Genomic DNA, 144,179 nt, shown 5'->3' on the forward strand with positions numbered 1-144,179 from the left:
AGTTTGCAGAAACCATCTTTGTTTAAAAAATATGTCAGTTTACATGTGATGTGTTATGAGGGAGAAAGGGGCCTGTGACCACTGGAGGCAGTGCCACAGGTTACCACAAAATCGTTACACAGCACACACATGTGTCATACTAATGCATGTAAAGCCTCCAGTCGATGGAGATTTAAACCTTAAAACCTTGTCATGAATATAAATAAATAGTGTCTGGTAACAGTAAACTTGTTGTTTCATTCGGTATCCAGAATTTCCAAGCCGGAGCCAAGCACAGTGGCCAGGTCACAAACTTTTTGAAGCCAAGTGCAAGCCTTAGCCAGGTGGTAGAGGATATAGGTTCCTTGTGCAAGGGATTCACAAAGCAGGACCATGTGATGATAGTGGGTGGAGTGGGAAACAGTATTGATAGGGATCAGGGTTACAGGATTGAGTGTGACCTGGTGAAAATAGCCTCAGTAACGATCCATACCAATGTTGGGCTGGTGCCTGCTTTCATGTGGCATGATCAGCCCCAGTCGAACTGCTCTGTCAGGAGGGTAAATGCGGAGTTGGATCAGTTGCATTGGGCGGCCACTCTTTCAGACATTGGATTGGTTCCTGTCGAGGCTATTGGTAGGGGGATTTCACAAGGCATGGCGTACATTTCAATAGGAAAGGGAAGGGTAAACTGACAGGGTTGTTAGCGAAATCCATAAGGGGGGACACTAGTACTCATGGATGTACCTCTTTTTTAGACTAATATCAGTGTCCAATGAGAAGTTGAGGCAGGCAGGTGCTAAAGAGGTCCAAAACTCACAAAATTCTCACAACAGGAAAGTAAATAATAATGTTACCCTATTTAACCAAAATATTGTTGGATTAAAGAAAAAAGTAGATTCTCACAAAAGTAAAGTAAAAAATAATGTTACCATTTTTCACCAAAATATTCCGGGATTGAAGAATAAAGTAGATGAGCTCCTGGTTTGCTTAGATGACATTGAATCTGATAATGTAATAGATATACTATGCCTGTCTGAGCATCACATTGTGTCTGATATGGAAAAGGTAAATATCAGTGGTTATAAACTAGCTGCACATATGAGTAGAGAGAATAGGGTGGGAGGAGGAGTTGCCATATATGTCAAAAGTTATCATTGTGTATAAAGCTTAGATACAAAAAAGTTTTGTCTAGAGCAACATATAGTAGCATGTGGCTGTCAACTTAAACTGAAGGAGGGCTCTTTTATAATTGTAACAGTATATAGGTCCCCTTCAGGAAACTTTCATTTATTCCTGGAAAACTTGGATGCATTGTTGTGCTATCTGTCAGATAGGGGAAAGCAAATTATTATTTGTGGGGACTTCAATGTTGATTCACTGAAAGAGTGTAATAGGAAGAATGACCTGGAAGTCTTGCTGGGTTCTTTCATTTTGACATCTGTCATTAATTTTCCTACTCGTGTAGTAAAGGAGAGCAGCACATTGATAGATAACACTTTTATAGACCAAGATAGGTTTAAAAACAGAAATTCTTGTTCTGATGAGAATGGGCTTTCTGATCGTGATGCTCAGCTAGTTGCAGTATATGACATAGCTCCATTCAATAATTCAAAACTACCCTCCAACGTTGTGTGTACAGTTAATGGCTCAAAAATTAGAAATTTCAGAGAAAATCTTCAGTAGTTAGACTGGAATGAGGTGTACAAGGAACCCGATGCTAATTTAAAATATAACTTATATCATGATACACTTGTAAGAGAATTTGAAAACTGTTTCCCCAAGAGATTAGTTTAATCTAATTATAAGAAACCATGCAAAAAACCTTGGCTTACTAAAGGAATAAAAATATCTTGTAACCACAAAAGGGAACTGTATCTAACAACAAGAAAGAGTAATGACCCAGAAACAGCCAAATATTATAAAAACTACTGTGCTACATTAAGAAAGGTTATTAAAAAGTCCAGAAGCATGTGCATCAAGTCTGAGATTAATACCTCTGATAACAAAATCAAAACAATTTGGATTATTATTACAAGGGAGACAGGACAACCAAGAGTACAGGATGATGGTATCACCATCAAAGCGAATGGAAACTTGATAAACAACAAGCTGGAAGTCGAAAACATTTTGAATAATCATTTTTTAAATGTTGTAGAGAAAATACGATCTAAATGTTCATTAGAAGAAGCAAGGCAGTTAATGGAAGAGGCCTTACCCCACACCATTTGATACAATTGATATTCCACCCACCTCTCCTTCTGAAATTGGGAAGATAATAAACTCTCTCAAGAATAAAAGCTCACATGGAATTGATGGCTTTTCCAGCAGGATAATGAAAGTTTGTTCCCAAGAAATAAGTGGGATTCTTAGCCACATATATAATGGCTCCCTGAAGCAGGGCATTTTTCCAGATAGACTAAAGTATGGCATTGTTAAACCACTGCATAAAAAGGGGATACAACTGATTTCAACAACTACCGCCCAATCTCTCTCCTGACTGCCTTATCCAAAATTCTTGAAAAAGTAATGTATTGGAGAGGAGCTTCACACCTTTGCAAAAATAAAGTTTTAACAAAATGTCAGTGTGGTTTCCAGAAGAGTTTCACAATGGAAAATGCTATATATACTTTTACTAATGAAATATTAAATGCTCTAACTGGAAGTCACCCATTGGGATTTTTTGTGATCTATCAAAGGCTTTTGATTGTGTAAATCATGGAATACTTCTAGATAAGCTCAAGTACTGTGGTATGAATGGGACAGTGCTCAAATGGTTTAAATCATACCTAACTGGAAGAGTGCAGAAAGTTGAAATAAACAGTTCACATAATATGCAAAAAACAGGTGATTTCTCAAACTGGGGAACAATCAAGAATGGGGTGCTGCAAGATTCGGTCTTGGGCCCTCTGCTGTTCTTAATATGTATTAATGACTTGCCATTCTATATTCACGAAGGAAATGCAAAAGCTGGTACTTTTTGACGATGATACAAGTATAGCTATCACACCCGACAGACAAGAATTAACTGGTGAAGTTGTAAATGGTGTTTTTTAGAAAATCATTAAGTGGTTCTCTGTAAATGGGCTCTCATTAAACTTTGACAAAACACAGTATATACAGTTTCACACAGTAAATGGAATGACACCATTAATAAATATAGACTTCGATCAGAAATCGGTAGCTAAGGTAGAAAATTCAAAATTTCTAGGTGTATGCATTGATGAGGGGTTGAACTGCAAAAAACACACTGAGGATCTGCCGAAACGTTTGAGTTCAGCTACTTATGCTCTTAAGGTCATTGCAAATTTTGCCGATATATATCTGAGTAAATTAGCTTACCACACCTATTTTCATTCTCTGCTTTCGTATGGCATCGTATTCTGGGGTAACTCATCATTGAGTAAAAGAGTGTTCATTGCCCAAAAGGGGGTAATCAGAATAATTGCTGGAGCTCATCCAAGATCATCCTGCAGACACTTATTTAAAGAGCTAGAAATCTTCACTGTAGCCTCACAATATATATATTCCCTTATGAAATTTGTTATTAACAATCCAAACGAATTCAAAAGTAATAGCAGTGTACATGGCTACAACACTAGGAGAATGGATGATCTTCACTATTCAAGGTTAAATCTAACTTTGGCTCAGAAGAGGGTAAATTATGCTGCCACAAAAGTCTTTGGTCACTTACCTAATAACATCAAAAGCCTGACAGATAGCCGTATAGCATTTAAAAGGAAATTAAAAGAATTTCTTAATGGCAACTCCTTCTACTCATTAGATGAATTTTTGGATATAGTAAGTGGATAATTTCCCAACCCCACAAAAAAAGTAAAAAATTAAAAATTAAGAATATTGAGTGTTATGTAATATTTTGTCTAATTTAATATCTTGTATAGACACCTTTTATTAACCTGACACATTCCACATCATTACGAAGTGTCGTATTCATGATCTATGGAACAAGTACTGATCTAATCTAATCTAATCTAATGTAACATCAAAACAACATGAATAAACAACTGACTTCGAACCATGAAAGTGACATGTCAACCAGGCTTAAGACAACTTTGTAAATGCAAAAGTACAAAATCAAGTCAGGACAAAATGAGTGTCGCTATGGTGAGAAAAAATCACATCATATGGCCGCAAATGACAACTATAAAAGAACAATGATAAATAATAAAATAATATTTAATCATAGTGAAAGAAAAAATATCAAGGAAAGTTGAAAAGGTATTTCTAAAAGTCCAAAGTTACAGGAATGGAAGGTTACTTCAAAAAAATTATTCTGAAATCTTTATCAGAATTTTAAAAGTATTAGGTATCAAATATTCCTGTTGTGAAAGCGGTAGACTTGGCTTAAATAATGGTAATGAATATGAAATGGTTACCAAATACTTCGATCAGCTTCTGAACGTACGACAACCATACCATTAATTAAGATTTCACATAATTCATAAAAATGTAAAACATTTCCTCCACCCAATAAAAATAAAATTAAGGATGTGACTAAAACTCTAAACAATAATAGACCTAATGGAGAAGGTTATAAACGGTGTTCATAGAAGAATATCCCAGTTATAAATTTTAATAGTATCAACTGTAATCGTTGTAGAACTTTTTTTTCTTTATTGTATTTTAGTGCCCCATAAGGAGCGGACTGGCAGCAGCATAGGCGCCGCTCTTCAGCCGACAGACAGTGCATAACAGGGAGACATTTAAAACAACATAATCGTGGTCGTGCGGTAGCGTTCTCGCTTCCCACGCCCGGGTTCCCGGGTTCGATTCCTGGCGGGGTCAGGGATTTTCTCTGCCTCGTGATGGCTGGGTGTTGTGTGCTGTCCTTAGGTTAGTTAGGTTTAAGTGGTTCTAAGTTATAGGGGACTGATGACCATAGATGTTAAGTGTCATAGTGCTCAGAGCCATTTGGATCTTTTTTTTTTTTTTTTTGAAAACAACATAAAGGAGGAAATATGGCGAAACAGATATAAAAAAGGGGGAAACACAATGAAAGATAGCGTAAAAAGGGGGAGACTGTAAAAAAGGTGATAAAAATCTAAAAACTGTATACAAAAAAACCACAGACTGTGACGATTAAAAGAAATACAAGGCGAACGATGGCCGGAGCTTAAAAGTTGCGATGGGTGGCGTACCACGTAACAATCACTGACAGCAACACTATGTACAAGTCAGACGTCACATGAGAACAGCTCCTAACACAACACTGACGTAGAACACCGACGACGACGAACAAACTTATGTAGAATATTGGTTGAAGCTCATAATTAAAGAGTAATTCAAATGTTTTTAGATGAGAACGCGTGCGAGTATTACTTTGCTGTTTTTCCCTTTGCAGCGCCACACATGCAAAGTTGGAGACCCCTGTGCGTAAAGAGTATTACGTTCGACAGTTCGCTAAGAGTGAATCTGTAATTTCAGTACAACGTGCGTTTCGTTTAAAGTTTAACTGTGATCCCCATGATGCAAAAACATCCGCAAGATGGTCTAGTCAGTTCGAAGTGACCGTATGTATGTGTAAAGGGAAAGCAACGAGAAGACCAAAAGTGTCTGAAGAGGATTTTGACTATGTCAGAGCTTCGTACGTTCGCAGTACTCAGAAGACTGTTCGGAAACAAGTCTTGAACTTCAGTTGCCAAAGGCGAAAGTGTGAAAAGTTTTAAGATGAGGTTTTCACATGGGCCCATATCAGTTACAATCGATACGTACTTTAAAGCGGGAAAATGACTTCCGTGACCGTGTGGTGTTTCATCTAAGTGGGGAGGTATATAGCTGCAATGATCGTTTCTGAAGTCAGAACATCCTCACGAAATTGTACAACGTCAAAGAAATTCCCCAAAGTTAAACGTTTTCTGCGCTCAGTGCCAGCATCAAGTGTATGGTGAATTTTCATTTCATGGAGCTATTGAAACAGACGTGGCTTATCTGGATATGTTGCAAGAATGGCTCTGCAAAACTTTATGTAGCAGAAAGATGGAACACCTCCCCATTCGATCACTTTGTACGAGATCAAAATCCCTAAGCGTTGGATTCGTTGTAATGGTCAACATGAAATATCTCTTTTCCGCTGGCTTTCACATTCACCTGGACTCATGCCATGCAATTTTTTGTTTTGGGGCTTTATAAAAGATCATGTCTATGTTCCGCAACTACCTAATAATTTTCCAGAGCTGAGACACAGAACTGAAGAGGCTATTGCTTCCATTACTCTGGACTGGTTAACAGAACAGTGAGAAGTAATGAATTATGGGTAGCATGCGTGCCACATAATAAAAGTCGCACGTGCTGAATATTTATAAGAAAATGTATATTAGGTTATCTTCCATTTGAAGTATAATTTGTTGTAAATAGTCTAAATTAAACTGTTGTAATATACTACTGAAAAATTATTTTATGGATATTTTCAGAGAATGAAAGTCACATTAATTCACCCATTGCCTAAACAAGAAGAGAAACAAAATATCAATAGCTGTACAGAGGTATATTCCTTTTCCACTTGCTTATATAATGTTCTCAAAAATGTGACTGTAAAAGTCTGAGTCAGTACTCGAAAATTATTTGGATGAATACAAATTTAGAATTAGAAAGGGTTTGTATTCAACTTAAAACCACTAATTCACCGATTACTAAACTCCAATATCATATAACTTCGAAAATTTTTAATATCTTATGACTATTTAAATGAAAATCTTAGATAAAATAATTCAGGAAGTACGCGTTAAAGATAAAGTTAGAAACCTACTATATCAGTCACTCTCAGACAAAGCATTAAAAATAAAATATGTTCGCCAAGTACCAAAACTAATCAATATAATTACAGGAGAAAGACAAAATGATAGGTTATCTTCAGTCCTCCCGAGCTGACTTTCGAAGAAGTGACAAGAAAATAGAATGATCAATATTATCAGAAGACAAATTACGTCCAATAATGGTGGAAGATAGGACAAATATGTTAAACTGCCTCGAATTGCACAAAGATTTAGCTGTATGTCCTGAAAGTCTAAAAATATAATGTTATTCTACACTCCTGGAAATGGAAAAAAGAACACATTGACACCGGTGTGTCAGACCCACCATACTTGCTCCGGACACTGCGGGAGGGCTGTACAAGCAATGATCACACGCACAGCACAGCGGACACACCAGGAACCGCGGTGTTGGCCGTCGAATGGCGCTAGCTGCGCAGCATTTGTGCACCGCCGCCGTCAGTGTCAGCCAGTTTGCCGTGGCATACGGAGCTCCATCGCAGTCTTTAACACTGGTAGCATGCCGCGACAGCGTGGACGTGAACCGTATGTGCAGTTGACGGACTTTGAGCGAGGGCGTATAGTGGGCATGCGGGAGGCCGGGTGGACGTACCGCCGAATTGCTCAACACGTGGGGCGTGAGGTCTCCACAGTACATCGATGTTGTCGCCAGTGGTCGGCGGAAGGTGCACGTGCCCATCGACCTGGAACCGGACCGCAGCGACGCACGGATGCACGCCAAGACCGTAGGATCCTACGCAGTGCCGTAGGGGACCGCACCGCCACTTCCCAGCAAATTAGGGACACTGTTGCTCCTGGGGTATCGGCGAGGACCATTCGCAACCGTCTCCATGAAGCTGGCCTACGGTCCCGCACACCGTTAGGCCGTCTTCCGCTCATGCCCCAACATCGTGCAGCCCGCCTCCAGTGGTGTCGCGACAGGCGTGAATGGAGGGACGAATGGAGACGTGTCGTCTTCAGCGATGAGAGTCGCTTCTGCCTTGGTGCCAATGATGGTCGTATGCGTGTTTGGCGCCGTGCAGGTGAGCGCCACAATCAGGACTGCATACGACCGAGGCACACAGGGCCAACACCCGGCATCATGGTGTGGGGAGCGATCTCCTACACTTGCCGTACACCACTGGTGATCGTCGAGGGGACACTGAATAGTGCACGGTACATCCAAACCGTCATCGAACCCATCGTTCTACCATTCCTAGACCGGCAAGGGAACTTGCTGTTCCAACAGGACAATGCACGTCCGCATGTATCCCGTGCCACCCAACGTGCTCTAGAAGGTGTAAGTCAACTACCCTGGCCAGCAAGATCTCCGGATCTGTCCCCCATTGAGCATGTTTGGGACTGTATGAAGCGTCGTCTCACGCGGTCTGCACGTCCAGCACGAACGCTGGTCCAACTGAGGCGCCAGTTGGAAATGGCATGGCAAGCCGTTCCACAGGACTACATCCAGCATCTCTACGATCGTCTCCATGGGAGAATAGCAGCCTGCATTGCTGCGAAAGGTGGATATACACTGTACTAGTGCCGACATTGTGCATGCTCTGTTGCCTGTGTCTATGTGCCTGTGGTTCTGTCAGTGTGATCATGTGATGTATTTGACCCCAGGAATGTGTCAATAAAGTTTCCCCTTCCTGGGACAATGAATTCATGGTGTTCTTATTTCAATTTCCAGGAGTGTATATTTGGAGGAGATAGATAATAACTACAGGCTACTCAGAAAAAGCCTGCAAAAAGGGTGTTGCAGGCTAGGTTTGAGAAATAAGTGTTCATCTCTGAGTGAATTAGCATTAAAGGTAGCCAATTAGGCGTTTGCTTGCATAAATTCGAGCAGCACGCCAGGTACAATTAGGGTCAGTTCTCATGACATAGAGGATAGCGCACGAGACTGCTCAGCCTTTGGTTGTGTTCGATCCTTACTAATTCCCCATGTCCAATTTTTGTATTGCTCTTTTGTTTGGTTTTAGGAAACCAAGTGAGGAACACATTTAGCGACATCGTCTCTGGCCAAGTTTGTGCATGGATTGGACTGATTGGCTAACTTCCATGCTAATTAACTCATAAATGGTCCCCATAAGCTCCCGAGCAGCACTCTTACAAGCATTTCAGACTGTATTCCAAGAATATCTCTAGCCAAATTAAGAAAGTTATTACAAACATAAATGATCTCTAATTATTTGTAAAAATAATTTTTAACAAAATTGTTGAAATAACTGGTGTAAACGAAAGAACGTAGAAAGCCTGTCATGGTACAAGGAAGTTTTGTAACAAAACTTGTAGTAGTTGTTGTTATTGTTATTTTTGTCATGGTAGTGTTCTAGAGTCAAAAGTCTGGTTTGATGCAGCTGTCCTCGTCCACCCTGTGCCAGCCTCTTCATCTCTGAATAATTACTGGAATATAACAGTGACTTTATACCAGTTATTAAAAAAACCAATTGATCACAGTGTAGTATTTTACTGGTCATCAAGATGAACGCCACTGTGACGTAATGGACCCCGCCATCTTCTATGTGATGTCATACGGTCAAGGTCAATGACTTACTCATGCCATCATGATGACATCATAGTAAAGGGGTGTGGCATGTGATGTCGTGGATAGGGTGCTGACGTGTACATGTGACTTCATGAATTTGACTAGTGTGTTGCTTGTTGGAACAAGTCTCAACCTGTTGATGATTCTTTTTTTTTCCTTTTTAACATGTCACAGCTTGCCAGAATAAGTCTCAATTTTTCTTGGCCGATGACATATCAGGCAGTTCGTTACAATCTTGTGTAATAATAGTGATACATTGGGCAAACAGGTAAGTGACAGTAGTCATAACATGTGAATTTTATTGCCCAAATAAATTGATCATCATCGCAGCACTCTACAAACAGTCCTTCATTGCTCCCTCTCAGCTGACCGTCATTGAACCATTTGTGTTTGGGGTAAAGGTAGCCACGATATGTCAACTAATCATCGTTTCCCCACCCTGTGCCATCTTGGCAACACACCATTATTGCCCCTTCCTCCCCCCCCCCCCCCCCCACACACACACTCCCAGTTGTGGTTGGGATACTGGTAGCCACCATGTGTCAACTAGTCTGACCATCATTGTTCCAGTTCTTTACAATGTTGTGTAACAAAACAAAGGTGGTGTATGGAGGTAATTTGTTACTGTTTTGGTGTAACCGGTTTTAGTAGGTTTTTTTCTGTTTTTGGACGATTTTTGCTAAATAATCTGATCACCTCTGCCCCTGTTTGTTATAACATAACGACATAGGAGGTATTTTGTTAGAATTCGTGATGTATGGGGCGAAGATATGTCAATAGCAGATGGCAAACGTTTTGTACTGTGAGATAAAGTTACAATGGGGTCACTATGTTTGGGTGGCTCTGCGAAGTTGTTGTAAAGCATAGTAACCATCATTTCTTACCTCTTAGAATGTGTATTAGTACTGCCCATTGAAGCGTCTTGAATTCTCCACTGTGTAATAGTATAAGTTAGCATTTTCCGCAGAAGATGACAAATGTTTTATTATATTTCATTTTTTTAATTTTCATTTTTTAATTTTGTATAATTTCATGCTAGCTGCAACTGGGCTAGTTCCTCCATCTTGCTTACTTTTTCCAGTCCGCAGTCTCGTATTTTTAAAATCCCATCTCAGAACCGGCCGGAGTGGCCGTGCGGTTCTAGGCGCTACAGTCTGGAGCGGAGCGACCGCTACGGTAACAGGTTCGAATCCTGCCTCGGGCATGGATGTGTGTGATGTCCTAAGGTTAGTTAGGTTTAATTAGTTCTACGTTCTAGGCGACTGATGACCTCAGAAGTTAAGTTGCATAGTGCTCAGAGCCATTTGAACCATTTGAACCCATCTCAGATTTTTGAATTTCCCATTAGTGCCATCTTGGATTTATCGATTACAGTGCTACAAGTGCAGTGTCAACTAGCGTCAGGCACTTAAAGTGTGTTCCAGGTAGTTGATAGCCATACCGCTCATACTCATGAACAAGGTTTCGGTCAACCATGTATGACCACCACTACGGATCAATCAGGTATGAAATCAGGTTATGGCCTGTAGTGATTGCGGCAACTGTGACAGCAGAACAGTACCTCACTGACATCCTGCGGCCTCATGTGCTACGTCTCGCACCCTGTCATAGCAGTGCTCCTAACTACTGAAGCCCAAGAAGTGTAAGGAATGCTGCCAGTTTCCGACGGACAAATCATTTAAGAATTTGATCGTTATTTTGATCGTTCACTAGTTGTTAATAGATGTCACTACGGTAACTCGAAAGTACAGCACCCCTGAACCACCAAATCATCCATGCTTTTCCTCAGGTAAAGCTAAGTGTTTTGCTGCCGTCCGATCATTATTTGACATAATCTCTTGTGCGCCCCTTCATTTTCTTTTTCCGTACTTCGTGGTTATCAAACAGCTACAATCAGTCTAACAACCTGTACAAGTTGGACACGCTCATTTCAGCGCTATCTCGTTAATTCATGAAGAGTTTTTAGTATCTGCAATTGAGGCTTCATTCGGTGCATAGGTTTATTTGTGCCTATCTACAACTAATGTACAGAGCCTTGTTATCTATAATCTGCCCATAATTTATTTTAGTAGCTTGTTCATAACGACACTGACTAAATTAGATCTTCCCTGAGATATTTAAGTCTCTAATTCATCTACGATAACGTTGGAAGCTAAAGAAGTGAATTAAAATTTGTGCTCCAGCCAGGACTCGAACAGCAGTCTTCTGCCTAACGAGGTAGATATGCTGCCCATTATACCACCACAGCTTTATGTTTGACATTTCTGCAGGAACTACCCAAGTAGAACACCCTCCCCAACACAAACTCCAATTCACATCTCCCCTTATATTGTCACTATTACCAGGGCAGCCCAGCAGTGGACATAATGGGGAAGTGCCGTACTACATGTGATCGGATAGATCTTAAATTAAATTTTCCCTCAGACAGTCTCTAATTTATCTACGTTATTGCTGTGGGGCGGTGGTGGTGTGGGTGGAGCGCCGTGGCCTATTGTGGGGTTGTGGACCACTGAAGGCTACGGTGAGACGAAGCCTGTCCATCGTTTCTAGGTCCCCAGTTTAATACACTCCTGGAAATTGAAATAAGAACACCGTGAATTCATTGTCCCAGGAAGGAGAAACTTTATTGACACATTCCTGGGGTCAGATACATCACATGATCACACTGACAGAACCACAGGCACATAGACACAGGCAACAGAGCATGCACAATGTCGGCACTAGTACAGTGTATATCCACCTTTCGCAGCAATGCAGGCTGCTATTCTCCCATGGAGACGATCGTAGAGATGCTGGATGTAGTCCTGTAGAACGGCTTGCCATGCCATTTCCACCTGGCGCCTCAGTTGGACCAGCGTTCGTGCTGGACGTGCAGACCGCGTGAGACGACGCTTCATCCAGTCCCAAACATGCTCAATGGGGGACAGATCCGGAGATCTTGCTGGCCAGGGTAGTTGACTTACACCTTCTAGAGCACGTTGGGTGGCACGGGATACATGCGGACGTGCATTGTCCTGTTGGAACAGCAAGTTCCCTTGCCGGTCTAGGAATGGTAGAACGATGGGTTCGATGTCGGTTTGGATGTACCGTGCACTATTCAGTGTCCCCTCGACGATCACCAGTGGTGTACGGCCAGTGTAGGAGATCGCTCCCCACACCATGATGCCGGGTGTTGGCCCTGTGTACCTCGGTCGTATGCAGTCCTGATTGTGGCGCTCACCTGCACGGCGCCAAACACGCATACGACCATCATTGGCACCAAGGCAGAAGCGACTCTCATCGCTGAAGACGGCACGTCTCCATTCGTCCCTCCATTCACGCCTGTCGCGACACCACTGGAGGCGGGCTGCACGATGTTGGGGCGTGAGCGGAAGACGGCCTAACGGTGTGCGGGACCGTAGGCCAGCTTCATGGAGACGGTTGCGAATGGTCCTCGCCGATACCCCAGGAGCAACAGTGTCCCTAATTTGCTGGGAAGTGGCGGTGCGGTCCCCTACGGCACTGCGTAGGATCCTACGGTCTTGGCGTGCATCCGTGCGTCGCTGCGGTCCGGTCCCAGGTCGACGGGCACGTGCACCTTCCGCCGACCACTGGCGACAACATCGATGTACTGTGGAGACCTCACGCCCCACGTGTTGAGCAATTCGGCGGTACGTCCACCAGGCCTCCCGCATGCCCACTATACGCCCTCGCTCAAAGTCCGTCAACTGCACATACGGTTCACGTCCACGCTGTCGCGGCATGCTACCAGTGTTAAAGACTGCGATGGAGCTCCGTATGCCATGGCAAACTGGCTGACACTGACGGCGGCGGTGCACAAATGCTGCGCAGCTAGCGCCATTCGACGGCCAACACCGCGGTTCCTGGTGTGTCCGCTGTGCCGTGCGTGTGATCATTGCTTGTACAGCCCTCTCGCAGTGTCCGGAGCAAGTATGGTGGGTCTGACACACCGGTGTCAATGTGTTCTTTTTTCCATTTCCAGGAGTGTACATACATAGATACATCTAACCTTCACCTCTCAATTATGTGCAGATTCGCCGTGAACGACGAGTGGTTTGGATTCCACGTAAACCATAGGTCCCCTTTCCCAGGCAGGGAAAAGGAAAATCGCCGGAAAGGCGCTCAATTAAGAAACTTGGACTAGGCCCTTGATTTGCAAAGTTTTATTATTAAGCATTGGATGGATGTAAGAGGTCCGAGCAGATGTAATTTCGATGTATTGCTCATGCGCTGCCTGCGATATGCAAGGTATAAGAGAATCGCTGACCAGAGAGCAGTGTTGACTGAGTAGGAACTGTGTAGCTGTAGCAGTAAGTTGTTGCTAGTCTGGTCTAGAGTCTGCTCTGGTCTGGTATGGTGTATCGTGTTGGCTGGCCGGTCGCGGTGCAGCGATGCCGGAGCCTGAGTATTATTGTATAAGGTAAAAAGCAGCCTCGCGCATGTCTAATAATGTTATCTGAACTCCCATGTAAATCTTTTAAAAATGTCCTAATAATAATCTTTGTCATATAAAGTAATTTTTTAACAAGCATTCATTTCAATTTAAAGAATTTACTAATTTCTCCAATCCATGAAGATTCCGATTGTTGCAAAAGAAAAATCAGTTGCTTCCTTTCATAAATGACCAATCTATCGGCCAGCATTGCGCAGAGCTGTGCCGGAAAAATTTATTGTAAGAGGAGATATATTCGACAATTTTACTGAGGTAAGAATTTTTCCTTTTTTATTCAGAATGATCTTACAGGTCCATGACGCAGCACTGCTGTCGTCCAAAATTTACCAGGTTACTGAATTTATTTTTTATTACGAGGTTTAGGAATTTTTCTGTTTCGAGCTTACATTAAATGAGAAAAGAATTTTGTGGGTACATTAAATGGGAAACAAATTTTGTGTGGAGGTTAAATGTGAATGAATTCCTGTAGGGAGGTTATAAATGGGAACCAATTTTGTTCTGAGGTTACACAAAAATTAGAATCATTATCAATATTATTTATTTATTTTTTTATAATTTTGTGGGGAGGTTACAAGGAGAACCATTACACTTGAACGCCCTCGAGAAGAGCCTGACGCAGCCTCTTTTTCCCAACTGACGAAGTGTACGAGGCTCTGCTCTACTCCTTTTCCTGAGGGGTCCCTGCTGTGACTTACTCAGCCCGCTGGCCAGCAGCTCCCGGTCGCGGCCGTTCTGCACGATCGGCCCCGTGATGAAGGAGACGAGCGTGACGCCGCCCACGCTCTGGAAGGAGCAGACGATGAGGCGCGACAGGTTGCGCGCGCGTACCAGCAGCGAGCGGCGCTCCTCCGGCAGGTGCGAGCAGAACTCGGCCGCGTTGCGCTCGATGTGACGCTTCAGCGCGTCCATGCTCTCCCTCTGCAGCACGAAGATGGTACCCTGCGAAAGTGAGCCAGATATCCCTCACACACCGGCCAAGAAACGTGTAATTCTTCCACACTTCGATTTCAATTTATAAGAGTAGCGAGAAATTCAGAATTGATGGCTGCAGTCCTGGTACATTCTGAAATCTCCCAAGTTGAAGAACCGCATCACGCCGCAGGAGGAACCAAGATATGAGGTGCGCCCAAAAAATTTTCGTTCTAAGGCTATACAGACCAGAATCGGTGTGCCACTCTGGAAAAATAACCGTGAGCATTGACGCAATCATCCCACTCACGCGTCATTTTCAAGATAACCGTTTGGTAAAACCCCCGTGTCCTACTGCGTTAAGAAGCTATAACTGTCTGCTGCATTCCTCATTCGACAGGAATCGTCGAACATCCGAAGCCTTTTTTAAAGCAGCAGAGGCATGGCAATCGCATGGGGAGAGGTGAAGACTATGTGGCGGGCGCTCGAGCGTTTCTTACTTGAGTTGGCGTAACTTCTGTGTTACAACATTTGCGATATAGGGACATGCGTAACTTGGCACACGATTCCACAGCCGTAGTTTTTGACAATAGTGCTGCCCCAACACATTCTTCACTCTCAGATGGATGTCTACCGGCGTTTCTCCTTCGACAGTCAAGAAATAGCACGTTGATCCTGTTTGGACGCCTTTACTGAAAACATGACCATACTTCATTTTTTCGCGTTTACCGCACGCTCTTCGTAAAGACACGGGTGCCGCACTAACCCTCTGTCTATATGTCGGTGCTTGTACGGGGTGTTCAAAAAGTCTCTCCGCAGTGCCGTATGATTGTTAACCGCGCGTGCCGTATGCCGCAGTGAATATACCGAAATGAAACTCAGTGAAATACAAGTTATTAATTTACTCAATATTCATTTTTACTTACAAATGGAAATGAAATGAACGTTTGGCGTCATTGGCCGGGAGGCCCCTTACGGGCCAGGTCCGGCCGCCTTGGTGCAGGTCTCATTACATTCGACCCCACAATGGGCGACCTCCGCGCCGGATAGGGATGAAATGATGATGAAGATAACACCCAATCCCTGAGCGGAGAAAATCCCCGTCCCAGCCGGGAATCTAACCCGGGCCCCTTAGGACGGCAGTTCGTCTCGCTGATCATTCAGCTATCGGGCTGGACTTTACTTACAAATTTTCATATTAAATGTTGAAAGCGTCCCCCCGGTTGTTGAATACACAATTCAATTCGTCTAATCATGTTTCTAAACACAAGCTGTAACATTTCTTCTGTAACAGAAGCAGTGAAAGTGGATATTGCAGTTTTCAATTCATCGATGGATTTTGGACGGTTTTTATAGACAGTTGCTTTCGCTTCTAATTGTTCTTTATTTACGTGACCATTACGGCACTCCAACCCCAGTTCTCGATACCAGTAATATCGTACTACTTTTCTGCGAAGTAACAGACATATTTTTGTGACAATATTCACATTTGGTTTTATTAATGTATAGGTACTCCGATGTATCGATATATTACAGTGATATGGTTCTTGTGTGTATTCATTTCAGGGAGACTGTCGTAATCTTTGACTTACATGTAACCGTTTTGGCGCGAATGCGGACAGAGCAGTCTTTGTTTCACTTTGCAGAAGTTAAGTTGTTATATCGCTTTGTAAAACAACAGTCAAGTCTTGTGTTTGGTTAAAGTGGAAATTAAATATATGAAAATTGATACAAAACTGTTTTCTTGATGATGTGACAATTAAGAAGAAGTATATGTGAATTTACAAGAAGTTTAATAAAAATGTGGATCGTGAACACCTAGCCAAAAATTATTTCTACCATACCATTGTTCTGATCTGGGATTGTTTGATCATTAAGAATTTCCTGAAAAACGCATTTGTTAGGTCTTGAAATATTGCTAAAATACAGATCTGAACCTTCTAGCAGTCAAAGTGGAATCACCCTAGTATCAACAAGATGAGCCATAACAACTTCGACGGAATCTACGTGGGAATCCATTCAAGATAAGTGCCAAAATTAATGCCTTTTTTACAGTGACTTTATTACTTCCATTCTGACGATACCATCCACAGTCAATAACTTTGCTGTTGCCCGATAAAGCGAACATATGTTGCGTGAGCAACATTATTAATCTGATTTCTAACCTACTTTGCAAGTGGTGGTATTGTGAGACGCTGCATCCCAGAAGAAAAAGTCAGGTTGTATTAGGTCAGACGATCGTGGAGGCCCTGTGAAATTATGCGATAACCAAAACATCAGCAAGCAGTGACATTGAAGCGCGAGCTGTATGCGCGGTTGCGCCATCTTGTTGAAAATAACAGTTCAGTATTTCACGTAACACAAGTTCTCCTATGAATGGGTCCAGAATATCACTGCAGTTTCGTTGTGCGTTTATTGTTTCGTTGAAAACCCCAGGCAGACGAACAATTATACGGCAGGCGCAGCTAAAAAACATACGGCATTCCGGAGAGACTTTTCGAACACCGCGTATTTACGCATCGGAGTCGTGCTACGTTGCATGGGCTGCAGCGACGCCCTCAGACGGAAACTTTTTGAATGCTCCTTATACTCGTAAAATGGCGATGCAAATTAAAAGTAGACTGGCGACGAGTAATTCATTGTCTATATCTGAAGGGGAACAATCGTACAACAATCCATACTGAAATGGTGGAAGTGTACGGCAGCAAAGCATCAACAAATGACACAATTGTTACGTGGCACAGACGTTTTCATTGTGGTCAAGCAAGTTTGAATGACGAACTAAATGACAGACCATCTCTCTGTGGAAAATCACGAATCTAAAGTGAAGGCATTGGTGCTTGAAGACCAGTCGATGCGAGAGAGGCAACAGTGAGCCATTTATCAGTTTCAACATCTTTTACGATATTTTGAGCATGTCAAATGTCACCATTGCTGTGTTTCGTGACGCTCAAACCCCTTCAAGAAGTTCGCAGAACCAAAGCAGTTGTGTAAGTTGTACAGCTGTGCCAGGCCAAACCAGATAACTACTTTATCCGTCTAATCTCCATCTACGAATTCTGGATTTATCAGGACGACACGTGGATTCATCAATGCTAAGGAAAGTCAGAGTCGCAATTGTCATTAGGTAAGGTGATTCTAAATGTTTTTGGGGCTGCCTTGGTGAGGTGCTAATACTGACCAGAAAACTGACTCATTTTTACAACCGATTGACCAGTGGACTGTTTTTCATTTTGTTCAGTCGTTTTTTGTCGGTCGAATGAATCAACCCAATGAAACTACACCGTCAGTCACATACATGTGACCACTTGTCACAGGCCTGAATAACTACCTTTGCAATGCAGACCACTGAAAGATGTGCAGAAAGAGAGTCAGAGAGATTCTGGGAGGTACCAACAGCAATACGGAATCACGCCAATTCCAGCGCCGTTGCCAGCTGCGCGAGGTTTCTCGGTTGATGATCCATGGCGCGAACAGCTCGATCGATTGGGTTCAAATCCGGGCAGTTTGGTGCCCAGAGGTGTACCTTAAACTCATCCTGACGCTCTGCGAGCAGTGTTGCATGTTGCATTGTCCTGCTCGTAGATGCTATCGTGCCGAAGAAAACCAAACTGCATGTGAGGGTACCCAAAGATAGATGCATACTTGTGTTGATCCATTGTGCCTTCGAGAATGACGTTATCTCTCATGGAATGCCACGAAATCATTCGCCATATCATATAGCTCCCTCCTTCGGCCTAAACCCTTGCGACGTTTGTTGAAGGGTGTTTGCTTTCAGACGTTTCATGCCAATGGAAAGACCACCTGTCGCCAATCAGCGGACGTCCATTTGCAGTACTGGAGTGCAAATTCCACCCTTCTTCGCCAATTAACGGCAGTCAGCATGGTTGCATGAACCTTGGTTTAACCGGACGATCAGTTGCTTAACAGTTGCACGTTTATTCGCCTGTAAATATCTGCGCAGCCGTTGTCCACCAAAGATGTCTCTGCGCCGGTTTTGGATAGCGCTCTTTTGCCATGAGCGGTGTACCTTAACCACGGCACCACACGACCAGTTTACTGTCTCAACCGTTTAGGAAGTCCTTTCACCCTTGGACCACAAACCAACGATCATGTTTTATTGGTCGTCAAACAAATCACTCGGTTTCCGCGTTTCGACAACTATTGCACTGTTTTCCTCTACGCTGCTAGTGCTGCCACCTGCCATCTGTGAGAGCTTATTGCACATTGACATCGCATACAGGTGATGGTCACATTAGTGTGACTGGACCGCCTAGTTTCTGCGGCCTTGTCAGCTACACGAATTTCTTCATTCACTGCACGGGTCTGAGTAGTTACACTTAATTAGTGTGAGAAAAACGACTGACAAGTCTCCGACAGTTACGACAGATATATGAATGTGTAAGTAGGCTGTTTATGTTTTCTTATTGGCAACGTTACGTAGCGCTCTGTATGAAAATCACTGGCTGTGCTGTGTGCAGTCTGTGGTTAGTTTGCATTGTTGTCTACCATTGTGGTGTTGGGCAGTTGGATGTTAACAGCGCATAGCGCTGTGCAGTTGGAGGTGAGCCGCCAGCAGTGGTGGATGTGGGGAGAGAAATGGCGGAGTTTTGAAATTTGTAAGACTGGATCTCATGAACTGCTATATACATTATGACTTTTGAACACTATTGAGGTAAATACATTGTTTGTTCTCTATCAAAATCTTTCATTTGCTAACTATGTCTATTAGTAGCTAGTGCCTTCAGTAGTTTGAATCTTTTATTTAGCTGGCAGTAGTGGCGCTCGCTGCATTGCAGTAGTTCGAGTAACGAAGATTTTTGGTGAGGTAAGTGATTTGTGAAAGGTATAGGTTAATGTTAGTCAGGGCCATTCTTTTGTAGGGATTTTTGAAAGTCAGATTGTGTGTCAGTTTAAACACAGTCATGTATAATTTTTCTAAGGGGACGTTTCAAATGTTTTCACTCAGTCTTCGCGGTGAGTAATTTCATCTAAATATTCTTCAGCATATTAGCGTATCTAAACGATGGCCATCGTTGACAACCTTTTCTTTCTTTTTTTTTTAAAAAAAAGACGCAAACAATGCATATTATTTTAATGAGAGCTGAAAACTGTATTGCTAAAAATGAAGTATTTTCAAAATTTATGTATTTACATAAATACGGATTTTCGTATTTCTGGCAGTAAATCTGGACTTTTTTTGATGACTTTAAAAGGCTAACAGCTGGTGCTACATTACAGATTTACGTTTAAATAAATGAAGAATTACGTTTTCATGTAAGTTTATTGAAGCTCTGTCTTCTTTCCACTGGTTTGCAGTTATCACTGATAATTTTATTTTAGTAAATGCTGAAGCGACGTAAACAGGAACCATATAAGATACAATTATTTTAATTGTTTGGTGACTTAATCACTTACTTTTAAGCACATACTGTCACTTGTTGGAAGTGCTTTTCTCTCCTTTTTGCGAAAAATAATTTTAATAATTCGTAAATTTTCTCTGAATATCTTTAGTTAATACAGTTTCATAATATTATTCGCCCCTGCAGATACTGTATATAGCGTGTAATTTATCTCTGGGATCATTTTTTTATCTAGTCATATGATTTCTCCGATTTCCAAGTCCTGAGCGTTCCAGTATTCTGGTACTGGCACAAAGTTCACCGTTTCAGAAATAATCATGGACGGCAGACTATACTAAAAGCAATTTATTGTCACTCAGTAAAAAGCAAGCATCGGAACGACAGTAAAAGTGACGACAGACAATAAAAGAGCGCAGTCAACAATAATAATTGAACAATGCCAGAACAATGAAATGTTTGTATTAGGTTCCTCCCACGCACTGGTTTCACTCGGAAGAAATGAATGAATGAATAATTCAACCGATACGCAAAACTACAACCGAGTGAGTCTATTGTTTTCCAGCAACCGAGTGAATCGATTGTTTCGTTCGGTTGTTCCCATCACTAGATGCTAACAGATAATGCTCATAAGGACCAAACCGTCATGGGAACATACTGTCGCAATCTTACGCCGAGGTTACGCAAGCCAGTGAATGTATATCGTAGCGAAAGCTCTCCAAAGGGGCGTTTTTGTTGCACAATCTCGTTCTTCACAGGATACAGGCAGATAAGATTCTTCTTTAGACGTATATTCTCTTTGACACGGCACCCAGTGACGTCTTTCTCTTTTCTCAGATGAAGAAACCACTGCGTAACAGGCATTTCCAGAATGACAGATGATTTTCGAAGTGGTTCGATTCCTGATCAACCAAAATGCAGATTTCTAGAGCAAAGGTCTCCAACTGCTACCCATCGCTGGGAAAATGTGTCACATTTAGAGGTGAATATGTAGAGAAGGACCAACACGAACACCAACTATCATCGGTGCAGCATAACTTTTTTTCAAAGTTACAACTAATACTTTATGGTAACCTCTTTTTGATTAGGGGGACAAACTTCAGGAAGTGATTCCTTGCAGGAAAAGGAACAACGAAACTCATATCAAGATGGGTTTGGAAATGGAGTGACGAATCTCCAATAAAGCAATTAGTATTGGCGCGTCACGTTAAACATTACATGGCACTAATTTATTATTTAACTAATGCATATCTACTACCTTAGATGGCACTGAACAACTACATTAATCCGTGTTTTGCAGATTCTATGATTCGTGCTTAGTCAAAGCACAATGACCCGTTATTCATGTCAGAATGTCTCAAACAGTCGTGAAACCGTGTACTCCCTTTTCTGGCACATATTCTAGTGCACTAATCAGTCGTGCAAAAATTTTTCCTTGAAATAAACAGGTGAATTGTGAGGAACAAAAGTTCTGACAGCTTTTCCCTTTGTTTCGAGATTTAATGCTCTTTTTTTTTCGATGTGGAGCGGTTTGCTGGGGCGCAAGTGGCTTGTGCCACGTGACTTCCAAGAGAAAACTTTTGTGATGGTGTATGCTTGTGGATAGCGCATTTCGGCATTAGCAATTTTTTTATAAATTAGTGTTTAATAGCAGGCAACACCAAGGGACGCAGCTGGCAGCGAATATAAATGGTAGTGCTTCTGTACTTTGTCTACACGTATTCGCATCATTTTAATTTGAGAAACATATCCACCTGCGATATATCAGAATTTTCTCATAATACAAGCATACACCTATGTTTTTTCATTTGTGTGGCCATAACACTCGTAATTGGTTTACAATTATTAAGGTATTAAAAATCGTCCGTGCAAGTATAAGACAGTGTGTATGTTTAATCACCATACATATTTCGTTTTATTGATATAAAACATAATCAGTGTCCTACAATGACACATATTTACAATCTGATTTGCTTTCTAGATCTAAAATGTTCTGTGTAATGTCCTGTTTGTTCCCTAATATTTTAGGGAGAAGTTTTTAATATGTTCTCAGATTCATCCACGGTTTTTTAAGTGATGGCCCAGCCTTATTTTCCTGTCTAATTATATTAGCTTCCCTCTTGTATTACTTCTGTTTTAATTAGGAATTTTAGAACATCTGACAATATTAACGCTGTCTTAAAGCAAGTGAGGTAGTGTGATTGTGCGGGTGACCATGAGTGAGATTGGGAGAGAGCAAGTGTAATTACACCCCTGGAAATGGAAAAAAGAACACATTGACACCGGTGTGTCAGACCCACCATACTTGCTCCGGACACTGTGAGAGGGCTGTACAAGCAATGATCACACGCACGGCACAGCGGACACACCAGGAACCGCGGTGTTGGCCGTCGAATGGCGCTAGCTGCGCAGCATTTGTGCACCGCCGCCGTCAGTGTCAGCCAGTTTGCCGTGGCATACGGAGCTCCATCGCAGTCTTTAACACTGGTAGCATGCCGCGACAGCGTGGACGTGAACCGTATGCTCTGATTTCTCTTATTTTATTTTGATGATCATTCCTACCTATGTAAGTTGGGCTCAACAAAATATTTTCGCATTCGGAAGAGAAAGTTGGTGACTGAAATCTCGTAAATACACTACTGGAAATGGAAAAAAGAACACATTGACACCGGTGTGTCAGACCCACCATACTTGCCCCGGACACTGCGAGAGGGCTGTACAAGCAATGATCACACGCACGGCACAGCGGACACACCAGGAACCGCGGTGTTGGCCGTCGAATGGCGCTAGCTGCGCAGCATTTGTGCACCGCCGCCGTCAGTGTCAGCCAGTTTGCCGTGGCATACGGATCTCCGTCGCAGTCTTTAACACTGGTAGCATGCCGCGACAGCGTGGACGTGAACCGTATGTGCAGTTGACGGACTTTGAGCGAGGGCGTATAGTGGGCATGCGGGAGGCCGGGTGGACGTACCGCCGAATTGCTCAACACGTGGGGCGTGAGGTCTCCACAGCACATCGATGTTGTCGCCATTGGTCGGCGGAAGGTGCACGTGCCCGTCGACCTGGGACCGGACCGCAGCGACGCACGGATGCACGCCAAGACCGTAGGATCCTACGCAGTGCCGTAGGGGACCGCACCGCCACTTCCCAGCAAATTAGGCACACTGTTGCTCCTGGGGTATCGGCGAGGACCATTCGCAACCATCTCCATGAAGCTGGGCTACGGTCCCGCACACCGTTAGGCCGTCTTCAGCTCACGCCCCAACATCGTGCAGCCCGCCTCCAGTGGTGTCGCGACAGGCGTGAATGGAGGGACGAATGGAGACGTGTCGTCTTCAGCGATGAGAGTCGCTTCTGCATTGGTGCCAATGATGGTCGTATGCGTGTTTGGCGCCGTGCAGGTGAGCGCCACAATCAGGACTGCATACGACCGAGGCACACAGGGCCAATACCCGCCATCATGGTGTGGGGAGCGATCTCCTACACTGGCCGTACACCACTGGTGATCGTCGAGGGGACACTGAATAGTGCACGGTACATCCAAACCGTCATCGAACCCATCGTTCTACCGGCAAGGGAACTTGCTGTTCCAACAGGACAATGCACGTCCGCATGTATCCCGTGCCACCCAACGTGCTCCAGAAGGTGTAAGTCAACTACCCTGGCCAGCAAGATCTCCGGATCTGTCCCCCATTGAGCATGTTTGGGACTGGATGAAGCGTCGTCTCACGCGGTCTGCACGTCCAGCACGAACGCTGGTCCAACTGAGGCGCCAGGTGGAAATGGCATGGCAAGCCGTTCCACAGGACTACATCCAGCATCTCTACGATCGTCTCCATGGGAGAATAGCAGCCTGCATTGCTGCGAAAGGTGGATATACACTGTACTAGTGCCGACATTGTGCATGCTCTGTTGCCTGTGTCTATGTGCCTGTGGTTCTGTCAGTGTGATCATGTGATGTATCTGACCCCAGGAATGTGTCAATAAATTTTCCCCTTCCTGGGACAATGAATTCACGGTGTTCTTATTTCAATTTCCAGGAGTGTATTTAAGACTTTAAGACTTACTCTTCTTTGTTTTGCAACGTGTTAGACACTTTAACCACATTCATTTCTACTAATTTTGGTACTGGAGTAGTAACATCGCCGATGACCGACCACAACGCCCCTCCCTCACAAGCACACACACACACACACACACACACACAATATACCTAACTACAGTTCGTTACAAAATCTACTGAAGTTTTATTTTACTTAGTTATTTTACGACTGACTGTCGCTTACATCATGGAGCGTTTTCTGCTTACACATTTTTGAGGTATTTCATCTTTTGGAACTGCTTGTTTAATCGCACATTGGTTTGCAGTCGTAGTTCACATCAAGAACTGTGATCTACCATGATGGGCGTTGCGATTCGACTGCTGTGGCAGAGGTTTATCTTGCTTCTTGGTAACAGTTGCCAATGAAGACAGGGAAAGCGGAATTGCGAAAAACAAAAAAAAATATGAATACGTTTTAATTGTCTTCTAAGCCTTGAGGATGTAAAGAACAGGCTTCAGGTGCGCATATAACACCAAACCCGAACTACTGACCAATAACAAAGAATATAATGGGCTCCTAGAAGTATAGTTTCACATTCATCCCTAGCACACGACGTAAATGACTATGTCGCTGGGAAAACTTATCCTACCTTATTCCAGTTGTAAATCGTTATCGAATCTCTGCAGTCCGTTGAATTAGGCGCAGCTCGTAATTAGAAGCTCCAAAAAATATATTAAAATATATTTCTCAATAATGGATTACAGAATCGAAATTATGAGGACGCATTTCGAATATTTGTCACACGGATTTACAATGGCAGGCAGCGTTCTTGGTACTACTGACATTGAGTGATGTTTCTCGAGCAGGTAGTAGCAGTCTTAAGGTTGCACCTTAAATGCTAGTTAGCTCAAATAATCAGCATATGCAGCCGAAGACTTCCGGCATAAGAAGTCACCCTCATTCTGCCAACGGCCTTGTCATAGAGGGCGGAGGAGTGGACAGAGGTTCAGGGCACTCTCTTGTCCTAGGGGTGGGGAAACTGCCCCTAACGGCGGAAGAATCAGCAATGATCAACGGCATTAGGATTCAGAAGGCAATAGAAACCATTGCATTAGAGACACGTAACATGTATCCACAGGACATGTGGCCTACAATTGAAGAAGCGTCATGATGATCTCTCCATTGGCAAAAGATTCCGGAATAGTCCCCATTAGGATCTCCGGGAGAGGAATGTCAATGGGGAGGTTACTATAGGAAAAAGACTGAATAATCAACTGAAGGATAACGTTCAACAAGTCGGGACGGGGAAGATCAGAAGCTTCAACGTGTTAGGGAAACTAGAAAATCTGAAAAGGGACATGCAAAGGCTCGATCTAAATATAGTAGGGATCAGTGCAATGGGCTCTGAGCACTATGGGACTTAACATCTGAGGTCATCAGTTCCATAGAACTTAGAACTACTTAAACCTAACTATTCTAAGGACATCACACACCTCCATACCCGAGGCAGGCTTCGAACCTGCGTCCGCAGCGGTCGCGGATCAATGAAGTAAAGTGGAAAGAAGACCAGTATTTCTGGTCAGATGAGTTAAAGGTAATTTCAACAGCAGCAAGAAATGGTATAACAGGAGCAGGATTCGTTAGGAACAGGAAGGTAGGGCAGAGGGTGTGTTACTGTGAACAGTTCAGTGACAGGGTACTTCGTATCAGAATCAACAGCAAACTAACACCGACAACGATAGTTCAGGTATACACGCCGATGTCGAAAGATGAAGATGAAGAGACAGAAAAAGTGTATGAGGATATTGAAAGGATAATACAGTATGTAAAAGGGGATGAAAATCTAACAGTCACGGGGGACTGGAATGCAGTTGTAGGGCAAGGAGTAGAAGAAAAGGTTACAGAAGAATATGGGCTTGGGACAAGGAACGAGAGAGGAGAAAGAGTTCTGTAACAAGTTTTAGCTAGTAATAGCGAATACCCTGCTCAAGAATCACAAGAGGAGGAGATATACTTGGAAAAGGCCGGCTGATATGGGCAGATTTCAGTTAGATTACATCATGCTCAGACAGAGATTCCGAAATCAGATACTGGATTGCAAGGCATACCCAGGGGCAGATATAGACTCAGATCACAATATAGTAGTGATGGAGAGTAGGCTGAAGTTTAAGACATTAGAAGAATCAATACACAAATACAGGGTTATTACAAATGATTGAAGCGATTTCACAGCTCTACAATAACTTTATTATTTGAGATATTTTCACAATGCTTTGCACACACATACAAAAACTCAAAAAGTTTTTTTAGGCATTCACAAATGTTCGATATGTGCCCCTTTAGTGATTCGGCAGACATCAAGCCGATAATAAAGTTCCTCCCACACTCGGCGCAGCATGTCCCCATCAATGAGTTCGAAAGCATCGTTGATGCGAGCTCGCAGTTCTGGCACGTTTCTTGGTAGAGGAGGTTTAAACACTGAATCTTTCACATAACCCCACAGAAAGAAATCGCATGGGGTTAAGTCGGGAGAGCGTGGAGGTCATGACATAAATTGCTGATCATGATCTCCACCATGACCGATCCATCGGTTTTCCAATCTCCTGTTTAACAAATCGGAACATCATGATGGAAGTGCGGTGGAACACCATCCTGTTGAAAGATGAAGTCGGCGCTGTCGGTCTCCAGTTGTGGCATGAGCCAATTTTCCAGCATGTCCAGATACACGTGTTCAACCGTTTCTTCGCTCACTGCAGGCCGACCCGTTGATTTCCCCTTACAGAGGCATCCAGAAGCTTTAAACTGCGCATACAATCGCCGAATGGAGTTAGCAGTTGGTGGATCTTTGTTGAATTTCGTCCTGGAGTATCGTTGCACTGTTATGACTGACTGATGTGAGTGCATTTCAAGCACGACATACGCTTTCTCGGCTCCTGTCGCCATTTTGTCTCACTGCGCTCTCGAGCGCTCTGGCGGCAGAAACCTGAAGTGCGGCTTGAGCCGAACAAAACTTTATGAGTTTTTCTACGTATCTGTAGTGTGTCATGACTATACGTCAATGAATGGAGCTACAGTGAATTTATGAAATCGCTTCAATCATTTGTAATAGCCTTGTAAATGGGATTCGGAAGTACTAAGGAATGACGAGGTACGCTTGAAGTTCTTAAGGCTGTAGACACAGCAATAAGGAATAGTTCAGTAGGCAGTACAGTTGCAGCGGAATGGACATCTCTAAAAAGGGCCATTGCAGAAGTTGGGGAGGAAAACGTAGGTACAACGAAGGTAACTGCGAAGAAGCCATGGGTATCAGAAGAAATACTTCAGTTGATTGATGAAAGGAGGAAATACAAAAATGTTCCGGGAAACTCATGAATACAGAAATACAAGTCGCTGAGGAATGAAATAAATAGGAAGTGCAGGGAAGCTAAGACGAAATTGCTGCAGGAAAAATCTGAAAACATCGAAAAAGAAACGAGTGTCGGAAGGACAGACTCAGCGTACAGGAAAGTCAAAACAGTCTTCGGTGAAATTAAAAGCAAGGGTGGTAACATTAAGAGTGCAACGGGAATTCCACTGTTAAATGCAGAGGAGAGAGCGGATAGGTGGACAGAATACGTTGAAAGCCTCTATGAGGGGGAAGATTTGTCTGATGTGACAGAAGAAGAAACAGGAGCCGATTTAGAAGGGATAGGGAATCTAGTATCAGAATCAGAATTTTAAATAGCTTTGGAGGACTTAAAGTCAAATAAGGCAGAAGGGATGGATAACATTCCATCAGAATTTCTAAAATCATTGGGGGCAGTGGCAACAAAAGGACTATTCACGTTGGTGTGTAGAGTATATGAGACTGGCAACATAACATCTGACTTTCGGAAAAGCATCATCCACACGATTCCGAAGACAGCAAGAGCTGACAAGTACGAGAATTATCGCACAATCAGCTTAACAGCTCATACATCTAACTTGCTTACATGAATAATATTCAGAAGAATAGAAAAGAAAATTGAAGATGCGCTGGATGAAGATCAGTTTGACTTTAGAAAAAGTAAAGGCAGAAGAGAGGCAATTCTGACGTTGCGGTTAATAATGCAAGCAAGACTAAAGAAAAAATCAAGACACGTTCATAGGATTTGTCGTCCCGGAAAAAGTGTTCGACAATGTAAAATGGTGCAAGATGTTGGAAATTATGAAAAAAGTAGGGGTAAGCTATAGGGAGAGACGGGTCATATATAATATGTACAACAGCGAAGAGGGAATAATAGGAGTGGACGACCAAGAACGAAGTGCTCGTATTAAAAAAGGTGTAAGACAAGGATGTAGCCTTTCGCCCCTATTGTTCAATCTGTATATCGAGGAAGCACTGATGGAAATAAAAGAAAGGTTCAGGAGTGGAATTAAAATTCAAGGTGAAAGGATATCAATGATACGATCCGCTGAAGACATTGCTGTCCCGAGTGAAAGTGATGAAGAATTGCATGATCTGCTGAACGAAATGAAGTCTAATGAGTACACAGTATGGATTGAGAGTAAATCTAAGAAAGACGAAGGTAATGAGAGGTAGTAGAAATGAGAACAGCGAGAAACTTAACATCAGGATTGATGGTCACGAAGTCGATGAAGTTAAGGAATTCTGCAACCAGGCAGTAGAATAATCAATGACGGACGGAGCAAGGAGGACATCGAAAGTAGACTAGCTGTGGCAAAAAGGGCATTCCTGGCCAAGAGAAGTCTACCAGTATCAAATATCGCCCTTAACTTGGGGAAGAAATTTCTCAGAATGTATGTCTGGAATACAGCATTCTACAGTAGTGAAACATGGACTGTGAGAAAACCGGGAAAGAAGAGAATCGAAGCATTTGAGATGTGGTGCTACAGACGAATGTTGAAAATTAGGTGGACTGATAAGGTAAGGAATGAGGAGGTTCTACGCAGAATCGGACAGGAAAGAAATATGTGGAAAACACTGATAAGGAGTAGGGACAGGATGATAGGACATCTGTTAAGATATGAGGGAATGACTTCCATGGTACTAGAGGGAGCTGTAGAGGGCAAAAACTGTAGAGGAAGACAGAGATTGCAATACATCCAGCAAATTATAGAGTTGTAGGTTGCAAGTGTTACTCTGAAATGAAGTGGTTATCACAGGAGAGGAATTTGTGGCTGGCCGCATCAAACCAGTCTGAAGACTGATGAAAAAGAAAAAAAAAATCTAGCAGAGATGAGTTCCATTTCCATGGTGCATAGCTCTTTATGGACCTCCCGAGCGTTCTTTCGCATGCTGCTGCTTACAACGAAAGGGACTCAACAGAGTGGCTGATCCTTCGCAATCTAATCCCTACTGCGAGTTTCACAGTTGACTAGAGGAAATAGGCGCGCGAAACCTATCCGAGTACCTTTACTTGCTAAGAATTTCCTTTCTTGCTGATGGTATTTGCTGGATGAAGTGTATTATTAGCAATTTTTTTTTGTAAGTTTATTTTGCATGAGATCTTTTGAGTTTTATCTTGCAAATAATACCATTAATCTGAAAACAACATTATATGAATTATGTGTACACTTCACGAAGCACAAATCTGGAAGATGAGCTTAGAGTGAAATTGAAAGAGAGGAAATGTTTTCTCAGCAGCGAATATCAACCACCTTCGGCTGTATATTGTGATAACGACAGTGAAAATTTGTCCCGGACGTGACTCGAACCCGGGTTTCCCGTTTTACGCAAGCGATCACCTTAACCATTTTTTAAAAATATTTTTTTTTATTTTCTAGTTTGTTCTGTTAACTGGAATACTCTCTTTCAAATTCTGAAGGTGGCAGGGGTAAAATACAGGGAGCGAAAGGCTATTTACAGTTTGTACAGAAACCAGATGGCAGTTATAAGAGTCGATGAGCATGAAAGGGAAGCAGTGGTTGGGAAGGGAGTGAGACAGGGTTGTAGCCTCTCCCCGATGTTATTCAATCTGTATATTGAGCAAGCAGTAAAGGAAACAAAAGAAAAATTCGGAGTAGGTATTAAAATTCATGGAGAAGAAGCAAAAACTTTGAGGTTCGCCGATGACATTGTAATTCTGTCAGAGACAGCAAAGGACTTGGAAGAGCAGTTGAACGGAATGGACAGTGTCTTGAAAGGAGGATATAAGATGAACATCAACAAAAGCAAAACGAGGATAATGGAATGTAGTCAAATTAAGTCGGGTGATGCTGAGGGAATTAGATTAGGAAATGAGACACTTAAAGTAGTAAAGGAGTTTTGCTATTTAGGGAGTAAAATAACCGATGATGGTCGAAGTAGAGAGGATATAAAATGTAGACTGGCAATGGCAAGGAAAGCGTTTCTCAAGAAGAGGAATTTGTTAACATCGAGTATAGATTTAAGTGTCAGCAAGTCGTTTCTGAAAGTATTTGTATGGAGTGTAGCCATGTATGGAAGTGAAACATGGACGATAACTAGTTTGGACAAGAAGAGAATAGAAGCTTTCGAAATGTGGTGCTACAGAAGAATGCTGAAGATAAGGTGGGTAGATCACGTAACTAATGAGGAGGTATTGAATAGGATTGGGGTGAAGAGAAGTTTGTGGCACAACTTGACTAGAAGAAGGGATCGGTTGGTAGGACATGTTTTGAGGCATCAAGGGATCACAAATTTAGCATTGGAGGGCAGTGTGGAGGGTAAAAATCGTAGAGGGAGACCAAGAGATGAATACATTAAACAGATTCAGAAGGATGTAGGTTGCAGTAGATACTGGGAGATGAAGAAGCTTGCACAGGATAGAGTAGCATGGAGAGCTGCATCAAACCAGTCTCAGGACTGAAGACCACAACAACAACAACAGTTTGTTCTTCATTGTAATATGGTCTGGGCCGATGTCACTTGACACCCTTTTAATTTCATAGTTGAATATTCGGCTCACTTTTCATTTATTTCAGAGAGCAACCAGCCCTCTCACCGATCACGCTGCGCTACCGTGCAGGCCCACATACAGTACCCAAACTTGCAACGGCGCCGGGTAGCCGCGCGGTCTAAGGTCGTCTTGCCACGGTTAGCGCGGCTCACCCCGTCGGACGTTCGAGTCCTCCTTCGGGCATGGGTGTGTGTGTTGTCCTTAGCGTAAGTTAGTTTAAGGTAGATTAAGTAGTGCGTAAGGTTAGGGACCGATGACCTCAGCAGTTTGGCCCCATAAGATCTTACCACAAATTTGCAATTTCTTTTCCAAACTTGCATACGTTGTCCTCCTTGTGTCACAAATTGCACATGTACGTTACATATACTGCAGTGCAGGAAGGGCATATTTATTGAGAGTCAAGGTCCTCATATTGGCAAGCAAATACAAAAGACCAGGCCTCTGTTATTAAGAAGTACGATGTAAAGACACTGCATCGTACTTCTTAATAACGCAGTCACTACTATTTCCTATTCGTGAAAATAACGAAACTTGGTGCGCCCAGAGCCGATCTAAATTTCAATCAAGAACAAAAACAGTGCAAATCCGCGCAAGGGTGTGAACATAATTTCAGTGGAGCAATGTCTCGAAGCATATTTAGCCACTGCCGTTATATTTCCCGACACTTTAACACAGCAAACTTTACCAAAAGCAATGTGTTTTGGAGAGATGTGACGTATCACTTTTAACTGCCCATTTTCGTAATACACTGGTACAGATACGAAAACGAACAAATACGGAATTTTAGCTTCTTAGATATTAAAATCAACATGGAAGCTACTCGTTCTGCTTCCGTCAACCAATCACAGCACAGGTCCGATGACATCACAGAAAATCACTACTCTGTCGTACGAACTCATTAACGCCACGGACTGAATATACACGAAAAACAATAAACGCCCCAAGTTCGAAAATGAAAACACGACGAACATAAAGCATACAGTGATGCTGACATACACTGCATTAAAGATCTCTTTAAAACGTATTATTTGTAGTAAGACTTGCCGTGGTAAAGCGTCGAGAAAATGTTACGTCGGAGTTTAAGCATATATGTTATCTTGAAGTTATGTTTTGATGTTATTTACTATTTCATTGCGAAAATAAAAGGGGATGCAGCCTCTAAATTTCTTAGATACCCTGTAATCATAGTTCCGATCGGTAAATATCGCCGCCTATCCCTATATATTAAACATGAGCCATTCCTGAGCTGGAGGGTTATTGTTTTGAATGTGAAAAATAGTCTTCACCAGATAAGGGAAATGTTCACATATGTATAGGGGGTGAATTACCTAAAATTTGCAATCGCAAATATTGCGGAGATGGAAAGCGCTATTGATACGCGATTATCACAGACTTGACTGGTAATCAGGGGCTCTTATTTTTAGCCAATACATCGATTAATAACACTTACAAAGTGTATTTTTGTGCAAATATACACTTTTTTAAATGGAACAATGCTTATTGACATTAACAGATTATAAGTGTGGTAGTTTAGAATGTCAGTGGTGTTTGTTCCAGCACTATAATGCGAATCGTTTACGACACACCGACAATTGTACAATGCCTGTGGCAGCACACACTAAAGAACAGCGCAAGTGCCTACACTAGTTATGTGGATTTTGATCAGTAACGAGACAATTGATCATTACAAGTTCTGTTCCAAATGACCACCGGCAGCAACAGTACACACTCCTAGTCTAGTATGAAACTACCGCTGCATACGTGCTAGCATTGCAGCGGAGATTTCCGAGCAGGCTGCAGTAATACGTCATTGCATATCATAGGGTGTGGTTGGTATGTCCTTGCAGACAGCGTCTTTCAGCTTTCCCCACAGAAGAAAGTCTACAAGCGTCAAATCCTTGGAACGGACCGGCCAAGATACAGGTCCTGTACGTCCAATCCAACGTTTAGGAAATAATTCTTGAAGACATTGTGTAATAATCCGCACACTATGGGCTGGACAGCCATCATGATGGTACCACAGGTTCCTCCTAGCCTGCAGACGAACATTTCCTAGCATATCTGATAGATGACGTGTTAGGAGACTGCGATACTTGTGCACGTTCAGTGTTCCATCTTCGAAAAACAGACCTACGAGCTGAGTCACTCTCCCACGCCACACGCTTACACTTCGTGGAGGAAGCCAACAGGGATTGTCAACAGGCCAATAGTGCACGTTTACGCGATTTACCTGCCATGATGGATAAATGTGACTTCATCACTAAACGAGATACAGGATACATCTCGTGCATCCAGTCTTAATGCCCATGTACAGAAGTTAACACGATTCTCATAATGGTTTCCATGCAGCTCTTGATGAGACAGATGTGATAGGGATGGAACCATTATCGATGGTGAATGCGTAGGACGCTTGCCTGATTCATACCACTTTCTCGTGTGATTGCGCGGGAGCTAAAGTGAAGATCAACTGCATCAGCAGCAAGAACATTAATTTCCCCTTCTTCTGACATCACTTGTTTCCTTCTGTTACGTTGTCTACGTGCTACACTACCTACTTGTACGTGACTGCTTGAAGATGTTGATAAGAATTGTCGAGACAGTTGACGTATGTTGGGATATCTTGCCGCATACACCGTACAATAACGGACTGCTTTCTTCCTATACTCTCGATACACCATAAGCAAGTCGGCTTTTTCTGCATTCGTAAATCCCATAGTTCACTCACAACCTACTGCTTCGACTGTCACATACTAACAGACTAGTAAATTGCATTGCACTCAAAGAACATAACAGCACACTACAAGCAAGCATAACATCGTTCCTAGCAGATATGCAGGTTGAATGGCACAAACAATTGTCTTTGTGGAAACTTTGCACAACACGAATCTCGTAAATGGCTCGCAATAGACACCTGTAACAAACACCACTGACATTCTAATTTACCCTATTTTAGTTTTCTAATGTCAATAGCATTGTTACATTTCAAAAGTATATGTTTTCACAGAAAACACCATCTGCTTATTGGCTAACAATAAGAGCCCCTGACCACCCATTCGCTCTGTGAAAACCGCACATCTATAGCACTTTCCATTTCCGCAATACATGTGGTGCAAATTTTAGGCGATTCACCCTGCATATACATATAGGGTGCAATGGATGTAAGTGCAGATATTTTTGTGTTTGGCAGCTTAATATCATCAAGAGACGTAAAAAACTTTGCGACTTGATGTTTCCTGGGCAGTCATGGAACACGCGTCCACACTTCAATACCTACCCCGCTGCCCAGGGGAAAATCTTCAGTAACGGCTTGCTCTTGTCATGTGTGATTGGAGATACTAACCAATCTAAAAACATATGATTTGTAATGGCTATAATTGTCAGTCTACTGATGACATAAATACTGATGTAATGTAGTTCAGTACAACTATGCGATATGATGTTTGGTTTGTGGAAGCTCAAGTGCACAGTCATCAGCGGCCCTACAAAGTCCCAATTTTTACACAATCCAATCTAGACACTCTCACGAATGATGATGATGATGACAACACAAACACCCAGGGAAAAATCTTCAACTCGGCCGGGAATCGCTCCCAGGACCCCGTCATCCAGATGCATCAACACTAGCCACTAGGCCACGAGCTGCAGACAGCTTCGCCTATCCTCGTTACATCCAGTTTACAGGGCGTTCTGAAATTCCCGTTACAAATTTGTAGGACGTGTAGAGAGGAGTGAGCACATAATATTTTGAATACGAAACCACTTCCGGAAACGTACCGTTTCCCTGTTTCAGCCGTTTCAAAACATGTTTGCTAAGTAGGTACACAACAGGTTGGTCATGGTGCGGGCTGCTTACGTCGGATCGGCTGATGTCGTTTGACTTCTATCCCATCTCTGACCTAGTTAGAGCCTCATTCATGTGTCTGTGAGAGAGCAACATGGCTGAGAACACGTTTGCAGACTACACCGACAAGATCCTTCTGATTGGCGAAGCTCACGGTAATGGAAGAGCAGCTCGTAGCCTATATGAAGATCATTATCCACGACGGCCGACTCTTTCGCGTAACCTCTTCGGCATAATTACGGAACGGCTTCAAGAAAGGGTACCTTCACCGTCAGCAGGTGTGACTGTGGTGTTTCAGGAAGAAGTCGCACACCAGAACTGGAACAGATTGTTTTGTATCACGTTGAAGAGAACCCGTCAACGAGTACAGGAGTAATTTCTTTGGTTATTATCAGTAGAATTACAGAGTAAGTGACTTAATGGCTCACGCCTAATCAGTTACCTGTAGAGCGGGTCGCACTACTAACATGTTTTCGAATAGTTCTACCACAGAAACGGTGCGTTCCTGGACATGGATTCCAATACGAAATATTTTCTACTCACTCCCTTTTACAAGTTATAGCAGTCTGTAATCGGAATTTCTGAACTCCATGTATAAGTTTTTTGCGACACCTGTCGCTCTTGTGTGTTCTGATATACGAGTGGAGATGACTATCACGAACCTTGATGATGGTGCAGGTGACAGTGAAGGCAAAGCAGAGCGTGGTGAAGACGGTCTGCAGGTCGTCCCAGTGGCCCTGCAGCCCCGCCACCTGGCCGGCGGCCGTCAGCACCAGCTGCACGATGGTCCACAGCGAGTAGGCATAGTACAGCCGGCTGCCACCCGAGGGACCCCACATGCCCACGGGTGCCAGCGCCCGGCTCATCCACCTCAAGTCCACCACCTGTCGGACAAGGCAACACTGCATGAGTTGGCAGGCCAATAAGTTGATACGAGAGAGCTGCAAGTATCTACAACTGTCAGAAAGTACCTACAACTGCAAAGCTCATCACGTAGAAATAACGGTTGGCAGATGCTGGAAGTCCTGGGATCAGCGGCAGCTGCCGGATGGGGTGGCCAAGCGGTTCTAGGCACTAAAGTATGGAACCGCGCAACCGCTACGGTCGCAGGTTCGAATCCTACCTCAGGCATGGATGTGTGTGATGTTTTTAGGTTAGTTAGGTTTAAGTAGTACTAAGTTCTAGGGGACTGATGACCTCAGAAGTTAAGTCTCATAGCGCTCAGAGCCATTTTGAACCAGGGGCAGCTGACACGCCTTGGTGGTAGTCATCTAAATTTGGAGTGGATAATGACGTGGAAGGGACGAATATTGTTACTCCACTATATAGGAACTAATGGAATCAGACGACTCAAAGACCACCAGTAGTTTAAATAAAAGTTAATGTTGAAATTTGTAGTGAATCGATATCTATGAAAGATACTTTAGAATAGGAGCTGGCCAGGAGGAGCTGGCCACTGTTCGCGAACAGCTGAGCGTGTTGATGGCCGCGGTCAGCCGTCTTCAGGCTGCTGCGTCGAAGTCTAGTGGCAGTGGGGAGTCTGGTGCAAGGTACACCCCAGGTGTTACATGCTTTCACCCACTGTCCCTGCTGTGGAGACTTCTTCGTGGGTACTGGGCGCAGTTGGGCCATCCTCTCCCCAAGGGGAGTGGCGGGTTCAGCGGCGTTCGCGGCGCACGAGGCGGAGGGTAAATGTGGAGACTGGCCATGTGGCATCGCCCGCTCTGCCTGTGAGTGGACATATCGCTGCTCCTTCAGCAAGGTCCGAGCAGGCACACAGGGGGAGGAGTTTATTAGTTATTGGGAGCTCCAACGCTAGGCGGGTGATGGAGCCCCTTAGGGAAATAGCGAAAAGGTCGGGGAAGAAGGCCAGTGTTCACTCTGTCTGCTTGCCGGGGGGTCTCATCCGAGATGTGGAGGAGGCCCTACCGTCGGCGATAGAGAGCACTGGGTGCACCCGACTGCAAATTGTTGCTCATGTCGGCACCAATGACTCCTGCCGTCTGGGTTCAGAGGTCATCCTCAGTTCGTACAGGCGGTTGGCGGAATTGGTGAAGGCGGAAAGCCTCGCTTGCGGGGTGGAATCAGAGCTAACTATTTGTAGTATAGTTCCCAGAACCGATCGCGGTCCTCTGGTTTGGAGCCGAGTGGAAGGCTTAAACCAAAGGCTCAGACAATTCTGCGGAGATCTGGGGTGCAAATTTCTCGACCTCCGCTATCGGGTGGAGAACTGTAGGGTCCCCCTGAATAGGTCAGGCGTGCACTACACGCCGGAAGCGGCTACAAGGGTAGCGGAGTACGTGTGGAGTGCACATGGGGGTTTTTTAGGTTAGAGAATTCCCTCCCTAGGCCCGACAAGACGCCTCATGAGACGCGGCAAGGTAGGAGTAGGCAAAATGCAACAGGGAATAACAATATTAATGTGCTAATAGTAAACTGCAGGAGCCTCTACAGAAAGGTCCCAGAACTGCTCTCATTAATAAACGGTCACAACGCCCATACAGTACTAGGGACAGAAAGTTGGCTGAAACCAGACGTAAACAGTAATGAAAACCGAAACTCATGTTGGAATGTATATCGCAGAGACAGACTGGACAGTGAAGGGGGAGGCGTGTTTATAGCGATAAGAAGTGCAATAGTATCGAAGGAAATTGACGGAGATCCAAAATGTGAAATGATTTGGGTGAAGGTCACGGTTAAAGCAGGCTCAGACATGGTAATTGGATGACTTTATAGGCCCCCTGGCTCAGCAGCTGTTGTGGCTGAGCTCCTGAAGGATAATTTGGAAAATATTTCGAGTAGATTTCACCACCATGTTATAGTTCTGGGTGGAGATTTTAATTTGCCGGATATAGACTGGGAGACTCAAACGTTCATAACGGGTGGCAGGGACAAAGAATCCAGTGAAATTTTTTTAATTGCTTTATCTGAAAACTACCTTGAGCAGTTAAACAGAGAACCGACTCGTGGCGATAATATATTAGACCTTCTGGTGACAAACAGACCCGAACTATTTGAAACAGTTAACGCAGAACAGGGAATCAGCGATCATAAAGCGGTTACGGCATCGATGATTTCAGCCGTAAATAGAAATATTAAAAAAGGTAGGAAGATTTTTCTGTTTAGCAAAAGTGACAAAAAGCAGATTACAGAGTACCTGACGGCTCAACACAAAAGTTTTGTCTCAAGTACAGATTGTGTTGAGGATCAGTGGACAAAGTTCAAAACCATCGTACAATATGCGTTAGATGAGTATGTGCCAAGCAAGATCGTAAGAGATGGAAAAGAGCCACCGTGGTACAACAACCGAGTTATAAAACTGCTGCGGAAGCAAGGGGAACTTCACAGCAAACATAAACATAGCCAAAGCCTTGCAGACAAACAGAAATTACGCGAAGCGAAATGTATTGTGAGGAAGGCTATGCGAGAGGCGTTCAATGAATTCGAAAGTAAAGTTCTATATACTGACTTGGCAGAAAATCCTAAGAAATTCTGGTCTTATGTCAAAGCGGCAGGTGGATCAAAACAAAATGTCCAGACCCTCTGTGACCAAAATGGTACTGAAACAGAGGATGACAGACTAAAGGCCGAAATACTAAATGTCTTTTTCCAAAGCTGTTTCACAGAGGAAGACTGCACTGTAGTTCCTTCTCTAGATTGCCGCACAGATAACAAAATGGTAGATATCGAAATAGACGACAGAGAAATAATTAAAATCGCTCAAAAGAGGAAAGGTCGCTGGACCTGATGGGATACCAGTTCTATTTTACACAGAGTACGCGAAGGAACTTGCCCCCCTTCTTGCAGCGGTGTACCGTAGGTCTCTAGAAGAGCGTAACGTTCCAAAGGATTGGAAAAGGGCACAAGTCATCCCCCTTTTCAAGAAGGGACGTCGAACAGATGTGCAGAACTATAGACCTATTTCTCTAACGTCGATCAGTTGTAGAATTTTGGAACACGTATTATGTTCGAGTATAATGAATTTCCTGGAGACTAGATATCTACTCTGTAGGAATCAGCTTGGGTTTCGAAAGAGACGGTCGTGTGAAACCCAGCTCGCGCTATTCGTCCACGAGACTCAAGAGGGCCATAGACACGGGCATTCCGTCCTGGAGCGGCTTCAACTAAGATTGCAATTTCATTGCCTCGTTTTAACCCATAACTATTGCTTTTTGCAAAATTTTCCAAATTTTAAGAAAAGGGTAGGGCTCAGACTGTAAAAGTGTGTAGGCGACTAGCCTACAACAAATAATTGCATAGCCGTCCGGTATAATGAGTTAACGGAGTACAATTTATTCGTGAAAAACTCACACTGAGAAGAAAACTAAAAACAACAGAGAAGTAACAAAAACTAGGAGATTCTATAGTCTTACGGCAAAGATAAAAAAAACAACACATGACTAAAAAAAACTCTCGCGCACTTTTGATCTCACTTTGCACTAGACATGAAAAATATCACTGCCACACAGCCCCCCCCCCCCCTTAAAGTGCGGAGCCCCAGGGATATCTTGATACTTGAATTTTATTCGACGTCCAGCTCTGGTGTGCGTCGGATGTCTCGGGGGTGGTGACGTTGTTGTTTGTGGTGGTGATTCACCTGTCTCAGACGATGTACTGAGCGGTGTTTGGGTATGCTCTGCGTCCATCAGGTGTTGATGCACAGGCGTGGTGTCAGAGGTCGGAGAGGGTAAAACCCATGCTGGCTTGACACGTTCAATCGATACCTTTGTCGGAACACCATTGTACATTATGTCCACGGTATGCTTATTTCTACTCAGCACCTGAAATGGGCCCGTATATGGTGGTTGTAAAGGCGATTTGACTGAGTCTGTTCGCAACATTACGTGAGAGCAATTGTACAAGTCTTTGTGTACAAACACGTTACGGTTACCATGGCGAGAAGGTGGCGGGCAACGTATATTTGTGCAGTGACGTTTTAGCTGCTGCACCCAGTGTGTGAGGCTCTCTGATCCAGGTAGTAGGGTTGGTACTAAATAATCTGCAGGAATCCGTAGCGGCTCGCCGTAAACCATCTCGGCAACTGATGCACCAATATCGGGTTTGTGAGCTGTCCGCAGGCCTAACAACACTAATGGTAATGCTTCCGTCCATCTCTCTTGATGACACATCAATGCTGCTTTGAGTGTTCTGTGCCATCGTTCGACCATACCATTACTGGCAGGGTGATAGGCAGTCGTGTGGTGGCGTTGGAAACCGCACATTTTGGATAGCTCGAGGAACAACGTAGATTCGAACTGACGTCCTTGGTCAGTTGTGACGTGAAGGGGGCATCCAAAACGGGCAACCCACGTACACAGAAACGTCTTAGCAGTAGTTTCGGCTGAAATATCGACTATTGGAGTTGCTTCTGCCCATCTTGTGCACCTATCTATGGCCGTAAACAAATATCTGTAACCCTCTGACTGTGGGAGAGGCCCAACCAGGTCTACGTGAATGTGTGCGAATCTAGCAGAGGTACCTTTAAAATCTCCAATATCAGCACGCACATGTCGTCCTACTTTACTCTGTTGACAAGGAATGCAGGAACGTACCCAAAGGCGCGCGTCTCTTTTCATAGAAGGCCACACATAGCGGTCTGTCAGCAGCTTTATTGTAGCGTTGGCTCCTGGGTGCGATAGTGTGTGGACACTGTTGAATGCCGTCTTGCGCAATATTTCTGAAATGAATGGTCTTGGTCTGCCCTGAGAAAAGTCGCACCACAGCTTCCGCTTGGAGTTAGGCACCAGAATTTGCTCGAACTTCAGACCTGTAGACGGGTCGTTTAACAGCTGTCGTAGCTCTGCATCCTTGGTCTGTTCCACTGCAAGTTTATCATAGTCTATAATTTCTGAAATCCCGCAAATACGTGAAAAATAGTCAGCCACTAAATTTTCTGCGCCTCTTAAATGGCGTATATCTGTCGTGAACTGACTTATGAACTCAATATAACGGAACTGTCTTGGTGAGCATTTATCACTGGTGTTTTTAAAAGCCGATGTTATGGGTTTGTGGTCTGTAAACACAGTCACCGGTCTAGCCTCTATTTGTGGGCGGAAGTATCGAATTGCTTCGTAGATCGCGAACAATTCTCTGTCATACGCGCTCCACTTCTGTTGTGCAGTCTGTAACTTTTTAGAGAAAAACCGTAGTGGTTGCCATTGCCGTTCTACCCGCTGGTGCAGCGCCGCCCCTATTGCTGACTGGCTCGCGTCTACAACAATAGCTAATTGTGCGTAGTGAACTGGGTGAGCGAGCAACACTGCTTTGCTGAGGCTTGCTTGAAGATCATTAAATGCTTTGTCCATTTCTTGTGTCCACTTAACTATTCGTCGACCTTTGGCGTCGTGTCCCTTGAGTGCATCAGTGAGTGGTGCTTGCACCGCAGCCGTTGCTGGTAGGTGACGTCTATAAAAATTTATTAATCCCATGTATCGTCGTAGCTCTTGGTAGGTTGTCGGTTTCGGAAGGGCCTGTATCGCCGCGATCTTCTCTGGCAGAGGCAATATACCTTCTGATGACACAGTATGGCCGAGGAAAGTGACTTGGTTCTTGTGCATGACGCATTTATTTTCATTTAAAACGACTCCGTAGTGAGATAGACGCTTGCGAAGTTGACACAGATGCTGTTCATGTGTTTGACTATCCGGAGAGAAAACCAAAATGTCATCAAGATAAGCAAAGCAAAATGTTAATCCCTTTATCACCTCGTCGATAAATCGCTGCCAAGTCTGTGCTGCGTTCTTAAGGCCAAAAGGCATAAATAAAAACTCGAATAATCCAAATGGTGTAATCACTGCTGTCTTCTGAACATCTCTTGGAGCCACTGGTATCTGGTTGTATGCTTTCTTGCAATCGAGGACGCTAAAAATTTTCGCGCCGGCCAAAGCACATGTGAAGTCCTGTATATTAGGTACTGGGTATCTATCTGGAATGGTTCTTGAGTTTAATGCTCGGTAATCCCCACACGGTCTCCATGATCCATCTTTCTTACGTACTAAGTGTAGGGGTGAAGACCACGGACTGTCTGACCGGCGAATTATTCCCGCCTGTAACATTTCCTCGAATATCGCCTTTGTTTCTGTCACGCTCTCTGGTGCGATTCTACGTGCTCGTTGTGAAACTGGCTGTCCTGGCGTGGTACGAATATAGTGAACCGTGCTATGTTTAACTTCTTTTGTCTGTCCGTCAGAACATCTCCGAATTTTTTCTTCGTCATGTAGCTCTTCGACTACAGAGTTGCCAATCGCCTGTAGCTTCTCACAAGTTGTATGCCCTTTAGTGCTTGATATTGCACTGTTGTCCGTCAGATTTAACAAACGTTTTCCTTGTAAGTCGACCGCCAACTCGAAATGTGCCAGAAAATCAGCGCCCAAAATAGGTTCTGATATACCAGCTATCACAAAAGACCAGATAAACTGTTTGGAAAAACCCACATCAATCTTGCACACTTTACATCCGTACGTGTTAATCACCGTGTTATTCACTGCCTTCAAACGTGGCTGTATGTCTTTTTCGTTGTGTGGCGCATGGCTGACAGGAAGCGAACTAATGTCTGACCCGGTATCCACCAAAAACCTTGTACCCGTAAGTACGTCTGATACATACAATCTTTTCGAAGCAGGAGGCATATGTATTGACGACTGTTGTCGCTGACATGAAAACACTGCACTGTTTCTGTACATACCTTGGTTGTCTGAGTAGGCGCATGGTGATGTACATCTTGTAGCATTTCTCCCAAAACGTATATGGTACCAACACACCTTACGCTCGTCCTCTTGTTGACTTCGTGTTTCACGCCCAGCCCGGTCTCTCTTGCGCTTAAAGATAATTTGTGGTCGTTGTAGCGTGCTTAGTTGCGCTCGCAAATCATCTATTGCAGTTTTTAAATCTCTAATTTCGTTTGAACTTTTTGCTGTTTGTCGCGTTGCGACCGCGGCACAGTTTACTGTTATATCGTCAGTTTGGTCTTGCTGGTAATGGTAGTTACCGTACGTGGCATCTGTCGACGTCATTGCGACTGTTGCAGTAGGCTCGTGCGTCTCGTAGATTCTGTCTGCAGCGAGTAGCAGCTTGTCAACTGATCTTTCGTCGTATATAGCTAGTGTAGTTCTTACTTGCACTGGTAGCTGTTGTTGCCATACGTGGAGTAACAGTCTATCAGAGACTGTCGATCTATCTACCAGGCTGCGTAAATGACGCCAGTATTCTGACGGGGTCCTATCTCCCCGTTTCTCTTGGTACAGTACTTGTTTGACTCTGATGTCGACTGACTTCACACACCGAGAAATTAATTCTTCTTTCAGTCTACAGTATGCTCCTTCAGTAGGCGGGTTCACTATAATGTCAGATACCAAAACCGAGGTCTGATGGTCCAAATTACTTATCACCAAGGTGAACTTCTCGTGATCACTGAATATTCTTTGTTGTAGAAATATATTTTCCATTACCGCGAACCATGTGTGTGGCTGAGAAGGCATGAATGGGGGCGTTCGTAATTGCAACCGTTGAGTTGGTGAAGCGTTGAAACCAACGGGTACTTCCGTTGCTGTTACTTGCTGTGGTTGTGCTGCCATGGTTGTTGAACCAACGTCATTCCTTTGGTCCGGTATATGCTTTAAGTTCATCTCTTTCGAAATATGCAACTGTAAAGTTTCTATCTCATTCTGAAGCCTATGAATTTCTTCCGTTATCGAACCGTATCGTTTGCCGTCGTCGGTCATTGCTTCTGCAGTTAATGTTCGACGTAGCTAACGAAAGATTTAAAGTTCCTTAATCGGAGGTCACCAATTATGTAGGCGACTAGCCTACAACAAATAATTGCATAGCCGTCCGGTATAATGAGTTAACGGAGTACAATTTATTCGTGAAAAACTCACACTGAGAAGAAAACTAAAAACAACAGAGAAGTAACAAAAACTAGGAGATTCTATAGTCTTACGGCAAAGATAAAAAAAACAACACATGACTAAAAAAAACTCTCGCGCACTTTTGATCTCACTTTGCACTAGACATGAAAAATATCACTGCCACAAGTGGTTTTACCACTATAATATTTGCACCTGATAATGTAATTTAAATTAGGAAACTGACCATGCATTTAACATAGGGTTTAAAACAGTTACAGTTGTTCAACATGCAAAAGTTTGGCTATGGATGCCCGTCGAATAAGCTGTTATGATTTGAAGAGTGGCCACCATCAATTGGAAGTGGTTCTGTACGACTGGCCGAAGACTGCATTTACAACAGATGCTATTTGGCTTTAAGAATATACCAGCCATCTTGCAGAGGCTATTGGAGAAAGTGCTTAGAAGGCAAACAGAGACAGTGGACGATTCAGCTTGACAATATCACTGTATTTTGTAAAGACCTGGAGGAGCAAGTACAGCGACTAAAGGAAGTATTTTAAAGGCTTCATTCAGAACATCTGATGCTGAGTACTGAGAAGCGTCACTTCGCATTATTACCAGCATCATCTTATTAGCCAAGATGGCGTGAAGATGCATGTTTGATTAGTGCGGTACATGATTTACTGCCACCACAGACACTGAAGCAACTTCAATCATTTTTAGCGCTCTGTAATTATTATTGACTATTCGCCAAGGACTTTTGGCGAAATTGTTGCGCCGTTATACCTTTTATTGCGGAAATGCATAAAATTCCATTGGTAACCAACTGTCATATCACATTCGAGAAATTAAAGGGAGCATTTACAACGAGTCTGGTATTAGTATTCCCAGTGAGTGTTTTCTCAAGCAAGATGGTTAAGAACATCTGGTGGAATATGCATAGAGACATTTAAATAAAAGCGGAGAACAGTTATTCATCCACAGAGAAGGAAATGTTGGCTGTCATTTATGGGATTACATATTAATGTTGTCACTTGTACAGGGAGAAATGTAAGCTTGTAACAGACTATGTTGAGTACACATTTTTGTTGTTACTTGTATAGGAAGAAATTTAGGGTTTTAACAGACTACTTTGTGTTGTAATGGCACCTGAGTTAAGGGGCCTTTCAAGGAGGTTAATGCACTGGGCTCTGAAACTGAGTGAACTTGATTGCAAAGTGATACACGAACCAGACAACAGAGCTGGAAGATTAAGGTTACATAAGCACTTCACAAAAGTGAAAGGAAGCACAAACTGTTGACACAAACTGCGAAGTATTTAGGGCATAGCCACAGTTCTCGATGTTCAAGGGGTGTTGTGCGAAATGATGAAGTATGGACCACACTTGGCAGTACCTTCAGCATTGCAAGATGAGTAGTAAGGCAAGCACACGACCATGTATCAGGACAGTTACTGATAGCTGGGTAGCAGAAAAGTTTTCGTGGATTACGAGGAGACAAGACATCAAGCAGTATGTCAAGAATCAAATACGATGTGCACAACATGCTGACATCAGACATCAAAGAGTATCATTACAAAAATTACCCGAAGCATCCAAACCATTTGAACTGGTAAGGATGGATATTCTAGGTCTGTTACCTAAACACTTGTAGTTAAGCATTACATGTTGACCACCATAGGCCATTTTTCATGTTACATAGTAAGGGTTACAATTCCATATCAGCATGCAAGTATGGTGGTACAGGCCATGGAAGTTTGGCATGCATAATACGATATGATGAAACAGCTACGCTACTTCCTACCCATTTGGAAGCGCAGTCCTTTCCTCCTTCAATCAAATGGAAGAACGGAGTGTGTTTATCACATAGTTGTCAAAATGTTAAGTCATTATGTCAACAGCTGTCACAATGACTGGGATATTGGGATATTTACCTTCCTTCTGTTGTGGCAATGTGTAATTCTAAGATACACAGCAGTGTTGGACTCGCACTATATGAGGTAATATACAAAAGGAAAATGTCATCACCCTTTTATGTAATTAAACCCCTGTTCGGGAAGAACGAAAAGTCAGTGCACAAGTTTTCAAAAATGTCAGGGGATGTGTTGAAGGGGGTAAATAAAGTGAATATGAGAGTGTTCAAATGGCAAAAGCAAGTGGGATAACATGTTGGCAAGTTACACAGTACAAAATTGGATACTGGATTTTGCCATTGAAACCCTTTGCACCTGAGGGCAAGGCAAAGAATTTCCTAACTCGATACCAAGAATTAAATCAAACCATAGAAAAGAGATCACCGCGAATATAAAGCTGTTAGTACCATCAAAGACTTGCATTGTGGATGTGTGGCACATTAAGCCATTTAGGGCAACTGTGGACACTTTGCCACAAGGGCCAACGTCGGCACGAATGGACTGAAATCTAAAAAAGGGGGGGAGGAAATGAAAATTGGCAAAAAGCAATATCGATGTCATAAAAATATAATTCCACATTACATGGTGAACGACTGTTACGTAGGAGTCATTGGACGTGACGTATGATTGAAAAAAAAATGTCGTGTGTGATACACTTCACATAAGACTCTGTTTGAAATTTTGGCATCAGAACTGACCACAGCAAATGCTGATTGTAGCTACAAATATTATCGAAATAATTCTTTCATTTCTCTTGAATTCTTGGGTTAGCTGTAGTGCGTACTTGATTAATGCGTTGGAAAATAAATTTTATGTTAACACCGGCAAATTAGCTTTTCTATTACGACACCACAATCTGAATCCCGTTATGTCATTTATAGTAACGTCTGATGTGAAATGTTTTGAATCACAAAATCTGCAATATAAATCCACAAAACAGCACTTGTAACTGTCAAAATTATGTGGAATTACCTTCAGTGCACATTTAAGTGTAATTTAAGAAGTTGCGTTATCATTACGAACGTCCACACTTATATTACTTTCTCCTCGCAAAACTTTTATCTGTCGAGCTCTGCATCTTTCACTCGGACCCATTAGCGTTCTCCTCCCAGGCAGTCTAAAAAATGTATATAGTTTCCGTATAATAAGAGAAGTCAGAAGTTGTAGTTATTCAAAATGAAGAAATTAGAAATTAGGAACTTCAAATTTTCTGGTAACGGCTGCAAAAATCGCAAAATAAGTCTTACAGAAAAATAAGCGAAATGACGACGCCAATATGCAACGTTATTTACAGACTTCGTTTCTATGATATTTTGGCTTCTACGGCTGACATTATCGACCTAAAAGAGTTGTCACATTGTAGCTGCCTATAAGCGTGTGTTACTGCAAGTGAACCATGTACACGTGAATGCACCTCGAATGTGATTTCATGAAATGTTGTTACTTTCGTGCGTCATTTCTTTCACAGCACCTGATCGGTAAGCAGAGCAAAAGTTGGTAGTACTTCAGTTTTAATGCGTGATGGAGAAGGTATTATCAGAGGTGTGAGTATGAAAGCACTTATTTATTTTTACTACTCTTAACGCCTATGTACAGACATGATCTTTTCTTTGTGGACATCTACGGCAAAGAATTTTTCTAATTATATAAGATTCATTTGCCATCTTGTGTAATTAATATTTAAAATCGCTACTTCAATATACGTGTCCACGTATTATTATTATGACTGTACTCTGGGTAGCACGTCAGGTGTTGAAATGTGCACGCTAGACGCAGAACCGTTAGTCCATACTGCGGGTGTCGTCCACTTAGTCGTGAAGTTATCACCGTGCAGAAAACATTAGGTAATATTCGTAGATTATGTGATGTGTTTGAGGGAACTGTTTGATGCAGAAAAATACAGCCTACACGATGATGTCCGCACGTATTACGATACCACATACAAAAATATCTGCATTTTTACCTGTTACGTCCTGTACAAATCCTCTGTGCGTGAACTAATATCGCTTGCAAAATGATTTATTATTCGTAACACCGCCGTTTGGTATTTTTGGGTCTCATTCACGGAAAGATTCCTTCTTATTAATTTTGAAGAACTTGTACAGATCAAACACTACCACTCGTGCGTTAGTCTGGCTCTGAGCACTATGGGACTTAACTACTAAGGTCAGCAGTCCCCTAGAACTTAGAACTACTTAAACCTAACTAACCTAAGGACATCACACACATCCATGCCCGAGGCAGGATTCGAACCTGCGACCGTAGCGGCCGCGCGGTTCCAGACTGTAGCGCCTTTAACCGCTTGGCCACCACGGCCGGCCTCGTGCGTCACTGGCTTCGTAGAAATTTTTGTTCTGCTTGTCCTCTAGCCAAATTAATTCTGTGTGTTTTAACATTAGTAGCTTCATGTGGCGTGAGCACGAGTCAGTTTAACATTGCAGTGACGGCCGAGCGGTTCTAGGTGCTTCAGACTGGAGCCGTGCGACCGCTACGGTCGCAGGTTCGAATCCTGCCTCGGGCATGGATGTGTGTGATGTCCTTGGATTAGTTAGGTTTAAGTAGTTCTAAGTTCTATGGGACTGATGACCTCAGATGTTAAGTCCCATAGTGCTCAGAGCCATTTGAACCTTTTGACATTGCAGTAGTATATTTTACACAGACGTCCACGTGGAATATTGTTCTACATTTTGCTAGGAACCTGTATTAAATAAAACAGTTAAACAGCACACAGATAACGTGCCTCCGGTCTCAAACAGAGGATGGGTACAAACATGAACAACATCCATGAGCACGCCCAATGAAAAACTTGTAAGTATTTGGATTGATCAGAGGACATAGTGAAGCTCTGTAGGGTCGCATTGCAGTCCATAAAGCTTCTTTCAATCAGATACTCCATGTTATAGTGTTTGCATAGTTTTGTCGACTGAATTCTTCACGTAAACCTAGATATCAGCACACCTCTGAGGAAGGCCACTTGCAGTGGTCGCCGAAACGTCGGACAGTCTTTTGTATTGACAATGCGGTCAACAGCACTGAAGAACTTTATTGGCAGTGAATTCTTGACATTTGAATCTAGTTGTACGGTTAGCGACGGAGGATAATTCGAGTACACCTCTGTCAGTTCTTTCTCTCTTCTTCTTGTTCCATTTTCGTGTGGTATCTGCGAACAATAGCTGTCAATAAACCTCCATACAAAATCGAATTTCTCTTATTTTGACGTTATAGTCATTTCACGAGATTTAAGTTGGCGTAGGTTAAAATATTGTTTGGATCTTCTTGTAATGTGAATCCTCGAAATTTAAAGAGTAAACCACTCCGTGGTTCATAGTGCTTCGCTTGTAGCTAACATCTTTCGGCCTAACTCTCGTGATTGCTAAATAAACCCAGGCTGAAAAGTGCTGCTAGGTCTCTATTAATCCTACTGACTAAGGTTCTCAAACTCATGGACAGAACGGCTACACAAGATTCGGTCCACCGTGGATGGACTTCATGTCCTCAGAATCCTTCCGGCGAATCTTATTCTGGCAGTAGTATTCCTTCTATCTTGTTTTCTGTGATCGTTTCGCTTTAAATAGTCCTGCGTTTGTTACTATTTGCACTGATCTGTATTACAAAATGTCTAACCGGGTTTATGGTATCAGTCGCAGTTGCACGTTCTCTATCTAAACACTTCCAGGCTAAATAAAACTTTTATTTTCAGTATCTCATACAATTATTAGTCAAATTTAAAAATTTAAAACGTTGTCATAATCCACTCACTAAAACCTACAATCTTACGTTAAAGTCTTAACACAATAAATTAAGTATTAAAGTAAGACACTGCGTAATTATCTTGGGAGAGAGCAAATCAAGGCGCGCAAATGAATAGATCACATTCATCCACCATTTGAGTATGAGAGTGCTTAGCAGCTTCCAACAAACTCTACGCATAATTTCAGAACTCTTCGAAACTTTTTCTCGCTGACATTCCCCCCAAAAATAATGAAAGCATAAATGTTTATCGCTTGCTTCACTTTCGCTATTCGTGGAGTTAGACTTCAGCATTAGGCATTACGTTTTAATTTATTACTTCTTTATGCGTAAGTCTATCCGCAATACATTTTGCAGGTGATATATACGCATACCGCTGAATGTACCTACAAAATTATATCAATGTGAGACATATAATTCAGAAGATATGACGGTTTATATATGGGAGTTCGACATCGGAGGTGGATGCGTCACCGGTTAATCTATAATCATTTAATTGAACAATAATGGGTCTTTCCAACTACTTATACGTAATTACGGCATATTCATGTTAATTGCGAGATACTGCACCACTTGTCTATCCTCTGCAATTCCTCCATTTCGGTTCTGTGTTCTGTCCTTCGAGTTCCCTAATTGCAACAGCATCATTCACGAACAACCTCATGGAGTTTTCTACGTGATTCCCAAGGTCATTTGGATCAACATCTGCATCTACACACAAACTTCGCAAACCGTCGTACGGTGGACGGTGGAGAGTACCTCGTACTAGAGTCAGTCATTCTCATTCCTGTTTCACACGCAAGTGCAGTGAGGGAGTAACTATTTTCTATACGATTCTGTGCGAGCACCGAGTTTCTTTATCGTATCTTCGCATTCCTTACGCGGTGATGTATCTGTACCACAATTAACAGCGAAAACTGACACAGGTGGAAATATACTACTACAGAAGCAAAAACGTTCCAGTAAACATGATCCCCCCCATCACACGAGCCGTTACTGACTTCTGTATGCGCTGCAGTCATGGACTGTGCGGCTGGTCCCGGCGGAGGATCGAGTCCTCCCTCGGGCATGGGTGCGTGTGTTTCTCCTTAGGATAATTTAGGTTAAGTAGTGTGTAAGCTTAGGGACTGATGACCTTAGCCGTTCATTCCCATAATATTTCACACCCATCTGAACATTTTGACTTCTGTATGAATACGAAATGTACGCTTTTCGATTGTCTCCGTCTAATGATCTCAGATTTCACCCGTGGCGTAAGTTTACAAGAAATACAATACCATTTAAGCTCGTTATATGTTAGAGTTCCATTGTAATGCTCACATTTCAATGAAATACCGCTACTAATTATTTCAAATACCAGTGGGATCATATCTTAAATCTTTACAAGACTATACAATTCGCTGCACCAGTTCTTCAAAAGTATGTACGACATCCTCCAACCATGAGCCATGGCTGAAACTGGAGCCTGTTTGGACGGGGACTTAATCAAATGGCTCTGAGCACTATGGGACTTAACTTCAGAGGTCATCAGTCCCCCATAGCTTAGAACTACTTAAACGTAACTAGCCTAAGGACATCACACACATCCATGCTCGAGGCAGGATTCGAACCTGCGACCGTAGCGGTCTCACGGTTCCAGACTGTAGCGCCTAGAACCGCTCGGGCACTCCGGCCGGCGGACTTAATCGAAATGATTGTATTTTAATCATGTTTTCACTAACTACGACAACATTTCATTCTTTAGTCAGTGGCGGCTCGTAACCACACATATGCAGATATTTCACAAATGGTTTCTCTGTGGACCTATGTTTAGTGAAATGCTCTTGCTTCCGTTATCGTATTCTTTCACTTGAATCAGTTTTCACCATTAATTATATCTCAGGCAATAAGCTCATTTCATCTGAAAAAGGAGCCATGAATGAAGCACTCATGAGAATACGGACGTCTTACTTCATTACAATATCTGGTCTCTGCATACGAAAAAAGTAGGTGGTAGAAAACTAAGATAAGTTAAGTCTATGCGGATGTCGTGCTTTTAAAAATAATGTTCGTTCATTAGCAAAATAACCGCTTAAATAAATAGTTCACCTTTACAATTTCGTACGGGTTCTTCTGAGAGTGATATCAACTAGTGAATTTAAACAGGTTTTCCTTCAAGTGGATAATGAACCCTCTTTAATGTAGCTGCTTTCACCAGTGTACAGAGGCCATTAAACTCAATATCTTTTTGTCGTTTTGACAATTTATCAAGCTTAGCTCCTGTCTTTTAATATAATCAGAATGCCCTGCAAGAGTTAGAAGCTGGTTGCAACACATTAACAAGCAGACCACACGTGAGTCGGATTTTTGTATTTGTTTATGTTCGGAACTTCAAAATCAATCTACAAAGAAGTTCAATACAATTTCCGAATATTCTAGAGAAAATCGACTTTAAATTTTTCGAGCGTCTTTAATACCTTGAAGTAGGGTCGATTTTTCGACCCTTAGCTCTGTGGTCGCGTGCCCACCTACAAAGCGGGAGACCTGGTATAATTTCCAGCCGGTGCAAATTTTTAAACAAAGTTGCATCTTCTACAAGCGTTTCCGTCTATCTTGAAATGCAGAAAGATGGGGAATTTTTCGACAATGGTAAGCACTGGATAGCTGGTTCGAGTCTTTCTTCTTTTTTTTTTTCATTCACTTCGAATACCTACGTCATTTAAATATAAATGTCATCAAATATATGATAATTAACACATATAAAGGGTGCTCAGAAACAATGCGAAAAGCTTGTAAGGCTGTTGCAGGACAGGTTGCGCTAAGAAATAATTGTTACGGAAAAACTTCGATACGCGTTTGCAAGTTAATTAACATGGAAGTTAGCATATCAGGCCCACCAGATACGATGTCTCCAAACGTATTCTTCGTTTACTTTCCTGAAATACTCTTCCTCTGTTTTTCCGGAACCGATCAAGGGAGCAATACAAACACCGAAAACGGGACACTAGTAAGGATCGAATCCAAGACAAAGACTTGAGCATCCCCGTGTGCTGTTACCTACACTATGAGAGGAACTGACACAAACAGTATCCGGCGAGCCACTTAAATCTGCACGTTCAACGGACTGATTGGCGAACATGAATGATAATTAACTCGGAAACGGCACAACGTGTCGCATTATTTTCTTAACAGTTATTTCTTATCACCCCTACAAACTCTTTGTTTCTCACCACACTGCATAAATATCATGTTTATGAAAAACGTACGTCTCATTTTTTTCAAATTACTTATTGCGCATGAAAAAATCCAGTTTTCATTGCAAATAAAAATTCTTAAACACTGGTCTTTTACAGAAGTTTTTTTGTAATGATTGGTTAATTTATAAAAGCATTACAAATTATGTTCTTTCATCTTTATGTACTATACTCTTTGCATGAATGCTCATACGTAGAGGGGCTTAACTAATGATATACGCCAGTCGGCAGATATAGCGGAATAAGAAATTGGAAACAGTTTGTGATGAATTGTGCATTAAATGAACTCTGTAAAGAAAAAGAAGGAAACAACAACGGAAGATATTCTACTGAGGAACCCTTGTATTAACTTTTGAAAAATCAAAAAACATAACGGATGTTGTAAAGGACTTGTTAAGAAAAAGTACTTGAGAAACAGAAAAGTAACAGTTACTGTACGCACCGGATCAGGAAGGTCCTTGGCTTTTGCCATCCTCTCTGCTTGAGCGTCGGTGGCAGAATCGCTGACATGTTTGTTTCCATGCCCATTAAGTATAAAGTGCCCGCCATGAATTCTTAAATGCACACCACAGACAAGGTGAAAGCGGAGAACACATTCGCTGCTAGTAGCGTGGTAAACGAGGCATCAAAATTTCAAGCATGCGCAATGCTGCCCTCAGGAAGACCGGACGCCAACCGTAAACACTTGCGATACGTACGAGCTCTTAGTTATCTATCTCTCTGTACACCGCTCAAAGAAGTTGGTAGCACTGTTCTCTTCAGCTTGCATTAAACATACTCCTGATGACCTCGCTACCTTAATTTTGCTGCGCTAACGACTAATTAAATGTACCAGATGTCAAAGTAGGCTCGTAAATGTGATATAAATGATTAAGAAATGCACAGAGTCCTTAACATAGTTTTTGCGTTCATTATGGAGTCGCAGGCTACTAGGAAAGCAGCAGGTAAGCACCACTAACTCCTTTTCGCAGTGACAACGCACAGTTCCTGTCAAACAGCCCAATACAGTGTTCACAGTATTCCCGCTTATAAGATCGTAACGTCTCAGATGAACCAGAACGGTACAACACTTGTAGATTCACAGACCTCTCCATAAGCGATTGCAACATGACTGATCGTTTCGAACTAAAAGATAAAATATCTAACTGTGATGAAAATTGAATTGTGAACTATATCTCATTATATCTCGTGTGTTCCAGTACAAAAACTTTCTTAGATTTTAGGAGTTACGCAAGGAACTTCACATACGCACATTCAGAGATTCAAATTCCATGTGGAATTTCTCAGGTTTTTGATTGCTCCTAAGCAGTGACGAAGACTGAAAATATCTATCGCCAAGTGGTCAGTTGCTCGAATATAACATCTACATGAATGTGATACTCTCCTTGCCCGAGAGTACAAAGATGTGAGATTACCCGTCTTCTTAGAATCCTTCTGAACGTACATGAACAAAATCACATTTTAAATAGTTGAAGAAACATCCATATCAATTGTGGAAACGATAGCGACATTAACATTGAACATCCAGCTGTTACGATCGAGAGCACCACCACAGACTGCTTAAACGAAGGCACCAGGTAAGTGGAGCGCAGTAAAGATTGGAGATGAAAATTTGGGAAACAGTTTCTCCACATTCAAGAGCAATTTTATCTTTGTTCTGTTGCTGTTGTTGTCTTCATTTCGAAGTCTATTTTGATGTAAGTCTACGCACTAGTCTGTCCTGTATAAACTTATTCCGCTTTGCGTGGTTATTCAAACCCATTTAGACTTACTTACTTGTAGTGAACCCTTTTCCTCTCTCTACAATTTTTACCCCTACCGTTTATTACGGAACTGGCAATTTATTGATGACTCAAGATGTGTCCTATCAACCGATCACCATTTTTAGTCAGCTTCTGCCATAAATTTCTTTTCTCCTCGATTCGATTCAGTGCCACATCATTAGTAATGTGATCTGTTCACCTAATCTTTAGCACTCTTCTGTAGCTTCACATCTAAAAAACTTCAGTTCTCTTATTGTGTGAGCTGTTTACCGTCCATGCGTCACTTCCATATCAGGCAACACTCTGGACATAGGAAGAGTCCTCCTAACATTATAATTCATATTAGATGTTAAAAATTTAACATTTTCTGAAACTCTTTTCTTGCCATTGCCAGTCAGTCATTCAGTTCCCCAAATACCAAGACACATATAACACTTTAAATGTCTAATTTCCTGACCTAACTTTCAGAGTATGACCTGACTTAATTCCAGTACCCTTGTTTTACTTTTTTATGTTTATCTCACAACCTATGCTGATGGCACCAACCATTCCTTTCAACAGATATTCTATGTCCTTTGCTGTCTCTGACAGCAAAATAAAAAGTAGTGCTGGGCTATGAAGGACTCCTCTCCTGGCTGCACAAGAATAAATTGCTGGTGAACACAAACAATACTGTACATATGTTCACCTGTCCATTCAGAAATCATCCTCTTACACGCAACCCTTAACACTGATGGCAAAGTAATACCAGAGACAAAATGGATGGACAGCACACTCTGTTAGGAGAGAGCTGCTAAAAAGTTGGACAGTCTCTGCTATGCAACAGAATCCTCAGGAAAACTTGATGCAAACACACTGAAAATAGAGTATCCTTGGCTTCCACAATCGATAATAGCATCTGGCATCCCTTTCTAGAGGATTTCTCACAGAAAAATGTTTCTTATGCAAGAAAAAGTAATAAAATAGTGACAAAATGCAGTCAGCCACCAAACATATATTAAAATAACTTAATATATTGCCAGGCTTCCGTATTTATACTATAAAACAGTCTGTTTTGGGGAAAAACCCCTTGATCAGTTCATAACAAATAAAGAAATGGATAGCCATGACCAATGGACCAGGGGAAACATTCATCTAGTGAGTCCAGGACTGAGCACAAGGCATGAAGGAGTAAATAAAATAGGCAACATACTCTCCAACAAAAACCCCTTTCCATTAGAAACAAAATCAACATTTTTAAGAGTAGCGTAAAGGAAATATGTGTGGAAGTCATTTATCATTCTGTTGATGAGTAAAAGACAAATTTGCAATAACTTCATGACATCATCCTGTTTACTCATATACCAGTAATTTAAATCATAAAACCATGTTCTGAATATACTACATACACAGTGATCAACTGTGCATATTATTTCATTGTATCTTGTTCCAATCATAAATATTATTTTCATTCATTATGTTTTGTACATCCCATCAAGAAGAAGAGCGTTCAAGGACATGGAACATTAGCAAAAGAAGCATCATTAGACTACTTAATGCTATTCGTGCGTAAGTCATCTAAACTTAATCAAAAAAAATTTGTAAGAAATCTATTATTTTGCTGGATGAAAGATTTTAAACTAGTGCATCTACAGAGTATCTCCATTTCCAGAGATGAAAAACATCATTGTTAGAATTAGGTATAAGATAAGAGAAATTATTTTGGTGTAAATGAGATGTAAGATTATTTAACTAAGACAAAAATGTCATACATTAACTACAGAACATAAGCAAATTCATAGAAAAAATAATTGAACAATAAACTTTGGTGACATATCTCAAATATGTGGCTGAACAGAATAATCTTGTCCTTAATAGGTCCTAAATTACAGACAGATAACATATAATAGTGATATTAAGCAGGTGAGTGAAGCAGCTGTAATTATACAAACTAAAATTTACAACACAATAAGAGAAATTACAGTAACTGAAATAAATGAAAATGGAGCATATGAGTAAGAGTGGTAATGTACAACATGGACTGGATGGGATTATCAACAGTACCTACAGTTGGAAGTGGTGCGTAAGGAAACTGTACCCGGTCATTCAATAGTAAGCTTTGAACGATGGACATAGTATTTTTCAAAGAAAATATTTTCTAACACTGTAACTACTGAGTTGTATTCATGGCACCTTACTACTTGTCATGCAGCTTCATGACAAACATTGCCGTTGCCAAGTAGCTCACAGAACTTTTCAGTCAATGAATCGTGATATTTAAATAATTTATAGAAAAATGGGCTAACAATACATGTTTTCCATTTATTTTGTAATCAGTGGAGATTCTGAATTTCTTGCATTACGTTAGATGGGGGCCTGTGGAAATTTTCGCACTAGCGTACATAGCTCCATCTGAACTCGAGACAAGTAGGTGAAGTCTACATGAAAATTATTTTTGTATCTTGTACTGTAAACATGTGAATCATATCTCAGCTGGAACTGATTCTTATTATCAGCAACAAAAACCATTGAGGAGTAAATGTTTTGGGTTGTGAGATTAAGAATTCCAAGGCCATTAAAATCCTTTTGCAAGATGTATAGTTATCTGTTTTATGCAGTATTCTTACTTCTCACTTTTGTTGAAGAAGCACTTTACTTACTTTAGGAGCCCTGCCCTGGAAGACAACAGGGAGTGAAAATATGCACAAGAAGACAACACTCTTGTTCTTAGGTCAATACAATGAGAGATGCTTCTCAGGGTGTAATACACTTAACTCAGCTTCTTAAATAGTTTATATGTATATAATTTTCTCTTGTTATCCAGTTGGTGTTCCTCAGGGTTCCATCTTCGGTCTATTGCTTTTTCTTGTGTTCATTAATGGCCTCTCGCCCAGTACATTGCCAGATCTCAGTTTGTTTTGTTTGCAGATGATACAAACATTCCAACAAATAGAAACTCAAGTACAGATTTACAAATGGCACTGACATTAAGAAATGGTTTAAAGCTAATTCATTGTCATTAAGTTTTGAAAAGATCTACTACATGCAGTTCATAACCTGTAAGAGATTTCCTTCCAGCATGTGTATAACGTATGATGACGTGCAGGTAGAAGAGGTTGACAGTGTTAAATTTCTAGGATTACAAGTTGATAATAAATTCGGTTGGGATGGGCATACTACAGAACTGCTGAAGCGCCTGATCAAAGCTGTATTTGAAATGTGAATGATGTCAAATGTAGGAGATATAAATATATAAAACAACTTGCATACTTTGCTTACTTTTAGACTGTAATTTCATATAGGATCGTTTTCTGGGGTAACTCATCAAATAGAGCAAAACTTTTTAGTGTGCAAAAGCACATAATAAGACTGATTACTCTTGTAAATTCAAGAACATCATGTAGAAAAAATTCAAGGAATTTGTATTCTAACCACTGCTTCTCATTACATTTATTCCCTCATGAAATTTGTTGCAAGTAGTATGTCTCTATTTCCAACCAATAGCTCAATGCATAGTATCAATTCTCGGAATAAGAACAACCTACATAAAGATCTAAAATCACTTACCTTGGTCATAAAAGGGACCAATATTCAGCAACACACATTTTCAATAAATTGCCAGCAAACATTAAAAAGTTGGTTTCAGATAAAGCACGGTTTAAGTATAGTGTGGAAGACTTTTTGGTTGGTAGCTCCTCCTACTCTGTAGATGACTATCTTAAAAGGAACTGTTAGATCAGCTTTAGTAAAAATGTCTGTTCATATCAGTTTCGACAGCACTTGACCACAGAAGTCAAGATTAGGTATTTTGTGTATGATAAATTTATTGAAAGTGGTAACTATGTTTCGTTCTAAATATTAGCAGTTTCAATTTACTGGAATGTTTTCACATATTTTGACAATCTCCTAACAAATGCAAAGGAATGTGAGTAAAATATTCCAACGTTCTACGTTTTTTATGTTATACTTTCTGACATGTTCCACACCCATGAGAATCATCTAATTTTTTTTTTTTCGTCTGTTGAAGGAAAACGGAATCTAATCTGACAATGTGAATGGCAAACCTCGAAGAATTTGGTCCATCAGATTTCGAGCATATAGCAGCATAAAAACAAAGTTTTTATTTCTTTTGCCTGAAATCTCTCTTTCCAGATTTATCCTTTGTTTCCTTTACTGCTTGCTCAACGTACAGGGATAGACTACAAAGCTATATTATTTTTTTCTCAGCTGCTGCCTCCCTTTCGTGCTCTTTGGCTCATTACTGAAGTCTGGTTTCTGCACATTCTGTTGATAAACTTTCGTTTCTTGCACTTTATCCCCGCTGCAATAGCCGCCTTTCTCAAAAGGTCTCTCGAAAACTACAAATGCTGTAAACAAGGGTTTGCCTTTCTTTAGTATGTCTTCTGAGATAAGTCGTAAGCGCAGTATTGATTCATGTGCTCCTGCAGTTCTCACCGAGTATGGCCTTCATTGCTATGTCGATTCTTTCAAAAATAATTCTTGTTAACATTTTGCAGGCATGACTTTTTAAAGTAATGTCAGGCCTGTCAACACCTTCCTTCTCTTTAATGATGTCAATTACATTCTTCTTAGAGTCTGAAGACATCTGCATACCAGGTGGAATCGTTTTAACATGTTCGATACCTCGAAGGATCTCAATAGTGCTGAAGATAGGTTGTCTACTATAGCTGACTTGTTCTCGCTTACGTTCTTCAGTGCTCTGTCAAATTCTTCTCTCAGTATCATATCTTCCATGTCGCCTACATCTACTTCTTTTCATTGTTTAATACTGTTTTCAAGTTTCTTTCTTTTGTACAACCCTTTTATATATGCCTTCAAATTTTAGTTTTTGCTCTTTACATGTCAGGTTGCAAAACGTATTTCAAACAGTGGACAAGACACGTGAGATTAGCGCAGGAGCAACCAAGCTCTTGCTCCAAGACAATGGTGAAAATTTCGTCATCTAGTACTGAACAGCAACCTTTCTTTCTAGAATGAAATTTTCACTCTACAGCGGAGTGTGCGCTGATATGAAACTTCCTGGCAGATTAAAACTGTGTGCCGGACCGAGACTAGAATTCGGGACCTTTGCCTTTCGCGGGCAAGTGCTCTACCAACTGAGCTATCCAAGCACGACTCACGACCCGTCCTCACAGCTTTACTTCTGCCAGTACCTCGTCTCCTACCTTCCAAACTTTACAGAAGCTCTCCTGCGAACCATGCAGAACTAGCACTCCTGAAAGAAAGGATATTGCGGAGACATGGCTTAGCCACAGCCTGGGGCTGCCCGCGAAAGGCAAAGGTCCCGTGTTCGAGTCTCGGTCCGGCATACAGTTTTAATCTGCCAGGAAGTTTCAAACTTTCTTTCGATTGAAAACGATCATCTTAGTATTCCTCTTGTAAGTGAATCTATGGTTTACAACCTTATTTCCCTCAGCTGCGACTTATTTCAGAAGAACGACTGAAAAACGCAAATCTATTCTTATAGCAATTACAGATTTAGGGAAAGCTTAGGACAGTGTTGAATGGAATATACTCTTCCAAGTTACGAAGGTATCAGGGATAAAATACAGCGACTGAAGTGTTATCTACAAATTCTACAGAAATCATATTGTAGTTATAAGAGTCGAAGGACACGAAAGGGGGGTTATAGTTGAGAACAGAGAGAAACAGACGTTTTTATTCAGCATGTACACTGGGCAAGCAGTAAAGGCAACCAAAGAGAAATTTGGAAAGGAAATTAAAGTCCGGGGTGAGAAACTAAGAACTTGAGATTTTCCGGTGACAAATTTAATTCTGACAGAGATGGCAAGGGACTTGGAGGACCAATTGACTTGAATAGGTAGGTTCTTAAAAACTGGTAATAAGATTAACTTCAACAAAAAAAACAAGGGAAATTTAATATAGTCGAATTAAACCAGGTGACGTTGAGGGACTCGGATTAGAACACACCATACTGTAAGCAGAAGTTTTGCTATCTGAAGAGCAAAATAAGTACTACTAGTGGAAGTAAAGAGCATATAGTGTATAACGTAGCCTGTGAAAGTAATGGGTGATACTTCCAAACTCGCATTTGTAAGTCTGAAGTTGGAATCTGAAAAATTTGCAAGTTATTTTGATATCGAAATAGGTAGATCTCAGTCCAGGGAAACGGAACTAGGTGAAAATTTAATTTTGAACGAAAACATATAGATCCCACGCTACACGAAGCGAAATTCAGACTAGAAGGTACATCATTAGCCAGCGAGAAAGCAATCCATTTTCAATGAAGTTTAATTATGCTATCTAGCTGCAAAACAAATAACTCAGATTAAAATGTTGTCCATGACTATTGCTTATCTTTATCTTTAGTCTTGTAAACAATCACTGTACCATAACTGTTACTGTAATTACAGAGCAAATGAACTTAAGCTTCAACACATCTGACTTTCTGAAAAAACCGCTTGAAATTTCACAAGATAACACTTCACTGAAATCTTTTATAGGTATTAAGCCTCAGAACTGATACTGACTTACATTGGACATGAGCTTTGATGGTAATTATATTTATTGAGATAAGATACCCGTGCGCACGAACCCCTCGTTTGTTCTGCAAACTGTTACTATTAACATAATGATGAGACTGTCAGAAACCAAATTTCATAAACCGTACCGATACCTGCGATGTGAAAATCAAGAAGTATCTTACCAATTTTCACAAAATGATTCTCAGTACACAACTCGCGATGTGCAGTGCGAGTATGCTAAAACAGACATGAAAGTAAATGAAAATCGGGAACTAATATTAATCACTGATAAATGAGAACAAGACACTAAATTAAGCTATACTTCGTTAAGCCTATCGACAATACACCTTTTCATAAGTTTCTCACACCCAAAGTAGCAAAATACTTTTAATAGCTCTGTTGTGTACAATTGCCTTCCTTGACACTTATTTCAACCGTGTGCTTCACTATAAAATTTTCACAGTAAACTTTAACCATACCCAGTGTTCTAACAATAAGAAACTATGCAGTTACAAATATAAATTTGACTGGATTAAAACTTCGCTTTGTCATTCTTGCATTCATATCATCTCATTTTCTCAAATTTTTTTTCTCAAAACACGCTATTACTGAATCCTTTTTGAAAATGCTGCCTCCGCTACATGATGGACCAGATTCCATCGTTTTCAAACGAAGTACGCAGAAGAAATGATTTATACCCACTGCCTGCTACTCTCTTCAAAAGAAGTAATCTCTCTGACCAACATCTGTGATCCCAAGAACAGATTTACAAAGAACATGATTATACCGAAACTACACAGGTTGAGTACGTATATCAATTTCGCAGTTTCATTCACAACTACGACCAAAACTACCTGAAAATCGTGACGGCAAATAAGACAGTTCCCCTTTCAAACCAGGTGAAGCTAAGGGAATCTGATCAGAAAATACCACACTGTAAGCAGAAGTTTTACTACCTACGGAGCAAAATAACGAATACTAGTAGAAGTAAAGAGCATACATGGCGTAGTCTGGCACTAGCAAGGAAAGCGTTACTGAAAAAGAGAATTGTTTTTTTGACATTGAATACGTATTTTAGCCTTAGAAAGTCTTTTCTGAAAGTATTTTCCTGCAGCGCATTCTTGACTGAAGAGGAACGTTGACGCCAAATATTCCAGATAAGAGGAGAACAGAAACTTTTGCAATATGGTGCCACAGGAGAACGCTGCAAAACAGAGAGACCGCTTAACTGTTGACGATGTACTGTGTTGGATTGACGAGAAAACGAATTTATGGCAGGACCTGATTGAAAGAAGGAATCGGTTGATAGGATACAGATGTCAAGGACTCTCAAACTTGGTACTAGAATTAATTGTGATGGGTAAAAATTATACAGGGAAACCAAGGCCTGGCTACAGTAGTAAGTTTGAAATAGACGTGGGTTGCAGTACCTATGCAGAGGCGCGAACTCTGCAAAGGATAGACTGGCATCAAACCAGTGCAGTGCTGCATTGTCTAAAAATGTTTGTCGTCGACTATTAACAGCCCTTCGTTGGTTCCATCAATTTGAAATTAATGTTCCCATTACCAAAGACCATTTGTGGCTGCTGTAGATGACAGATTGGTCGTACAAAACAGAGCTCCTCTCCTTACTTTTCTACCCAATTGGTCCAAAAGACCTGCATATTATTCTGTAGATCAAGGTGATAATTTGCTTTGTCGGTCATCACTGCATAACGTAGCTTAAACTAAGCTCAATTGCTGTTGACTCCACTTAACCAGCCAGATCAAGAAATGTTCCATTCACCTACGTATCTCGAATGCCGAATGTTCTTGAAGAATATGAACTGGTAGATCGAATAAAAAATTCATATGAAAAAATAAACTCAAATAACAGAATTTATGCAAGTGTATACCGTTAATAATATTAAGTAAAAAGAAAAAAAAATGCAAATTACTGCCTTGATGCTGTAAGTAGGCTGTTTAGATTTTTTTAATGGTAACGCCACGTAGCCCTCTGCATGAAAATCACTGGCTGTGCTGTGTGCAGTCTGTGGCTAGTTTGCATTGTTGTCTGCCATTGTAGTGTTGGGCAGTTGCCTGTTAACAGCGCGTAGCGTTGCGCAGTTGGAGGTGAGCCGCCAGCAGTGGTGGATGTGGGGAGAGAAGTAGCGGAGTTTTGAAATTTGTAAGACTGGATGTCATGAACTGCTATATATATTATGACTTTTGAACACTATTAAGGTGAATACATTGTTTTTCTTTATCAGAATCTTTCATTTGCTAACTATGCCTATCAGTAGTTAGTGCCTTCGGTAGCTGGAATCTTTTATTTAGCTGGCAGTAGTGGCGCTCGCTGTATTGCAGTAGCTTGAGTAACGAAGATTTTTGTGAGGTAAGTGATTTGTGAAAGATATAGGTAATGTTAGTCAGGGCAATTCTTTTCTAGGGATTTTTGAAAGTCAGATTGCGTTGCGCTAAAAATATTGTGTGTCAGTTTAATCACAGTCATGTATAATTTTTTTTTAAGGGGACGTTTCAATGCATAAGTACGTAGCGTTTTTCCGTAAGCTTAATAAATACAACAGATACACATAACGAAGACTTTGACAAACCGCCTATTGGCTTCTGTCTCGGGTTCTTCGGCCGACGTTCATCTAATTATTTTTCTGACGTTTCGCCAGCACGAGTGGCTGGCATTGTCAAAGCTTCACCCTCCATTGCCGGTGGTGAACTGGAGGCGAGCTCGCGGCCGCAGACTATATGTACCTGGCGCGCCAACGTCCGAGGGCTTCTCCGCGGTCATTTCCGGTGCGGTTTTTCTCTTGCTACCTGCAACGGTCGTTCGCTGCAGTACGGGAAGCCAGGATCCGTTTACCTTAAGGCTTTCCTCTTTCTTGTTGCAACTGTTCGCGTGTTTTTGGATTTCTACAGCTTCTCTGAACAAGCGCGTGTGATAGTGCTTCTCTACAGCCAGAACTTCCGTGTCGGCGAATTTTATTACGTGGTCGGTCTCATTCAGTGCGTGCTCTGCCACGGCCGATTTCTCCACCTGCCCCAACCTGCAATGTCGCTTATGCTCTTTGATCCTGGTGTTAATGGATCGTCCAGTCATTCCGACATAAACTTTTCCGCATGTGCAAGGTATACGGTATATTCCCGACATTGCAAGTGGGTCTGACCAGGATGTCGTTTTGATGTTGTTTCGTTATTTACGAAAGTGCCACTCAGCGACGCTCTGGAGCACATCGTTTCCATGTTCCCGCAAGACATCAAAAAGCTCTTCCATGCATGTCTCACCACGAGCTATTTCACGTGGAATGGCGATTTCTACGAACAGCTGGAAGGCGTCGCCATGGGTAGTCCTCTCAGTCCAGTGGTGGCCAACTTCTTCTTGGAACAATTCGAAGCACAGGCACTGGACTCGGCGACTTGCAAACCTAAGGTGTGGTACAGGTACGTCGATGATACTTTCGTGGTGTGGAGCCATGGTGAAGAACAGCTCTGTGAATTCCTGAGACACTTGAACAGCCTCCATGCCAACATAACATTTACCATGGAAGTAGAAAAGGACAAGAAACTGCCATTTCTAGATGTGCTGGTCACAAGGGACGGCGAAAACCTGGGACACAGCGTGTATTGAAAACCGACACACACGGACCGATACCTGCACAAACTGTCAAACCACCACCCGAGCCAGAAAAGAGGCATGATTAGTACGCTCGTAACGAGAGCAGGACGAATATGTGACCCTCAACACCTCAAACGAGAAATGCAACACCTGGAAACTGTTCTGAGGAGCAATGGGTACTCCACAAATTACATTAGAAGTGTAACAGAGCCAAACACTCGGCGAAGTAAGGAAGCAGAAAAAGAAATGTCGGGTACGGCCTTTCTGCCATACATTCCCAGAGTGACGGACAGAATCGGCCGTATATTGCGCAAACATGGCGTAAAGACGATTTTCAAACCGACAAGGAAGATCAAAGAGTGTCTTAGATCGGCGAAGGAGAAAAGAGACCCACTTGCAATGTCGGGAATATACCGTATACCTTGCACATGCGGAAAAGTTTATGTCGGAATGACTGGACGATCCATTAACACCAGGATCAAAGAGCATAAGCGACATTGCAGGTTGGGGCAGGTGGAGAAATCGGCCGTGGCAGAGCACGCACTGAATGAGACCGACCACGTAATAAAATTCGCCGACACGGAAGTTCTGGCTGTAGAGAAGCACTATCACACGCGCTTGTTCAGAGAAGCTGTAGAAATCCAAAAACACGCGAACAGTTGCAACAAGAAAGAGGAAAGCCTTAAGGTAAACGGATCCTGGCTTCCCGTACTGCAGCGAACGACCGTTGCAGGTAGCAAGAGATAAACCGCACCGGAAATGACCGCGGAGAAGCCCTCGGACGTTGGCGCGCCAGGTACATATAGTCTGCGGCCGCGAGCTCGCCTCCAGTTCACCACCGGCAATGGAGGGTGAAGCTTTGACAATGCCAGCCACTCGTGCTGGCGAAACGTCGGAAAAATCATTAGATGAACGTCGGCCGAAGAACCCGAGACAGAAGCCAATAGGCAATTTGTCAACAAGTGGCCACGAAAGCCTTAACAATTTTGTAAGGAAGACTTTAGTCATCAATAATACATTCTCCTCCATTCTTTACCGCTGTCTGCCAACGCTGAGGTAAATTTTCAATTTCGCAACTGTAGAAATCACGTGATTTTGAGGCGAAGAACTCGTCGAGGAATGTTCGGATGGTATTTTCATCCGGAAAAGAAGTTGTTTGAAGGTTGCTCGATAGAGGGCGGAGAAGGTGAAAATCTAACGACGCAAATACAGTTGAATGAGGTGGATGCGGAGTGACTTCCAACCCAAGTCCTGCATAGTGTTTTTTGTCAGTCTAGCAGAATGCGAACGTGCATTATCATGGAGTAGCATCACTTCGAGCAATCTCCATGGTCGTCGTCCTTAGATTGCGGCTGCAAGACGTCTCAACTGTTGACAATAAATGTCAGCAGTAATGTTTACACGTCGGGGAAGCAATTAGTAGTATATCACACCATCGGTGTTCCACCAGATGCGTAACATTATCTTTTGTAGACGCGCGCAGTTCTTTGTAGGAGGAGTTGCAGCTTTGTTTCGCACAATCATTCCTTTCTTTTTCTTATTTTAGCATGAAGGCACGCTTTCTCGTCACCAGTAACGATACGGGGTAGGAATGGTCAGTGTTGTTCACGAACCAGTGGATGACGAGCAAGGAAAGACGCTCATATGGCCACCCTGTGTTTTTTTTTATTTTGGCTTACAGCTTGCGATACCCATACACCCGATTTTTGAACCCTCCCTAATGCGCGCAAATGTCGCACAACGGTGGAGAGACATTAATGTAAAAATGATCGTCCTCGAACCGAGAAAACCATTTTCTTGCTATGCTCTATCCAGTGGCATTATCCTCACACATGCCACAAACGTTTCTGGCTTCTCCGCTGCTGCCTCTACTGAACTCAAACAGAAGAAGACACGGGTCACCCAAAACCTTACGACCACTGTCGCTTGGTGGCGTTGCGGGCACGTGACGCGGTAACAAAAGGATCAGACACGGATGGAGAACCACCCTAGCGAAGATATGGGCTGCAAGTAGGGAAATCCAATGAGATAAGCCACTTTAACAAAGGGCGGATTATTATTACGCAGAGCATGTGACCTATTATCTCGAAAGCAGCGAAGCTTGGTCGAATGTACACGTGCTACTGTCGTGAGCATTTACGGAAAGAGTTAGAACAAGAATGGAAGTACCATTAGGCGCTAAATGGTTGGACGTGCACAAATCTTGATAGAACGTGAGTTTTGGAGGCTTGTCTGTTTTGTGAAGTGGGGTAGATGGTGATCTGTGGCATTTCTGGCAAAAGACCACAATGCTGGTGGATGCACAAGTGTTTCGGAGCACACCGTTCATCGTGCATTGTTGATCATGGAGCTCCGCAGTAGACAACCCCCTACATTTTTTTTTTTTACTATGGGACTTAACATCTATGGTCATCAGTCCCCTAGAACTTAGAACTACTTAAACCTAACTAACCTAAGGACAGCACACAACACCCAGCCATCACGAGGCAGAGAAAATCCCTGACCCCGCCGGGAATCGAACCCGGGAACCCGGGCGTGGGAAGCAAGAACGCTACCGCACGACCACGAGATGCGGGCACCCCCTACATGTTCGTATGTTGATACAACGGCATTGTCAATTGTGGGTGCAGGACCGTCGGGATTTGACAGTCGATCAGTAGAAACGGGCTGGCTCTCTGGGTGTTTCGCTACACTAGGCCGATGGTTGTCGCCACAAACTCCGTCGCCGAGGTAAACAGCGGCTCGAAAAGTACAGAGCGACACAGACGCAGGCTGGTGGGAGCAGCATTATGCTATGGGAGACATTCTCCTGTGCTTGCATGGGATCCGAGGTAGTAATCGTAGACACGCTGACGGCTGCGAACAACCTGCATCCATTCACGCTTGATGTATTCCCTGGCGGTGATGTCATCCTTCAGCAGTATGATCGCTCGTGTCTCGCAAACCAGAACTGTGCTACAGTGGTTGAGGAACGAACCTTATAGTGAACTCATGTTGATATCTCGGCGACCAAATTCGCCTGATGTAAATCCTACGGAAAACTATTTGGTCGCTCTCTGGAGCCATCATTGCGTTCGCAAATCAGTGGCCCGTTATTTACGCGAATTACATGACACGTTCGTATACGTTTAAAGCCACACACCTCCACAAACGTACCAATTCCTGATACGCAGAATCAGTGATGTATTTCGTTCCAAAGACAGACAAACAAGCTATTAAGCAGGTGGTCACAATTTTTTGGCTCATTAGCGTACATCGGAAATGACCCGATTTCTCAACTTGGCACTTCATTTTCTACCGTCCACAGCTCCATTCACTGTCTCCAAATGACAAAATTGAGCCGTGTGCGGCTCGTGTTTATTCCGTTTATTGTTTGTCATCTTCTCTTACCGTACTGCCATCTCGTTTTCTTATTCTATTTACTGGCGTCGCTAACTTCCTTGCCAAACCTGCCCGTGAGTGGCAGCAGCAGCGCTTATCGATAAGTGCTCTGTCGTACTATCTCTGGAGCGACCGATAGTATTTCCGGTTCGTCATGTGACTGGAAGTCAGTTGGGCACGGAGCAGCAGTCGGGCATGGGACAGCAGTCGGGGACGGAGCAGCGTCGGACACAGAGCGCCAGTGAGGTGCGGACAGCCAGTACTTCCGGTCCGCTGGCGACACACATGGACTGCCCGACTGAAGGAGACTGGAGCAGGAACGACCATTGGTTGGTCGTTCGGTCGGTCGTCTCATTGGCCGACGTGTATTTGATCCTTTGACCGTTTCCGGGTGTGGGCAATTGATCGGTTGCGGCGGAGCAGCGAGGATGCCTCTGCAGCGTATGATCAGGCTGGGACCGCTGGCGGCGTCACGCGCGGTCGGAGTTGTGTGGCACTAGCTGCGAGAACTGCTAAGTTCGTCGCCCACCGCACCTGCATACTGGAGTTGAGTAATCAGTGAACCTGTCGTGAAAGCTCAACCGTTATGACATCTTCGCTGATTGCTGGTTGTTGCATCCTGGGCTGTCGCCGCAAGCAGCAACGTGATGATGTGTTGGAGTCGGCAAAATTTTGCAGCCATCTCCCTGTATGGTGTTTAACCTTTGAAATGATTATAAGCTATTAATAAAGTGCACCAGCGGTATCTTCTGCCTTGTGGCTGTTAACATTCCACTTACCTGCCCTGGTCGTTAGGATAGTTTTGTGGCAGTGCGTCTTCCTCGCCGTGTTGATGGTGTCCGGCACGGCTTGGTGTTCTTCAACAGCTTGGTGTTGTTCTCCTTTTCTCTTTGAGTGTTTATTGTGCTTTGACTGTGTTTATATACCAGTTATTAAGACATAACCCCGCTGCGATCATCGTCTTCGCTGGTACTCTCGGTTGTCGCTCTGTTGGTCGGGTGGAAGGGAACTGATTAGGTGGTTGGTTGGTTCGTCAGCCGTCCTAGGTCGTGCTCGAACCCGATTGTTTAGTGTTAAGCTTGGTTGTCTGTCCCACCTAAACTATGGTTAGAGTCATGGAGGTAAGAATAGAGGGAGACACCGTGACGTCACAGCTGTGAAGCTATGTGAAGCCGAGAGTAGCCATCTCAATCCGACCAAAACATTGCTGCTGTAAGCTTGTATGCATAGGCTTGTCGCTCGCTTTTGGAAGGATTTTGCGCTATTATGGTGACTTGTGTGGTGTTCGGATGTACGAATCGTTCTGATTGTGATGCGAAATCGAAGGGAATAACATTTCATGTGTAAGTTGTCTCGTTAAGTGTGATTTTACAACTTCATTGTGAATGAACGTGTGCTACATCGGTACTTGTACTATAGCGTGTTTTTCTCCTGTATGATTTTAGATTTCCTAAAAATGAGTCGGAAAGCTCTGTGGGAGAATCCCGTGATTAGGAAGAATTGGCGTGCGTCTAAATGGAGCACTATATGTTCTCAGCATTTCCGAGAAGAGGACATAGACCGAACTTCCCTTTCAACAGTAAGGCTCCGAGAAAATGCTGTACCATCAGTTTTCCCTACACACCCAAAACATTTGCAAAAGATATGTTAATTCAAAGAATTAAATTATTAGTTTTCAAGTTCACGTTTCAGTATAATACGTACGTATCGTCGATAATCGAAGCGTTGAGTAACTCACTTTGTCTTCATCATGTACCAAATTAAAAGCTAACACTATATTAACTGGCGTAAAGTATAGGCCTAAACAGGACACTGTGTAGATTTGCCATTCTATGTACCGTATTTCAGTAAATATTGGTGGTAATGAACAGTGTTTCCCAGTAGTGTAACGTAACTGAAATGTCCCAGTACGTATTACAAACAAGATGTATTTATGGGGCTTTGGAGGGAGGGTATAGCTAACTTAGTTTTCAGTTTCTATTATTTAATACACGTTTATTACTGAATTAACAAAATTGTATCGTTTACATTGAAGGCTAGCTATTCGTAATATTACACTAAAAACTATTTTTAATCAGAAGAAACGCAGAATTTCGCCTTTACGAGATTTTAGTTTAAACAAAAACTTTGAAACAACCAATCTGATGACGTTACATGCGTATATGGTGCAATTAGCGACTGTAAGACACGCAGCGCTATAGCACACTGGCAATGTTTTGGTCAGAGTGTCATGGCAGCGAGCCACGCCCCCATGGCTTCAAAACGTAGTACGGCTGGGATACGTAGCGCCATCTCCCCTTATTATTACATCCATGGTTAGTTTACTCCCCAGACTGACCCTTCGAACACTTCTGAGCACCACTGTTTGTTGTTTGTGAGTCATTTTATTTAGTCGCAGGTACTGTGGCAGGCCTTCAGCCGTGTATTAATATTGTCTGTTTAGTATATGGCCTTCAGCCGAACTTCATAACAACTTAAGATTAGGCCTTCAGCCGTGTTTAATTTAAAATTCCTGTTGCTCTGCATTTAGGCCTTCAGTAGCATTTGTTTCAGAACTGTGGCTTTACTATGTAAATCCTTGGCTGTAAAGTTTCTCTTTAATTATCTTGAATTCTTGAAACAGCCTTCAGCCATGTTCTGTAAATCTTTATCTTAAGGTTGTCTTTAACTATTCTTGAGTAATTGTTTGAGCCTTCAAGTTTTCTTAAGAAGTTTTTTTGTTGTACTGTGTAAAAGCTTATCTTTGAAGACTCTCTTTTATTACGTAAAGAAAAAAAAATTTTGGGCCTTCAGCCGAAGAATTAACTTGAATTTTCCTTAATATGGCCTTTAGCCAGAATTTGTAAATGCTTGGCTTTTAAAGAATTCCTTAACTGATCTGAAATATTATTTCGGCCTTTACCCGAGAAGATATTGTTATTTTGCTTAAGTAAGGCCTTCACCCGTTATCTTAAATCCTGGTGTTTTAAAAGCAATCATGCAAACTTATTCTGGAGAAGTTACTTTGGCCCTCAGCTGTGAATTGATCTCTGTTGTTTTAAAGAGAAAACTGTGCATTGGTTTGAGCAATGAAGTTGAATGTATTCTTATGTAACTAACAGTAGTTGACCTTGGTCCCTTTCCACAATCTGATCCGCTCTGTAATGCGAAACACCAGATTTCAAAAATGAAAGGATGTATACTCAAATAGCGCCAGTGAAATACATACAAAAAATGACAGTCGATAAACAAACCCATAGCGATCGGAATACCAGAATGCAAAATAAAAACACTACGAGCTTATTATGCACTACCCTAATAGGTAAAGAGGCAAGTCCTAGTTTGAAGCACATTGTTATCTTTAAAATATCTGATATTTCTCATGCAAATATTCAAGTTATGTCAATAAATCTTTAGTTTGAGTTTCTGGAGAGGTGAAAGAGGTGACTAGTCAGTGTTGGTGTCCAAGAAGTAGCCTCTCTGTGTAATCTTGATCTTCTGGCTGGTTCCCAACTCGTCGAATATAAGGCCTTTTCCTTACAAAGTCCACTTGGTTTCCCACTTTAGCTTCTGTGAGTGAATAAATGAAAAAAAAAATGCTTCTGTTCTGTAGTTTGCTCCAGCACAGCCAAAGTTCTCATAGAGCACTGTAATGACTGTGTTAACTTCACTCGTAGATGGACAGTGCTTGTGAGACTGGTTGCTATCCTGGGGTGGAAGTCTGTTTTTTCAGGGCTCACGTGGATAGTTGGTGCCGAAACTCTCGTCTTTGACTCTTGGACAATCGAAGTGTGGCCATTCTTTCGCTCGGCTTGTTAAGTTATGTGTGCTCTCTTTAAAGCGTTCCGCTGGTACCTTGAGCAAAGATAATCGGCTGATTTCCTTTAAACTAAAGATACAGTTACTTCCTTTCATTTCTTTGCAAAGGTTAGGGAAATGTTTCACATTCCCGTATTAGTCTTCATTTTCTTGAGTACATTCGTGCGGTAAATGCAACTGTATGTGACCCGCTTTGTGTAGTTAGGGAAGCCGTTAAGCTTGTGCTCGTGCGAATGTAATGTTAAAGTATCATGTAAATGATTTTGATATTTTAGTACTTTGATACTTTAATGTTAAAGTATCAAGTATTCTCACGGAATTTGATGAAGTTTTCTTTGCGATTGTCTGACCTACCTTAAATGATAGATCTTTATGCCCTGAGTATAATGATGAGTCACAAGTATGTGGAATTTTTATTTGTTTGGCGGATTTTGAATTTAAGGGACTTTGCCTGAATTCTGGTCTTCAGCTGATCAAATGTCCGTTATTTAAAGATCCTTGGTCTGTGGCCTAGCTCAAATGATACAACTAACGCCCTGAGCTTAATGAATACCTACATGCAGTTCGAATTTCTATTTTTTTGCTGTTTCTGTTTTAATTCTAGTCCTCAGCCGACAAGGTGCATTGAACCTGATTACCGGCGCCGCCTAATACAAGTAATACTTGAGACTGATCAATTTTCAATATGAGAATCATATTCGCTTTAGTGAATAAGGCTAAACTTTGGCTCCACTGTGCACTGATGACAATGAAAATTTGTGCCAGGTTGGGACTCGAATTCTTATCTTCAGCTTGGTTTAAATTCAAAGAAATAGTGTCGACGACAGTTGGGAGATATATACCAAATAAATTAATAACACATGGTCCTGAACTCCAAGTCATACAGATCAGAAAAATATTGCAAAAGCAACGAAAAAAAGCATGCCAAATTTAAAAGCACGCAAAAACACCAAGATCTACGAAGTCTTACAGAAGCACGAAATTTAAAGCAAACTTCAATGTGGGATGCTTTTAATGATTTCGACAGCGAAATTCTCTCTCGAGTTCTGGCAGAAAACCCAGAGTGAAACGCAAAGGTCCCGAGTTCGAGTCTCGGTCCGGCACATAGTTTTAATCTGCCAGGAAGTTTCATATCACCGCACACTCCTCTGCAGAGTGAAAATCTCATTCTGATTCTTGTCGTTTGTGAAGTACACCAGTGGCAAGACGCAATCAATGCCTTCACTTCATGATAACGATGGTGATATTATTGATTACAGCGCGACTAAATCAGAATTACTAAACACGGTTTCCCGAAATTCCTTCACAAAAAAGCCGAAGTAAATATTCCAGGATTCGAATCTAAAACAACTGCCAACATGAGTAACTCGGAAGTAGATATTCTTGGTATAGTGAAGCAACTAAAAACATTTAAGAAAGGCAAGGCCTCCGGTCCAGATTGTGTACTAGTCAGGTTCCTTTCAGAGTTCCATACTTAGCAATCATATACAACCACTCGCACCTAGAATGATCCGTAACCAGAGACTGGAAAGTTGCGCAAGTCATACCAATACTGAAGAAAGGAAATTGGAGTAATCGGCTAAGTTACAAACCTATATCGATTCGCTGTAGGATTTTGGAACATATGCTGTCCTCGAACATTACGAATAACCTCGAAGAAAATGATTTATTGACAATTAGCCAACACGAATTCAGAAAATATCGTCCTTGTGAAACACAACTACCTCTTTATCGTCACAAAATAACGAGTGCTAGCAACATGGGTCGTCAAATTGATTCCGTATTTTTAGATTTCCGTCACAGTTGCTAATAACTGACCGAAAGCCGTCGCGTAGAACGGAAGTAATATCTGGTGTTGCCAAGGAAGTGTTTTAATCCCTCTGTTGTTCCTGATCTACGTACAGATTTAGGAACCAATTTGAGCAGTTCTCTTATGTTGTTTGCAGATGATGCTGTCATTTACCGTCATGTAGTGTCATCGGATCATCAAAATTAATTGCAAAATGATTTAGGCAAGATATCTGAATGATGCAAAAAATGACAGTTGTCTCTGATCATGAAAAGTGTGTGTAGTCATCCACAAGAGCCTGAAATAGAATCCGCTACGTTCCGGTTACACAATAATCCCACAAATCTAAAGGCTGTAAACTCAACTACAATCGCGGGTAACTTAAATTGGAACTATCATATAGATAATGTTGTGAAAAAAAACAAAGATTGCGATTTATTGCAAAAAACACATAAACAATGTAACATGTTTTAGTAAAGAGACTGCTTACATTACGCTTGTTCGTCCTCTTTCTGAATATTACTGTGCAGTATGGGAGTCGCATCATATAGGACTGATGGAGGACATCGAGAAAGTTCAAAGTAGGTCAGGACGTTTTGTATTATCGTGAAATAGGAGAGAGAGTGCCACGGATAAAATGGCTCTGAGCACTATGCGACTTGACTTCTGAGGTCATCAGTCGCCTAGAACTCAGAACTAATTAAACCTAACTAACCTAAAGACATCACACTCATCCATGCCCGAGGCAGGATTCGAACCTGCGACCGTAGCGGTCGCTCGGCTCCAGACTGTAGCGCCTAGAACCGCACGGCCACTCCGGCCGGCTTGCCACGGATATGATCCACGAATTGGGGAGGCAGTTATGAAAACAAAGGTCTTTTTCTCTGGGACAGGACCTTCTCATGAAATTTCGATCACCAGTATTCTCCTCAGAGCGTGAAAATATTTTGTTGACACCCACCTACATAGGGAGAAACGATCCTCATAAGGAAATGAGAGAAATCAGAACTCGCACGGAAAAATTTAAGTGTTTGTTTCTCCTAAGCGCTGTTCGAGAGTGGAATGGTAGAGAAGTAGCTTAAAGGTAGTTCGATGAACACACTACTTGGCACTTAATTGTGAATTGCAGAGTAATCATGTAGATGTAGATGTAGAGGAGAGTGGTTGCCATGGCAGCCTCGGCTACCTGAGCACGCTCCAGGGGCCGACCCAAACATCCCTGTGTCACCACTTTCGTCTACATTCTGTACTCGCACAGACACCGTGCGAGTTCCGTACAGGAAGAGACGGGCCCAGTTATTAGACATGAAATACTAAACTGCAGTACCTCCGTCATTCTAAAGTACTTTGCAATGTCCTTCAAACATGCATGCAAGACTAAATGGCGATGCAAAGTACATTACTACAACACGGGCACTGCAGTTTAGTACTTGCGAATACGACACCTACCGAAAAGTGCTTCTTGGATACCGATTTTTATATATTTGTCCCACTTTACGTGATAGTCGTAAATATGCCTCACGCAGCCAGATGTACGCCCCCGGCATTCGCAATCACTTTTGCATCTGAGTAATCTATTGGACGATGGGATTGGTATTGTTGTAATCTTGTATGACTCCGTACGTGAATAAATGAAGGCTTTCCATTTCTGTTTGCTATACCACTTTCCAGTTATTAAATGAAGGACTAAACTAGATACTGTTAGGCACTGTGTTCTTTGTATTTCATAAACAGTCTTTCACTAAGTGATCAGAGTACAATAGCATTTTCCCCCTAACGTCCGTATATCGTGCGACTACTCCTCTACGTTCCTAGAAGAATGCAGCTCATCTCATGCGTAATGAATCTGTCAGTAATTCATCAGCTCCTAGTAATCCAAATTCTCTCTCCGAAACCAAAATATTTGGGACCCCGAACTACAAATATTAAATTGAGATTTAGGTCCGTCTTGAGTAAGGCAAATATGGTTTTGTGAAAGGAAATTTGACAAAGAAACACTGCTTTGCTTGTGACATCAGTTTCCTTTGCTCCACACGCCAAGATCACAGACGAAACCTAACCTAGTTATCTGTAGCGCAAGATATACAGTAAAATCGTCTTATTTATTGAGCCAGTTCCGTTGTTTGAACGCAACTTATACGATGACCGATAAGCGTTCAGGACTATGAACATGACACACACGAACGAAATTTGGTAAATTCTAAGTCGTCCTAAACCACGACACTCGTTTCATAGCTTCAAAGTCTGATTACTTTATTGATGTGTTGGTGCATAAATTAATAGCGCTTTTCAATAAGATTAATGAACACAACATTTACACACAACAGAGACATTAGTCATCAATAATACACTACTGTCCATTAAAATTGCTACACCATGAAGATGACGTGCTGCAGACGCGAAATTTAACCGACAGGAAGAAGATGCTGTGATATGCAAATGATTAGCTTTTCAGAGCATTCACACACGGTTGGCGCCGGTGGCGACACCTACAACGTGCTGACATGGGTGATTTCTCATACACAAACAGCAGTTGACCGGCGTTTCCTGGTGAAACGTTGTGATACCTCGTGTATGGAGGAGAAATGCGTACCATCACGTTTCCGACTTTGACAAAGGTCGGATTGTAGCCTATCGCGATTGCGGTTTATGGTATCGCGACATTGCTGCTCGCGTTGGTCTCGATCCACTGACTGTTAGCGGAATATGGAATCGATGGGTTCAGGAGGGTAATACGGAACGCCGTGCTGGATCCCAACGGCCTCGTATCACTAGCAATCGAGATGACAGGCATCTTATCCACATGCCTGTAACGGATCGTTCAGCCACGTCTCGATCCCTGAGTCAACAGATGGGGATGTTTGCGAGACAACAACCATCTGCACGAACAGTTCGACGACGTTTGCAGCAGCATGGACTATCAGCTCGGAGACCATGGCTGTGGTTACCCTTGACGCTGCATCGCAGACAGGAACGCCTGCGATGGTGTACTCAACGACGAACCTGGGTACTCGAATGGCAAAACGTCATTTTTTCGTATGAATCCAGGTTCTGTTTACAGCATCATGATGGTCGCATCCGTGTTTGGTAACATCGCGATGAACGCACATTGGAAGCCTGTATTCGTCGTCGCCATACTGGCGTATCACCTGACGTGATGGTATGGGGTGCCATTGGTTACACGTCTCGGTCACCTCTTGTTCGCATTGATGACACTTTGAACAGTGGACGCTACATTTCAGATGTGTTACGACCCGTGGCTCTACCTTTCATTCGATCCCTGCAAAACCCTACATTTCAGCAGGATAATGCACAACCGCATGTTGCAGGTCCTGTACGGGCCTTTCTGGATACAAAAAATGTTCGACTGCTGCCCTGGCCACCACGTTCTCCAGATCTATCACCAATTGTAAACGTCTGGTCAATGGTGACCGAGCAGCTGGCTCGTCACGATACGCCAGTCACTACTCTTGATGAACTGTGGTATCGTGTTGAAGCTGCATAGGCAGCTGTACCTGTACACGCCATCCAAGCTCTGTTTGACTCAATGCCCAGGAGTATCAAGGCCAGAGGTGGTTGTTCTGGGTACTGATTTCTCAGGATCTATGCACCCAAATTGCGTGAAAATGTAATCACATGTTAGCTCTAGTATAATATATTTGTCCAATGAATACCCGTTTATCATCTGCATTTCTTCTTGGTGTAGCAATTTTAATGGCCAGTAGTGTATATACTTCTTCATTATTTACAGCTGTCTGCCAAAGCTGGGGTAACTTTTCAATTCAATGGCTGTAGAAATCACGTGGATTTGAGGCGAAGAACTCGTCGAGGCATGTTATGAGCGCATTTTTATCCGAAAAGTATGTTCCTTGCAAGTTGTTCGATAGAGAGCGGAGAAGGTTAAAATCTGAGGGTGCAAGATCAGGTGAATAAGATGACTACGGAATGATTCCCAACCACAACTGCTGAATATTGTTCCACCAGATGCATCATATTATGTATTGTGGATGCCTGCATATCTTTGTACAGAGAGTTATTGCTTTGTTAGGGCTTAACCATACCTTTCTTTTCCTTGTTACCACAAAGACAGCATTTCTCGTCACCAGTAACTGTACGGGGTTGGAATGGTTGGTGTTGTTCACGCCAGCCGCTGTGGCCGAGCGGTTCTAGGCGCTTCAGTCCGGAACCGCGCTGCTGCTACGGTCGCAGGTTCGAATCCTGCCTCGGGCATGGATGTGTTTGATGTCCTTAGTTTGGTTTAAGTAGTTCTAAGTCTATGGGACTGATGACCTCAGATGCTAAGTCCCAAAGTGCTTCGAGCCATTTGAACCATTTTTTGTTGTTCACGAGCCAATTGATGGCAAGTAAGTAACCCAGAAGGTCTTCCTGAATGTGAAGAGTCGGTGATGTCAAAATAATCCTCCTGAAAACGAGAAAACCGTTTTCTTGCATTACCCCACACACGACGCAAATGTTTCTGGCTGCCTCCGGTGCTGTCGCCCCTCTCCTTGAATTCAAACAGAAGAATATGTTGGAAATGCTCCGATTTCTTCATATTCTAGTGTCCATTCACTAACTCCAAAGGACAGAATGAGAACATGTAAACTCAAATAGCAACAGTAATCACAAACGTAAAATGATAATCGATAAATAAAGCCATAGCAACCGAAATACCAAAATGCAAAACAAAAAAGCACTACGAACGATACCACAAACTAATAATAAGTTAGTGCGTCAAATATTTCTCGCTTTACTGTTGAAGACATTGTATTTTTTTACACATGTCAGTGCTTACGTTGTATAGTGATATAATTTTATAAGTACATCCAGTGGTACATGCGGATACTATAAGACAAATCTGTAGCGAAGAGAGTAAGTAGATGCTGAAGTATAACTGCTTGAACAGCGAAAAAGTAAGCGATAAACTTTTCTACTTTCATTATTTTGTGTTTGTGTGGGGGGGGGGAGGGGGGTGTCAGCAACGAGGAAGAGTTTCGAAAAGGTTTGAAATTGAAATTATGTGTGAAGCGTGAAAGAAGTTTGTCAGTGCTCTCATTCTCAAATACTGGATCAGTATAGTTTGACTAATTTGAGTCTCGTCACTTACGCATCCCCAAGACGTGCACACAATTTCTGATTTTCATACTTGTCTCACTGTGTTAAACCTTTAACATAAGATTGTACCTGTTAATATGTACATTATTCAGCATTTTAAATTTTTAAATTCGACCAATAGCTGTACGAAATTTTGAAAACCAAGCGAGGTGGTGCAGTGGTTAGCACACTGGACTCGCATACGGGAGGAAGACGGTTCAAACCAGCATCCGGCCACCCTAATTTAGGTCTTCCATGATTTTCCCAAATTGCTTCATGCAAATGCCTGGATGGTTGCTTTGAAAGGACTCGGCAGACTTCCTTTCCCATCCTTCCCTAATCCCATGAGACCGATGACCCCGCTGGTTGGTTACCTGCCCCCAATCAACGAACCAACGAAATTCTGGAAATCAAAATTTTATTTCCCCTGGACACCATTAGATAGATAACATACAACTCGGACCAGATGACCGTTTTAGCCGGTTCATAATGTAGCCGACTCGAATGTTCAGTTTCGGATTCGTCATCTCGTGGCTATCTCCTTTTTATCAGCAAAAGGTATAACACGAGGACTAGTTGGCATTAATTCTTCTTCTCTACCCCCTCTCCTCCCTGTTAGTATCTTCATTTTATTTTTAATTGTTGTTATCTCAGGTGGGCTACGCCGGCCGGAGTGACCGAGCGGTTAAGGCCCTACAGTCTGGAACCGCGCGATCGCTACGGTCGCAGGTTCGAATCCTGCCTCGGACATGGATGAGTGTCATGCCCTTAGGTTAGTTAGGTTTAAGTAGTTCTAAGTTCTAGGGGACTGATGACCAAAGTAATTTAATATATATATATATATATATATATATATATATATATATATATATATATATATATATATAATGTCAAATGAATGGATGAAAATGGGGAAGAAATGGCTTTAAATATTTTTGTTATTTACTCTTTCAGTACGAACTTTGTTGTAGAACCCCTTTTTTTACGTGTGGTAATAAAAATTCATTTAGACAGAATTAAGCACATTTAAAATTACGAGAACTTTAGCAACCCTCTCATGCTGATCAATTCAAACTAACTGATTAATAACATTTATTGCCTTGAAAATTATTTAAATTAAATTTTTTACGTATTTCGGCCTTGGCACATATTTTCTAGATGCAGTGGGTTTTTAAATATTTACTGAATTCTTTCCCGGCGTTAGCTATGGAACACAAGACTGTCTCTGTTAGCATAAAATGGTTAAATATTGCCAAGCCGACCTGATCGTTTAATTATCATTGACAAAACACACTTCACTATACGTTAGGTTATTTGCTTTAGAAATTGAAAGAACCAACAGATTAACAACTTTAACGTTAATTATCCGCCTATGAATGCACAAATGTAAAACCAGTAATAAATTCGGTCAGCCTCAGGATCGCTATAAAAGAAAAATATTTCGTAATTCATTGCTAATTTTACCTGCTCCCGATTTACGGGTTTGGTTAATTTTATAGCGGATCAATTTTTTAAATGTGCCGCCGCTGCAAATCGTTCGGTCGCGGCACAGCCCAGCAACACCAACGATAATCGCTAAAAGTGCTGAAAATTCTTTAAAGAAATATTATAGATGACATGGGCAAGCTAATTTACATTAGTAATACACAATTTTGATAAAGTATAATGTATTTAGACCATAACAATAATTAAAATTACACACCTTTGTAATTTCTCCTCTAATGGCGGCTAAAGATAGATACAGCCAAAAGAAGTCTACTCATTCATATAATGCTACGTCACAGGTTCCTCTCTCTCTCTCAGCTCTCGAGGGAGACGACAAAGAATGCTCATTATGTAGTGCTATTTATACTATTGCTGATTATGAATATCTCTTTGTAATCTTACAACATTATTTTCCTCTGTGGCTATATTTTACATTTTTTCATCGCAGATATTAACATATTTCGTAATTACATTATGAGTATAGAAATATTACAATCATAAATACATCGAGAATATTATTACAGAAAATATTACAATAATAACCAACGTCCTTTATACAAAATTAAATAATATTTTTTGTTAAACAATTACAGTACGTACGAATTGCTTCATAGCGGCGTACATAGTACAATTAAATGTCATTTCAGTTTATTAATAGTGTGTGTGCTGCCAGGGAACGTTACAGTAGTTAAGTCCCATAGTGCTCAGAGCCATTTGAACCATTTTTTTCGGGTGGGCTACTTGACAAGAGAGAATTTTGTATTTCGTGTAAGAGACGACTTCCTTGGCATCATGTTAGTTATTTAGCTTCATGTTCCAAGGATCATGTGTAGGTTAATTGTAATGTTCCAGAACGAGTCATTTTATATTAACATTACTCATATGTAAATATGGTTAATGCTAACCATTTACAGTTGCCTTTTAAAAAATACAGTCGTTGGTTAGTAATTCCTACCCCCCACTTTTTACACATTGCAAAAATAGAAGTTCTTCTATGGAATAGGAGCTGTCAAGCTGAAGCTTTTTCGGTTTGCTTCCAAACTTAACTTTGCTGTCTATCAGACATTTTATCATTGGATAAGTGTGAAAATTTCTAAGTATTTATGTTTGCTACTGAACAACATCATGTCACCTAAGCCGAGCATGCGCAGTGATCGTTTCTTTCGCAAAATAAGAGAGAAATTATCCTTGTATTGGGCAAAGGACAACGCCGACACAGCAGTGCACGATTTGGTAATATACCTATTTATATTTCTTTACTGTGAAACGAGACTAATTAAATTACGTTAACGTTGAGAAAAAAGAGACATTAACACCATGGGAGCTACCGAATGAAAGGAAGACTGCTTCTAGAAAGAAGCATCAAGATATCCCTATCTGTACAGCTCATAGATACGAGATTATCGAAAGAACATACAAATTTTAATTAAATCAGCAGCACAAGTTGCGAAACAGAAACATAAGAGGAGCAAGTTCTTAGATTACAAATTACACTACCATAGACAACAAAATGTTATATCTCCTCAGGATCAGCAAAGTGTGCCAATCAGCCACAGATGGTCGTCAGCTCCCATCTCTTCTGATGCTCTAACCCCAAATCTCTTCAGACTCCCCCACCATTCATTTCCGAATCTCAAAAAACTCAGTCAGAAGTTCAAGCAAAGAACGAGTATTTCTCTCTCTCTCTCTCTCTCTCTCTCTCTCTCTCTCTCTCTCTCTCTCTCTCGACCGTGGTACCGAAGGCAATTATTAAAATTATTTTGATCTTACTTCATGGACACTGATTTCTTGTTTCGGGATAAACTGCTGCCCTCTTTGGAAAAGTTCACTATAGCATTTCTTGTAACAAACGACTTCTGGATGTTCTTTTCTGAATAGCAGCAATGAAGACTAGATAAAAGAGAGTCTTGAAAGTCCTTTTTTGGGATATTGTCCAAATCAACGAAGCCTTGTCCTGCCATACATAAAACCTCGTAGGTTCGGGATGGTCTAGCAGTATTAATGATATTTTTAAGGTCTTCCCCATTTACAACGTTTCGCACTTAACAATATCAGAGCATATCACGATCTGAGGCTTAAAAATTGTGTCCAGATAAACGAAACTTGCGTTCTATGATGTCAAAAGTGTCATTAGCGAGAAGATAAACATATAAAACATCATAATCTCGCTCTTTCGCTGAATCTCACCACTGTCACTCCATTCACAAAGGCTACGTTTTTAAGTGGTGTAGAATCTAACATTCGAGGCTCCTAAAACGCAGGACGCTATCTGATTTTGTAACTTTCTAACTCCTGCTTTTTCTCAACCAACTGTTAGCTCCCTTTTCACCTTCCTTTTCAGTTTCCCCTCCCCATTTTCTGATATACCATAAGCTTAGGCATTTATTTCATAAAATATACGTAAGTAGAATAAAAAACTGAAAGGGAAACATACTGCATTACTGTGAGACAAGTCTCAAACTTAACCGAGAGGTAATTCTGCGACACTTAGGTCTCTGTTGTATGCACCGAGAGCGTGGCGAATGTTATATCAAGAGGTTTCGAGTAACTATGTTTGATCGATCTCATGTCCACCAAAACGCCAACACAAACTTGGATGCCCTCAGGTGATGTCATTGATGCACAAACATCCCTCACAAGAAGAGCCTTAAATATATCCACATATAATTCTGAAATAACTGAAAAGCCCAGAATTTTGTTAGTATCTGACTACGAAGATCAGTGTAAAGAGAAATCTCAACTACGGTGATGGCAAAAATTTGCAAGTTACACAGAATATCGATCATTTCCTGAGAGTAAATAAACTGTCACGTCTTCGTAAGGATTCTAAATTACAACTGAACTAGAATTGCTCAGCGTTAAACTTTCACACAGCATCCGTAGTAATACAGTCATTTCAATAAAGGGAATGTACCAATGACAAGTCTAAAAAAGTATGACAGTGACATATACTCTTCCAATCCCAGAGTAATACAGTCATTTCAATAAAGGGAATATACCAATCACAAGTCTAAAAAAGTATGACAGTGGCATATATTCTTCCAATTCCAGCCACTTCAACATACGTTCATTCTAAAGCAATATTAATCAAATACTGCTAGGCGCTGAGTAGTTTGCAGTACAGCAGATCATACAGAACTGTTTGTTAGCAATAATATGCAGTCGGCACAGTTGGTCTCCTAAGGAGGTGTGACAAGCCCTCTGTTGTTCCTGGATTACATAAACGATTTATGAGACAATCTGAGCAGCTCTCTCAGGTTAACATATGATGCTCTCATTTACCGTCTTGTAATTCGATGATCAAAACGAATTTCAGGATGATTTTGACACGATATGTGTTGGGTGTAACAAATTTATATTGTTTGTTAATCAATAAAAGTGTAAAGTCGTCCTCGTAAGCACTAAAGTAAATCCACTAAATTTCAGTCACACAATAAGTCACACTAATCTAAAGGGTCAAAATTCAACTAAATACTTAGAGATTACAATTACGAATAACTTAAATTGGAATGGTCACAGAGACAAAGTTGTGAGGAGAGCAAGCCAAAGACTGCGATTTATTGTCAGAACGTCTATAAAATGTAACAGGTTTACCAAAGAGACTGCTTTCACTCAGCTTGTCCGCGCTCTTCTGAGTACTGTTGTACGGTGTGGGATCCGCATCAGATAGTACTGACGGAGTTCAAAGAAGGACAGAGTGCTATGGATGTGATAAACGAATTGGGGTGGCACTCATTAAAACAAAAGTGTTTTTCACTGTAGCAGGAACTTCTCACGAAACTGCAGTCACCAACTTTCTGCTCAGGTTGTGAAAATATTTTGTGGGTCTGATCATCACATTAAAATAAGAGAAATCAAATTGGTACAGAAAGATTTAAGTGATTGTTTTTCCCGCACGCTGGTCGATAGCGGAACGGTAGAGAAGTAGCTTAGAGGTGGTTGGATGAACCCTCTGCCAGGCACTTCATTGTGAATTGTAGAGTAGTCATGTAGATGTACATAGATGCAGGTGTATTCTTTGTCTCTCATGGACACGCATTTGGGAGGACGACGGTTCAAACCCGCGTCCGGCCGTCCTGATTTAGGTTTCCGTGAGAGCCTAAATCGCTTAAGGCAAATGTCAGTATGTTCCTTCGAAGGGCACGGCCGCTTTCCTTCTCCATCCTTCGCTAATCCGAGTTTGTCCCCCGTCTCCTACGACCTCGTTATCGACGGGACGTTGAACACTAATCTCATCCTAATCTGACTCTCGCCGCATCATCACCGTCCCGTTGGTTTGCTCGTTGCCAGCGGCCGGTTACCCGGACTCCACCGGTCGTATCGGTGTCAGTTTAGCTCAGTCACTTAAAATATTCTGTAATATTTTCTTCTCAGTTAACAACAGAAAATCCCCCAAGTAGGCAGTTTCTTGATCTCTCGTCAGGTCTTTTATTAACATAACCTGAAAACTGGATGGCAATGTCAGCTATCAGAATAAACAAGGACGGTCGCAATAGGTCATTCGTCAAGACTAACGGACACACAGAACAACAACGGATGCGGATTTCCAACTGAATCATAAGCTTTGCATTGGCATCTGCATTTAGTTTGCTGTGGATTAAACAACGCTAACTGTTCAATTTTGCACTTGGATCAATTTGCTTTCCGCCTCTATATATGTCAACATCATCGCAACGCATATCACCCTTTCAGTTTCTCTGTTTGTGCTTGAGGGCACGAACGTCATAACAGCAGAGATGAAAAGAGCGATAACATCATCGATTTGCCTGATATGATAGAAGAAGAAACAGCAGTCGATTTAGAAGGGATAGGGGATCCAGTATTAGAATTGGAATTTAAAAGTGCTTTGGAGGACTTAATGTCAAATAAAGCACAAGGGATAGATAACATTGCATCAGAATTTCTAAAGTAATTGTGGGAAATGGCAACAAAACGACTAATCACGTTGGTGTGTAGAATTTATGAGTCTGGCGACATACCATCTGACTTTCGAAAAAGCATCATCCACACGATTCCGAAGACGGCAAGAGCTGACAAGTGCCAGAATTATCGCACAATCAGCTTAACAGCTCGTGCATTCAAGTTGCTTACGAGAATAATACACAGAAGAATGGAAAGGAAAATTGAGGATGCGCTAGATGACGATCATTTTGGCATTAGGAAAGGTAAAGGTACGAGAGAGGCAATCCTGATGTTGCGGTTAATAATGGAAGCAAGACTAAAGAAAAATCAAGACACGTCCATAGGATTTGTCGACCTGGAAAAAACGTTCGACAATGTAAAATCGTGCAAGATGTTCGAAATTCTGAGAAAAGTAGGTATAAGCTATAGGGAGAGACGGGTCATACACAATATGTACAATAGCAAAGATGGAATATTAGGAGTGGACGACCAAGAACGAAGTGCTCTTATTAAAAAGGGTGTACGACAAGGATGCAGCATTTCGCCCCTACTGTTCAATCTGTACATCGATGGAAATAAAAGAAAGGTTCAGGAGTGGAATTAAAATTCAAGGTGAAAGGATATCAATGAGATGATTTGCTGATGTCATTGCTGTCCTGAGTGAAAGTGATGAAGCATTACATGATCTGTTGAACAGAATGAACAGTCTAATGTGTATAGAGTATGGATTGAGAGTGAATCGAAAAAAGGCGAAGGTAATGAGAAGTATTAGAGATAAGAGCAGTTAGAAAATTAACATCAGGATTGATGGTCACGAAGTAGATGAAGTTAAGGAATTCTGCTAACTAGGCAGTAAAATAACCAATGACCGACGATAATTGGCAAAAGGGGCATTCCTGGCCAGGAGAAGTCTACTAACATCAAATGTCGGTCTTAATTTGAGGAAGAAATTTCTGAGAATGTACGTCTGGAGTACAGCATTGTATGGTAGCGAAACAAGGACTGTGGGAAACCCGGAAGAAAAAAGAATCGAAGTATTTGAGATATGGTGCTAAAGACGAATTTTGAAAATTAGGTGGACTGATAAGGTAAGGAATGAGGAGATTCTGCGCAGAATCGGAGAAGAAAGGAATATGTGGAAAACTCTGATAAGGAGAAGGAACGGGATGATAGGACATCTGTTAAGATATGAGGGAATGACGTCCATGGTATTAGAGGGAGCTGTAGAGGGCAAAGACTATGGAGGGAAGCAGATTGGAGTACATCCAGCAAATAATTGAGGACGTAGGTTGCAAGTGCCACACTGAAATGAAGAGGTTAGCACAGGAGAGGAATTCGTCGCGGGCCGCGTCAGACCAGTTAGAAGACTCACGAAAAAAGAAAATCGCTACCCTACGACTTTTGTCACGTCAGTCTAAGTGACTGAAGTTTGTTTAATTTCATCAAATTCTCAATGGCAACTATTGATCAGCTAATGTGATACACCGTTCATTCCTCATCTTCTCCTGAATCACTGGACCGATTTCATCCAAACTTGGTACACATGTCCATTCTATCAGGCAACAAAGGCTGTGGGGTAAGAATCTCCTACCTATTATAGTTTAAAGATATGACGTCAAACCAAAAACTGCATCATCATGCTTGACTTGTAAATTTATTGCTGCTGTGTTACTGACTATTAGCAATAAATTTAGCACCTGTATCCACACATGCCGCTAAATGCATCTACACAAATACGGGCTGGGGTTAATAAAAGTGGCCCAGAGTTCCTAAGTACAAAGAAATACAGCAGAGAGTAGGAAATAAAGTGCTAACCTGATTATAGCAGGTGTTAAAAATGACCACCATTTGTCTCATGGCTCTTGTGGGCCCTGGTCAGCAAGTTGCTAAAGTTGGATCGAAGCTGAACTGCTGGAATTGCTGTATTCTCATCTGCAATTTTCTGCTCCGCTCTTGAAGTCTATGAGGGCTGTTGCGCTATACCTTAGACTTAAGGACCCCCTACACTCTTTCAGATCTGGTGATGGTGACCTTGTGGCCAGTCAGGACATCTCCTAGCCGAATCGTTCTTGTACCCCCATAGACCAGCACTTGGCCTAATTCTGAATTTTTGCAAACGTGTGGCAATATTTAGCTGCCTCTGTAATATAGTGTGTAGCTTCTCCGTGAATATAACCACTTACAAAACATGAACATGGCAATGATCCATGAAATAATCTTATAAAAATAATGCAGTGAATGCCCTTTTTGTCAGACAAAAACACTAGGAACTGACTGTGTCTAACTAAATTCTCTTCGATAACAGCTGAAGTATAGACCAGCGCAGCCCCCATTTTATATGGCAGTTCGTGCACAAATTAACTATTGTCTTTTTGACGTCGGTTCTGAAGTGCAGACATCTGTGTGCAGCTGATTGATTGTCATGAACAATGCCCTTTACTTCGACTACTTTTTCTTTACAGTTACAATCAACAAACCTACGGCATTTCACCATAGTGAAAAATCTTGATCTAGTTTTTATCTGTGGTAATACGTAACTCAGTTTCAACCTTACTGGCTGAATGACACTTTTCAGAAGTAGCCTCGTAAGTTGTAAATTGCTGCCTGGAATTTTGCATCTATTGCTTTAGTTACTTGTCTGTTCTTTTCAGATGCCCAAGTTACTAATCCAACTGCAAATTTTTTCTCTGTAATTTGGATTGCTCGCGCAAAATTTTTACTTGCTCTGCAGTTATATTATTAACTCTTTCTGAAAGCTGACGAACAGTTTCAGCTGGGATAGCTTGTGCTTGTTTTATTTCTACTACTCCACCAGTTAATTTCTGTACGGCTTCTGGTAGGTCTACTTGAGATAACTGTAATTCTAAAATGACTGCTGAAGTTTCTTTCGATAGTGAATCCTATTTCACTGAAATTTCTAGCACCATAGCAATATTTCTGTGTGCTTTCTGTCTCTGTTAGAGAAATAGTCACTTGCATTGACAATATTTCGCCCGCCTGATTTAAGGCTGCGGACATCGTCCGAACCATTAAATGCTTTTTTTGGAGAAGTTCGATCAACTAAGCAGCTGATTCTCCCACTTCAGGATTAGATTCTACATCACTACAGTCCAACCCACGCACGATGGTGATTCACACATGTCGAAGCACGGACGGGGACTGCATTGTTGACGATTCCAAACAACACTTGCGGTATGAGTGTGCTTTGAGCTTAAAGAAAGCGTATATCCTGCAAATTAGGTCTCTCGCCTGCTTATGCAGAATTTATCACTTACCACAGCAATCAGTGATGACAACTCGCAACAAATGGAATCGAAATCACTAAACAACTCGCTTCGATTACGCTTAATGCTCTCATTAGCTACGCCATTCACAGCAGAGGGCTGAGTAGACTACTGAACGCTCATTGGCTGTTGGGGAAAAAGTGACGTACAGAACAAGCCTAAACTCGTCCGCCATCGTTTGTGACTCCAACTATAGTCTCAGAGAGATCGTTTTTTCGTGGAAAAAAAGTGATCACACTTATTTGTGATGTTGCGTAGCATGGCTCCCTCGTTTGTTCTTATTAACAGTAAGGTTTAATACAAAAATCCCATGTAAGTATGTTTTGTTTGTGTTCTGAGGAGTATTTTCATCGTATCCATGATATTGTCTGAGTCGGGTATGAAGGTGATGGGTCTGACTTTTGTTACTCTTTTCAGTCAATCGAGATTTGATGGGGTACATTCTGCGTGCCGATTATAATGTAGTGGTAACGTCAGCAGTAGTACAGAATTGAGATTATCGTTTCTTAGCATGCCGTAACTGTACAGTTTGGCGTGCGACAGACAAGTTGCACACCACTATTGTTATTGTTTGTGTTATTTGTGAACACCTGAATTGGTTCATCGACACACAGGCTTTTAAATAATAAAACTGACTGTACATATGGCACTGTCTCCAGCCCTATGTGGAGTGACATGTATTTGATGTGTTTTGTTGGTAAACATGTCATATTGTAGTGTGGAATAAACATTTTTACTATCTATGATAACGACAGAAGGAAGCATACGTGGTACTGTCTCTTTACGTCGGACTGGTCTTAGTATACATTATTGATTTCTGTTGTAACGTTAACATGTGATTCCCGTAAAATTGCGCTTAATGTAGTCTCCAATGGTTTCACTTTGGGATCGGTAACCTTTTACAAAGTTCCACACTTGATTAAACGGTCAGTAGCTGAAGGCTGCACTATGAGTGTTGGTTCTGAATTTATTACATTATCTAGATTACGTACAAATTCTGTAGTAAGTGTACGCTCGTCAAACAGTTGCTTCATTTTGTTAGGCTTATTATGGTTATCATCCTTCAACGCAGCCACATCAGCCTTTATCGTATTTTGTTGCAATGACAAATTTGCTAGATCATTTGTGAGGGTATTATATTGTATTGCTATGTTTGATACGTCCATAGAGTCGTTATTTTAGCAGAAATGTCGTTACGAAACTAGTTATGTTCGCTGGAAATTTCACACGCAATTCATTGGACAATTCATTAAGTTTAGTTGACGTAGGAGACGTTTTTTAGTGAACAGCAGCTCTGACATTTCAATGAATTTAGTTTACATGTCAGTAGACAGTGCAGAGGAAATCTCTGTGGACATTTCATGTTTCTGTGGTGACATTGCATTACGTAATGCGGTTAGTGGCCCATTTTTATGTGTTAATGTAACACTTTTAGTGTGCATGAGCTTCATCAGGTGTATTAATCTGAGAAACATTTCAGTGGTAGTTCGGTCTTGTATGTTACTAGTAATCGTATTAACCATATCTACATCTACATATATACTCCGCTAGCCACCAAGCGGTGCGTGGTGGAGGGCACTATTCGAGCCAACGTCGTATTTTCCCCCCTCTGTTCCACTCGCAGATCGCGCGAGGGAAAAACGACTACCTGAACGCCTCGGTATGAGCTCTAATTTCCCTTATCTTTGAATGGTGATCATTGCGCGATATGAAAGTTGGTGGTAATAATAATGCTCTACATTCGCGGCGAAGATTGGATTTTGGAATTTAGTGAGCAGCCTCTTCCGTTTAGCGCGTCGTCTATCTGCAAATGTGTCCCACTTCAAACTGTCTATGAGATCTGTAACACTCTCGCGATGGCTAAATGTATCAGTTACGAATATTGCCGCTCTTCTTTGGACTTTCTGAATCCCTTGAATCAGACCCAACTGGTAAGAGTCCTATACAGACGAACAATACTCTAAGACTGGACGACTAAAGTATTGTAAGCAATTTCCTTTGTTGAATGACTGCATCCTTCAGGATTCTACCGATAAACCGCAATCTACAGTTCGCCTTACCCGTTACTTGTATAATATGATCGTTCCATTTGAGATCATTTCGAATAGTCACACCCAGATGCTTGACGGATGTTACCCCTTCTCGGCATTTATTTTGTACTCGTACATTGATGGGGATTTCCGCTTTGTTATACACAGTAGGTTATTATTGAGTAGGTTAATATTGAGAGATAACTGATTCATTATAGTATTAACAGTGAGATTAACAGTACTATTTAATGGCTTCACCTTCAGCTCGCAATTCATGTTCGCATGCTGAAGCATTCCTATCGTCTACACTTTCTCCAGCATACTCATTCTCATCAGCAATAGATTCATTATCATGTTCCATTTCTGGCTCCACGATGGTTAATTATCCTGTCTCTACAATAACGATGTAATATGACAAAATTTACATGTCTTATAGGTAACGTAATTCAAGTAAACTCAGCACCTGGGTAATTAATTGTATCGAGCAAATATGCTCTCCCAATTCAACATCGCTAATATGAAACACTGAAACAGCATGCGCCATTATGCGCTCCCGCTACATGAATTCATCCAGCCTGGGTGACTAATTACTAACTATTTTCAGATCGCGTTGTTATGGAAATTATCAGTTCCTTTTTCTATAAGTGAATCTATTGGATGAGTATTCACTACTAATTGAAATCACTCTACACGTGAGCGAGAGTAATAGACAATATCGTCGTTTCTTTTATGTTGAAGCGCATTCAGCAAAATGCTAATCCTTTTGATATTAAATTTTCTCTCGTTACCCCGACAAACTTCATTGTTGTTGGTTAGCATGTATTCTCCTTTTACAGTCATTTGTTATACTTGTTCTCAGTTTCCTCCTATACATCATACATTGTTTGTTTGCACATGAAATAAAGAGAGAAAGATTAGAACAGTTTAATGACACACATTATACAAGCTCAGAAAAATTATACAACGTTACTGTCATGGTCGCCAGGATGATGTAGACCATAAAAAGGTCAAAATAAAGATAGAATGGTAGATTGCGTAGCACCTCAGAATGCTAATTGTTCTAAGGTGTGATACATCCCCCTGTAGCGTGGCATCTCTGTTCGCCGTCCTGTGCTGTCGCACGCACAGCTGCACGACGTCTTCCCAGATCCATTACTTTTATCTAACCGCAACTTCCTACTGCAACCTTATTTCTTGCGCGATTTACGGTGTTGGCTAATAAGTGCCCCGCGGCACTAAAAAAAAAAAAAAAAAAAAAAATGGTTCAAATGGCTCTGAGCACTATGGGACTTAACATCTATGGTCATCAGTCCCCTAGAACTTAGAACTACTTAAACCTAGCTAACCTAAGGACAGCACACAACACCCAGTCATCACGAGGCAGAGAAAATCCCTGACCCCGCCGGGAATCGAACCCGGGAACCCGGGCGTGGGAAGCGAGAACGCTACCTCACGACCACGAGCTGCGGACCCCCGCGGCTCTAGTAAAACTGTAGAGTCGCGGGCCGTGCGACACAGCCATGACGTCACAGGCGGCAGCGAGCCTCAGAGATCTCCAGAGTTGCCTCACACAGAGAGCATCCCAGGGTGCCCCGAAAGCTACACCCCCAAGAAGAATCGCTCCTCGGCTTTTGGCAAGATAAATGAGTAGTTTTTTATTGTTTTAAAAAAATTCACGGGAGATAAGGACAGGATAGATACTTTATTTCGGTTTCTATAGTGAAGTGTTAGATCACCAGTTAGTGCAGTTTGTTTTTGAGTATGGTAATGGTATATATGACAATACAATGATACAATGAAACATCTGACTGGTATTAGACCACTTGACAGTCCTGGTACAAGTAATCTCATGAATTACCGGTACACTAACTACACAGAGTGTAAATTTTAAGTTGACAAACCAGAATAACTCGAAAAATAAGCTTCACACGAAAAAATGTGTAGAATCCAAAGTTGATTATTTTCGAGGTGGACATCTTTTGGTGCTAATATTAGCCCGCCACCCCGCCAGCCCCCTGGGGCGTCGGGGGGGGGGGGGGGGGGGGGAGGCAACTTTAAAATTTCAAATAGGAACTCCCATTTTTTATTGGAGAATCAGATTCTACATAAAAAAACTATGTACATTTTGTCTTAAACATTTGTTTTGATTCTTGCTAGTTGCCGCTGTAATTCAAGAAATTCCATGTTCTCACTTTTGCGTGGAAAATGGTTACAGATAAATAAAAAATGAGTTCACTCGATAGTAAGTAGGAGTTCGAGTCTCGGTCCAGCATACAGTCTTAATCTGCCAGGAATTTTCAGTAAGTAGGATGTTTGGTTAGTTAGTTAGCTAGTCAGATGATTTGTTTGATAATTAAAAGTTGTGTGGCCTCATGGCCACGAAACAAACAAAACTTATCCGAATCTGCGGAAAAAATTAATACAGTATTAGGGTCAACATTTATAATACTCTAATTCCCCTCTCTCAAACCCCACCCTATGGGGAGAGAGGGAGAGTTTTAGTTTCAGCGAATCAAAATTTACGAAGTAAATAAGTATTTTTTTATTTATCCGTAACCATTTTCCATGCAAAATTTGAGCACATGGATTTTCTTGAATTACAACGCCAACTACCAAGAATCAAAACAAATGTTTAAGACAAAATTTACGTAGTTTTTTTATGTAGAATCTGATTCTCCAATAAAAAATGAGGGTTCCCATTTGAAATTTTAAAGTTGCCTCCCGCTCCACCGCAGGGGGCTGGGGTGGCGGCCTAATTTTAGCACCAGCAGATGTCCGCCTCGAAAATAATCAACTTTGGATTCTACACATTTTTTCGTGTGAAGCTTATTTTTCGAGTTATTTTGGTTCGGCAACTTAAAATTTACACCCTGTATACCGAGCAAGGCTGTTTACAATTTATGGGTTCGATTGTATGTTGAACGTAGAGCATCCATCCTCAGGAGCTTCTGTGAATAAGAAGAAGACAGAGCCAGATTTGTTACAGAGCTTTGTTAAACATTGTACAGTAAATGGTTTTAAAGGTATGTTGGGTGATTCACATAGTTACACTGTGTTTCAGCCTGCGAAACTGTGTATACTGGATTTCTTGATCGGTCATCTACTGTTGGAGGTAATCCTTCTTTGTCTCGTTATGCTACGAAGAATGCAAATTGACGAAGTAGACGAAATTTAGATTTACGGGGTACTTTCAGCCAAAAAACACTCATGTAATGAACGAGAAAAGTTCAAGCTACTACCTTGGTGATATTGAGAAAGAATGTGGTGTTCCAGTAGGAGTAAAAATGGTCATGTTTTGTTTGCAGTTATGACTGAATTCAAATAAAACTCGATACTGGATCTGAATCTGCGCTTTGTTCCCTGCCGGACGGTGTGGCAGAGCGGTTCTAGGCGCTTCAGTCTAGAACCGCGCGACCGCTACGGTCGCAGGCTCGAATACTGCCTCGGGCATGGATGTGTGTGGTGTCCTTAGGTTAGTTAGGTTTAAGTAGTTCTAAGTTCGACGGGACTGATGACCTCAGACGTTAAGTCCCATTGTATTCAGAGCCATTTGAATCATTTACTTTGTTGTGATTCTTGAGTTTCTCCCGGCGTATTTGATAATCAAAATATCCACGGGTATGCTGCCGGTCTATAGTGTCCAACGGGCACAATATTTCGGCGATCAAACATGTCGCCATCATCAGGTGAACTGACGGACTGAGCTCCTGTGAACGTGCCGGCACGGAGATCCGTACGCTATGGTTGCTCAGAGGGAACTGGGTTCGGTCGCGGCGGCGGCCGATTTAAGTACCCTCCGCCCGCGGCGCGCTCCCTCCGCCGTCCGCGCCCAGCGCCACGGTCGCGCGGTGGAACAGATTGCGACGGCGTCTGAGATGACGTCGGTGTGATGGCTCTGTCCGCCGTGGTCGTCACAACTATACGTCTGCTCTTGATTAACCCGATCGCTGGTTCCCAAGCCTTGCTAAGATTATAGCCACAGTCCCGGTTTATGAGGTCGTCATTGGTGCGAATTTCGATGGCCTCTCTAACAACGCTGTCCCAGTATCTCGACGTCTGTACCAGAATCCTCGTGCGGTCATACTCCATGGCGTGATTTTCCGACAAACAATGTTCAGCGACCGCCGACTTGCTCGGATACATCAGTCGAGTGTGCCTCTGGTGTTCACGGCATCGATCCTCGACGGTACGCATCGTCTGACCAATATACGACTTGCCACATTGACACGGAATCTGGTACACGCCGGCCTTCCTCAAACCGAGGTCATCTTTGGCGCTCCCCACCAGTGCACGAGTTTTATTTGGAGGACAAAACACAGTTCCGACCCGGTGTTTCTTCAGAATGCGGGCGATTTTCCCCGAGAGTGCGCCTGTGTATGGAATAAATGCAGTGCCTACCTCCTCCCTCGTGACTTCATCCATCTCAACAGGTTGTGCTGCAGTGGTTGGGCGGAGAGCACGTTGAATCTGCCACTCTGAGTACCCATTTTTTCGAAATACAGTTCTCAGATGTTCCAATTCCTGGGGTAGACTCTCTGCGTCAGAGATAGTGCGCGCCCTATGTACTAGAGTTTTAAGTACCCCATTCCTCTGTGAAGGGTGGTGGCAGCTGTCTGCATGCAAATACAGATCAGTGTGCGTAGCCTTCCGATACACCCCATGACCTAGGGTGCCGTCAGCCCTTCTCTTGACCAAGACGTCAAGGAAAGGTAATTTACCCTCCGTTTCAGTCTCCATAGTGAATTTGATGTTGGGGTGTATGGAGTTTAGATGTGTAAGGAAGTCAAGGAGTTTATCCATACCATGTGGCCAGATGACGAACGTGTCGTCCACGTAACGGAAAAAGCAAGTAGGTTTCCATACGGATGACGACAGGGCTTCCTCCTCGAAATTCTCCATGTACAAATTCGCTACCACCGGTGAGAGTGGGCTACCCATGGCGACTCCCTCCGTTTGTTCGTAGTATTCTCCATTAAAAAGAAAATACGTGGAAGTCAAGACATGCCTAAAAAGTTCAGTGGTCTTCTCATCAAACTTCTGACTAATCAATTCTAGTGACTCTCGCAGGGGTACCCTCGTAAACAAGGAAACGACATCAAAACTCACCATGATATCTGACTCATCCAACCTGAAGCTATCAAGGCGTTTAACAAAATCCACGGAATTACGGATGTGATGAGGGCATTTACCCACATAAGGACTTAATATTCCCGTCAGGTATTTGGCCAACAAATATGTAGGTGCCCTGATGTTGCTGACAATGGGGCGTAATGGTACCCCCTCTTTGTGAACCTTCGGGAGTCCATATAGTCTAGGCGGTACCGGACCTTGGGGTAACAATTTCTTAGCGTCACCCTCCGGTAAATCTGCGTCTTTGAGAAGCGCCCTCGTCTTGTTCTCCACCTTCTTTGTAGGGTCAACGCTGATCTTCCGGTAGGAATCGTCATTTAGCAGGCTCTGCATCTTATCAGTGTAGTCCTTATGGGAGACAACAACTGTAGCATTGCCTTTGTCAGCTGGTAAGACAACAATTTCAGAACGCTCCCTCAGATCACGAATGGCCGCCCTCTCTTTACTGCTGATATTTGACTTCATCGGCTTGGATTTCGTCAACGCACGACAAGTTTCACGACGTATTTCCTCGGCTGATTCTGGCGGAAGTCGAGCTGCAACCTGTTCAACAGCACTAACAATTTCTGCGACCGGGGTGAACTTGGGGGTGGGAGCGAAGTTGAGACCTCTCTGCAAAGCCGAGACCGCATCATCACTCAACACCATGCCACTCAAATTGATGACAGTCTTGCACGGAACCTGCAGGGATGGTTTGTCAAGGAGACGTGAGAACTTAGCTGTTTGACGTCCTGTAGCCTTCTTATGGGCGGAATCAGCTGACACCCAGGTGACACCATCAATCCAATCCCAGGAACAACAAGTGAACTTACTAGCCAGTTGCAAATGTAGTTTGAGTAATTCCTGTGAGATAAACTCAAGGCTCCGGCGGGTGAATTGCACTCTCTCACGTACCAATGCGAGGCTGGCTCGTTTCTTGATTCTTTTAGCTGCTGCAGAATCGATGTGATGCATAACCTTAGCAAAATTTGGAACAACATTCTCGGAACGACATCTCTTTAGAAAGGCAAGAGTACTTAGCAAACGACATCTACGGTGGCGCAACTTTTCAAATTTCTTCATGCTGCGATACATCTCCTCCCCGTAAAGGTGTATGATGTGATTCTTGAGTTTCTCCCGGCGTATTTGATAATCAAAATATCCACGGGTATGCTGCCGGTCTATAGTGTCCAACGGACACAATATTTCGGCGATCAAACATGTCGCCATCATCAGGTGAACTGACGGACTGAGCTCCTGTGAACGTGCCGGCACGGAGATCCGTACGCTATGGCTGCTCAGAGGGAACTGGGTTCGGTCGCGGCGGCGGCCGATTTAAGTACCCTCCGCCCGCGGCGCGCTCCCTCCGCCGTCCGCGCCCAGCGCCACGGTCGCGCGGTGGAACAGATTGCGACGGCGTCTGAGATGACGTCGGTGTGATGGCTCTGTCCGCCGTGGTCGTCACAACTATACGTCTGCTCTTGATTAACCCGATCGCTGGTTCCCAAGCCTTGCTAAGATTATAGCCACAGTCCCGGTTTATGAGGTCGTCATTGGTGCGAATTTCGATGGCCTCTCTAACAACGCTGTCCCAGTATCTCGACGTCTGTACCAGAATCCTCGTGCGGTCATACTCCATGGCGTGATTTTCCGACAAACAATGTTCAGCGACCGCCGACTTGCTCGGATACATCAGTCGAGTGTGCCTCTGGTGTTCACGGCATCGATCCTCGACGGTACGCATCGTCTGACCAATATACGACTTGCCACATTGACACGGAATCTGGTACACGCCGGCCTTCCTCAAACCGAGGTCATCTTTGGCGCTCCCCACCAGTGCACGAGTTTTATTTGGAGGACAAAACACAGTTCCGACCCGGTGTTTCTTCAGAATGCGGGCGATTTTCCCCGAGAGTGCGCCTGTGTATGGAATAAATGCAGTGCCTACCTCCTCCCTCGTGACTTCATCCATCTCAACAGGTTGTGCTGCAGTGGTTGGGCGGAGAGCACGTTGAATCTGCCACTCTGAGTACCCATTTTTTTCGAAATACAGTTCTCAGATGTTCCAATTCCTGGGGTAGACTGTATTTCGAAAAAATGGATACTCAGAGTGGCAGATTCAACGTGCTCTCCGCCCAACCACTGCAGCACAACCTGTTGAGATGGATGAAGTCACGAGGGAGGAGGTAGGCACTGCATTTATTCCATACACAGGCGCACTCTCGGGGAAAATCGCCCGCATTCTGAAGAAACACCGGGTCGGAACTGTGTTTTGTCCTCCAAATAAAACTCGTGCACTGGTGGGGAGCGCCAAAGATGACCTCGGTTTGAGGAAGGCCGGCGTGTACCAGATTCCGTGTCAATGTGGCAAGTCGTATATTGGTCAGACGATGCGTACCGTCGAGGATCGATGCCGTGAACACCAGAGGCACACTCGACTGATGTATCCGAGCAAGTCGGCGGTCGCTGAACATTGTTTGTCGGAAAATCACGCCATGGAGTATGACCGCACGAGGATTCTGGTACAGACGTCGAGATACTGGGACAGCGTTGTTAGAGAGGCCATCGAAATTCGCACCAATGACGACCTCATAAACCGGGACTGTGGCTATCATCTTAGCAAGGCTTGGGAACCAGCGATCGGGTTAATCAAGAGCAGACGTATAGTTGTGACGACCACGGCGGACAGAGCCATCACACCGACGTCATCTCAGACGCCGTCGCAATCTGTTCCACCGCGCGACCGTGGCGCTGGGCGCGGACGGCGGAGGGAGCGCGCCGCGGGCGGAGGGTACTTAAATCGGCCGCCGCCGCGACCGAACCCAGTTCCCTCTGAGCAGCCATAGCGTACGGATCTCCGTGCCGGCACGTTCACAGGAGCTCAGTCCGTCAGTTCACCTGATGATGGCGACATGTTTGATCGCCGAAATATTGTGCCCGTTGGACACTATAGACCGGCAGCATACCCGTGGATATTTTGATTTACTTTGTTCCCTGTTGAATTTCCTCTTATGATGAAACCAGGCGCAGACATTGTTGTGGAAGAGCGAAAAGTTGGGTGATGGCGCACTGTGTCAATATGCGGTATAATGCGGCAAAACATGTCGCAGAGTACAGCAGGAATAATCGGATTTTGCATAAAGTAAGTTACACTGCAGATTGTAATAGAAAGGAAGCAGATATGTACGTGACAGCACACTGAAGGCGTGTAATCGATGCATCGCCAAGCTTTCGCTTCCAGCGGAACTAAGCAGCTGAAATGCTGAAATATACCTGTATAGGTAATGGTTGAGGCACATATTCAATAACATAATGATTCCTTTTAACTCAATATTAACACTATTATTCACAATTAATTCAGAGGTACAAAACTAGAGTAGTAAGAAGGGCTCCAAGAGAGCATCCTTTGATTTATACAAGAGAACAATGTAATAATTCCAACTACTCTAACATCCTGAGTCCAAGAGTACACAATTTTTTAGCAGATGAGCTAATTCCATGACAAAGTTTAGTTTATCATGCAACACTGTGGTGTAGAGCAGAAGTAAGACACAGAATAACGTGCTAAACACCAAAACTGGTGTACGTACAACAGAAGATGTAGAAGTATTTCGATATTTGCAAACCAAGGTTACCTAAAATGAATGAAGAAGACTGGCGAAAATGAAGACTGGATGTCAAATATTCATCGAAATCCAGTAAGAAGCTCTGAAACTAATGTTTACGGGGGGTAATCACTACATTATATTTAGCAGTTCTGTGAGTCATTTGCAACATGATACTTGGTCGTGGCCCTTCTCTACATATTTATTCTTCACTGCCTCCGGGAATCTCGTCAGGAGATTTCGGTAGTATGCTCCTGTGATGGTTTGCCGCTCATGAGCATGACCTGCTAGTACCGCCCCAGTGGAGTCCAAATCAACACTCAGCTGCACCTTGCCGGATGACGGTTGGGTCTTTGCCTTATTCACCGGTCGTGAATTCATGTGTTTCCACTCCTTGCTTTGGTCCTTTGCCTCGCGTTCATAATGATAAACCCAGCATTTGTCCACAGTGAACAGGTGGCTAAAGAATTCATCTTGATTACATTTCTGCTCCCCTCTCAGTGCATCAGGATTTTTGAGGCGATGTCAGGAGTCACAAAGCCCAGCAGGCGACGATCACCTCCGTCGTGTTTAAATGTCGTAGTAGACGATTAAAACTGATATTGACCGATTTTCAGTTTTTTTCCATAATCGTCTCGATTGCGTAACACTACCAGCATTTTTCGGTGACGGCTGTTGCAAAAGGGATGTGACCAAACAACCATAACATCAACTGCAGCAATACCAGCAGCTGGTTTCCACAATGTGGGCCGGAGACCAGTATCCACAGTACCGACGACATGACAAAGGTAAAGCGATCACAGCAATAGCTGGCCAGTTGCTACACCTTCTCACTGCCACTTCATTTTGGTTTATGCGGTTGTAAGCGGCGTCTCCGCATGACAAGTAGGAACCGAACGTGTATAAATACCCAAAGGCATCTCCGTTTGGCAGCGTTATACACAAGGGGAGAACTACGTCAGGTGATGAAATGACATGTTTCTGGTAGCATTTACTACGAATTGACTACTGCTGATGCTAAATTCACTCCGGTGGAGTTGGCACGATCCAGTTGATGGACTATCTCCGATCTAACTTCAGCTGCAGCCAACCTTCGGCCCTGGAGGATAGCTGTTTGTGACTGGGGCAATGCAGCAGATTCACCGCGTCCGCTTGTGCAGGAAAACTGATACTATACGCTTCCATTTGCAAGGACAGATGTCATCGCTATGGGTTGATTTCCACCACAAGAACAATGGCGGGTTTTCGTATCAGCCAGTACCCCCTTCCCCGAGTTGCAGAGCCGTGCCAGGTTAGTTCATGTGCTAATTCAGACATTGCGTGTGCGGGCTTTCAATTAGAAAAATGCGATGAGATGGTGGCCCTCAACTACGTACCCTCAGACTCAGAGTTGAAATGTTGAAAGTTTTGGCTGGTTTCGTTGTCTAGGGGCTGGGATACGTAGTTGCCGCATTATAAGCCAAATACTGCTGAGTCTACAGTATACAATATGAATATACAAATGAATCGAATGGTCGAAGGTTCCTATCAATCGACAATTGCGAATTTTGAACGTAACATAGACGTTTATAAATGAAAGATTGCAATTAAATGAAATCGGCAGGTACTATCTGACAAACACAGTGCTTACGGTTACTACAAGCCACACCACAAGTTGGGAAACGGGGACAAATTTCTAGTAGTTTATTGTCGAGTTGAGATTTTCACAAATGTTTTATTCGTATCTTACAGAAAATAGCAGTACGGTAATAAACAGCCTTTTAAACACGTCGCTAATGGCAATCAAGTAATTTATAGCAATACAACAATTTTAAAAATTTAAAGAACATTAGTAAACAGGCTACTAAAGTAAATACAGAACTTTGTTAATAAAGTACGGTGAGTTAGTGAAGCTACCAACACCGCCATTAAAAAAATTAAACAGGTCTCAGCAAACACACGATTAATGGCAATAAAAGGAATTTACAAACTTGGAGGAATTTAAAAAAATTTAAACAAAAGTGTCCTGGAATATCATTAGAACATAACAGATATGACGGACCCATGTAAGGCGACAACCCACTCAGGGATGCTCAGGCTAGACAGAATACTGATCGATTTAAATACGCCCGTAAACACAATTGCCACCCTTAGGCTGGTCACTCCACCGACTTTTAGCCAGCGAAAACTTGTTATAAGATGGCTTAACTTGCTGACAGAATTAGAGCTAACCTCGTGCAAGGAAACATTACACCACACAGTCCTGATTGAGCGACCATATGATCACCTAACAAGAAGCATGAATTTACTCATAACCCACGACAGAATAGCGAAACAATTAAACGGCCAAAACTACACCTCCCATCGGACAGTAACGAAGGGAGGAGTAAAGATCACTGTCTTCAATTACACGGGTGCCAGGGACAGGAAACCAGGTCGCCGGAGGCCACAAGGCAGAAGAGACGCTGGTTACACAAAATTATTACTTATTGATTAAACCTTCCACGAACTTAATTTGCAATTATGCTCGAACAGGCAGTACGCGACCTCCGATGGCAAGGATCCACTCATCCGACCGCGCACGCGTCGCCAGCGTACCCAACACGCCACGGTCACGCGACATCACGCTCTGTCACCGGAGTTCACGTCTTCTCTGCAACGTTGACGGGTAGTGACCGCTCCTTCATGTTAGGTGTCTCCTTTTAAACTCCAGTGTTGAAACGGAGGATTTAAAGAAGCTTGTTAGCGTCCCACCAACGCGAAATGAACAGCAACTGCTCGTGGGGCGATTCGGTATACAACCAACACGCTGGGAGCTCTTCCGTCAAATCGACCCGCTCGTTACACACAACCGACATACATCACATGCCGACTCGGTACAACCGACCACGCCTAATTCACGCTGGCGAGCCACACTGCCCTCCCGTGTCCACCACACTCTCTGGGCGCAACGCCCCTACTTCCGCGCCACCACATGAGGTTACAACCGGTCAAAGATCTCATTTCCTCCATAACAGTTTCCCAGAAGAAGAAACGCAGATATCGATAGCAGAGGGACAAGACAACCAAGCAGCCACTTAATGACAGACAACATATCAAACTAACATGTCAGGGGAAGAAAAGGAAAACCAATGCAAACTAAACACAAGGTGTAGCACGAATCGATACACGGCTCACTATCTTAACGACTTTAAATGATGAGTACAGTAGTATAGGTACTTCAGAGAATGTGGTATATTTCTGTAAAACACTTATTGGTGTCAATGATCGCCGGCCGGAGTGGCCGTGTGGTTATAGGCGCTACAGTCTGGAACCGCGTGACCGCTACGGTCGCAGGTTCGAATCCTGCCTCGGGCATGGATGTGTGTGATGTCCTTAGGTTAGTTAGGTTTAAGTAGTTCTAAGTTCTAGGGGACTGATGACCACCGTAGTTAAGTCCCATAGTGCTCAGAGCTATTTGAATCATTTTTTGTAATTAAATAACTTATAAGTTGAATAACAGGGAAACAATAGATTCCTACTTCACGTAATTACTTATGGGCAACAACCCAGCACATGAGATATTCACTTCTAAACGCATACTACGTATTCACTGCAGAAGCCACGGAAATCTCACAAGTGCGCAAGTCGGCACTACGAAATGTTTCTATCATCCGTGACCACGCGCAAACTGCTGCACTCTCCAAGTAGTTCCTACGACCGACCGTCGCTGCCTCTCCTTCGCGTCCAGCACTCTATGTGCCCTCTCCCATATTTGACCAATTTCCTCATGAATAGTATATATCTGATATAAACAGAGACATAGACGAATAAATATATTTATAAGCATACTGCTACGGTTTTTTCGTGTAACTGTGGAATACTTATGGCCTTACACGATTGATAATTTTCGCCCACTTTAACCTCCAATAACTCATATACGTATTATTAAAGTTACATGCCTGTAATTTATACCAATTTAAATTTACACTAATAGCTTTCTATAGACATGTCGATCGACAAAATCGGATGAACTGTTTAGATTTTGGAAATCTGTTGCTGGGTGTTACTCGTATAATTTATCGTCAGATATTAAACTTTAAACTAATCAAGATATTGAAAATCTGTTTACACCATCAGAATCATCGTGCAAATAATGGTAATGTACATGTTTCTTTTTGAGGTATCGTGATTCATCTGGCTGCTATTAATTTCTATACGAACTGTGAAATGTCTGCCATTAAGGTTTCACAAAGTCCGCCATCTTTGGTACTCTCGGCGTACAAGTCTCTTTCATTGACACCGCGTCACCAAGGAATTCCCAGCCACCTGGTCGGCCTGGACACCGTCTGACGTTCGTCACCACGTGGCCAGGGACGAGCCGCGGGCCGCCGAGAAGTCCCAGCCCGGCCACGCCAACTCCGAACTTAGAATATTTTCAGGGCGCCACAACTTGCTCGTTACCTCACACATGTCAGAAATCTGGCCCAGCTGCCAGCCGGCCACTGGCAACTGTTGCATCAGCTCCAACACTGATGACTTCACACCTCAGGTCAGCGGTGCCACTGCAGAGGTCACCCACCTCAGGCTTCTGCCACTGTGATACGCCGGTCTTCGAGCACCGAGGCGTTCAATGCTTGTTGATTACCCATTTTTCAAAGAGAGACACCTGTCTTATCGTTCTTCGTCATTCAGCCTTGTTTGACCACACTACCCAGTGTTTTATAACATGATAGTACACTTTTGCCTTATACTTGCAGCAGTTCGAACATGGACTGTTACAGTACTGCTCCCCTTCAAATGCGGAAAACGAATTACCACACAGTTCTCCACTATATCAGTGGATTTGCCCATTTCCTTTTGGTACCTCTCGAGACATGCTTCCAGGTCTTTCAATGTGCGCTGCAGACATACCTGAAACAAACAAAACGTAATAATGTTACTTCTAGACGCAGACTCCCATATCAAGGGAGTCGGCACTGCAGTCGCCGAAAAATTCATGATCTGCAGAGAAATTAAAATATGCAAGCTGGCAATGGCGAAAATTTAAAAACTGCAAGATGACGGTCGTGGGAAGTTTATAAGTGCAGTGTGGCGGTGGCGGGAAATTTAATATATTCAGCTTGGCGATGGAGGGAAATTTACAAATCCAAGATTGGAGAATTGGCCTAATTGTGTTTTGTACCTGCTCTCGCTCCCCTCTCCAGGCAATCTCAGTATAGTATTCAAATGAGGCACTCAGTCACGTGAATTGCCTAAAAATGCCGTCAATTTAGAGGAAATGTAATATTTCCGAAATAAGTGATCTTCACTTAACAGACGTCATGTATCAAGGTACTTTCCTCTGAATGGAGTAAAAATTGCCTTTGAACTGCGTAAATTAGAGCCATCACTAGCACACACAAATACACACACACACACACACACACACACACACACACACACACACACAGACACAAACAATACTTTGAAAATAATTCATCAAATACTTTACTGCTTACATACATCATCTCTCTCTCTCTCTCTCTCTCTCTCTCTCTCTCTCTCTCTTTCCATAAATACCATATTGCCTCAGCGTTACATTTCATCTCACGTGTGTACATCAACATATTAAAAAAATGTAAGTAGGAGAGCCCCATCGTTATTAAAATACACACACCTTTGTCTTTCATCTCTCTCTGTTTCCGCACTCCAAATACTGTACTCCTTACACATGTGCAGCCACTTGCAGGACAGATTAGAAAGAGGGGCTTTTGTGGGTCTTTCTCTCTCTCAAATAAAAGAAAAATCCTCTAGATAAGAAAGATTTAAGATCAAAAATTTCTTATAAATATTACATTAGTTTAATTATTCCATTAATGACTTAGTTTCATCTTCGTCCACTATCAAAAAGATTACATTAATCTAAAGGAAATATTCATCCCGATGCCCGAGTGCCTGTCGAATAATGTCATCAATCTATTCATCAGTTTTACATTCATCTAGATCATCGTCAACATGGTCATATTCTTCATTACGCCTGAATGCCTGTCTAATAATTACATCAGTATCTTCATCAATTTTACCTTTGTCCAGATTTTCATCAAGATCGTCTCTTGTTTAAGAGTTATAAACGTAAAGAAAGAGCACTCAAGAGGTATGCGTTTTCTAATTACAATCTTTTTTCTATTAAAAAACCTTTGACTCCTTGCATATTTCGTTGAAAATGAATTCACCTTCACAGCAACACATATAAAACTCTTTGCCTCCTCTTCCTCCTTCCCTCCTCTCTCTCGATAACTGAAAGAAATAATAATGACATAATGCAATTTCCTCCAGGCAGGAGGAGAATAGAAGCTTTTCGAATGCATGATTCCAGTGGAATAGTGATTAGTCAGTTATGTCACGTAGCTTATGAAAGGGTACAGCATCGACTGTGGATAAAACGGCTTTATGGCGTAAATCCTGAGATGCCAACGGATGGTCTATTTTGCAATAGAAGGAAGTGTGGATAGTAACAAATTGTACAGTAGGATCAATGTTTGAATACAATAAGCAGGTATAAATGGACCAAGATTCCCGTAGTTATACGAAGGTGATGAGACTCCTACTGGATAGATCAGTGTGGTAAGGTTCATCGAACTCATCGTTGAACTGAAGAGTGGAATAGCAACACTACCGCCTCCAAACAATTTCAGTACTTGAAATAAGCTAGCGTCTGTTGGTAACAATAATACCAAAGCAAAAATACTGAAACAATTACCACTGTAGGGTTTGTGCAGCTGCCGACAGATGTTGTTGATATACCTTGACCTTCGTCTGTGAGAATGCGCACAGGTTGCCAGAACTCTTCTTGGAACCGTCACCTTAGTGTGCGCAAGTAATGAGTGGATGGGCAAATATCTATTAGGTACATTACGTATGTAGATTACGGACAGTTGGGAATGTGGGTCTCACGGAAAGCATGCAAGGGGTAAGTCCCTGCAGCCGCGCTGTTCATCTGTGTCCTCGGTGGCTCAGATGGATACAGCGTCTGCCATGTAAGAAGGAGATTCGGGTTCGAGTTCCGGTGAGGGCACACATTTTTAGCTGTCCCCATCGAGGTATATCAACAACACCTGTCGGCAGCTTAGGGTTTCAATTAATTATGATTTCTTCCAGGTATCTTCAATCTTTGCCAGGTCGTCTATCCAGCACTGCCTTGGTCGTCCTGTGGGGAATCTGGTGTTGGTTTCCCCTCAAATGATATCTTCGCCTGTCTTTCTTCTGGCATACCGACTACGTGGCCTGCCCACTGGATTCTTTTGTTCTTCAGCTTCTGTAGTATTGTGGTTGTTGAGTCAAGAAGTAGTTTTCCTCATTCCTCCTCCAACTTCCTTTGTATAAGATTGGTCCCATATCTTCCTCGTTCCTTTCTTTTGAAATATTAATAGTTTTTCCTTTTCGCTTTTTGTCATGCTCCTAGGGTCTGAACCACACACGACTGCTGGGCATACCACTGTGTTATAGATTCTCACCTTGGTATCCGCTGATATAGATGTTGAACTGAGCGTCTCCCTGAGGAATTACATGCATTTAATTCCCGCTGCTGTTCTTTCCCTGACGACCATTTCCATATTGCTGTTGGTGGTAAACCAAGATCCCAGGTATGTGAACTGGTGAATTCTCTTGAACCTCATGACATCTGCCTCAATGCTTCTGCCCTTGTCTTCTTCCTAACTGCACGAACTTCGTTTTGTCTTGATTCACCTTAGGAGTACTATAACATTTGCACGTCCGAGACATTTGAAATTACCATCTATCTGCACTCTTTCCCATTCCTGTTGCCTCCATTCCCTTATTATTTTCTCTAAGATGACATTCAACAGAACTCATGAGAGAGCATCCCTTTTCTAAGAAATATCTCGATTTCGAACTTTTCATACGCGACCCCTTGGAAATGCACCATTTTCATCAGCTTCTCAGTGTCTATAAAGTCACACAGTGCATTGCATGAGCTTTTCCTGTGGATGCTGCCGTATGCACGTTGTTCAGTCGACTGTAGACTGTGTGTCTGGAGACAACTGTTCCAGTTGCTGCAGTAAGGTCCCGAGCAAGGCTACCTGCAGTACTCCGTGGCCGTCTGTGGGCACTGATGGTGGGATATCGGTCTTCTTGTGGTGTTGTACACTGTGGACGTCCCGTACTGTAGCGCCTGGACACGTTTCCTGTCTGCTGTAATCGTTGCCTTAATCTTGAGATCACACTTTGTAGCACACGGAGGGCCTGTGCTACGACCTGCTGTGTTTGACCAGCCTCCAGTCGCCCTAGTATTCTACCCCTTATAACGTCATCAATATGTGTTCTTCGAGTCATTTTCAACACACAGACACCATAAGCAAGTCTGAAAACGTCTGCACACTTGCTCGCTGCACCGTTCTCTGACATGCACCAACATGTTTCTGCATATGTGGACTGCTGCCAGCACAACCGTGCAACGACCGCAGGACGAATGCACCGCATTGTCATACCCCGAGGTGATTTAAACGCGCAAACCGCCCACCAGAGCGTTGTTTCACCATGTATCAGTATTATTCTTAATTTGTCAGCATGAGTGTATATTTATGAGTCTAAGCTATATGACCAGATAATTTTGCTTAATCTCTTCTCAAAAGTCAAACAAACCAGCTCAAATCAGTGAAGAAAAATTATACTAAAAACCATCATAAATTACGTCTACGCTATGCAGCGGCAACATTTGCTGAATATCTTCGTACTTCTAGAATCAATCTTTACAAAACCATATTTCTAAAAATCCACATCCTCTGCATTTGCACCTCTGTGTTATTCCCAAACTGCTCAGCAGCATGACCAATATTAGCTTCTCTCACTTACTCTCGAATGCTACACAAGCAAAGACAGTAGTACTGACAATCAAAGATCACGTTGCTTGTACTCATGACCACTGGGGTGTAACATATCGACTATTAAAGACTTCTGTCTGAAAAACATCCATTGTACAAGTACGTAGTATGAGTCATTAAATAAAAGGAGAACTCACACCACTCTCATCAAATACCAAAACTAAGCTAGAAACTTTACACAGTTATAGTGCTCCAATGTCATGCCAGCAGTGTGGACAAGGCTGTTGAGTCAGTTACGGTTAGGCGGACAAGATCACGGTCATTCTGTGGTCCCATTGTTAGGCCCAGTACTTTCTCACTGCTGTGTACGACTCTCTTGCTATCCACAGGTTCCACATATGCGTCACTGGAGTTGCAGTAATGCCCTGTATGAGCGGCAATCTCACGCCATTACAACCCGCTTCTCGAATACCAATCATTCTGCCCTTTTCGAGATCACTCATACGGTGACATTGCGTCCTTCAACGTCGACGAGGGATACTGGCACTTGCATGCATGTTTCCGCTTCGCCTGACTACACTGCACCGACTGAGCGTGGCGTAACTCCAACCTGTCCAGTCACAGCAAAGAGGGCGCTGCTGGCCCCATGTGCACGCCATCTTTCTGAAATCTTTATTACCTTTCATGGTTCCACTGTTCTACACCTTCTCCGATTTTGGAGTAACTGCGATTATTCCTCTGGAGTGTTGCAATTTCCACAAACAGTGATTTATGACATGCCCATACAACATTAAAAGCGAGGTTTAAGTTGTTTTCCAAATAGTATTTGGATATCCTGAAGGCTTTTACTGCCGGTGTGTCGTTAACTGACATTTAATTACAAAAAAGTCATATCAATAATGGTGTGTTTGCGATAAATCTTCAGTGTCCCGTTTTCTTAGAATCGCATAGTGTCGTGACACACAAGTTATAATACGAAAACAACGAAATACGACGAAATACACTACGGCTTTAGCAGAGGTATGCATTTGTCGACTGCTTCTGAGTTTCGAGGTTGCATCGACTGATACTCCACAGTAAGGGGACATTGATCCTATTGTAGATTAGCATCAGTCTGTTGCCTCACTTGGACAATAACCGTAAGATACGCAGCACAAATATCGCGTTTATAAATAGGGTTTCTGCGGTTCGACGTCCGAAATCTAATGTATAGACTTCACTGTTTATGAATGCAGAGGATGACGGCTATTGTCGGCGCTGGACACATACACTGTCGATAACTCTAGACTGAAGGTTGATTCTTGTACTATCGTACAGAGATTTGTCAATTTAGGGAACACTGATTAATTGAGAAAGGTACAAGCATCTTATAGAAATGTTTTGTTAACACAAACAGTTTGAAAAGTTAATAAAAAGAGGTATTAAGATGAAGGGCTCAGATTCCAAGCCATTACTAAGTAAACAAGGGAAATGTGAAGGGTGGAACTAATATACAGGGGGGTTTCCAAGGAAAATGAACTTGATTACAATACTGTACAAACGGAAGAGGCATTAAACAAAGACGAGACGGAAAATACTATACTGCGAGAAGAAGGACACTGGAGTAGATGATACTCTCTCAGAATTAAGGAGATCCTTGAGAGAACCACACATGACAAAACAATTTCACCTAATATGTGAGACACATGACACCAGAGAAATATTTCACTACTACTACTACTTCAGAGAGCCAAACATACCAATACAAAAAAAAAACGATGTGAATATTGCTGAAGTAAAAGTTTTATAACTAATGGTTGCAAAATACTGACATGAATTATTTACACAAAAATAGAAAGACTTGTGGAAACTAACCATGGTGAAGATCAGTTAGGGTTCTGAAGTAACGTATAAACACGAAACGCAGTTCCTGCTCTCTTACTTGTCGTACAGTAGTGGTTAAAGAAAGGCAAAACTTTGATTATAACAATTGTAGATTTAGAGAAAGATTTTGACAATGTTGACTGGACTTTACTCTGAAAATCTGAAGGTAACAGTGATAGACTGCAGGGAGCAAAATTTTATTCACAACTTGTACAGAAGTACCTTAGAAGTAAGAGTCGAAGAGCATGAAAGTGAAGCAGTAGTCGAGGAGAGTGTGAGATAAGGTAATGGCTTATCCCCAATGTTAATCAATATGTACATGAGCAACCTATTTAATATAGTCTGTAAAGACTTCTTCTGACTTTGCAGCTCGTAAAAAATAAGTATTTGTTGAAATCAGTCTTCCTAATACACTCCTGGAAATTGAAATAAGAACACCGTGAATTCATTGTCCCAGGAAGGGGAAACTTTATTGACACATTCCTGGGGTCAGATACATCACATGATCACACTGACAGAACCACAGGCACATAGACACAGGCAACAGAGCATGCACAATGTCGGCACTAGTACAGTGTATATCCACCTTTCGCAGCAATGCAGGCTGCTATTCTCCCATGGAGACGATCGTAGAGATGCTGGATGTAGTCCTGTGGAACGGCTTGCCATGCCATTTCCACCTGGCGCCTCAGTTGGACCAGCGTTCGTGCTGGACGTGCAGACCGCGTGAGACGACGCTTCATCCAGTCCCAAACATGCTCAATGGGGGACAGATCCGGAGATCTTGCTGGCCAGGGTAGTTGACTTACACCTTCTAGAGCACGTTGGGTGGCACGGGATACATGCGGACGTGCATTGTCCTGTTGGAACAGCAAGTTCCCTTGCCGGTCTAGGAATGGTAGAACGATGGGTTAGATGACGGTTTGGATGTACCGTGCACTATTCAGTGTCCCCTCGACGATCACCAGTGGTGTACGGCCAGTGTAGGAGATCGCTCCCCACACCATGATGCCGGGTGTTGGCCCTGTGTGCCTCGGTCGTATGCAGTCCTGATTGTGGCGCTCACCTGCACGGCGCCAAACACGCATACGACCATCATTGGCACCAAGGCAGAAGCGACTCTCATCGCTGAAGACGACACGTCTCCATTCGTCCCTCCATTCACGCCTGTCGCGACACCACTGGAGGCGGGCTGCACGATGTTGGGGCGTGAGCCGAAGACGGCCTAACGGTGTGCGGGACCGTAGCCCAGCTTCATGGAGACGGTTGCGAATGGTCCTCGCCGATACCCCAGGAGCAACAGTGTCCCTAATTTGCTGGGAAGTGGCGGTGCGGTCCCCTACGGCACTGCGTAGGATCCTACGGTTTTGGCGTGCATCCGTGCGTCGCTGCGGTCCGGTCCCAGGTCGACGGGCACGTGCACCTTCCGCCGACCACTGGCGACAACATCGATGTACTGTGGAGACCTCACGCCCCACGTGTTGAGCAATTCGGCGGTACGTCCACCCGGCCTCCCGCATGCCCACTATACGCCCTCGCTCAAAGTCCGTCAACTGCACATACGGTTCACGTCCACGCTGTCGCGGCATGCTACCAGTGTTAAAGACTGCGATGGAGCTCCGTATGCCACGGCAAACTGGCTGACACTGACGGCGGCGGTGCACAAATGCTGCGCAGCTAGCGCCATTCGACGGCCAACACCGCGGTTCCTGGTGTGTCCGCTGTGCCGTGCGTGTGATCATTGCTTGTACAGCCCTCTCGCAGTGTCCGGAGCAAGTATGGTGGGTCTGACACACCGGTGTCAATGTGTTCTTTTTTCCATTTCCAGGAGTGTAATTAATATGACTATGGCTGTGACTATGGCTCGCATTAGCGACATTGTTGCACTTCGTTTACGTCACGTGACCGAGTCATTACCCGTCCTAGACCTTGTCCATGACCTTGACTTTCACTCTGAATGTATTACGCGACCATGTCCCATCCATCCCACTCCTCCTCCCCTCCCCTTACCTTTCCAGCCAATAACAGCATAATACTGAAATGAAACAACCTATCAAAATCCAAGATGAAGGAACTAACCCACCTGTGCTAGAGCGAAAATTAAAATTCGTCTTTCTCGATAACATCAAGTGTGACGCCATAAGCCAAGGCTCATTTTTTGGTGACTTCTTCAAGATATGAATGAGGGAAATTTGAAAAACTTGTGGGAATTTTTTTTAAAAAATTTTCGATCTTGGAATAATCCAGTTGTGCCGTCACGAGTAGTAAATATACAAAAAAAAGGTACATATATATCAACTAATCACAAAAAGCACACACACGCTGTATAATGTACCACCCACCTCTCGTTTCCCCTCCTCCTCCAAGATCCTGGTAATTTATCTGCCATTAAAATGAAAGTGCCAGTTACAATATAACCTCTTCTGGGTCATCAGTCTCCTAGAACTTAGAACTACTTAAACCTAACTAACCTAAGGGCATCACATACATCCATGCCCGAGGCAGGATTCGAACCAGCGACCGTAGCGGCCGCGCGGTTCCAGACTGAAGCGCCTATTATGTTCAAGTATAATGACTTTTCTGGAGACTAGAAATCTACTCTGTAGGAAACAGCATGGGTTTCGAAAAAGACGATCATGTGAAACGACTTTTCTGGAGACTAGAAATCTACTCTGTAGGAAACAGCATGGGTTTCGAAAAAGACGATCATGTGAAACCCAGCTCGCACTATTCGTCCACGAGACTCAGAGGCCCATAGACACGGGTTCCCAGGTAGATGCCGTGTTTCTTGACTTCCGCAAGGCGTTCGATACAGTTCCCCACAGTCGTTTAATGAACAAAGTAAGAGCATATTGACTATCAGACCAATTGTGTGATTGGATTGAAGAGTTCCTAGATAACAGAACGCATCATGTCATTCTCAATGCAGAGAAGTCTTCAGAAGTAAGAGTGATTTCAGGTGTGCCGCAGGGGAGTGTCGTAGGACCCTTGCTATTCACAATATACATAAATGACCTTGTGGATGATATCGGAAGTTCACTGATTCTTTTTGCGGATGATGCTGTGGTACATCGAGAGGTTGTAACAATGGAAAATTGTACTGAAATGCAGGAGAATCTGCAGCGAATTGGCGCATGGTGCAGGGAATGGCAATTGAATCTCAATGTAGACAAGTGTAATGTGCTGTGAATACATAGAAAGAAAAATCCCTTATCATTTAGCTACAATATAGCAGGTCAGCAACTGGAAGCAGTTAATTCCATAAATTACCTGGGAGTAGGCATTAGGAGTGATTTAAAATGGAATGATCATATAATGTCGATCGTCGGTAAAGCAGATGCCAGACTGAGATTCATTGGAAGAATCCTAAGGAAATGCAATCCGAAAACAAAGGAAGCAGATTACAGTACGCTTGTTCGCCCACTGCTTGGAAACTGCTTAGCAGGGTGGGATCCGTACCAGATAGGGTTGATGGAAGAGATACAGAAGATCCAACGGAGATCAGCGCGCTTCGTTACAGGATCATTTAGTAATCGCGAAAGCGTTACGGAGATGTCTCTGAGGAGTGTCCTAAAATAATCAATTTTTGGCTTCTTGATTACCCCCTTGAGTTCAGATTTAACAGATTTTATATCCTGTTCAGTATTAACATTTATCAGAAGGAACTGCATGTCGTGGTCTGAGAGGCTGTTGACTATTGGTTTTGTAATATAATTTTGCTCATTGGACTTTTCTATACAGATATGATCAATGACTGTTTGTGAGAAATTGGTTACCCTAGTTGATAACATTACAGTGGGAATTAAGTTGAATGATAGTGTTACTAACTCAGATAAGTTCTTATTGGGAGGGTCTTTAAGGAAATCTACATCGAAGTCACCAGCAACCACTATTTCTTTGTTTTTGGTTGTTAAATAGGCCAGTACAGCTTCAAGGTGGTTTATGAACAGATTAAAGTTACCTACAGGTGCTCTATTTACACTTAATATTATGAAGGATTTTTTATGAAATTCTACTTCTGTCGCACATGCTTCCATATGCTGTTCTAAGCAAAATTTATGTATGTCTATGTTCTTAAATTTATGACAGTTCCTGATGAATGTGGCAACTCCTCCTTTTCTCCATTTCTGCTCTATAAAAGTGAGATGCTAACCTAAACCCTGTAACACTTAAAATTTCTATACTAGTGGTCACATGGTGTTCAGAGAGGCAGATTATGACAGTTGGGTTTGAGGACTCTTAATTCATCTATTCAGGTAATTTAGTCATTAATTTTATTTCTCAGTTCTCGAATATTCTGATGCAATAAAGATATCTGGCATTGACTGAGTTAAAATTGGGTAGAGTTGAAATTTTTGCTGATCGTTGAAAATTCTTAACCAACAACTGTTTATGCTGATGTAATTAACTAAAATTATGTTTCTTAGTTTTGTTTCTCTAACTGAAGGTTTATCTCAATTCCAACCAATCTTAGAATTTGGTTTATTTCTGTCCTCCCTACCATAAAAAAAGCCGCCCCAGAGCAGAGAGCGAGCCATTCAGTCAGCCGAGTCGGTCATAGACAGTCAGCCCAGTTGCAGAAAGTCAGTGACAGTCGCAGGCAGCTCGGTTACTATTTTAGTTGGTGTCTACGAGATTGTAGTGTTTATAGCGGGACTTTTCCTTCACCAGCAGAATGGCTAACATGGACTATTATGGAAGAGCTAGTACCACAACAACTAGCTTTAAGATAAGTAGCGTCTTGTTATGAATAAAGAACCCTGTTAATACACGGGTGCATTTGTGTTATAGAAGGCAGATACCAGCCGCCAAACAACATCAGGCGAGACGCATGAGTTTTGTGCTGCCGTACAGATGAGTGATGTAGACTGTAATAAAACTAAGTTTAGTTCAGGAAACTAGTGTAATACGTGTGTAAGGTTGCTTTGCAGGCTTAGTATGAAAGGTTTCACTTCTCTTTACGTGTTACTCCAGAAAACTCGAAAGGAACATAAAGTAAGGCTATGATCGTATTCTTGCATACATTTTAGCACAGTAGAACTTATATTATCTCATTTAATTGTTCTGTTCCGTTCCAGCAAGTTAAGAAAGCGTGTCCCTTTGTTGTTTAACTCTTATTTTGCGAAACACAGTGTAAATTTTAAGTTCCGGTATCTAGAAACGTTGCACATACGGTAATAGCTTTGTTTATATACAGTTGCGACAAGGCCTAATTTTTGTAAACATGTTTTTCTTCTTTTGTTCGGTAATATAACTTATTGTCACTAACGTAAGTTTGTTTACATACGATTGATACTAGACCTAAAATTTCGTAAAAGTGTTTCCTTGTTTTTCAGTAATTTAATTTGACTAATTCTCGCTAAAGTAAGATTTTTACCAAGAGTGAAAAGTGCCTGACGTGTCTTAGAATTGTTAGCTCCGGGGATTGGTGTGAAGGCTGCAGTAGTTTTTTTCCATTGGGGTGACTGTAGCGGCGTGGGAAATGGGGAAGTGGATCAGACTCATCAGTGGTTCTGTAGGATATGCAGTAGAGATAGAAAAATAGTGGAACAGGAGGGGAAAATTGCTGCCCTTCAGGCACAGTTAGAGCAGGCTAGGGAAGATCTGTACAGGTTAAGGAGGGAGAAGGGTAAAGAGAGGTGGAAAGTGGCAACAGGTAACAGGAGGAACAGACCTAGAACTTTGTCTGACAGCTTTGTGGTGAATGTGAAGAATAAGTTTGCCTGTTGCTTCAGTTAGAAATTGATGAGCCTCAGACAGAGGTAGGTGTAGAGAGGGCACAACAATCTTTCAGTTGAAAGTTGAATAAGAATGTAGGGAAGTCAGCAAAGAGAAAGAAAGTTTTGTTGTTAGCTAGTTCAGATGCCAGAGGTGTAGGCCGACTTTTGCAGAATCAGTTAGGACCAGAATACCAAGTCACAATTTTTTTAAACCTAGTCCTAGTCTGGGTTAGGTGACAGAGGATTTAGGTTCACTGTGTAAAGATTTTACCTAAGGAGACATCATGGTTATTGTCAATGGGCCAGGCAATAGTATTGCCAGAGATCTTGGGTACAATATAGAGTGTGACCTGGCAAAGATTGTATCAGCAACGAGACATACCAGTGTTGAGTCTGTGTCTGTTCTGAGACGCCATGACCGACCTCATTTAAACTCTTCTGTCGAGAGAGTTAATTTGGAGTTGGAAAGGCTACTTGGGTCAGGTGCAGGGTCACATATTGGTTTGGTTCCTGTTGATTCTCTCAGTAGATGGGATTATACAGACATGGCCTACACCTCAACAGGAAAGGGAAGGGTAAATTGTCTGGGCTAATAGCAGGAAATGTAAGGGAGGGAGGCACTACCATGAGTGGTAATATACCAGTGGTCATAGCACCTTTTCTAGGATAGGTAGGAGAGAATAAAGTCAAGTTCTGAGAGAAGTAAAGATTGAAACAAACCTTCAGTTTCAGAAAGAAATGAATCAGCATAATCCTGGCACATTGCATCAACAAACACAGCTGTTGGTTAAAAATTTACAGCAGTCAGCAGAAATTTTATTTCCACCCGATTTCATCTCCGTAAATGTGAAATGCCAACTATCTGTAGTGCATCAAAATATTCGATGGCATAGAAGTAAAATTAATGAACTACTTATGTACATTGATGAATTAGAGTCATCAAACCCAGTTATCTGCCTCTCTGAACATTATGTGACCACTGGTATAGATATGTTAAACCTTATAGAATTTAAGTTAGCCTCTTACTTCTGTAGACAAAATATGGAGAACGGTGGAGTTGCCACATTTGTAAAAAACAGTTATAAATTTAAGAATATTGACATTAATAAATTTTGTGTAGAGCAGCACATAGAAGCATGTGCAACAGAGATAGAATTTCATAAGAGGTCCTTTATAATAGTAGCCATATACAGAGCACCTTCAGGAAATTTCAACCTGTTTATAAAAGGTCTTGAAAATTTATTATCTCATCTAAAATTAAAAAACAAAGAAGTAGTGGTTGCTGGTGATTTTAATATAGATGTCCTGAAAAACACTGTCAGTGAACAGTTACTGAAATTAGTTACATTGTCATTCAACTTAATTTATACTTCAAATTTCCCAACTACTGTATACAAATGTTCTAAGACTGCCATTGATAACATCTTTATAGACAATTCTAGGTAACTAAGCCACATTACAAAACCAGTAGTAAATGGGCTATCTGACCATGACATATGACATGCAACACATAACATTAAATTTTGAAAATTGTCAGGGTAAAACATCTATCACAGCTGAGTACAGAAGGCCAATAAAACAGTCAAAAACTGAGAAATTTAGAAGATTGCTCAAAGAAATTAACTGGATGGATGTTTATGGCATCCAAGACACAAATGGAAAATACAAAGCATTCATTAATAAAGTTAGCACCTTATTTGAAAACTGTTTTCCCCTGAAGAGAACTCAAATCAAGCAGAAGTCTAATAAGAAACCATGGATCACACAAGGGATAAAGATATCATGTGAGACGGAAAGGAAACTATCTGATATGTAGGGACACCTTTGATACTGGCATTATAGCTCATTACAAAAATTACTGCAAAACATTGAAGAAGGTTGTCCAGAAATCTAAACATGTGCATTATGAGAAGAAGACAAATATATCCAGCAATAAATTAAAAACAATATGGGATATAGGTAAGTCAGAGACAGGTAGGACCAGAAATGAGGAGGAACAAATAGCTCTAAAAATAAATGAAACCCTAGTAACAAACACATTTTGTGTTGCAAAGCATTTAAACAAGAATTCTGTCTCTGTTACTAATAGCATGGGGTTGTCAGGTTCAGTAAATAATACAATGAAATATCTGAGACCAGTGCACACAAGCAATCTCAATAAAATGGAATTGACACTTACTTCACCCAAAGAAACAGAATCCATCATAAAGTCCTTGAAATCAAAGCATTCTATTGATTATGACAACATATTAACAAAGTTAATAAAGGGCGTTCATGTGAGCTTAGTCATATCTTAATTTATTTGTGTAATCAATCACTTATCACAGGAACATTCCCAGACTGGCTTAAATATGCTGCAGTTATACCTCTCCACAAGAAAGGGGACAAAGAAATGCCGTCAAATTACTGACCGATCTCACTTTTGCCAGATTTTTCAAAAATCTTTGAAAAGGTTATGTTCAAGTGTCTACTTAAGCACCTTAGTGAAATAACATACTGTCAAAGTCACAGTTTGGGTTTCTTAAGGGTTCAGATATTGAGAAGGCTATTTACACTTACAGTGAAAATGTCCTTAATTCATTAGACAACAAATTAGAGGCAACTGGCACATTCTGTGACCTGTCATAGGTTTTTGACTGTGTGAATCACACCATTCTCTTAAGTAAATTAAAATATTATGGCATCACTGGTAGTGCTGCAAAGTGGTTTCAGTCATATCTTACTAATAGAAAAACAAAGGGTGTGATTACATAGCAATTCAGCAGTAGGCAATTAGACATCATCTGACTGGGAAGAAATTACATGTGGTGTTCCCCAAGGTTCCATACTAGGTCCACCACTTTTTCTTGTGTATATTAATGACCTGTCATCTGTTACATCACCAGATGCCAAGTTTGTCTTATTGACAGATGATACAAACATTGCAATAAATAGTAAATCAAATATAAATTTAGAAAGGGCAGCTAATCAAATTTTTACTGACATTAATAAGTGGTTCATAGCTATTTCACTGTCATTAAACTTTGAAAAGACCCACTATATGTAGTTCAGAACTTCCAAGAGATTTCCTTCTAGTGTGTGTGTAAAATATGATGATATGGAAATAGGAGAAGTTGAGAGTGTAAAATTCTTGGGATTACAACTTGATAATAAATTCAGTTAGGAGCGATACTAACGAACTGCTAAAGTGCCTAAACAAGTCTGTGTTTCAATGCAAACGATATCAGACATGGAGATATAAATATAAAAAAACTGGCATATTTTCCTTATTTTCACTCCATTATGTCATATGGTATCATATTTTGGTGTAACTCCACAAACTGAGAAAAAATTATTAGAGTGCAGAATGTGTAGCGTAAATCCAAGAACATCATGTCGAAACCTATTCAAAGAACTGGGCATAGCAACCACAGCTTCTCAGTATATTTATTCGTTAATGAGGTTTGTTGTAAAGAATACATCTCTTTTTCCAACTAACTGCTTAATACACAGTATTAATACTAGGAATAAGAACAATATACATAAATATTTAAAATAAGCAACACATATTTTCAATAAGTAACCAGCAACCATTATGAGTTTAGTTTCAGACAAGGCACAATTTAAACATAATTTAAAAGAATTTTCGGTGGCTACCTCCTTCTATTCCATCCATGAATTTCTCAACAAGTGCAGTAGACCATTTTAATGAAAATTTATTATACTTTAAGTTTTGACAATACTTAGTTGTAACAGCCAAGTAACTACCTACTGTGTGAATGATGGATCTATGGAAAGATGATGTAGGCCTTAAGTCTGTAAATAGTGGAATTTAATTTTAAATCTTATACATAATTTGACTGTTCTTAACTCAGGATCATTGAAATGAATAATTTACTTTCATTTTTGACGATACTTGGTTGTAATAGCCAAGTTACTAGCTACTGTGTGAATGATGGATTTAATTAAAGCAGATGTAAGTATTAAACCTGTAAATATCAGAAGTTTAATTTTAATTCATGTACATAATTTTACTGTTTATTGACTGAGGATCATTAATATTAATAAAACTCAAGTTTTTCTAATTATAGTTTTGTAATGTATTTATCTGACATGTTCCACACGCAGGAGGATCCCCTCTTTTGTGGGTCTATGGAATGAATAATTTATCTAATCTAATCTAATCTAATCTTCTTGCATCCCCTGATACAATACTCTACAGTGTCAATGATGACACAAAAGTGTCGACGAGAATAAGACAGTGCAGATCGAAGTTCATCAACTTTGCCAAAGATTTTGTTTGCTTCTCTTGTGTTTCAGCTTGCAGGAGTAACTATTTTGCTAATTTGTTCTTGTGTTCTTGCATGTGTTCCAGGGGGTAGGGGTGGGGGTTCTAACATTCTGCGTGGTGTCTGTTTGTTCTATATTGTGTCTCCCTACTACTTTCGCGCAACGACGCTCTGAGTGTGTTTTTTAGGGAATTGACTAGTTTGAACCTGGGACCTGTTGCTGGTAAGGAGATGTCAGACCACACATGACATGTAGAGTTCAGAAGAGTTCAGTGAAGCTAGTGATAATATAGCCAAATACTTAATGATTTCAGTGTCAGCTCCACTGCACTCCCTGTAAAAGAATCTTAATACTAACTAAGTTTAGTGGAAGGGGTTCAAGGCTTTCCTATTTTTAGTTAGCTGGTAAAAATACATCGAAAAAGCAGTTAAGTTTACCATTGGAAATTTTATTCTACTCACAAAACATTGTTTATAAATTGCACTATTGATAAAAGGAAATGTTTTAATACAGGATGGTAAAAACCAACTGCGTTCAACAAAAATGTGAACGAATATTCCCTGAATGGGTTTCCAAGTTCTACAATGGATCGAAGGATGACTTATGCCATATCACATCTATAATCTAAGTTTAAATTAAGTTTCACAAAAGAGAAAACTATCAAAATGGTCTACAGTGACCCTCAATTACATTTAATTACTTATCTAACTTGTCGTAAATTACAGTGGCTGATGTGGCTTCTCAATAACTACATAACAGAAAAATCTTCGCGTTTCAGATTTTTACTTCAAGTGGCAAATGTGAACACAATGAGCTTTAATTGACGATCGACGCTAGTATTACGCATAAAGGGGGTGTAACAGATGAGACTTCTGCAGTTCTGAGTGAAGCTTTATGTGCTGTTATGCGGCATCGCGTGCATTCATTACCTTGTCGGTGTTCGTCAGGGGGCGGCGGGCAGCACAGCTCTGCTCACCTCGCCGTCTCGGAAGCAACTCTCTCCTAACTTCTCCTTACTACAATTTACTGAAGTTGGTTTAAAAAACTATCTGGCTGTGTTTGCATCTGACCAATCAGGGTCTCAATGTTAACGTTAAGCTCCGCCTACAAAAATTCTGTCTATCCAATGAGAAACGTTATACTTTTCGTGGTGGGGCAATATTTTTAAAGTTTGCAACGTAACAGAGACGCGAAAAAGTCTCACGCTAAAACTTGCGGCTGGGGGGTGGTCCTTTTTGTGTTATGGTAAGATCTATACTGTTCTTCTGGAGGGCTCTAGCTTTTAACATGGGCTGGGGGGTGATCCTAGAGGTTAGCTGACGACGTGGTTATCTGTCCCTTACCGTAGGGCCTTCCAGCTTAACACAGTTCTGCTCACGGCTTCTGTTCTCGTTTCTCCCCTCGGAACTGCGTCTGTCTCACGTTGGGAAGGTATGACATGCATTTAGGCATTCTTGTGTTAGTCTGTGGTATTCCGTTTGCTCACTCGTTACTCGTATTACTTTGGTTAATTTAATGTCACAATTTATTCGGAGCTATGCGACATACTACTGGATTTGCTTATCATGTCAGGGGTTTTCATGGAAGGTGTTGGATTTGCCTGACACCTTACATATCACCACCCTTCGAACTTAATTTTTGCACTGAAGTTAGGCAATGATTGAATCATTGTCTAAGCCAGTCAAAAATTATTCCGTTATCTAAATTTTGTTGCCTACTGTTCAGCCACGTTATTCTGTTCTATGCTAGTTTGTATTATTGTTTTATATTTTTATATTCTTCCACATTATTATCAAAATATGTTTGTATTGACAAGGGAAGAATATTTTTATTCTATTATAATTATTATTTTTTAATTATTTTGTTTCTTTATTTAATTGTGAAGTTTTTTTTTAAGAAGTTTGTTATCGAAATTGAGGAGTCTTTCACATCGATTTTCTTAGAAATATTGTTTTTATAGATGTAGTAATTAAGTAAAATCTATTCCTAACACATTTTCTAAATATCATGTACAAGTAAAATGTTTTTGTTTCTAGACACTCATTTCAACATTGTTACACTAACAAATAAGAATTATTTCCAAGAATTGCTTTGACAAAGAAATATACAGACACAAGTAGTGAGATATTATCCTAACAATTAGTACAAATGTTAAAAAAAGGGAAAACATCCAACAAGATAATTTTTTATTCTTTGTTTTTATAAGGAGAAAATAAGTAAAATATAGTTATTCTTTTATTTTTATGAGGAGAAAATAAGTAGCATATAGTTTTAGTGTTTATTATGCCACACTTGTGTTCTTTATATAGTGTCAATTTCAGAACTAATGACTTATTTTTATCGATAGTCTATTTTTTACTTAAGTCAATGACTGTTATTTTGTAGTTTATTAGCTGTCTGGTGTGCTTAATTTATTTAGTTTTTCACACGTTTCTTTTGCACAATTCCTACGTCACATATTTTGATTTCACACATTCACACAATCCTATGAATGTTAAGCATGAGGTTGGCAAATGTTGTTGCACGAAGGTGATGGACTTGAGCAAGATGGATGTGGGCAAGTATTTGATGTACAGCTTCGTTCGTCATTCCTTGTTGGCTTTTCAAGTGTGTGTACCTGTTGTGGAGGTCCCATAATGGAATGGAGCCGTGAGTGCAGAATCTCGTGGTTTACTGGCTTTGTATACGTGAAAGTCATCGTTATGCGTCGCTGAAAGTGGTCGTTTTTTGTTGTAATACTTCGCAGATGACTAGTTTACAATAGGATAGGGATTTGAGAAGGTATGTCGTCTATTCTTCACCCATCTTCTTTCTTGGTCTCAATCTTGCGAATCTTCAGATTCTGTTCTTCCTGCTTTTTCTCTGCTTCTTACTTGCTTCTTGGTTCTTCTCTGGGCAGGATATGGAAATATTTATTGATAACTAGTCGCTTTGAAGTTCTCCTCTTAGTAACAGTTTGATAAATTGTTTTGGCATGTCATTTTTACTTTGTGGAAGTTTTCTTCAGTTTTGTGCATCAGCATGCTGTTTAATAGCAGTAGTGTGACTTTTACACATATTTGCCCAAGCGGTCTTCTCGTCGGGCCGTTTTTTTGCTCGCTCCGCTGAGTCGGGGCGTTTGGAGTTTACGAGCGGTGAAAGTCCGGTGTTTGCCTGTCAGTCCCTGCACTGGTCCCGTCTGGCATTCGGTGTCCTGTCGTGTCTCTGCAGAGTTCCGTCACTATGTGGTTCCGTGTTCTGTCCAAGCAGGGTTCCGCTTAGCGGGCAGATTTACGGCCCACTTCTGATACAAGGGCCTTCTGTTGGTCTCGCTGTCCTTTCCTTTCTCTCGATGCTTCTGCCTTGTAGGAATCGTGTCTTGATAATTACGTCCTTTTCTTTCTTGATACTTCTCTCGTTGTGGGTCGTTGCATCTCGTCCTTGCTGGAGTTTTTAGAGTGGTTCTTACAAAAAGTTTTACTTATAATCATCTAACATATGTCTAGTACCTACATTGTTTTACGCCTTCTTAAAAAGCTTTACAAATTTCGGCGCCCTTCCCATGTTACAATTCTAAGATATTTTGAGTCTTAACTTCTACAAAATCCTCAAATTCGTTTTTTTGTGTAGTGTAATGGTGTATAGCATTTTAGTATTTCATGCTGTTGGACTATCTACGCTTTATCCCTTCACCTTAATCTATGGTACTATTGGTGTTATTTTTGTTTTTGTTTTTATTGAAACTACTTTCTTTTTCCCACCTTCCTCTCTCTTCATTCTTCTTTCTCCTGACGATCTTATCTGCAACATAATCTTGAAATATTGTGCTGATTGTTTACCAGTAATAAAATTAATCTTCAAACTTGTACTGAAAGTGTTTAATACTGCCAGTCATAGGTAAAAATACCTCTGCTTTATCTCGTAAAATACTCTCTGATTCTCTTTTACTGTTGTTGTTGTGGTCTTCAGTCCTGAGACTGGTTTGATGCAGCTCTCCATGCTACTCTATCCTGTGCAAGCTTCTTCATCTCCCAGTACCTACTGCAACCTACATCCTTCTGAATCTGCTTAGTGTATTCATCTCTTGGTCTCCCCCTACGATTTTTACCCTCCACGCTGCCCTCCAATACTAAAGTGGTGATCCCTTGATGCCTCAGAACATGTCCTACCAACCGATCCCTTCTTCTGGTCAAGTTGTGCCACAAACGTCTCTTCTCCCCAATCCTATTCAATACTTCCTCATTAGTTATGTGGTCTACCCATCTAATCTTCAGCATTCTTCTGTAGCACCACATTTCGAAAGCTTCTATTCTCTTCTTGTCCAAACTATTTATCGTCCATGTTTCACTTCCATACATGGCTACACTCCATACAAATACTTTCAGAAATGACTTCCTGACACTTAAATCTATACTCGATGTTAACAAATTTCTCTTCTTCAGAAACGCTTTCCTTGCCATTGCCAGTCTACATTTTATATCCTCTCTACTTCGACCATCATCAGTTATTTTGCTCCCCAAATAGCAAAACTCCTTTACTACTTTAAGTGTCTCATTTCCTAATCTAATACCCTCAACATCACCTGACTTAATTTGACTACATTCCATTATTCTCGTTTTGTTTTTGTTGATGTTCATCTTATATCCTCCCTTCAAGACACCATCCATTCCGTTCAACTGCTCTTCCAAGTCCTTTGCTGTCTCTGAAAGAATTACAATGTCATCGGCGAACCTCAAACTTTTTATTTCTTCTCCATGGATTTTAATACCTACCCCGAATTTTTCTTTTGTTTCCTTTACTGCTTGCTCAATATACAGATTGAATAACATTGGGGAGAGGCTACAACCCTGTCTCACTCCCTTCCCAACCACTGCTTCCCTTTCATGTCCCTCGACTCGTATAACTGCCATCTGGTTTCTGTACAAATTGTAAATAGCCTTTCGCTCCCTGTATTTTACCCCTGCCACCATTAGAATTTGAAAGAGAGAATTCCAGTCAACATTGTCAAAAGCTTTCTCTAAGTCTATAAATGCTAGAAACGTAGGTTTGCCTTTCCTTAATCTTTCTTCTAAGATAAGTCGTAAGGTCAGTATTGCCTCACGTGTTCCAGTATTTCTACGGAATCCAAACTGATCTTCCCTGAGGTCGGCTTCTACTAGTTTTTCCATTCGTCTGTAAAGAATTCGTGTTAGTATTTTGCAGCTGTGGCTTATTAAACTGATTGTTCGGTAATTTTCACATCTGTCAACACCTGCTTTCTTTGGGATTGGAATTATTATATTCTTCTTGAAGTCTGAAGGTATTTCGCCTGTTTCATACATCTTGCTCACCAGATGGTAGAGTTTTGTCAGGACTGGCTCTTCCAAGGCCGTCAGTAGTTCAAATGGAATGTTGTCTACTCCCGGGGCCTTGTTTCGACACAGGTCTTTCAGTGCTCTGTCAAACTCTTCACGCAGTATCGTATCTCCCATTTCATCTTCATCTACATCCTCTTCCATTTCCATAATATTGTCCTCAAGTGCATCGCCCTTGTATAGACCCTCTATATACTCCTTCCACCTTTCTGTTTTCCCTTCTTTGCTTAGAACTGGATTTCCATCTGAGCTCTTGATGTTCATACAAGTGGTTCTCTTATCTCCAAAAGTCTCTTTAATTTTCCTGTAGGCAGTATCTATCTTACCCCTAGTGAGATACGCCTCTACATCCTTACATTTGTCCTCTAGCCATCCCTGCTTAGCCATTTTGCACTTCCTGTCGATCTCATTTTTGAGACGTTTGTATTCCTTTTTGCCTGCTTCATTTACTGCATTTTTATATTTTCTCCTTTCATCAATTAAATTCAATATTTCTTCTGTTACCCAAGGATTTCTACTAGCCCTCGTCTTTTTACCTACTTGATCCTCTGCTGCCTTCACTACCTCATCCCTCAAAGCTACCCATTCTTCTTCTACTGTATTTCTTTCCCCCATTCCTGTCAATTGTTCCCTTATGCTCTCCCTGAAACTCTGTACAACCTCTGGTTCTTTCAGTTTATCCAGGTCCCATCTCCTTAAGTTCCCACCTTTTTGCAGTTTCTTCAGTTTTAATCTACAGGTCATAGCCAATAGATTGTGGTCAGACTCCACATCTGCCCCTGGAAAAGTCTTACAATTTAAAACCTGGTTCCTAAATCTCTGTCTTACCATTATATAATCTATCTGACACCTTTTAGTGTCTCCAGGGTTCTTCCATGTATACAACCTTCTATCATGATTCTTAAACCAAGTGTTAGCTATGATTAAGTTGTGCTCTGTGCAAAATTCTACCAGGCGGCTTCCTCTTTCATTTCTTAGCCCCAATCCATATTCACCTACTACGTTTCCTTCTCTCCCTTTTCCTACACTCGAATTCAAGTCACCAATGACTATTAAATTTTTGTCTACCTTCACTGTCTGAATAATTTCTTTTATTTCATCATACATTTCTTCAATTTCTTCGTCATCTGCAGAGCTAGTTGGCATATAAACTTGTACTACAGTAGTAGGTGTGGGCTTCGTGTCTATCTTGGCCACAATAATGCGTTCACTATGCTGTTTGTAGTAGCTTACCCGCATTCCTATTTTCCTATTCATTATTAAACCTACTCCTGCATTACCCCTATTTGACTTTGTGTTTATAACCCTGTAGTCACCTGACCAGAAGTCTTGTTCCTCCTGCCACCGAACTTCACTAATTCCCACTATATCTAACTTTAACCTATCCATTTCCATTTTTAAATTTTCTAACCTACCTGCCCGATTAAGGGATCTGACATTCCATGCTCCGATCCGTAGAACGCCAGTTTTCTTTCTGCTGATAACGACATCCTCTTGAGTAGTCCCCGCCCGGAGATCCGAATGGGGGACTATTTTACCTCCGGAATATTTTACCCAAGAGGACGCCATCATCATTTAATCATACAGTAAAGCTGCATGCCCTCGGGAAAAATTACGGCCGTAGTTTCCCCTTGCTTTCAGCCGTTCGCAGTACCAGCACAGCAAGGCCGTTTTGGTTATTGTTACAAGGCCAGATCAGTCAATCATCCAGACTGTTGCCCTTGCAACTACTGAAAAGGCTGCTGCCCCTCTTCAGGAACCACACGTTTGTCTGGCCTCTCAACAGATACCCCTCCGTTGTGGTTGTACCTACGGTACAGCTATCTGTATCGCTGAGGCACGCAAGCCTCCCCACCAACGGCAAGGTCCATGGTTCATGGGGGGGGAGGTCTCTTTTACTGTGTTCCAAAATACCTTGAACTTCTTGCAATTTTTCGTCGATTTCTTTATGGACTTCTAACATGAGTTGAGGCGATTCCCTTTTTTGTGCATACCATTTTAATTCTTCATCCTCTTTATCTCGCATTATTCTTAATTGTTTCTTTATAACTGGTATTTTAGCTTTTGCTCAAAGAGAAGTGTGACATTCCCGAATGTTACGCTACCTTTCCCCATATCTATTATCGCTCGTCTCTCATTTAAAAAATCTGCACCTATAATCAAATCTACAGTTAGTTTAGGTATAATCACGAAGTTGGCTTCGATCTTTTGACCTTGACACGAAAGAGTTAACCTTGTTTGTCTCGTAACTTCCGCAGCATTGTTTCTAATAGGACCACTTACTTTAATCTCACGTGTTTTCAGAACTGGCAATTCCTCATTGGCATTACACTGCATGAATAAATTTTCTGAGATCGCAGTCAGTTCACTTCCGCTATCAATTACAATATTGAGTGGGATATGCTTTACCATGGCCTTCACAATTGGTTGAATTTGAAAGGGTTGGTTCTGTTCTTCTTCTTTTTGCATCAACGAATCCTCCACTGAATCATACATGAGTCTTTTTATCAATTTCCCTTGTGAATTCGAACTTTCTGTAGGATAAGCTTCGACTGCTACTCCTCTCTCTTTTATTTCCTCTTCTCTATTTTTTCCTTCATTTACGCTTTCTTCAACATCCTCTACTTTTTCCTAATCCTCGTCTATCTTCTCCTTCTTCGTCGCTACTTCCACATAATCGCATCTAAATGCTCTAGTTATCGCTTCATAACTTCCTTCATTATGTACGTTGGGTTGTGTGCCCATTCGTAACTTATTTTCAACTTCTGTCAACTGCGCATTATCCTCATTGAATTCGCTTTCCCTGGTTTCCATCTCAAAGAGCTCTGCAATACTCATTACTTCGTCCTTTCCTCCTACATTTGTTGTGCATGCCTCTGGTAATTCATCTTCCTCCTCAGTATTCTCCCAATTAATTTGGTCCCAACACGATATTGTTATTTTCTTGTCTTCGTTTACATCTGGTCCCTGCGGATTTGTTTCTTCCTTCTTCTCTTCTCGTGATAAGATTTTTACTTCTCTGTTCAAGGTGCTGCAATTGTCCTGGGTCAGTGCGTCATTCTCTTTGGTATGGGCGCTTAGCTGTCAATTCGAACGTTTATCGGGGTTTGGTGGTCTTACCTCCACCTCTTCTATCTGTATTCTCTTTTCTTGTTCAGCTTGTTGATAGTGGTTTCTTTGTTGATAATTTGTCGGTCTATTGGTTCTTCAGTACCCGTTCCGGTTGTTATTCCCTCTGTAATAGTTGTTGCCGTTCCTGGGTGAATTATAGTTATTGCCACATTCTCTTCTAAATCCATAACCGGTTCTTTGTTGAAATCTATTGTCGTTTCTTGGTGCGAAGTTATCACGTGGTTCATAATTATTGTTTCTTCGTACTGTGTCTTGTGGATTCCACTGCTTTTTGCTTTCGTTTTCATGTGCGCTTCGTCTTTTTCTTGCGTCATCTTCCGAAAATATGAACTCTAGTTCCCTTAGAATACCTTTAAATGCTTCGACGTCATTGCCTCCGCGACCTACTAATGATTTCTGGTATTTCAATGGTAACTTCATCGCGCATAATTTAATCAACTCTCCGTCACTGTATGGTACATCTAAACATTGATTTTTCTTTGCCATTAATTCGAAAAATTTCACGAGACTCTTCTCTCCTGAATTTTCAAAATATGGGTTCTGTAATAATTCGTACTTCACTCTGTTCTGTGCTTCGCTGGACCAATATCGCGAGAGAAACTTCTCTCTGAAATCTTCGTACGATCGGCATGTCGCTGCAACATTCTGCATGGTTTCTGCGACTGTTCCTGACATGTGTGCACATATAAAGTCTAATTTGTGTGCTAGCGTCCAGTGTTCTGGTAATCCTACTCGGAATTGATCAATAAAAGTTCGTGGATGTAATGAGTTTCCTTCTCGAAAGTGTTCAAATTTTCTGACTGTGAGGAAATGATCGTTGTCGTACTTCGTCATAGTTCCATATGAAATTCGCGATTCTTCGCCACTTTTGTTTCTGATCATTTCTCCCGTCGTTCTTTCCGGTTGTGGTAGATCCATTGGATATTGTCCACTGTAACTTTCGCCTACCCTTGCGTAGTATCGTTGGAGTGGTACGCAATAATTTTCTTCCATCGGTTGTGAACGTGTAGCTGAATGCATTGCACTGTACTCTTCGCGACTTGGCTTTCCATTGTCAGGTATTGGTTCGGTATCTTGTCTGGCTAACCTTGCTGCTTCATTGCACGATCCAAACTGTCTTGAAACATACATTTGTGGTTCCGCATGTGTTTGTGATGAAGTTTGTTCATCAAGAATTTCGAAACGTGTTTGTTGCTGTGCAGGCTGTCTGATTCCAAGTATGTTACTTTCCGCCTGTGATTGGAATCGCAAATGCGTAATATCTTCGTTAATTGCTTGTTTTTCGGGTGTTGTTACAGATACGGATGTGGTTACAGACTCTGTGCCTCGTGATGACTGGGTGTTGTGTGATGTCCTTAAGTTAGTTAGGTTTAAGTAGTTCTACGTTTTAGGGGACTGATGACCATAGATGTTAAGTCCCTTAGTGCTCAGAGCCATTTGAACCATTTGAACAGACTCTGTGCTTGTTCGATCCTGTTCACTACGCTCTCCAATGGTTTGCAACAACTCTGTTCGCAATTTCTGAAATTGTCGCTTCGTTTGCGCTTCTATTTTGACTATGCGGTTATCATATCTTTTCAGCGCTGCTTTTGTGATACGTTTGTGTAACACACTGTTTTCAACAACTTCACGCGCTGTACCTGCTGCTTGTCTAGTAATTTCGTTTATCTGTTTCTCTAGTTTCTTGACTTCTCCCTGGGTGTTGTTATGTAATGTTTTGATCTCGTCTTGAATGTCATCACGCAATGTTTGTACGTCCGCTTGTACCTTGTCAATGTCTGTTCTCAATTGATTGTGACCTGTTATTAAGTTTCCTATCACTTCTCGAGATTCTTTTGCCTCGTCTTCAATATGACTTAGGTGTAACTGAATATTTTTGTTTTGTTCTTTGATCTCACGCATTTGTCTCGCGGTTTCTGCATTCTGAATTTGAATTTGGTTCGCTATGTCTTTATTTTGCCTTGTCATGTTTTCCGTAATTTGTTGTAATAATTCTGCCAGATTGGTGGGTTCTCTTGCGTTTTCTTCCGACGTCCTACGCTCTGTGTTTTCGCCCAAGTGTTGGTTCGCAACCGATTGAATTGAACTGTGCTGTGACACGTTTCTGTTCGCATTCCTTGTACTCTGTGGTGAGGGAGCTCTGATTACTTGTACCATGGGTTCTACGTATTCAAGAGTATGCTTACTTACGTTTTCTATGCCTTGACGTACATTATCCTCGTTATGGTGCGTTATATGTCCTATTTCTCGCGATACTGCATCGTCTGTTGTACTGTCCTCTATTCTCCGTCCATTTTCATGCTGGGTCTCTACCTCAATTCGGTCAAGGTCTCGATCTGCCGTTGCTAATCTTTCCGAATACCTTATTTTCTGTTTTAAAAGCAATTAACGCGCCCTACTTCGAGTCAACATGCGCTCATACGATCTCACGCGTTTCATAAACTTTTTGCACACACGACTTGACAATCAATTCACTTACTCGTTGGGTCAGAACCAATTTGTCAACGATGTATCCGCCACCTGTGCGCTTGCATTGAGGAGAAAAATAGAATTAATTTTTTAAAATTCGTAACTTAATTATGCTATTGTCTCCGCTAGAATGTTTTACTATCTATCGCTGCAGCTACTGTTTTCAACTATTTATGCCTTTAAAAAAAAATTTTTTTTATTAGAAAAAATTTTTAACGGGATATTTTTGTGACCTAGTTAGGCATGTGGTCGACCTTCAATCATGGTATTTTATCATCCTGGCAGGGTCGCCATTCTCTAACATTCTGCGCGGTGTCTGTTTGTTCTATATCGTGTCTCCCTACCACTTTCGCGCAACCATGCTCTGAGTGTGTTTTTTAGGGAATTGACTAGTTTGAACCTGGGACCTGTTGCTGGTAAGGTGACGTCAGACCACACATGACATGTACAGTTGAGGAGATTTCAGTGAGACTAGCGAAGATATAACCAAATACTTAATGATTTCAGTGTCAGCTCCACTGCACTCCCTGTAAAAGAATCTTAATACTAACTAAATTTAGTGGAAGGGGCTCAAGGCTTTCCTATTTTTAGCTAGCTGGTAAAATAACGTCGAAAAAGCAGTTAAGTTTACCATTGGAAATTTTGTTCTACTCACAAAACATTGTTTATAAATTGCACTATTGATAAAAGGAAATGTTTTAATACAGGATGGTAAAAACCAACTGCGTTCAACAAAAATGTGAACGAATATTCCCTGAATGGGTTTCCAAGTCCTACAATGGATCTAAGGATGACCTATGCCATATCACATCTATAATCTAAGTTTAAATTAAGTTTCACAAAAGAGAAAACTATCAAAATGGTCTACAGTGAACCTCAATTATCTTTAATTACTTATCTAACTTGTCGTAAATTACAGTGGCTGATGTGGCTTCTCAATAACTACATAACAGAAAAATCTTCGCGTTTCAGATTTTTACTTCAAGTGGCAAATGTGATCATCATGAGCTTTAATTGACGATCGACACTAGTATTACGCAAAAAGAGGGTGTAACAGATGAGAATTCTGCAGTTCTGAGTGAAGCTTTATGTGCTGTTATGCGGCATCGCGTGCGTTCATTACCTTGTCGGTGTTCGTCAGGGGGCGGCGGGCAGCACAGCTCCGCTCACCTCGCCGTCTCGGAAGCAACTCTCTCCTAACTTCTCCTTACTACAATTTACCGAAGTTGGTTTAAAAAACTATCTGGCTGTGTTTGCATCTGACCAATCAGGGTCTCAATGTTAACGTTAAGCTCCGCCTACAAAAATTCTGTCTATCCAATGAGAAACGTTATACTTTTCGTGGTGGGGCAATATTTTTAAAGTTTGCAACGTAACAGAGACGCGAAAAAGTCTCACGCTAAAACTTGCGGCTGGGGGGTGGTCCTTTTCGTGTTATGGTAAGATCTATACTGTTCTTCTGGAGGGCTCTAGCTTTTAACATGGGCTGGGGGGTGATCCTAGAGGTTAGCTGACGACGTGGTTGTCTGTCCCTTACCGTAGGGCCTTCCAGCTTAACACAGTTCTGCTCACGGCTTCTGTTCTCGTTTCTCCCCTCGGAACTGCGTCTGTCTCACGGTGGGAAGGTATGACATGCATTTAGGCATTCTTGTGTTAGTCTGTGGTATTCCATTTGCTCACTCGTTACTCGTATTACTTTGGTTAATTTAATGTCACGATTTATTCGGAGCTATGTGACATACTACTGGATTTGCTTATCATGTCAGGGTTTTCATGGAAGGCGTTGGATTTGCCTGACACCTTACAGGGTTGCCGCAGAACTAATCAAATTTCTCTTTTTAGACGCTTTCCTTGCTTTTTACTATAATGTATTTGTGTAAACCATGGCTACTACCTTGCCCCCTCCAACCACTGCCCCGTTCCTCAGCTGCAGACGGAAAATGTGATGGATCTGACACAAGTTCAACAAATTTTTGTCTTACTGACGACGGTACAGCAACTTCTGGCTGCACAAGCTGCGTCGGCCGAACAACGGCAACCGGCCGACAAGCTAGCCCAACAAGTGCCGCCGACCAGCATACCACCGTTCCTGCAATTCAACGACACAGAAGAGGAATTGCTCGAATACCTGTCACAGTTCCAAGCACATTGTGAAGTTAATCGAGTTCGAGGTGCTGTAAAGCTACAATATTTTCTATGGATTGCGGGCTCCCATTGTTCAGGTTAATACGAAAACTATTTCCAATGGCGTCTCCTGAAGAACTCAATTACGACCAAGTAATCGCTACATTAACTCAACATTCTGACCAGTAAGTACAAGTAGCTGCAGCCAGAAATCAGGTTTTTCGCTTGCAGAAAAAGCCGGAACAGACGTACCGGCAGTGGTACACAGAATTAACGGGTATCACTAGAAAGTGTAAATTTAGGTGTAGTTGTGGCAGCAGTGATTGAATGATTGGATATGAAATAACGTTTAAGTCCCAGATAGCAGAGTACAGGAACAGATCCTAAAGCGCATTCTGAAGGACAACGGTTCAATCCCTAGTCCGGCCATCCTGATTTAGGTTTTCCGTGGTTTCCCGAAATCGCTCCAGTCAAATACCGGGATGGTTCCTTTGAAAGGGCACGGCCGACTTCCTTCCTCGTCCTTTCCTAAACCGACGAGACCGATGACCTCGCTGTCTGGTCTCCTTGCCCGAACAACCAAACCCATGTCCCAGTAATTTGCAACAGCACAAAAACGCCAATTTTGCCCGCTCCCAGAAAAAACAGGCTCAATCACGGGCACTGAACGCTGTATTTTCAAAACCTACAATAGGTTCTCACAAAAGTAAGATTAAGGTTGTGCCTCCTTTTCGCCCTAATACTGTGCAACGACATTCTGACAAACTGTTTGTCTCATTACGAATTTCTGGTCGTCGTGTGAACTTTCAGTTAGAGTGTATCAGTAACTTTGCTTAATCGTGCCAAGTATGAATGGTTACGCTCACCACTTCTTTCTAACTCTAGCAAGCATCCCACTACTTACAACGGACAGGAAATTCCAGTGCTTGGACAATGTAGTTTGCCTGCCACTTACAAACCTTACAACAGGACGGTGAATTTTACTGTGTTGAAATCCAGAGACAGTGAGGACATTTTCGGTTTAGATGCCTTCCATTTGTTCGGACATAGCATCTGCGAGAACGTACTTTCCAGCGACACAGAACCATATCAGCTTTTTCAACAGAAGACAGTGTCGCTAGCTTGCTTATAGAATTTCCTGAACTATTTTCAGAAGGAGTGGGAAAAGCAAATAACTTCGCAGCGCACGTTACATTGAAATACAATGCACAGCCTAAGTTTTTTTGGGCCCACCTCGTTCCAGTTGCTTTAAGAGACAAAGTACCCAGCGAACTGAAAGAATTTCAAGATAATGGTGTAATTGCTCCCATTCAAGCTAGTCAATGAGCAAGTCCTTCCGTTTTGTTGCCTAAGCCTTCTGACCGCATCCGCATTTCTGTTGACTTCAAGTCTACAGTCAACCCACAGACACTTACCCGTTACCTCGCCCTGAGGAACTCCTGGATAGGCCTGGTGCAGGACGTTACTTTTCTGAGATAGATTTTCGTGATGCCTATTTGCAAATTCCATTGGATGGAGAATCGCAGAAAATGTTTGTTGTAAATACACATTTAAGACTGTCCAAGTATTTGCGTTTGCTTTCGGCAGTGCTTCCGCACCCGCCATTTTTCAACGCTACTTGGAGGAGCTGACTGCAAAAGTTCAAACTACCTCGACGATATTGTGGTCTGAGTTGTATACCAGAGGAACACATTGCCAATTAGCGTGCTCCGCGTGTTGTCAGAAGCAGGACTCAAGTGTCATCCCGAAAAGTGTGACTTTTTTCAAATTGAATTACAGTACCTAGGTCATGTGCTAAACAGTCAGGGTGTGCACCCCCTCCAGTCTCATTTGCTTGCTATCCGTGACCTGCCTGTTCCTCGCAATGTGTCTGACCTGCAGTCAGTACTAAGCAAGATGACACACTACATTCGGTTCATACCTAATGCCGCTCAAATCGCGACTACATTGCACCTCTTACGTCATAAAGATGTACGTTTGGGCTAAAGATTGTCAAGATGCATCTCAGAAAGTCAAAAATTCTTTGCTTAGTGACAGGTGTATAGAGCATTTTGACACTGCCAAGCCAATAGTTTTGCAACTCGACGCTTCTTCCTACGGGATCGGGGCTGTGTTTTCATACAGAATTGGTGCACAAGACAGACCTATTGCTTTTGCCTCAAAGTTGCTCACTCAAACTCAGTGCAATTATTGTCAAAACGAAAAAGAGGCTCTCGCTATTGTGCATGATGTGACAAAACTCCATCGCGATTTGTTTGGTCGCAAGTTCTTTCCAATGACAGATCACAAGCATTTGCAGTCCTTGTTTCATCCGTCACAGTCGGTTCCTACACGCGCTGCTCAAAAATTGCAACGATAGTCTTTGTTGCTTTCGCAGTATCAGTATGAAATTGTGTACAGACCTACGGTAAAGCATGGCAATGCAGACGTCCTATCTCGCCTTCCGATTTTCCGAGACTCTGATTTTGATACATTTGATACATTTGTCTCATCTTGTTGCCAAATCGATACGCAGACTCTGAATTGCTGGAATATTTCCCCTTGCACTATATAAAAATTGCACAGGTCGCGGAAGCAGACGCAGACCTCATGATTTTGTTGCATTACATTCGCACGTCTTGGCCTTGTTCAATGAACTTGGTTGTGCGCCGATATTTTGCACGTCGGCATAACATTTTACTTCAGCAGGGTGTGATTATAGTTCAGATTTGTCAAGCGCGTGTGTTTATTACCAAAGTGTTGCAAAAGGATGTGTTGCTATTGCTCCACCAAACACATTAGGGAATTGTTCGCACTAAACAGCTAACGCGACGGCATTGTACCTGGCAGGGCATGGACGCCCATATTGAACACATGACGCAACAGTGTTGCGCATGCGCGGAAAGCCAATCCTCTCAGCTACAGACATTCGCAGCTTGAAACTTTCCTGGCGGATTAAAACTGTGTGCCGGACCGAGACTCGAACTCGAGGCTTTGCCTTTCGCAGGCAAGTTCTCTGTAAGAGTTCTGCAAAGCCTGCAAGAGTTCTGCAAGGTTCGCAGGACAGCTTCTGTGAAGTCGGGAAAGTAGGAGACGAGATACTGACGGAAGTAAAGCTGTGAGGACGGGGCATAAGTCGTGCTTGGGTAGCTCAGATGTAGAGCACTTGCCCGCGAAAGTTAAAGTTCCCAAGTTCGAGTCTCAGTCCGGCACACAGTTTTAATCCGCCAGGAAAGTTTCATAACAGCGCACACAGCGCTGCGGAGTGAAAATATCATTCTGGATTCGCAGCAGACTCAATCGCCATGACAAAGAGTGCACATTTACATTACCGGGACATTTTGGAACACTTGTTGGCTCATGGGGGTAGACTCTCTCAGCAAGTCCCATTTGCGGTGCCTATGGCTTCTACAACATCACGTAGCACCATTCAAGCGTTGTCCTCCATATTTTGCATAGAAGGTTTGCCAGAAGTAATTGTCTTGGACAATGAACCACAGTTCACGTGATTTTGAACAGATTTGTGAACGCAATGGCATTCGTCAACTAACAAGTGCTTCGTTTCATCCACAGTCCAACGGAGAAGCAGAACGCTTCGTACGCACTTTCAAACAACAGGTGGCCATACTTTACGTCACCCACACACGGGAACAGGGGCTGCAACTCTTTCTCACCTCCTCTCGCACCCAAGCACGTGACGGGCCATCACTGTAGGAACTTCTGCATGGCCGCCGCCATGAGACGCTGCTACATTTGCTTCACCCAACGCAGCATTTGGCACCGCCAATGGTCTGCAAGTATCCTTTTGTGCCGCGCGATCATCATCTTTTCAGGGTTTGTGGCTAACTTGGGCGCTGGGAAAGAGGCTCGATCCAGAAACGCAGTGGCTCTTCTATGTATTTAGTTGCAGGTCCCGATGGTTTCCAGCGCATCCACCAGAACCAAATCTCGCATGCCATTTGCCCCGTGATTCTGCTGCTTTTCTTCCCTGAGATTCATGACCTCACGAGACCACACGGCCTAAGCAGCCGCCCGCTGGTGCCACCAGGGCACCTGAGGAGCGCCGGATGGACGGTGCGCTCTCGCACCCGCCGTCCCCACCCGCCGCCCCGATGGATCAGGACCCGTCATCGCCATCGTCGTCGCCGTCATCTCCCCCGGGGCTCTCCCTCAAGCCTGGACGTGTGCCCTGGCAGCAATTTTCAGGAGGGTATTCCTGTTACCTCATAAGCCAGATGGCAGGGTACGGTCGGGTTACTCTGTCCTCCACAGCTAAAGCTCCCTGCACCCTACCCCCCCTCCTTGTTGTCGTTTGCAGCTTCCCTACATGGCAACAGTGCGGTATTTGGACGGGGGGGGGGGGGATGTGTTGCCGTGAACTGTCGCTGGAGCACCAGTCGCAAAGAGGTTGCAAGAAGATTGACAATAGGCTCTGCATCAAGCGCGTCTATCAAGAGAGAGGCCAAAGACAGACTCGCAAGCAACGGGCTGCCGACGCCCACTGGACTATTAGTATTACTCGCGCAAAGAAAGTTGACACTCGGCGCGGTGGCTGATGGGAGCTACAGTAAATGGGAAATGCCTTTACGGTCGCTCCCATCAACCACCACTCTGAGTGTCAACTTTGTTTGCACATGTAATACACTCCTGGACATGGAAAAAAGAACACATTGACACCGGTGTGTCAGACCCACCATACTTGCTCCGGACACTGCGAGAGGGCTGTACAAGCAATGATCACACGCACGGCACAGCGGACACACCAGGAACCGCGGTGTTGGCCGTCGAATGGCGCTAGCTGCGCAGCATTTGTGCACCGCCGCCGTCAGTGTCAGCCAGTTTGCCGTGGCATACGGAGCTCCATCGCAGTCTTTAACACTGGTAGCATGCCGCGACAGCGTGGACGTGAACCGTATGTGCTGTTGACGGACTTTGAGCGAGGGCGTATAGTGGGCATGCGGGAGGCCGGTGGACGTACCGCCGAATTGCTCAACACGAGGGGCGTGAGGTCTCCACAGTACATCGATGTTGTCGCCAGTGGTCGGCGGAAGGTGCACGTGCCCGTCGACCTGGGACCGGACCGCAGCGACGCACGGATGCACGCCAAGACCGTAGGATCCTACGCAGTGCCGTAGGGGACACTGTTGCTCCTGGGGTATCGGCGAGGACCATTCGCAACCGTCTCCATGAAGCTGGGCTACGGTCCCGCACACCGTTAGGCCGTCTTCCGCTCACGCCCCAACATCGTGCAGCCCGCCTCCAGTGGTGTCGCGACAGGCGTGAATGGAGGGACAAATGGAGACGTTTCGTCTTCAGCGATGAGAGTCGCTTCTGCCTTGGTGCCAATGATGGTCGTATGCGTGTTTGGCGCCGTGCAGGTGAGCGCCACAATCAGGACTGCATACGACCGAGGCACACAGGGCCAACACCCGGCATCATGGTGTGGGGAGCGATCTCCTACACTGGCCGTACACCACTGGTGATCGTCGAGGGGACACTGAATAGTGCACGGTACATCCAAACCGTCATCGAACCCATCGTTCTACCATTCCTAGACCGGCAAGGGAACTTGCTGTTCCAACAGGACAATGCACGTCCGCATGTATCCCGTGCCACCCAACGTGCTCTAGAAGGTGTAAGTCAACTACCCTGGCCAGCAAGATCTCCGGATCTGTCCCCCATTGAGCATGTTTGGGACTGGATGAAGCGTCGTCTCACGCGGTCTGCACGTCCAGCACGAACGCTGGTCCAACTGAGGCGCCAGGTGGAAATGGCATGGCAAGCCGTTCCACAGGACTACATCCAGCATCTCTACGATCGTCTCCATGGGAGAATAGCAGCCTGCATTGCTGCGAAAGGTGGATATACACTGTACTAGTGCCGACATTATGCATGCTCTGTTGCCTGTGTCTATGTGCCTGTGGTTTTGTCAGTGTGATCATGTGATGTATCTGACCCCAGGAATGTGTCAATAAAGTTTCCCCTTCCTGGGGCAATGAATTCACGGTGTTCTTATTTCAATTTCCAGGAGTGTATTTAGATCTCCGCTGAGGCTAAGGCGGACTATTATAGAAGAGCTTGTACCAACTCGCTTAAGGATAAGTAGCTTCTTGTTCTTCTGAATAAAAAGCCCTGTTAACACATGTACACAGTTGTGTTATAGAAAGAGAATACTGGACAACAAAAAAAATCCTCTCTTTGCTTCCCCTGGTACAAGACTCTACAGTGTCAACGACAACACAAAAGATGGACGCCTTCTTCCATATGTGCAGCTCTCCGATTCATGACGCATTTGTGCCGTGCTATCAGTATCTTAAAAATGTGCACTATGGTGCATGCACAATTAAAGTACATAGATAAATACATATAAAACAGACAAAGTTTAAATTTCCTTAGCACTGATAAATAGTTATTCGAATTTAAAATGTTAATGTTATGTACACTAGAAATTATTTCTTTTCATTGCCCAAAACAAAAGTACAGCTTGAGTTCGGACTAAACAGAACGTTCGTTTTCCCCTTTTTTTTCCCTAATAGCACGCTGCTTCTCTGAAAAGATAAGTTCACACGAATATTATTCTGAAATTGTTTTTTTACATATAAGCACTTCAGCATGTATGTTGAATGTTCAATGGCGTCCCTTTGCCAGCACAACCTCTTGGAGTAAGCAGCTTCAGTTTTCTGCAAGGTGAGTGCACTCCTTCGTATCTGGAATAAATGCTGTTTACTTGTCCTAATATTCCTTTAGAACCCTGCCAGGGATGGGGATTCTGTAGTGCACTAATTCTCTAGCCCAGCACACAACTAGTCACTGTTTATCACATACACACCACTAATTTGTTTTCGCCATAACAGAATTTTAGGCACTTTCGTATAAGATTTCCGATTTAATATGGGCTTTTATATTTAGAGATTCTCTGTCCAAGTCATTCTATCTACTGAATTTTTTCATTGATCAGTCATATTTTTGCATATTTCATTTACCCTATTTTCAGTCTTTAAAATACGCTGTATTATATGGGTTTAGGGTTCATATATCATGAAGTTAACATTTCATTTACTTATTTACACATGAAGTCAGGTCAGAAAAGTCACTACAACACATCACTATCTAAAGTATGTGAGTGCCAAGTAACAAAGTACCTACTATAAGAAACGATTCAGGTACAAGATAAACAGATGTTCATCCAAAAGGAGCAGGGGAAAAAACCTTTAGTCACAAGTTTCACATCAGCAGTGCAATACCATTCGTGTTGCGTAGTAGTATTTTGTGTAAGTGTACTACTGTTGTTTACTTTTTGAACAGGCTAGTACATTACATATTTGGGTGTAACTGTATTGTGTTTGGTTGGTGCTTAGCACACAGTGCAGTATATCTCTATAAATGTTTTCATTTATTCACTGGAAATCATCCTCTGACACCTTACTATTCAATTAGTTTTATAGGTTTATGACTGTCTATTACTCTCTCCGCAAAGTAAATGTCATAGTATTAAAATGTGTTAAGCATAGAATCTATTCAGCAACGCGTAAGTCTGAGATGCATCTTTGCACTCAGAGAAAACAACCTTTTAGCTTTGCAGATGAAATTACTTAGCTTCACAATAAACACAGAAAAACCGTAGATAAAAGTGAGTTTGTGCTACCACACATCCGCTTCAGTATAATAAGCGTGTCGTAAGCAAACGGATAAATATAATTCCATCTAGTGTAGTCCCGTATCGCTGATACAAACGGGTGCTGCAGATTTAATGCTCGTTCCAAAACAAAGTCAGGATACATGACGTTTCATGTTAAAAAAAAAATCAAATGGCTCTGAGCTCTACGGGACTTAACTTCTAAGGTCATCAGTCCCCTAGAACTTAGAACTACTTAAACCTAACTAATCTAAGGACATTACACATATCCATGCCCGAGGCAGGATTCGAACCTGCGACCGTAGCGGTCGCGCGGTTCCAGACTGAAGCGCCTAGAACCGCTCGGCGACCCCGGCCGGCTTCATGTTCAATACAACGAATCTCTCCGATACAGGTTCTAATCTTTCATAATGTTTATCTACTGGTTTTGCGTACATTGAAACTTCTTCAAACCTTGGATCTTATTCGTTCTAGGATTTGTGAGTAAATAATAACCTCGGTGTGGAATGCAAGTGATGACACATGGTCCTTCATAAAATAAGGCTAACTTGCTGTTTCTTCGTTTGAGCTATGATGATTTGCGGTGGGTTCTGAGTGAAACGTAATTACATACTTCATATTTTTGGTTCTTTTTGAGATTCTTGTCACACTGCAATTTTATAAGGTGCGCTTGACGAGTGAGCTACTAACATGGATCTTATCTTTTCTTCGTAGCATTTTCTTGTCTTGGAAATTCCAGAAGATAATTCACCCTCTCGTTGTATTCTTTGACATTCAACATCAACTCTGCAGGAATGTATTGTGTGTCATAAATAGGAATATGACTCAGTACCTGCTCGAACAGATCAAGACCTTGTACCCAGCGAGGGTGTTGATTTTGTGTATAAATGCGTGTGAACCTGTGTAATTCGCTGAACACTCGTTTGCAAGGAATTGCTAGCAGGTTAATGATATCAATATTATTTCTTTGTCATTTTCTTGTAAAAACTCCATTTATAACCAGAGAAGTAAGACGCATTGTCCGTTAGCAATGTATCGGGTTTTCGTGCTGTGCGAATGTAATCAGTTCTTTTGGTAATTACTGCAGCCCCCGCTTTAACAGCATATAACTTTATGAACTTGGAAAAAAAGTCACATAATGCACTAACGTGTATGATGCCTCCAAGGGTGCTCGGATATGGACCAGCAATATCAACAAGTGGTTTACTAGGCGAAATGGAGCTCAGTTCAGTCTTTCTAGTGTTGATGGTGCATTTTGCATTCTGACATATGACACAAATGCTTCGTATTCGATGTACTCGTACTTTTCGTCACATATTTTGAAAGTAACAAAATAGGTTTGGTTTCCTTACACACTTTGTCGTACCATAGTCCCCAGGTATGATGTGTATACCACATAAATTTATCTACGCTTTCTACGCCTTCTATAGAACAGTACGTTATTGTGTAAGGTGTAATATTGTTCCTAAGTACTCGCATTATCCTGTTTCAGCTGCGTTCTCACTTTGTGCCAATGTGGATCTGCTTTCTAGAATTCTTGCATGTTTCTGCACGTGTCATTATAGTATTGTCAGTAGTGTTTGTCTTCAATGAGTAAGATATGATAGTCTGTTATTTGTTCTAGTGTTCCACCATTTCGTTTGGACCTTGTGGCAGACTAGGCAGTGCATCAGCTACAATGTTCTGTCTTTCTTCTATGTGATTTACTTCAAATGAGTGTTCTTGTGAAGACAATGCCCAGTGTGCTAGGACCGGATGTAACAATCCGCATGACGTCAAAAAACTCCAGTCTAGGTGATTAGTATATTTATGTTTCCACAATAAATGTCATCGAATCTATTGAATGCTCACACACTTGCTCATGTTTCAAATTCTGTCGTTCAATAAGAACACTCGCATTCAGTAAGCTTTCTATTTGCACAGTTAATTATTTTTAACATCATACTGACCTTTTACCTGATCAGTTTGAAACAGACACAAGTCCAAAATTGTGTATAGGGGCTCTGTAGCGATACAAAAAATTTTGCTCCTAACAGAATGACGTAAGGTATCTGAATTAACTAAGGCTTCTTTGACTGCTTTAAAATCAGTGCAGTATTCCTGTGTCCAAAGGCATAAAGCTTTCTTCTCAAGCAAATCTAGTATTGGTGGACTATCTAGCAACTGGTCTGGAATAAAATGTCGGAAGAAAGAGCAGAGACTTAAAAATACTTTAAATTGCTTCTTAGTGTTTGTATATAGAAAATTCGTGATTTCACTAATTTTAATCAGGATATGGTCGTGTTCCTTGAGAGGATATTATGTGGACTGAAGATTTTATCTCCCTTGAAAAACTTAGATTTTTGTAAATTTGCATTACACCTGCTTGTGAAAATAAATTTGCATTACACCTGCTTGTGAAAACTTATCTAAAGTTCTTTCTAGAATCCGCAGGTTTTCTTCTCAAGTATTTCTTGCTTGTGAAAACATGTCTAACGTTCTTTCTAGAATGCGCAGGTTTTCTTCCCAAGTATTTGTTGCTATAAGAATGTTGTCAGTATAGAATGTTATACTTTCTAGCAGTTCTGGACTGTCTAAAGCAGTGTTGACACTCGAGAACTAACATTAAGTCCGAAAGATAGGATGCAAAACTGATAATCCCCAAAGCCAAAAACAAAATACGTATATTTTCTAGATTATCTCAAATTTGTAAGTCGATACTTGTAAGGTATTTGATACCATGGAATTTTTGCACTGCTCATCAAAGTTTTCGGTTCTTTGCATACAGGTGCAATTATCTTATTTGCGACTCATGCGTCTAACATGAGACAAATACTTCTATTATATTTGGTTATTAATAACAATGGACTACTATATGGTGATAAGCATTTGTTTTATTTCGTATTTTGCTGCTGCTCGCTTTGACCAGGTAATCATAAATTTCTTGCAGCAAAATACATCATTGGAGCGAATTTCGACACTGTAAATATAGATTTTAATAACATCTGGTTCTCGTGTAAGTTTTTGTAAGTAGTATAGTAACCAATCATATAACTTACCTTGTTGTTCCTTTGTAATCGCTGTAGATTCAGTCACTTTATTGACTATGAGTTCCTTTAAGTTCGATATCTCATCATTTGTTATGGGGTAACTGACGTTATGTCTATATCATTACCTAAGAATTGTGTATGATAGCTCTTGTAGCATTTGCTATTATTTAACATTTATCTGTCCAGAATTACTTCAGTTTTTTCTCCATTTTACGTCAAGAAACATTTTCCTAAATAGAAATCGATTATTGCGTCTTCCTCTCTCAAAAAATCTACACCTATAATGCAGTCAGTTACCATATGAATGGGCATTACTAGGAACGGGCATTCCATCACTCCATTTCCCAGCTTAATTATCACAAAAACCTGCATGATAACCCCATGTGGCTTGACGCCTACTGCGCTCATGATTCGGCGTTTCCGGATAGAATGGTATGGAACTGGGTGTCGTTCATCCTTTTATAAAATTGTATGATACAGCTCATATGACTGCCCCCATATTTGTTATAATTGTGGTTGCTATACCACCCATGATATCTTGTGCTGTATCACTTCATCTTTGAGCCACTATATTTCGTATTTTCTTCACTTAACTCGTCACGAAGATCCATGTTTCCTTTGTTCGTCAATAAGAATACATCATCGGCCTGATTACTATCTAGTTTCTTCTGGGTGTTGATATAAACTTGGGACAAGGTTTTGCCTCCACTATGATTACCAGTCATCACCTGAGGGTTAGATGAGACCGAATTTAGTTTGACGAGCTATCATTTGATGTCTGAGGTACATTCGCCACTTCTATGATATTCACATGAGGATGCCGTGTCCTCCAGTCACCTTGAGCCATGCTGCTATGCGTGTTATTTTGTGTACTATTTCGGTTGTTACTGTTATTATTATAGGCATGTATATTCCCAGGACAGTTACCATTGTTGTTTGGTGGGTACCACTGCCATTTTCCGTT

The 144,179-nt window shown here is 42.1% G+C and overlaps 1 protein-coding gene across 1 annotated transcript; it reads right to left on the reverse strand.

The window, feature by feature from the left end:
* Window positions 1-6,430: 6,430 nt before the first annotated feature.
* LOC126101365 (uncharacterized) lies at window positions 6,431-53,094 on the reverse strand. The gene is made up of 4 exons (XM_049912033.1): window positions 52,989-53,094; window positions 35,468-35,689; window positions 14,449-14,692; window positions 6,431-6,441 (listed from the first exon to the last, which is right to left on the reverse strand). The coding sequence occupies exons 1-4, from the start codon at window positions 53,016-53,018 to the stop codon at window positions 6,431-6,433; spliced, it is 507 nt and encodes a 168-aa protein (XP_049767990.1). The 5' UTR covers window positions 53,019-53,094.
* Between the last annotated feature and the right edge of the window lie 91,085 nt (window positions 53,095-144,179).

This window comes from Schistocerca cancellata, chromosome 9, assembly GCF_023864275.1.
Source record: "Schistocerca cancellata isolate TAMUIC-IGC-003103 chromosome 9, iqSchCanc2.1, whole genome shotgun sequence".
Classification (NCBI taxonomy): domain Eukaryota; kingdom Metazoa; phylum Arthropoda; class Insecta; order Orthoptera; family Acrididae; genus Schistocerca; species Schistocerca cancellata.

What these genes read in the sequence shown, in the direction of transcription:
- LOC126101365 (XM_049912033.1), bottom strand. Translation starts at nt 53,018, where the DNA reads ATGGCAAAAGCCAAGGACCTTCCTGATCCG. An exon ending in CCAAGGACCTTCCTGATCCG is followed by an intron (nt 35,690 to 52,988) that starts GTGCGTACAGTA and finishes CTTGTCCGACAG; the next exon opens with GTGGTGGACTTGAGGTGGAT. An exon ending in TCACCTGCACCATCATCAAG is followed by an intron (nt 14,693 to 35,467) that starts GTTCGTGATAGT and finishes TCACTTTCGCAG; the next exon opens with GGTACCATCTTCGTGCTGCA.